Raw genomic sequence first — 144,179 nt, 5'->3', positions numbered from 1 at the left:
CGGTGAAGAAACAAAGGACATCAAAGACACGGCACTCCCTGGCTCACTGGGAAAGCCACTACTAAACTATTCACTGCTTCCAGAGGAGTGCCCCATAAAGCCCTGCTGGTCTTGCCCAGTTTTTCACTGTCTCATCCTCTGTGGTGTCCCAACAGGTTACAAAGTGGGGGTAGCTGCAGGAGTGGTGCAGCCTCCCCCAAAAAGGATTTGGGTCCCCACCCTAAGTTTAGGGGGGACTGTGAAAAGATGACTACCACAGGTTTTTTTTTGGAATTCAAGCACTCCCCAGGCCAGAGCATGTGCTCTTCAGCTGGGAGTGCAGCACTCTCCAGGGGCGAAGTCCATGACTGCAATTGCTATGGCTTAAAGAGGTTCTAAGAAAATGTACATGTTGTGAAATGCCTTCTAAGGGCAAGGTTTAGGGTTACATGTGGTTTGTGGGTGAGCAAGCTGTAATACTCTCTAGAAGTTCTTTATATTTGCATTTTCAATGTTAAAAGTATATAAAAAAGTCACACCAGACATATGAGTATCATTTATAAATGCTTTATTGAAAGAATAAGATTGAGGATGAGTACCAATCAAAAGGAGTATGCTTTGATATTTGTAAATGCTTTATTGAATGAATAATGTTGACAATGATTACTAATCCAAAGGTATATGCTTTATTAACTTTTTTTGGTCCTCATATGCAACAATCCAAAGGTTTGTTACAGTGCATTTGAGGTTTAGAGAACACAATATACACACAAATCCTGCGGGTGTTCTCTTGCCTTGATACACCAACTGTAAACCTTCATTCATGAGATAGTAGTGGGTCCTTCATACCTCCCGTTGGATTTGAATGTCTTAATCCTTGGACCGATTTAAACCTTCATTAACTATGTGAGCGACCTTTGACCCTGCCACCAGGCAGGTCGCTCCCCTCACCGCTGCGCAGCCCCCGTGTGTGGCCTGTGAGCTGCTGTCACCCGTGTGGGCCTGCCTACATCCTTGCGAAGTACTGCTCTGCTGTTGTTTCTGTGTTTCTGAGCCCATCTTTGGCATTCTGTTCTGTTTCACATTTTGTCCACATGTGCCCGTTTTTTCGCCCCTGGGCCCCCCTTCTCTCCTGCTCCCTCGCCTTCCGTGTCCCCTGCCGTTTCCCGCCGCTGCGTCCCTGCGGCCCTGCCCCCCTTCTATCCCATTGGCCGACCCGCTCCCACCTCCCAGCTGCTCCTCCCTCCCTCTGCCCCTCATATGGAGGCCACGCGCAGCGGGCGCGCCAAAGGCAAGCCCGTCTGTGCCTGGACTGCGCCCAGCACCAGGACCCCTGGACCCGCCGAAGCCAGAAAACCCGACTGAGATACGACACCACCTCCCTCAATGCACTCAACACCGGGCGTCCACCCGCCTGCTACCTAGCCACCCCAAAGCGCACCCATGGACCCTTCACCTGCCAAGCCTGCAAATTCACCTGCCTCCGAACCTGCACCCCGCCTCCCGGACCAAGCAACAACAACAACCACCTCAAGTGCATCCTACTCAACACCCGCCCCGTCCACAAGCACGCCGTCGAACTCTGGGACCTCCTCGATACAACAGCGCCGCATGTCGCCTTCCTCACGGAAACCTGGATGAACGCCTCCTCAGCCCCCGACATCGCCATAGCCATCCCGGATGGATACAAGATCACCCGTGAGGACTGCGTCAACCAAACCAGAGGAGGAATCGACATCATCTACAGGAACACCATCAGCGTCACGACCAACACCGAAGACACCCTCACCGCCGCCGAACAACTACACTTCCAGATCCACACCGACCCCAAGACCACCCTCAGAGGAACCCTCATCTACAGACCCCCGGGCCCACGCACACACTTCAGCGATACCATCGCCGACTTCATCAGCCCGCATGCCCTAACCACATCAGAATACATCCTCCTAGGGGACCTGAATTTCCACCTGGAGAACAATAACGACAACACCACCACCCTGCTCGATAACCTCGCCAACGTCGGACTCAAGCAACTGGTGAACACCCCCACCCACAACGCCGGCCACACGCTCGACCCCATCTTCTCCGCCAGCAACCACGTCTCCTTCAGCCACTCCACCGGCCTACACTGGACCGACCACAGCTGCATCCATTTCACCTTCAAGAAGACTACCTCCCACCACCGCCCGCAACAGATCCCCCGCAGAAGCTGGAGCAAAGTCACCACAGACCAGCTAACCACATCACTGAGCCAGAACCCACCAACCGACACCTCTGACACCAACGACGCAGCCCGCAACCTCGCACACTGGATCACCAACTGCGCCGACGCCCTCGCTCCACTTTTAAAAAACCCAGGCAAGACCGGCAACAGGAAAATCACATGGTTCACCGATGCCCTCATAGAATCAAAGAAATCCTGCCGAACTCTCGAGAAAACCTGGCACCAAGTGCAAACACGAAACATGACAGCTCTCAAGAACGCCACTCTCAAGCACCACCAGCTGATCCGCACCACCAAAAGGACATCGTTCAAAGAGCGACTGGACAACAACACGCACAACTGCAAGGAACTCTTCAGCATCGTAAAAGAACTCTCCAACCCCAACGCCAGCAACAATGACATCACACCATCGAGAGACCTCTGCAACTCCCTCGCCACGTTCTTCTACCGCAAGATCGCCGATATACACAACAGCTTCGGCGCCCAGACTCTGCATCCACACACCAAACCAACGCCCCCCACCAGCACCTTCAGCGCCTGGACCCCCATCAGCACGGAAGACACCACCCACGTCATGAACACCATCCACCCCGGCTCCCCCTTTGACCCATGCCCTCACCACATCTTCAACAAAGCCGACGCCATCATCGCACCCCACCTCCGGAACGTCATAAACAACTCCTTCACGTCCGCCACCTTCCCAGAGAGCTGGAAACATGCAGAGATCAACGCCCTTCTGAAGAAACCCACAGCGGACCCCAAAGACCTCAAGAACTTCCGCCCCATCTCTCTCCTTCCCTTCCCGGCAAAAGTCATGGAAAAGACCGTCAATAAACAGCTGACTGCAGTCCTCGAAGCCAACAACTCCCTCGACCCATCCCAGTCCGGATTTTGAGCCAACCACAACACCGAGACCGCCCTCATCGCAGCCACCGACATCAGGACCCTGCTTGACAACGGGGAAACAACCGCTCTCATCCTCCTAGACCTCTCAGCCGCCTTTGATACTGTCTGCCACCGCACCCTAATAACCCGCCTCCACGACACGGGGATCCAAGGAAAAGCCCTGGACTGGATCACCTTGTTCCTCTCCGACAGAACCCAGAGAGTCCGCCTCCCTCCCGCGGCCACCTGCGGCGTACCCCAAGGCTCCTCGCTCAGCCCAACCCTCTTCAATATCTACATGAGCCCCCTCGCCGCCATTGTATGCAAATACAACCTCAACATCATCTCCTACGCCGACGACAAACAGCTGATACTCTCCCTCACCAAGGACCCAGCCACCGCCAAAGCGAACCTCCAGGAAGGAATGAAAGACGTCGCGGAATGGATGAAGCTCAGTCGTCTGAAACTGAACTCAGACAAGACGGAGTTCCTTATCCTCGGACATTCCCCATTCGCCTGGGACAACTCCTGGTGGCCCACAGCTTTGGGCACCGCACCGACACCCATGGACCACGCACGCAACCTAGGATTCATCCTGGACTCCTCACTCTCAATGACGAAACTAGTCAACGCCATCTCATCCTCATGCTTCAACACCCTGCGCATGCTCCGAAAAATCTTCTGGTGGATCCTCACCGAAACCAGAAAAACAGTCACCCAGGCCCTCGTCACCAGCCGACTGGACTACGGGAACGCCCTATACGAAGGAACCACTGCCAAACTTCAGAAACACTTCAGCGCATACAGAACGCCTCCGCACGACTCATCCTTGACATCCCTCACCACAACCACATATCGGCCCACCTGAAAATCCTGCACTGGCTCCCCGTTAGCAAAAGGATCACGTTCAGACTCCTCACCCATGCACACAAGGCACTCCACGACGCAGGTCCTGACTACCTTAACAAATGCCTCTCCTTCTACACTCCGACCCGCCAGCTCCGCTCTGCCAGCCTCGCCCTCGCCACCGTCCCACGAATTCGCAGAACCACCACCGGATGAAGATCGTTCTCCTACCTGGCCGCATAGACATGGAACTCCCTCCCCGCCCACCTGCGAATGACCCAGGACCACCTCACCTTCAGGAAGCACCTCAAGACCTGGCTATTCGAGCAGTAGAAGCACCTCCCCTCCCTTCAGCGCCTTGAGACCCTCACGGGTGAGTAGCGGGCTCTATAAATGGACTGATTGATTGATTGAGTTTAAACCATAGCTGGCAAATGGTTCCCAAGTACTGACCGTCTTTACAGAAGCATTTATGCAGTCTAGTCTACCATATCGTCTGACAGTGTTTAACCAAGCTGTGCAAGACGGTGGACTACTGGAAACCCAGTTAACACAAATTTCCCTACGAGCAGTAACAATCATTAATAACAACTGTTAAAGCACTTTCTTATTCTCCCCATTAAAAGTATGTCTAAGATCCCAAAAATAATCAAAGGTAAGCATACCTCTATGATCAGTTTCAGTATTTCCGTCAATATCTTACCCACTTCTAGCCAAAAGGCATACACGCTATGGCATAGCCAGAACATGTGCACATCGTCTGCCTTTGACAGCCCACATTTCGGACAGCATTTTATTTCTCCTCCCAGTCTGGATAACTTCTTTGAGGACCAGTAAACCCTGTGCAGCGTGAATAAGTGTTTTTTTCCTTAAAGGTGCGTATTTAACAAATGAGCAAAGTATGTTCATAGATACTTGCCACAGGGTTGTTAGATCGACGTCTGGAAGGGCCTCTTTCCATTTGTCCTCCTTTATAAACTTTAATAAGTGAATTTACACATGATTATTTTTGATTATTGCATTTTCTCCTAAAATGATCACATATTGACATGTGGTTTGTTGTTTTGGACCCCTATAGGGAGTCAGAGGTCATTACTTAATGTCCTCAAAATATATTTCCATCATCCTTATGTATTTTTGTAAACTACTGCATAGTATTGAGTAGTGTGTCTGTGTGTAATAAATGTATTTTTCCTTTACCAAAGAAAAAACACAATGGACAATCATTTATTGAGTGCTAATAATGCGTGCCAGTGAATGGTGATTACTAGCCCACACTACCTCCCTTGATTAGGCCTTGGACTGCTCTGCCTTGAGACCCTTACGGGTGAGTAGCGGCTCTGTAAATGGACTGATTGATTGATTGAGTTTAAACCATAGCTGGCAAATGGTTCCCAAGTACTGACCGTCTTTACAGAAGCATTTATGCAGTCTAGTCTACCATATCGTCTGACAGTGTTTAACCAAGCTGTGCAAGACGGTGGACTACTGGAAACCCAGTTAACACAAATTTCCCTAAGAGCAGTAACAGTCATTAATAACAACTGTTAAAGCACTTTCTTATTCTCCCCATTAAAAGTATGTCTAAGATCCCAAAAATAATCAAAGGTAAGCATACCTCTATGTTCATTTTCAGTATTTCCGTCAATATCTTACCCACTTCTAGCCAAAAGGCATACACGCTAGGGCATAGCCAGAACATGTGCACATCGTCTGCCTTTGACAGCCCACATTTCGGACAGCATTTTATTTCTCCTCTTAGTCTGGATAACTTCTTTGAGGACCAGTAAACCCGGTGCAGCGTGAATAGTGTTTTTTCCTTAATGGTGCGTATTTAACAAATGAGCAAAGTATGTTCATAGATACTTGCCACAGGGTTGTTAGATCGACGTCAGGAAGGGCCTCTTTCCATTTTCCCTCCTTTATAAACTTTAATAAGTGAATTTACACATGATTATTTTTGATTATTGCATTTTCTCCTAAAATGAGCACATATTGACATGTGGTTTGTTGTTTTGGACCCCTATAGGGGGTCAGAGGTCATTACTTAATGTCCTCAAAATATATTTCCATCATCCTTATGTATTTTTGTAAACTACTGCATAGTATTGAGTAGTGTGTGTGTGTGTGTGTGTAATAAATGTATTTTTCCTTTACCAAAGAAAAAACACAATGGACAATCATTTATTCAGTGCTAATATTGCGTGCCAGTGAATGGTGATTACTAGCCCGCACTACCTCCCTTGATTAGGCCTTGGACTGCTCTGCTTTGCTATCCTGGGAGAGTCAATTGCTACAATGGGGTGTTTGGTTTCCAGTGGTGAATAAATGTGGACCCATTACTTGGCCAGGATACAAAACTAATGGCCCTTTTCTCACAACCATATTCATGTTGCCAATAATATGATTGGGAGAACAGTGCAACAAGTGTGTGTGCTTTAAGGTACTCATACATATGGTAAGTCTTTTTTGTACAGTAGAACAAGTATGGACTTGCTAAATGAAATCAAGTGAGTGCAAGATTCAGCAATTCTCCATTGTAAATCCAACTTCCAATTCAGAAAACTAGCTCTGGCCGACTGAATGGTCCCTTATAAGTTTTGTTAAACCTTTCAATAGCCTAATGAACTTCGCTTATGATGAATGCCACAAGAAACAAAATAATCACTTATCTCTTTAGAACAAAATTGAGGCCCATAGTCAGATAAAATGTATGTAGGAAAACCTTCCCTCTTAAATATGTCATCTAAAGATTTAATGATACTAGAGAATGAAATAGCACACACACATAAACGACTACCACCCATCTAGAATATAAATTCATCAACATAAAAGGAGTTTGATGGTCATCATGTAACAGACCAACAATAGCAATAGAAACCTCCTCCCAAAGATGATTTGGTAGCATTCTGCAAAACAGTGGTACATGACAAGACTTTAAAATCTTATCATTGCATGCACATTTAAGACTTTCTCTAACAGCCCGTTCTTTTTCCAAATCCATCCCTGGCCACCAATTGGCTCTCAAACTGGCCTAGGTTTTCACTATCCCAAGAAGGCCAATGTGAAACTGTGCTATTAGTTATTAGTTCACTTCCCAAACTGGAAGGAGGATTCAACCTGGTTCCTCTCAATCACATACCTCTATTCACAGACTCATTTAATTTCAATAGAGACCACACTTTCTCAACTTCATCAGACTTATTAGTTTGCACTGCCTTTACTACATCGGGTAACTCCAAATCTTTCGCTATCCCACTTCTCCATTCATCCTCAGATACTGCCCCCAAAGTTATCTCACACACATCCACTTTTACAAATCCATCGGTATTATAATCTTGATTTTTATCTTCTACCAAATGAGAAAGACAATCTGCTGGTACATTTTTAGCACCAGGTACATATTCCACTTTAAAATCAAATTCTTGTAGAGCAATAATCCATCACCTGATCCTCGCTGAAATAAAATCCAAAAGCCAAACCCTTTTTATTTGAATTAAGTCTAGATAAAAAAATTCTTTGTGTGAATTAGAAAAAGTCTGTATCTTTTTCAGAAGGGTTGAAAATATTATGTCCTACATTCAAATGTTGTTGGCAGGATATGTTTTATGTGTTTGTTCAATGTTTCAAAAACAATAACACTTTGAATAAAAAAATAAGGTTAGGTCCATTAAATGACTTGATCTTTCCAAAAAGTTGTTGAAATGATTATAATTCTGTGTATTTTGTTGAACTATAATATATAAGTCGCCCAACCCAACTGATTAAAAGTGCCCAACCACTTTGTACGTGAACTTTTTGAAAATGGCTTCTTCAAAACTGTAATGATAAATTCAACTTTGCCATTAAAGAGGATTTATCATCACAATTCTAGAGATACCAAACATAATAGATTCACTGCCTCTTAATTATAAATTAGAGCTTATTAACAATAAAAAGGAATCTCCAATGTTATCCTATAAGAGCAGAAGGCCTCACAGAAGTGAAATACGAAATAATTTCACTTCCAGGACACGCAGATTTTTAAAAGCTCATGTCCGACCATTTAATTACACAGCACCTTGCCGTATGGGCTACATAGGGCCTATCTTAGGGGTGACTTTCATGTAATAAAAGGGGAGTTTAAGGCTTTGCAATTGGTTATAAATTCCAAGCCAACATGGATGGTGACACTGCATTAAGGCTCCAATGCAGGGCCGGGACAAGTTTTAGAGTGCTACTTAGGTGGCTGGCACAATAAGTGCTGCAGGGCCACTGGTACCATTTAATTTACCGGCCCTAGGTATATGGTATAACACTCTACATGGGACTCACAAGTAAATTAAATAGGTCAATTAGGTAAATGCCAATCAAACCATGTTTAGCGGAGTAACCACAAGCATTTTAGCACTTTAGCAGTGATGAAGTCCTAAGGCCAACAAAAGCAAATTCTGCAAAATTCGAGGCAAGCAGGAAAATATTTGGGAGAAGACCAACCTAAGGCTGACAGGTCTGAAAGGCATTATCTGTGGTTTCTCTTCACTCCGATGACCTGGCAGGAGGAATAATTTTCCTGAGCACCGTTATGCTGAAAGGGAGATCTAGAAACTAAAAAAATCCTGCTTTCTAGGTGTGAAGTTTAAAAACTTTCTTTCCAGTATACTTGTGCTTGTCACATTAGGCTGAGCTTGCTTTTGTTTTTTTTAAAGACTTATGGGGAAACCTTTCAGGCCTTCTGCCGAAGCATTTATTACTATCCAAAAACATCCTCAGCACACATTTCTTTCAAGCTGCTTAACGCTTCCAATACACTCAGACATAGATAATTTTTGGCCGCTACCATTCTACCAGAAGTTATTTCGGATGCTCTAATGTTATCAGAGACCACATCAAAGTGAACTTTTGCTTGGACATATTGGTGCTGAAAAGTTACGAGCAGTTTCCCCTTGAAGAAGGGGATTGAAACTCCTTAATCAAGTATCAGGAATCACAGGCCGCCTATAGATAAACCTCATTGTCAGACTTAGCTCAGCAGAGGCTCGCCACAAAACTCCTCTACTTTTTTAACTAACTGGGTCCTAGATACCAATGTCTACTAGTAAACCGGAAGACTGATGCACCAAGTTGGCCAGGAGAGGATTTCGCCAGTGATCGGGTAAGCTCCTGTTTCTCAAAGGGTGCAATCTCTCCTTGAATTTTGGGATAGAAACCATACCAAGAATTTGACATTCCCTCTTTCAAAGTACCTGTATGTCTCAAATAACAAGAGCCTTTATATATGTAGGCTAAAATCAATTCCCACTGGTATTAGGTTGTTCTTGCTCAGTAGGTTGAAAGAAAGGTCAGAGATCATTGGATACAGTTACAATTTCGGAGTGAACTTTCTTGAAAGCAGCAATATCGCTATAATATGCCACTTCCTGTTCAACATAAAGGAGAACAGCCCATGAGGAGCAAGAGAGAAGTGAAGTGACATAATACTGAAAACTGTCAGAAACATCTGGCAACTACAGAGGCACTTAGCACAGATCTCTCTGCCGTAAGGCATTCCACAGGGAAATAACAATCTTCTGAAGCTTTTTCCCCTTCATGGATGTCACATCTGATCTGAGAATGCTTTTCTGTGATAACCCAAAACAGGATCTCCAGAGAACAAGGAACAAAAGAAGCTCTACCCCATAAATAGGAATAAACAAGTTACTTACCTGTATACTGTAGTTCTCCCGTTATGATATGTTTATAAATTCATATGCTTGAATCTTCCCCGTTGTCATGATGGGAGTCCTACGGTAAAAGTAAGGACGCAGTGTTAAAGCATTAGCATTAGACTCTTTTGAAAAACACTAGTAGTTAGCAGCCAATTCAGATTGATTTATTACACCCAAAATTTAGCCAATCAGAGCTGAGACCCTGAAGTTCTGCAGAGTCACCATACTTTAGATTTACAGCGCGAGTGTGAATATAATAATAGAGGCATGCCATTGGTGAGCCTGAACAGGGAGGAGGGAGGGTTGCATGCATCTAGAAAAGATATCAATACTGGAGACCACAGAATACAGGTAGGTAACTTGTATTTTTTCTCCAGTATTGTATATTTTATCGATTCATATTTCACATGCTTGAGTCAGAATAGTAAACAGTGGTCCAAAAGGTAATGACGGCTGGTTAGTCAAACCATCCCGCCATGCAACACAAACTTAAAAACGATGGTTGAAAGAAGATATTGGAATTGCAGAAAATCAAAAGCCACATAGCATGGCATTAATTAATTAAAAGGAAAGCACAAAAATGATGAACAACAATCAAATCTTTTAACATAGAAAGAACCTACATCAGTAGGTGCATACCTTATACGTACAGTCTTCGCAGACAGCCTGGCCAACTGCCAAATCCGCCTTACTCCAGGTAATCAGGCAGTAATGCTTTGTGAATGAATGGACTTTCGCCCAGGTTGCCACTCTGCAGATGTCAGGTACAGACACTCAAGCAAACAGGGCGGAATGCTGCCACCTGCCGAGTTCAGTGAGCCTTCACTTTTGCAGGTAGTGGACATCCAGTCTTATCATGACAAAATATTATAGTTGAGCAGACCCAGCGAGCAATACTAGCCTGCGTTAAGGTCTGACTTTTCTGGGAGCAGAGAAGGAGATGAGCAACTGAGTAGATTTATGGACAGTCTTTGTCCTTTACAAATAAAATTTCAAGCAACGCTTAATGTCCAGTGAGTGTAAAGCTCTCTCTGCTGGCATAGAAGGACTGGGAACAAATGAAGGCAGAATCACTGGTTCATCGAGATAAAATGCTGAAGGCACCTTGGTAATCAAAGGATTGGTGCGCCTTCAAGGAACTGTTTGTAAGGTTCTACTGTGGTAAATGCCTGAATTTCGCTAATATGTCTAGCAGATGTAATGGCTAATGGAAATGCCACCTCCATGAACGGGATTTTAGGTCACATTTGTGGATTGGCGCAAATTAAGACCTCATGAGCTGCGATAAGACAGTATTCAGCTGCCCGAGCACAGAAGGAGGTTTAACAGGCGGGTAAGCTCTGAATGGACCTTTCATAAACTCATTCATGAGTCTGTCAGACCACAAAGATAATTAACCAGAACATGGTCTGCATCTAGAGATTGATGTCAGGTGTACCCTAATAGATAGATGGGTAAGGCCTCATTTAACGAGATGTAGAAGATAGGGTAGAATCTCTTCAGGTGTGTAATAGAAAGATGACAAGACTGTGAGAATCACCATGAACAGAATCTCTTACATTTTGCAGAGTAGCACTTGAGTTCGGGCTTTCTGAAGTATCCACCTATATTCATCAGAAATTGTTGAAGCTCTGAATTCAGTGTGGTGAGGAGCCATGCCGACAAATGGAGTGTGTGAATCTGTGGATGAACCACTTGGCCCTGGTACATAAAAAGGAGATCCTACATCAGTCAAAACTGAATTGGAGAGCATTCTGATAGGTGATGCAGCTCAGTGTACCCGAATTGCCTTGCCCACACCCGGTCAATGAGGATGAGCCATCATGCCTCGTGTTTGAGCTTCTGTAGAAATTTTGGGATGAGAGGAAATGGAGGGAATATGGTCGAAACCCCACGCTTGTGGGGTGTCTTTCCGGGCACAGGTTATGAAGTGCTGAAAACTACAGCAAGAATAAACAAAAAATGCTTGACAAAGTTTGTTGTTCCAAATGTTTTTTAGTCTTCAAAACATATTCATTCCATATGTTTCTTCATGTTTCTGCACATGCGTATGTTAAGGTATTCCATTATACATCATAGCGGTTATCATGTTTAAACTTTATCCCTATGCATTTCGGCACTAGGCCTTTGTCCGGGGAATATCTAAAACAAACAGATATAGTTGTTTTTAATATGGGGATTTCCCACTTCATATGACACCACCACCAATAGGTAATGTGGTCTGTTGCTCGGGCTATCGTGAGCGATAATAAGGGTACTGGCCCAGGCTGTGAAAGAGTGTGTGGCATGCTTCTTGAAAGACACAGTATATTTAAAGGACTTGTGCCTCTCGAGCAAAAATTAATAGTGCGGTTGTTATAAATGAAAGACGATGTCGTACAACGATGTTAGCTCAGTTAGGGAATTTATTTATGTTAGAGCGTAGAAAACCCGACCAACCAGACCGGGACCAAACGGGCAATAACGGCCGTTAGGACCGAACATTGGCCACGTAGTGGAAGCGGCAGCTCGAGCTCAGCACGAGATGCAAGTTGAGGACAAGGAGAATATAACACATCTCCTTTCCTTAAACAGTGGAAAAGGAAAGCATATTAGAGCAAATTAAGCAAGAATGCACAGCAGAATATAAAATGAAGACATTGCTTAGAATACGCAATTTTCATTTTAAGAACAAAAAAACAAGTGACATAGGATCATGTAAATGGCATTGTAAATGGCATTGCTTAGAACATAAACTTTCCACGTAACATAGAATCATGTAATCAACCATGTAACCCCACACCCTTCCTTGGATAAGCGAAAATTTACACAAAATCTTTTAAATAAGCAGGAGTAACTCTTTTGCGAATTGGTCTGCAAGCTTCTTCAGCAATAACCTTTTTGGTGACAGGCATACGAGTGGTTGGTTTGGCCTTTTTCTGGTAAAGTGCTACCCTGCGCAGATTCCAAGTTTGCCCATTTTGCAGCCTTATGTAGTTACCAGACACAGACTTCACCTGGTAAGGTCCTCTAAACTTGTTAAACATATTCTGATTCCCACCAGGTTTCACCTTTACTAAATCCCCTTCAGCGATGTTAGTGGAAGTATAATTTCCTGATTTACCGTGACCATCCTTCTCTACTTTCCCATGTAGCCAAGTGGGAATCAGCTTCGTACCCGCAGGCCTCCCTCTCATGAGTTCAAAAGGTGTAACAGACATGTTACTGTGAACAGTTGTGCGGTATGCCCACAACATTTCTTTAATCTCCTTCTGGACTGACCGACCAGAGGCTAAAGCAAGTTGCATAGTGCCTTTTACAAGTCTGTTCACCCTCTCGCATAGTCCGTTCCCTTGAGGATTGTAAAGTGACGTGCGCAGGTGCTTTAAACCCAAAAACACAAAATAGTTCTCCATGATTGCCGAGGTAAGTTGTGTGCCATTATCTGTCAAAACTATTGAAGGGATCCCTTCACGCCTAAAAATTTCATCCAGAACCCTGACAGTGGATTCAGCAGTGATGCTCTTCATAAAAGCAACCTCCACCCACCTTGAAGCCGAGTCCACTAACACCAAAGCAAACTTCTCTGAATCCAGCAGGTCATGAAAAGGACCTATGAAGTCAATACAGACCTTCTGCCACGCACTATCGTCAGAAACGATCTGTCCCATAGTATCTTTACTAGCACGAACCTGTAACCTCTTTTCCGACTCTTTGCACGACTGACACTGCTCAACCCAATTCTTTACCTGTACATCAACTCCCGGCCACCAAAAGTCAGCTTTAACACGTTTGCCAGTAAGGGTTTGTCCTAGGTGACCCTCATGCGCCAAAGCAATGATACGGGGTCTAAGGGAAGCAGGTGGTATGTATTTCTCACCCCGCACAAGGATAAACTCAGTCAGTAAAGAAATTTCATCCTGTAACTGCACGTAAGGCCTAAGAGCAGGTGAGACCGTACTTTGCCTTGACACCCCTTCCTTGCACATCCTAATCAAACCTTCCATTACAAGATCCTTTTTCATTTCTTGCATCCATTCCGCTTTGGATATAGAAGAGGGTAAGTCGCTCTCCAGGTCATCTAAAAACGCAACTACACTCTCAGTCACCAACTCTTTAGGCAGTACTTTAGTGTCAGGCAATCTCGATAAGCAATCAGCAACACTGTTGCACCAACCAGGTAGGTATTCCACATTGCATGTAAACTCTTGGACGCTGACAGCTAACCTCGCTAACCGCCCTGAGCAATTCCTAATACCCCCGGGGGCTAAAACCTTCAAGAGTGGCTTGTGGTCAGTTTTGAGTGTGAATGTGATCCCCCATAGATACACACGGAAATATCGAGTAGCCCAAGCAGCCGCCAATGCTTCACGCTCTATGACTGAGCAGTTCCTTTCAGTCTCAGTCAAGGAACGCGAAGCAAACGCAACAGTGTTCTGTTTACCACCACCTTTTTGTGTAAGAACTGCTCCGATCCCAACAGAGCTGGCGTCTACAGTGAGAATGGTGTGAAATGACTGTACAAAACTTGAGAGAATGTTGGCATCCACAATATTTTGTTTGATCATTAAAAAGGCATTTCTTTGGTCAGTTCCCCATGTAAAACCTTTCCCTTTTCTCATGATGGCACGCAAGGGTTCTACCTTTTCTGCAAAATTTTTAACGAATTTTGCATAGTACTCTACCATGCCCATAAAAGACCTAAGTTTGTCTTTGTCATCAGGTTCAGCCACATTGCATATTGCGCTTACTAGATCCTTCTTTGGCTGAATCCCAAGGCCAGACACATGATACCCCAAATAGTCTACCTCCCCAACAGCAAAAACACATTTTTCCTTACGCAAGGTCAAACCAGCCCTTGAAAGAGCGGTGAGAACTTTGTCAAGAATAGCATTATGATCATCAACATTTAAACCATAAATCAGGATATCGTCCTGGAAAAATACCACTCTTTCTATGTCTTTTAGGACGTCAGTGATGATTCTTTGAAATGCGCTTGCCGCGGAGCAAAGGCCAAAAGGAAGTATTTTGAATTGGTATGTTCCTTCCGGGGTAATGAATGATGTGAACTGCTTTGAGTCCGGGAGAAGTTTTACCTGGTGGTATGCGCTGCGAAGATCCAACTTCGAAAAAACTTTGCCTCCACTCAAACTCAGAACAATTTCGTTTATGTTGGGGAGTGGAAAGTTGTCCATTATCACAGCTTTGTTTAGACTTCTCATGTCCACACAGAAGCGCAAAGAATTGTCCGGTTTCTGCGTGATAACTACAGGACTTAACCATTGTGTGGCCTCTACAGGTTCTATTATGCTATCATTCAATAACTGTTTGATAATCTTTCTGACTTCATCTCTGGCGGACAAAGGTATTTTCCTCGCAGTGTGTTTTACTGGTGCAACACACCTCTTTATTTTAATAACATGTTGATAACCAACAGCTTCCCCCAGTTTCTCACTGAAGATGTTCTCATGCTTTTTAAGAATAGTCTCTAAGTCTCCATGAACACTATTGCATTCGTTCTCACTATCTATACACATCACAGGTGGGTCTGCTCTCGGGTTCACCCTTATGTTGAACTCGTACTGATGTAACCATCCCAAAATAGCAGGGCCATGTGGTGATACATAAACCTTCCCTCGAGTAATTCTTCCTTTAAACTTAATACTGGCCTCAAAGAACCCAAGGACACCAATGCTCACCCCTTGATAACCTCTCAGGGTGATATCAGATTTGATAAGAGTCGACTCTTTGCAAGAGGAGTTAAACAAACTCTTTGGAATAATTGTATAAAGTGACCCAGTATCCACCATTAGGTTTATTACACATCCATTCAATTCAAAATCTGCTTTTGGGCGAGACAAAATAACACCTTCCGTTAATTCCTGGCTCCCCGCAGAAATCATCATTACCTCCGCCTCATCATCAGTGGTTTCACTCTCAACCATGGCAATCTTTTTTGAACTATTGGTTCTACACATACGTGCATAATGTCCTTTCTTTCCACACTTCAAGCAATCTCTAGACAAAGCTGTACAATTCTTTGAGTCAGCTAGGTGAAAAGGGCTACCACACCTGTTGCATGAACGTGTGACCTGTCTGAATTTGTTTGGTTGCCCACCCTTATTAAACGAGGTTGTGGCCTTCCCCCCTCTAATTGTCTGTCTCCCTTGTATTAGATTAACGCCCTCTGAACTATCTGTTTGTAGGACTGTAACTTCTTGCCCGCTGGCATGCCCATGTTGTATTCTCTTAAGCTCTTTCATGCATCTGTCGCTCTCTTCAGCAACCTTAGCAATTGTGATTGCCTCTGTGAGAGTAGGGTTTTTAGCCGCCCACAGCTTTTCTTGTGTTTTTTTGCTAAGACATTGCACAATTAACTGATCACGGATCATTTCATCCTGAATGTTTCCAAATTGGCACTTCACAGAAAGTTCCCTTAACCTAGACACGAACTCATCAATTGTCTCGTTTTCTCTTTGAGGAGCAGTGTAAAATTTATGTCTGCGCATTACAACATTTTCTTGCTTAGCAAACCTTGTATACAATCTAAACAAAGCATCTTTATATACATCATCAATATCTAAGGGTGGGCTCGGTAAATATTTGAAAATTCTTTGTCCCTCCTTCCCTAAGGCACCTAGTAATAAAGCCTTTTTCCTGATGGCAGAAAATTTTGTGCCATCTAGGGCAACGATGTAGTTCTCGAATGCTTCACACCAGTCATCCCATTCCATGGATGGCTCACCCGGGGCACTCAAGAAAGGGACAGGGGCTTGGATGGTATTGTTTACATTCATGGTGTAAATACTGAGCTAAAGTTACAGCAAGATAAACAATTTAAATATTAAATAGCAAATGCTAAATCAGGATGTGATCTCCCGTATAAGTGTGTGTCACTGCAGTTTTTGATTGGCAATTTGTATGACACACTGTATTTTAAAGTGAGTGTGTCACTGTTGTCTGCATTTCGTGTGACCCTCCGTATAAGTGTGTGTGTCACTGCTGTTTTAATTGACAATTGTATGACACACTGTATTTTAAAGTGAGTGTGTCACTGTTGTCTGTATTTTGACAAACGTCGTTTCAAATCGATGCTTGTGTTGGTTTTAAATGCACTTCACCTCGAGTGCGCTATCTTTTTTAATTTATCAAAGTTCTTCACTCCCTTGAGCGCGTTGCTCTTTTAAATAGTCTTTCCCAGTGGTGGGGCTCACCAATGTTGCCTTTCGGTTCAAAGAGTGATTTCCCTTTTTTACCACGATGACACCGAGGCGCTGTTGCCTGCGTTGATGGGCTGAGGGCTTTCAGTTACTGCTCCGTCACGCTTCACCCACAGCTATATCCTTCCCCGGTGAGTTATTTTAAACGTACCTTCGGTTGAGGCTTACGATATTTTCAATTCTTTGAGCGATCTTTCTCACTAGATCGCAAGAGTTCTCCTTTGGTCGGGTCTTCCGCTTTATTTCTTTGACGTGTTGTTCGTCATTTTCCGCTTTTCTCTGTCTTCGGCTATCTCCCGCCTTCGTCCTTGACCGCAAGTCGCCAAAATGTTATAAATGAAAGACGATCTCGTACAACGATGTTAGCTCAGTTAGGGAATTTATTTATGTTAGAGCGTAGAAAACCCGACCAACCAGACCGGGACCAAACGGGCAATAACAGCCGTTAGGACCGAACATTGGCCACGTAGTGGAAGCGGCAGCTCGAGCTCAGCACGAGATGCAAGCTGAGGACAAGGAGAATATAACAGCGGTGAGGAGTGGTACTACAAAACGCAGTTTATAGAAGACATTTGAAGCAAAAAATAAAAAGTGCCCCAAGGTTGTGGATTAGTGACGTGCTTGACAACATACTTTGTCAAGCATTTTTTGTTTATTCTTGCTGTAGTTTTTAGCACTCCCAGGCAGGGATCGATTTTCTGGAGCACAGTGCACCAATATAACCAACGAAAAACATCTACACAGTGCACGATATCACACTACTTAGGAAATAGAGGGAATCCATAAGCAAACATTCCTTCCCACAAGAAGAGGAAGGCATTCCCCCAAGAGCCTGCTTGAGGGCATCTGCTGGTGAAGAGTTAGCATTTTGTGTTGCGTGATGTAGCAGATATATCGAGGGCTGGAAAAACCATCTGTAACTGTCCCTGGTTGAGCTCCCACTCCTGACATTGCTTGGTGTCCCTTCTGAGGGTGTTGGCCCATTCACTTGGACCTATGGTATATTCTCCACTTTTATGAGATGCTGTTTTCTATCAGTCACTCCCATATTTGTTGTTCTTGGGCTTAAAGAGCTTGAGACTTCATCCCACCCTGTTTCTGTAGATAAAGCATGGTGGTGGTTTTCTGATGAGAATTGACAATTCCCTGATCATTGGAAGGCAACTTGGAGACCAAGAAAAACTAACTTTAATTCTAGTAGATTTGGGTGACACAATTCTCCTTGTGTTGACCACTTTCAGTGGATTTGTAAATCTTGTAGGTGGGCTCTCTATCCCTCCATGGAAGTATCCAATGTCATCACCACCTTTTGTTTTGTCTGGATGAAGGACAGGCCCTAAGAGATGTTGCCTTTGGCAGTGGATCAAATATCCATTCCTATATCAACTATTTCGGAAGAGGCCTTCTCATCTTCTGATACAATGCCCTTTGCCTCCTTCTTCTTGTCCTCAGGGAGATATTCCAACAGAGTAGAGTTGTTGGACGACATGTGACGGTCATATCTCCCCAAGATAGCAATGGAATTGGAGGCTCTGATGGAAATAGCCGCCAGCGTGGAGAACCTCTTGCCAATGTTGTTGAGCCGGCGTCACTCTTTGTCCAGCGGGGCTGTACATGATGAGGAAGGATTCTTAGAACTCCTCTTAGCAGCCTGCATGATGACCAAATCAGGTTGAGGATGACCAATGAGGCAAGTTGGGGAACGCTCAGGTGCTTTGAATTTTTTGTCCAGCTCTGGAGCAGCAGCAGGAATTATTGTGTTTTTATCTAGGAGCCTAAATCGATATTCCTATTTTATGCCCTTGTCCGGTTATAATCAATAATATCCATACAATGGCATAATAATCATATCCATATTCAGTCGTAGCACATGCTGTCACATTAAGCAAGGCTACTTCCCCGGCCCCCTAGAAAGCACAACGAGTTCTCTAAACAATCCAAACCTCCAGCAAGCTGGGAAATCCCCCTTGCTTTGTTTTGATTTCATCCTAGAACTCCTGTTAAGCACTGTAAGAACGGCCAGTTCTTGGTGACATCTTTATTGACGTCTTATGTCCAGCCTTACGTCAAACCCGGCACCTTACAGGTATAAATATACCAATGTTGCCGTAAGCAAACACACGGTGTTGGTTTTGGGAGCAGCTATCTACTTGCCCGAGAGCCCAGCTGATGCGAGAGCCCACGGACGCTGCCCCTCCCTTTTGACGCACTGAGAGAGACGCTGTCTTTTCTCACGCCGAGAAATCAAGCTCTGGTGTTTCCAGATACCTTCGCGGGTTACTGGGATATCGAGTCCTGAGAGAGAGATACAAGACCTCCTGCTTTCTATTACCCAGGTACGGAGCTGACTAAACCCTTAAAGAGAATTCTTGAGTTAGATTCTTGGCAAAAACAAACTTAACTTAAACTGCTAATTACTTACTCCTTCCCACGTATTAGGCTTAGGTCAGGTACACAGGGGTAGGCGTATTTAGAAGCACCAGTTGAGTACGTTAGTCAATGTATATATGTATATATACTTTATCTATTTTAAAGTATCATATGGCTAAGAAACCATATCAATGCTTTTACAGTATTATTTTATAATCCTCCTTTTACTGTACGCACTTTACTTTACTATGAGTATTGCAATTGTGGCAATTCATTTCTCTTGTATGAGGAAGAAGACTGCTCAATAAATTACACCCTTTTATTGAAAACGCCCGTCTTTCTTTTCTCTGCATTCTGGTGAAACTAAGTACGCACATTTGACTGAGTGAAATAGCTGTCTATTGTTTTCACACGACTCTAGAGATACACTCTTATTCTGGGGGAGCAAAGTTGTCATGTTACATGGTTGTCGGAAGCTAATCCCTTCTTCTCTAATCAGGAACATTAATTCCTTCCTGAACATTCGAGAAAGTTTCTATTGACCTCTGAGCTAGCTGGCAAACCTTAAGTCTAATATAGTTAGTAGAGACCTAGTTAACCACAGTCCTACGTCTAAACTGCTGAATATATTATTCCAATGCGCAGAGCCTATTGGGAATATAGGAACTACACTACATGGCGCCCAACGTTTGGTAAGGTGATAAATCTAACGCAAGACGTTAGAGTAACTCAGTCGTGCTTTTTCACACAGACCCTTTTTCCCGTAAATACTCCAAAAGACGTCTGGAGTGGGTAAAAGGTTAAAATCCGCCAGAACTTAGTAGGAAGAGATTCCTATGTATAGTTTTTGGTTTAGTCAACGTTGAAGGATACAGTGTTCCAAATATATTGTGCATCTAATCTTTGTTTCCTTGAAACTTGATCTGCAAACAAAAACCTTTCTGCCAGTAAAATGACGGAAAGTAAAGAAGAAAGGGAGGCAGCTAGAATAGAAGCTCAACTCCTAGCGGATGACACAAGTCTCCAAGACAATGACCCGAATGCTATACTCATTCCGGTCAACATAAGAAAAACTATAACTCTTAAACTTATAGAAAATGGACTAACACCAAGAGGTGGAATAGTCGTATTCGTAATTGAGGCCCATAAATATCGGCAGACAGAGGTATTCTACACATGGATAAACTTTCCAGCAGCAAACGCTGTAACACACGACTTCCACTATTACAAAATAGAGGAACCTCCGGATGAGTACACCCCTTTCGAAGAGGTGGAAATCCCATTAAAATACCAAGAGCACCTGCTCTGGTTTAAAGGCGCCCTAAAACATAATAATCACATCACCAGGCTCGGTCCACTAGGTAGACCTGGAGCAACGTGGCCGGTTCTAGCCAGCTACACACCACATCCAGACATCGAAAAAATGTCAGTACCAGAACTTTTAGTCCAGCTAAAAGTACTAATTAAAATACATAGACAATTAGTCCAATATGTAATGCGGACTTCAACAGTCCAACCAGCTATTAACATTCCACAGCTGACCCCTCATCAGGGGAACACAAACAAAATTACACCACAGAACATACAATCCTGTCTTGGTAAAGTACCCGCAAAACGGGAACAAATTCCATTCTGGTTAGCACAAAAAATCACTGAAATAGAGGCAGTATTTCCGGATACTACCCCTACTGAGAAACACAGAATTCTGACTATCTGCCTTCCAATGGGGATCGCACCACATGTGGAAGACTGTGACACTTGGGGCACAGTCTTTGCTTCCATTTACACAAAAACACATGGTGTTCCGTCTATGGCGATAATACCAGATGTGCTAAGACAGATTCAAAATGAATACGGTGCAGAACCTGCTTTAACTCTGGGTATGACATTACTGAAAGACTTCTGGCAGGTCTCAGCTATATTATTAGCCAACATAAAATGAGAAGCAGCATCTGTGGCGATCCGCCAGAAATTGAAAGAAACAGATATAGCAGACCAACCAATTGAACTTGCCAGAATCATAGAAAAATCCTATGAAGAACTAGGTAGAGATAGTTTGGGTGGGAAACCAGTAAAACCCCAACTAACTGAAAATCCTGAAAAGGTATTTATTAAAAATAATCTAAACACTCCAAAAAAGAGCTGGGATGGAAATAAACAATCCACTCCCAAAGAAAAAAGATTCCAGTCCAGAGGTAGGTCTCCTCGGCGGAGAGAAAGATCTCCGGACCAAGGACACAAGTCTCCCCAGAGGGAGCCCTCTGAAAAAAGATACAACCTTAGAAATAGGGAAAATCTGAAGAAACCTGATAGATATCAAGACATTAATACACGTCCCTCTCGATCTTTTCAGACTTCCTCGCAGAAATCGGAAAGAAGAGGACGGTCAGAACACAGGGAAGAGCACGTCAAGTCCAAAGACAAGGAACCTGCTCATGAAAGTAAAAAATTACAATTTCCAAGAAAGAAGGTAGCCAGCATTAAAATAATTAAACATGCCGAGGATACTGAGGACACAACTGAAAAACGGAGAGTGGGCCCAGACAATGCTAGACAGCGCAGCAGAAGTGACCATAGCTCGCAGGATCCTGATGAATCATCTGGAGACAGTGGACACAAATGAATACATTCAGGTGGAAACTGCAGATACCAGAGTTAGCAAACCTCATAAAATATACGAGATAACATTACGTATAGAGGGAGATAAGACCAGGAAAGTAAGGGGTCTATTTTGGGATAACCTTTCCAAAGGCTATGACATCCTTTTAGCTGAGAAAGACTGGCCACCAGAGTTTGTCAGGGAGTGCCCTCATGGCGAAGAAATGATTATGCCTGCCTTCTCAAATCATATTCCAATTCATAAAAAATATACATATGCAAGAAAATGGGCAGTAGCCCAAGCTCCTGCATTATATAAAAATCATGTAGGATGGGATGAGGACTCTCCTCCTCACAAAATCCAGTTAAAATGTCAACCAACTGCACAAAGACAGTACCCAATTAAGCAAGAAGCTAAAAAACAGGTCAGGGAGATCTTAGATCAACTTGAATACCAGGTGGTGATTGAAACATGCACCTCACAAATGAACAATCCTTTGTTTCCTGTCTCCAAACCAGACGATTCGTATCATCTAGTTTTGGACTACAGACACCTTAACTCATGTTGCAAGACATTTGCAGTACAAAACTCACACAGTGCAGCACGAATGAATAACATCGTGCACAAAAAATACAAAACAACATTAGACATCTCTAATGGTTTCTTTTGTCAAAGCATAGCACCTGAAAGCAGGTATTTGACCGCTTTCTCAATAATGGGGTCGCAGAAAAATTTCTGTCGACTCCCACAGGGATTCAAGAATAGCCCAGGAATTATTCTCAGCAAGGGTAACAGAGTTACTACAAATGTATGATGAGGAGGCATTATCTTATGTCGATGACATCTATCTCACAGATGATGACTTGGATACTCACTTGAAAAGAGTGAACATCATAATACTTGGGTTCGCACCAGAGGGTTACAAATTCAACTTTAAAAAGTCATGAATTGCCCATCTAACAGTCCTGTTTTAGGATATGAATTATCAAGTGAAGGCAAAAGCCTAGCAGACAATTTCTTAGAGAAGTGTGCTGTACTCCAAGCACCTAAAACGCTGAAGAACTTACAATCAATACTAGGTTTCCTGAATTTCGGAAGAACTTACATTTTAAATTATGCGGAGAGGGTTAAACCTCTCTATGATTTAATAAAACCTGATTTTAAACCAATCAATTGGACTCAAAAACACACAGAAATTTTGAGATCATTGCAAACAGACATGTTAGCTAAAACAAAATTGCAAACTCGCGATAACACACGCAACCTTGTAATCCGAGTCATCCCAGGAAGATGCGGATTCACGTACCTGACCTCTAATGAGGGAGAAAATGTACCAATAGCTTACAAATCACACTTGTACACACAAGCTGAAAAAACATTCAGTCTTACGGAAAATGTTGTAAATGCGGTTCAAACAGCTGTAGCAAAAGAAAGAGCCCAGGCCCAAGGCAGACAGATTACTGTTTTAACAGCAGAATCCGCCTTCGAGGCATTAACAAGCCCACGTAATTTAACTACCGTGGCATTAGATCCAAAATGGATACAATAGGAAAATTCTCTTGCAACAGAAAAATTGAAATACTATTTTGACCCGGAAATGAAAAAACTGAAAGATCTAACATATGAAAAAGAATATCCTCTGCCAATCGAGATTCTGCCTCTACAACTTTACGCCTGTGTAATATATACAGACGGATCTGCTCAACCCTCAGTTTGGGGAAAGCAAGATTACAATGCTACGTGCTCGGTTGTTAAAAACCGGTGGCACGGAGGTAAATTGAGACCACTGGTAACTGTCTCAATCCGTAAAAGACAATTCAGGTCAACGAACTGATTTATTAGCTTTAAAAATGGCGCTCTATATTGCCGATCGCGAATTCCCCACACCAATAGTGTGCGATTCGCATTACTGCGTCAAATCTTACAATAATGATTTGCAAAACTGGGTTCAAAACGGTTACAAAGATGACACAGGTGCCACAATAAAGCATAAAAAGCTTTGGGAACAGGTAGTTCTTTTGCAGAAAGAACTACAAAAGACTCACGTGATACATACACTGAGTCATCAGCGTGATGGCGTTCACCCTGCAGGGAATTCATTGGCTGACACAGCCACAGCGGAAGCAACTAAACCGGCTTCTGTAGCCACAAAAAAGCGTTCAGAAAAATACATAGACAGGGAAACATGCTGGCGGTAAAAACGTCTTCAAAAGGTGACTGTGCAGCATTACCTGTGAACTATCCACTCAATTATACATACATAATAGATGCAAACTCAGTTCCTTTTGCTCGAATCCCTGGAGTGGGGGATAGAGTATTCCAAACACGAACAGGAGAATCTTCCTAATACAAGAAGCACATATGGGATTAGGTCTAAGGCATCAGATGATCAAAAAATCTCTGACAGAATTACAATCAGAATACTGGTGGCCGGGAATGAGCCTGCATAATCACAAATTTGCAATAAACTGTCAACACTGCAACAGAGATCGCAGTGGCGAACCGGCCGAAGTAGTGCCAGAACACCTAATAGACAGCATAAGGCTATCTATACGCAAAATCAAACAGGAAAAATGCGTCCCAATGTATATTATTTAAGACTAGATTCACTTAAAATGTAGACACCAGCGCTCGGCTGACGCCAGAACTGTTATAAAAGATTTGCGAGTCTATATCGGCACATACGCAATTGGCATGCTACATTCTGACCAGGGTCCTGCTTTAAGCTCTCGAGCTTATAAGGAGGCCATGACCAGCATGGGCATTGCATTGCAGTACTCTTGTCCCTTCCATCCTGAGGGAAATGGGATTGTGGAAAGAAAAAACTGAGATATAAAGCAATCTATAACGGCGAGGGTATTAGGTTCGGGTGATGGGTGGGTCCAACATTTAACAGGTGTCCAACGTAGTCTTAATAATCTGCCAAGAAATTCTCTAAAAGGTTTCAGCCCGTATGAACTATTGTTCGGTACTAGAATGCATATTCAGGACTTAGATAGTCAGACTTCAGTGGTAGAAGAAAAATGCTTTGATATCAAAGATCGTTTGGCTATTTTACAGGACTTAAATGAAACAAGAAAAGACCTGAGCAACATAAAGCTAAAACAGCAGCCAACAGCCACTGAAGAGAAACCACCTGTCCCAGCAAGGCCTGCCTGGATTCCAAAGATTGGGGATCTAGTCAGAGAGAAAATAGCGGTGAAGAAGGAATTTGGGCCTTCTTACAGAAAAGCAGTACCTGTCTTAGCTGTCAGCGGAACAAGATCAGTAGTACTACCGCCCCTTGCTGGTAAAAAGGAGAACCGAGTTGTATCCATCGACCTGGTAAAACCACAATCATGTGGCCAATAATAAGTAGTAGGCCCATTGGACTCCCAAGAAATAGCAGAACACCAAAACTTGCTACAATACAAGAGGTTCAAACTGAGAGACTAATCACATTTAAAAACCTGCAGTGAATAAAAAAAGGACTATGCAACAATGCCATGGAACTTGTGCCTCTTGAAACCCAAATTTCAACAGTGCGTCACGAAACACCTGTCTACAACGATGCAGCCTCAGACTATGCTAATGAAACAAAAGATGCAAAAGCAAATAAAAATCCGGAAGCGATTCCAACAATTGACAGAACTGCATCTGGCTACTTCATCAATTTCGATGACTTTTCTGAGGATCCAAGCGAGCCTGAAGAACAGCCAACAACAAAAACTTTTAAAGACAAAGTAACAGAACTCTTTCATCAACTCAAAGAAACCTATCTGATTTCTCCATGGATGGAATTTTGGATTGTGTTAGGTGTACTTTTCCTCCTACTTTGGCTTATCATGGTTCTTTGTTTGGGAAATTTTATTGAAGGAAAATACAGTACAATGGACACAGCAAGTCAGAACATCAACTTGGTCCTAAAGCCACACAAGTCATCTCACATCGAGAAAAGAGAACTATCATCCGTGAATGTCACAGCCAATCCAATACCCGGTGGGGTAGCTTGGGACAAAACTGATTACTAAATCTATGGCCCGTTAGAGCTCTTGAAATATCCACACCAGTTTGAGGTTTCATTAAGTGACTTTGTAAAACAGAGTACATTCTCTGATGATTGGGATTTAGTTATGTCAGCAAACTTTACAGAACATGATTACTTGCAGGGTTCATCGAATTATGAAGAAATGTACTGCTACAACCACTTCGCACATCATTATTTGCATAAATCTGCTCAACCTAGAAATGTTTTTAATTATAATCAATAGGAACATTGTGCAACTCCACCAAATGGCACTTCGAAAACATTTTACGAGAAATTCCCATACTTCTCAGGGTTTAACACAAGTGATGCAGAAACGTTTTATTTTAAAATGTTAAATAAGACAGGAATGAAAACAATGCTAAAAACACAAAATTAATCTATTTAGAAGCATTTTATGAAAAAATGACTACATTTGGTTTTGATTTCTGGAAAAACAACAGTGAAACAAAAACCATCTGGGGTACCAAAGATTGGCAGGTCCAAGGTTTAGAATCATTATTTAGAGCCTGCATGATCCCAGAACAAATTATATTTTTGAATTACACCATTCAACAGACAACCTGTCTTGCCCTAGCCAAAATTAAAGACTTAAACAAACCGTCTATTCCAAAGCCAACACCTGACAGTAATAGCACTACAGATGTTGAGATAGACGTATCCCATATTTTTAACCAAAACAGAACACATCCTGATTGGAAAAAATGGTTGATCTGGCCCACAGACACAAATAGCTGTCAAGATAGATTCCTGAACAAATTAATTACAGGGGTTCAAATTGACCAGGCCAGACCCTAGATACTCCCAGAGACAACATCCAGGGATAGTTACAACATACAGTGTAGGAAAACTCTGCCTCGAATGGCTACACACATCCACACTGGCAGAAATTAAGCAACACTTGACTTTACTTAAAGACGGTGCTGACTTGCGTGATTTCATAATGGGACCACGCAAACAGCGTCAAAAACATTTCATAGCAGCCGGTGTATACGCTGCATACAACGAAGCTTGGAAAATAATGCAAATTGAAACAGCAGAAAAAATACGAGAAATTGATCGTATCAATTTGGAAAAATCACTTTCTGTTGTGGACAATGGGTTAATGACTCTGTCTTCCGGAATATATTCACTGGACAGTATTGTATCATCTGCTATTGATATAATAGAGCAGGACTTACTAATGTTACAACACGGTCAGTCCCAATTGCGTTCTATTGCACAGCTTGGCTGGACGTTGCAAAATCTGCGTTCAGGCTACGTGCCCTGGCGTTTAATCAACACAACGTCATCATTCTCTATCTTTAACCTTACTGATACACAAATCAGTTTGGCACAAAAAGGAGCAGAGTATACAATTCTGAGCATTGAAAAACTTGAGAGATTACCATTGACAATGTCAGAAAGACCTGTCATTGAATGGATGCTACACGGAATAATAACAATTCCGATAACAACTTTCCAATTTAAATTCTGTCAAGAGTATATACCAGCAGGCCAGTATGACAGGTTGGGTAAAGGGTACATTAAGTCCTCATGGAAATTACCTTACACACACAGATGTTATAGTGAAAAGGACCAGAATGTATTTCTTAGTGGTAACAATTGTAACCGATCACTAAGTGGTATACTTCTTTGTCAAGGTATTAACTTGCATGGGGCCTGTCAGGGGACTTCAAATAACCTTTCATGTCACCAGCATGGCACACCTGCAACTCGAATAGAGCCATTCTTTAGACGGCTTTCTAACAGGAGCTATATTCTAATAGTGGACCACAGATGTTGTTGCATGGTGCCAGGAAAAGCTTATCTCGTGAGCGTTAGTTCCATGGTCACTTGCTGTATGCAAGTATTGTATCCAAACAGCACTCCAGAGAGGGAGGCGAAAATTTGGCCCTTTTTGAATATCTCTTCTATTCGAATTGATACTTTAAGCAGAATTAAGTCTGTTCTTCTACAGACAACTGTGCCCTTGACGTCATCAAAAGAAACGTATGATCTTCAAGTTGCAAGGACAACGGCAGAGATACATACACTTTTATCAACAAATTGCCCCCTGCATTTCGCCGAAATGCTAAGCCAAATCCTAAATATGTCTGATACCAGCGGTATCCCACATATATTTAAGACAATTTTTTCGGGACTGTTAACACCCTTCCAAACAGTTCTGGGCATTTTTCCTAATTTTGTCCATTCTGTCTTTGGCGGCCTACCACTTCTGTTGGGACTCGTAGCAGGCATTTTATTTTTGATACTTCTGCTTCGATATGGCAAGCCAAATCGCAGACAAGACTCCAGCAACGATGGAAGAAACGATCCTAGCTATACGCTATCGGGACCGCATAACTAAAGTCCTAGGATTAGCCCGGCTAAGAGATCTGAATATGACCTGGTTTCTTTCATTCAGACCCAACTGGCAGAATTGCATCTTACCTGAGCTTCGATGTATGCTATGCGGAGAAGAATGCGTGTTGGACGTCTGTCTTACACTACCATCAGCAGTACCATTGGATACAGATACTTTGCTAAGTCCTGTAACGGCTCATGCATCGTGTTGTCCCCAGCGGCTACCCATTCTGATGACGGCATTCGTTGAGACTTCACCACTGCGATTAGAGGGTAGTAAAGTACAAGATGAGAGCAACATCACCCAGGTACGACCTTCTGTGAGCATTGCTGATCCTGACATCGATGATAGCAATCATTCTCACGACTGCACAGTTGCGGCATTTTCCAACTTGGTCGAACTTTCACCTGAAGCGGTAAACCACTGTTTTGAAAGTCTGTCTGAAATGATGTTCTCCCCCGAACAAAAAGAATAACTTTTGAGCAAACTAGTACACAGCGTTCCCTGAACTCTGAATTCAGCCTTCGGCTTTGATAAACAAAAGCTACTGAACATATTTGGAACTATATATTTTTTTCTCTCTCCCCTGAAAGCAAAATTATTTGTTTCCCGATTCCAAAATATTTACCTTTTTTTCTGGCACATGTACTCTGCTTGAAGTAGAACTATTCTTAGAGAACAGAGCTTCTATTTTAGGAACTCTAAAGACAATATATCACGTCAGCCTCTAGCACATTTACAGCAACTGTATTTATATGTGATGGAATGGTCTCGACCTTCTTTTCTGTATTAAGAGCCATTTCATGTGTAAATTTCGCAAATCATTCATGCCGATATATATATGCATCCTTTTTAATGAATGATTACACTGCTTGAATAGCGTACAGTACCTATAATCATTTTTCGTGTATATCTATTCACCGTTTCAAATGCAATTTTTTTTTATTTTGGGGTGGGTTGGAATACACATGCACCTTTAAATGTTTACTATTGCTTAGTTTTAGTAATGATGGACATTAGATCGTGGAGTGGGTATTGTGTTTTTATCTAGGAGCCTAAATCGATATTCCTATTTTATGCACTTGTCCGGTTATAATCAATAATATCCATACAACGGCATAATAATCATATCCATATTCAGTCGTAGCACATGCTGTCACATTAAGCAAGGCTACTTCCCCGGCCCCCTAGAAAGCACAACGAGTTCTCTAAACAATCCAAACCTCCAGCAACCTGGGAAACCCCCTTGCTTTGTTTTGATTTCATCCTAGAACTCCTGTAAAGCACTGTAAGAACGGCCAGTTCTTAGTGACATCTTTATTGACGTCTTATGTCCAGCCTTACGTCAAACCCGGCACCTTACAGGTATAAATATACCAACGTTGCCTTAAGCAAACACACGGTGGTGGTTTTGGGAGCAGCTATCTACTTGCCCGAGAGCCCAGCTGATGCGAGAGCCCACAGACGCTGCCCCTCCCTTTTGACGCACTGAGAGAGACGCTGTCTTTTCTCCTGCCGAGAAATCCAGCTCCGGTGTTTCCAGATACCTTCGCGGGTTACTGGGATATCGAGTCCTGAGAGAGAGATACAAGACCTCCTGCTTTCTATTACCCAGGTACGGAGCTGACTAAACCCTTAAAGAGAATTCTTGAGTTAGATTCTTGGCAAAAACAAACTTAACTTAAACTGCTAATTACTTACTCCTTCCCACGTATTAGGTTTAGGTCAGGTACACAGGGGTAGGCGTATTTAGAAGCACCAGTAGAGTACGTTAGTCAATGTATATATGTATATATATTTTATCTATTTTAAAGTATCATATGGCTAAGAAACTATATCAATGCTTTTACAGTATTATTTTATAATCCTCCTTTTACTGTACGCACTTTACTTTACTATGAGGATTGCAATTGTGGCAATTCATTTCTCTTGTATGAGGAAGAAGACTGCTCAATAAATTACACCCTTTTATTGAAAACGCCTGTCTTTCTTTTCTCTGCATTCTGGTGAAACTAAGTGCACACATTTGACTGAGTGAAATAGCTGTCTATTGTTTTCACACGACTCTAGAGATACACTCTTATTCTGGGGGAGCAAAGTTGTCATGTTATATGGTTGTCGGAAGCGAATCCCTTCTTGTCTAATCAGGAACGTTAATTCCTTCCTGAACATTCGAGAAAGTTTCTAGTGACCTCTGAGCTAGCTGGCAAACCTTAAGTCTAATATAGTCAGTAGAGACATAGTTAACCTCAGTCCTACGTCTAAACTGCTGAATATATTATTCCAATGCGCAGAGCCTATTGGGATTATAGGAACTACACTACAGAATAGAGGCTGACGTCTTCATTAATATGAGGCTTTTTTACCATAAAAAATCCATGCTAGGAATGGCCGTTGCGTTCCAGCCTTAAAAAATTGTAAAGGAAGCAATCCATATTCTTGATATTCATAGGGAGCTTCGATATCCACAGGAGGCTAATTGGCTACTGGTAGAGTAGGAGAAGGTGGCATAGGCACGACATAATCAGCCCAGTCATCATGGGCATCATGGTCTAATTGCAGCTCCCCTTCCTCTAATTATTGGTCATCACTGTTCTGTATATTCTCTGGGATTGATAATGGGGGCGGTATATTTTTCATTCTTTGACAGCGAAGGCATGCTTTGTGGTTCAGGAACAGGGACTGACCGTGTAGGAGCAGGCTGTTGAGTTGAGTTGGCATCATGGAAGCATGTGTAATAATCATTTAGCATCAAACGTAAATCTGTGACTAAGAAATTGGCACATTGATGGATGGCCCATGGGGGTGGTAGCGCTCATCCTCCTGATCCACCAGGACATCACCAAGGTTATTTCTGAGGTTATTGAAATGATGTTGTCAAAAGAGCCTCAAGACTGAGTCCATTGTGCATCGAGCTGGTCCTGGAGGGGCCTCATTCATAAACTGCAATTTGGGATTAACATTATGCAGGAAGATATCATCCCTAGCATGGATTTGTATGTCCTCACAGAAACGCACCTTTTTGAAGACAGTGACTGTGTTATAATTTGTAGCCATTTTCTTGAGTCTGTGGGACAAGCCTATGAAAGCATTGTATCCAGGGTTGCTCCTAGAAACACTAGCGACCTGAAAGAGGTGAGAGACAATTTCTCCCTGTTGAGCCTGAGACCTAGGGATTGAAAAGTTATAGACAGGCTTCTGTGGAGTTTCTGGCTGTTTGGAAGGATGGAGCTTTGACTAAACAGTTGTCTAGGTAGGCGGAAACCTGATGACCGGACCGTCGGAGAAAGGCCGTCATTGGCACCTTGCACTGGGTGAAGACCCAGGGTACCGACTTCAGTCCGAAGGGAAGCATCTTGAATTGATAATGGCACCCTGCCACCTTGAACCTGAGAAACCTTTGGTGCTTTAATAGGGATGTGAAAATATGAATCCAGAAGATCGAGGGAGGGCATATAATCTCCTGTATCCATAGGTAGTAATATCTCCTGGAGAGACAGCATCCTGAAGGGCTGATTTTTGATGAACTTGTTCAATAGCCTGAGGTCCATTATTTGCCTCCATGTCCTCATCCTTTTATGATCAGAAAGAAGTGGGAGTAGAAACCCAGATTGATTTGATTGTGTGGCACCTCTTCGATTGTTATTTGAAGAGGAGTAATCAGATTTATTTTCTTAGACCTTGAAGATGACAATGTGATGTCTTCCATGAGGGAAATTTGGAGGCTATTGAACACATTTTCAGGGTGTGACCGTGCTGGAATACATCGGATGCCCATTTTCTGGAAGATGTGAGTTTCCATTGATTGAAACATTTGTTTAAAGTAGGACCAAATTGATGTGGGACTGCAATGACAGGGGCCTGTTAATACTTATTGTCTCCTGTTGGTATCCTGAGACTTTCCTCTTGATGCTGTATGTCAATGTCCTGATGCTCTAGAATAAACAGGCATTAAGAATAGACGGTAAGCCTGAGTCGAATATTGCTATCGAAACCTTGTTGCCTCAACACCGCTGCTCCAGCCATCTGCCTAAAGGCAGTGGATCAAATATCCATTGCTACATCAACTATCTCGGAAGAGGCCTTCTCATCTTCTGATACAATGTCCTTTGCCTCCTTCTTCTTGTCCTCAGACAGATATTCCAACGGAATAGAGATGTTGGACGACATGTGTCGATCATATCTCCCCAGGATAGCAATGGCATTGGAGGCTGTGATGGAAGTAGCCGCCAGCGGGGAGGACCTCTTTCCAATGTTATTGAGCCGGCGTCACACTTTTTCCAGATGGGCTGTACATGAAGAGGAAGGATTCTTAAAATTCCTCTGAGCAGCCTGCATGATGACCGAATCAGGTTGAGGATGACCAATGAGGCATGTTGGGGAACGCTCAGGTGCTTTGTATTTTTTGTCCAGCTCTGGAGCAGCAGCAGGAATAGAGGCTGGCATCTTCATTAATATGAGGCCTTTTTGGCATAAAAAATCCATGCTAGGAATGGCCGAGAGGTGCGTTGTGTCCCAGCCTTAAAAAATTGTAAAGGAAGCAATCCATATTCTTGGTATTCATAGGGAGCTTCGATATCCACAGGAGGCTAATTGGCTACTGGTAGAGTAGGAGAGGGTGGCATAGGCACGACATAATCAGCCCAGTCATAATGGGCATCATGGTCTAATTGCAGCTCCCCTTCCTATAATTATTGGTCATCACTGTTCTGCATATTCTCTGGGATGGATAATAGGGGCGGTATATTTTTTATTCTTTGACAGCGAAGGCATGCTTTGTGGTGCAGGAATAGGGACTACCCATGTAGGAGCAGGCTGTTGAGTTGAGTTGGCATCATGGAAGCATGTGTAATAATCATTTAGCATCAAACGTAAAGCTGTGACTAAGAAATTGGCACATTGATGGATGGCCCATGGGAGTGGTAGCGCTCATCCTCCTGATCCTAGTAAGGGTAATGTTCTTGGAAGGTATCCAATTGCTAAGCGGAGGAATGCCCCTTATCGGAGAAGGAGTAATAACCCACAAGATAGGCTAACGAATCATCCGGCGCCTCATCTTCCGCTGAGTCCTGGAATTTTACTCTCATTTGCGAGGGGCTATGTACCGGGCCAAATGGAACTTCATCCTCCGATCTAGGAGGCCAGTTGGAAGCAATGGATAGATTTTTGAGGACTCTTGAAGCAGTGATGGGATGACTTTTGGAAATGAAACATCTTTTTCCAGGCCCGTCAAAGGGATTGCTGATGTCATTGCCAATGGCAACGCTGAAGAGGAATCTTTGTCGACAGAGCAGCTGCATGCACGGATGTTGACGATGATGTGGCTATGGAGGAAAGGTTTGTCGACAGTGATGGTTTCACCACTGACGATGACATCACCACTTACATCTTTGACAATGCAGTTGTCGTTATCATCTTGACCGTCGACGTGATGGAAGTCACCGACAAGACCGTCAACGGTATGCCTGATCCTTAAGAGATGGAGGCCATAGACTGTGAGTGGTACGTCAATAGGGTTGTCGACGGATAGTCTTTTCTTGAAGTGGAATCCTTGAAGAGATTGTGAGGCGCAGTTGGTGGCGCTGAACCAGTTCTTTGAGAGGGCAGAAGGGCCAGGCTGTTCCTTTTTTGCCCTCCTTTCCTCCGAGGTTTCTCTGCCTTGAGACCTAAGTTTTGAGCTTCTATGAGAAAAGGATGGCTCTTACTCCTTCCTTTTCCTAGAGGAGGTATGAGGCTTCTCTTTACGTTCAGAACATGGGCAGCCTTCTTTCTCTGCAGACAGAGAAGCAGTGTACCCTCTCAATCCTTAAGGGTTTTTGTAAAAAAAGTATGGAAGTACTTGCATTCTCTCAGCTTATGGTCTGGATAAAGGCAATACAGACAATCTTTCTGTGGATCCTCAGAGTAAAGTCTGGATTTTCCACAAGTCTTGCAGGGCTTAAACAACACATTTTTTAGACTTTCAGCAGAAAAAATAGGCAAACACACTTCCCAACTGTACCTCAGATGAAGATTTGAGGTGAAGAGGCAAACTGGAAACTGCAAGTTCAAGAGGGTAACAGTTGAAACACTGTGTCTGAGCAGAGCTCAGGGAGATTCCCTAACGCATGAAGGAAAGTAAGAAATCTGAGGTATGGTGTCTCTGTAGGGGATGAGTGTTCAACTGTCTCGGTTCTGATTGGATGAAGTTTGGGTGTATTAGATCAATGTGTATTGGCTGCTAGTAGTGTTTTTCAATGAAATCTAATGCTAATGCATTAACAGTGCTTTATTACTGTTACCGTGGGACTCCCACCATGACAACAGGGATGATTCAAGCATGTGAATCTATAACAGATGCAATACTGGAGGACATAGGTGTTATTACAATAGAGGATCAAAGAGAAGTCTATAAATCACTTGCTTTTTTTTTACAAGTGAATTTGTACAGCTCATGCTCACTACTGAGGAGACTCTTGATTTACAGACAATATATATTTACTGTTACACAACTCAATGACACTCATTCTATCAACTTCTTAAGGAGGAAAGGCTGCGTGGTTTCTCCAGGATCTGAACCCGCAACCATGAGTTCAAACACAGATTCCTCGGAAGGACGCACCAGGCGACGGAGCCGCTAAGCCTTTATATTTCCTCAGTCCTGAACATAGCTTCTCAATCCAAATCTTATACAGGCATTATTAAATGATGCCTCAGCTGAGACTATAAATAACAACTTCTAAGTTTTCTCATACTTTTATATCAATTAAAAGGATAAAAGGAAATAAAGTGTATCCTCCTGCCGCTTGTAATCCTCTTAGCAAGCCATTCAGGTAAATGGTGTACCCCATCTTAGCCCACAAATTCTTCCTAACTCATGCCATTGCAGTACTACACAAACAGGAAAACATCCTTGGACTTCCTCATCAAGGGGATTTGAAATATCCATGCCACCGTCATAGCTGTTTGTAGGTGTGTGACATTTTCAAGTTTTGAGTGCACTTATGAGTGACATTTCAACGTTTTATGTTTGACACTGAGAGACACATTGTCACATTTAAAGCAAAGCTGTTATGTACATGTAATTTGACAAATGTAAGTAATTAGCCCTCAACACTTGATCATTGTTTTGCCCTGTGGGCCGTGGCAAGGAAGACAGTAGAACAGCAGGGTAGATTATACTGCTGTTGATTTCCGGGCGGCATTTGACTTAGTAGACAGAGATAGCTTATGGGAGACGCTAAAAAGATATAATATCCCTATAGACATTCTAGAAGTAATTCAAAGCATGCATAATGAAAATTGGGCACAAGTTATTAAAGATACAGCAGGAGGTTTAACCCAAGAGATAAGAATCAATAATGGGCTAAGACAGGGATGTGTTTTGGCCCCATTATTTATTTCAATTTTTCTTGCTGACTTACCGAAATTATTAATAACTGAAAGAGGAGCAAGCCTTAAGGTAGATGGAAAGCATCTGTCTTGCCTACTATATGCAGACTACTTAGTTATTTTATACCAAACAGAAATAGGGTTGCAAAGAAAGCTAAATGTTTTTGAGACTTATTGCTTATCCAAAAACTTAATAGTAAACATGAAAAAAACTAAAATATTGTGTTTTGGAAAGAAAAAAACATAAATATAGTTGGGCTCTGGGCCATACAAAATTAGAAGTTGTAAACGAATATAAATATTTAGGTGTATGGTTTGATAGAGCGTTAAACTGGAATATGCACCTTCAGGCCCCCCCAAAAAGGTTTAGCAGGCATTTGTGGGTTGAAAAAATTCAATAGTATCTATGGAGACATATCTCATAGACCAGTGCTGAAAGCATTTAAGGCTATGATTCCCCTGCAAATGCAGTATGGGACGGAGATCCTATGCTTGGGGGGGAAATGTGCCTGGGAGAAGGAGGTAGGGAAAATGCTTTAAATCTCTTCTCTCCTTGCCTAGCTCCTCAATGATACAGGCTATTGGGCTAGAACTAGACTGGGGGAACAGCGTTTACAACGCAACTTTTACAACGACTTGCGCTGTGGGGCGCTCTAGGATAGGGAATAGTTTTAATTTACTATCCAACACCTTCCCTACTATCCACGGGGACTGGAGTTGGAATAGTAAATTAAACTATTCACTATCCAGCGCCCCCCCAACGCAAGTCGTTGTAACAGCTTGCGTTGTAAAACTTGCGTCGTAAAGGCATGCGTTGTAAAAGCATGCGTTGTAACGACGTACATCCACTAGACTGGCCAGCATGGAAAATACAAGTTCAGGCAAATCCTTTGCAGGATTTGGAAAAGGTTGGGAGAAGGAGAAGAGGAGAAAGTGTCAAGTTGGTGTAGGAGGGAGATCCAACAGAGTGAATTGAAGTGGGCAATAGCTATCAGAAATAAACTGTACTCTATTTGTGAAACCTTGAAAGCAAAAATTGACCAAGAATTATTGTGTATTGAAGAATGGAAGAGTGCCCTAAAAACTTTGGGAGATGAAAAATCCAAACAGATCGATATAGATTATTTGAAGCAAAAAAAGTCTGTGCAATTCATGTTAAAAACCTGGAGTAACGATATTTCATATCCATATATAGATATTGTACCAGATCATAGGATGAGATTGGAATTATTAAAAGTGAGAATAGGTATTAATCCCGTTCGTGCAAATGAGAAATTAAAAAATATACTAATGGATGACTATGGTAAATGTACATGTGGGCTAGATTTAAAATGTACTAGCGTTCATTTTGTAATGGATTGCCCAAAATTGATATCCGTACGGCAGATTATTTTAAGGCCACTCTTTTTTATAATATGGAATAAGCACAAGGTTGCAAGCTACTTACGGATATGCAGAGCTTAGAGAGTGCAATCGCCTTGGTGAAATTTATACAAGTAGCTAAAAGATTTCTTATGGAACAATGATATGAAATAGGGTGGTCTAAGATGTGATAAATTGATAGAAATAGAATGTCTGTAATCATTTTATGTATTGTCATTTTTAGGTATTTTACCGTGACTTATAGTGTCTTATTACAAAAATATGTTTTTATGAGAACATATTGAAATTGGTTTTTAGCCTTTTAGGAATGTTTAACAATTGTATTTTTATTCTGTGATATGATGGATATATAGTTTAAAGGCCAAATGGTCATAATAAACTTATCTTTTGATTGATTGAAGTAATTATCCCTTTTGTGGAATGTTCTAGTCTTAGAACTGCCTGAAAACAGCTGCTAGTAAACTGCTTATGGAAGCTGGGGAAACAACATGTTGTTCTCAATGTGAACATCTATGCCCTGTTCTGAGGAAAGGTTTCAGACAAAGATGGATGATGAGGGGCAAAGAGAAACTCTCAAAATAAATATGGGTAACAGCAGTGACTGACTGCCAGTTGTAGTGGATCACTACATTTGAAGATTTGGACTATTTCCTATAAATGTTCCATGGCTAGATGTACTTGTGTTGCAAGAGTGAGCTTACTAAGTTTCAAAATAAGAGCGAGGGAAGGAAAGGGGCCCTGTTTTGAGTTTATAGGTTACATGAAATCATTCTATTTCTGCACCTCACCTGGTGTATTTACTTCACAACAACATCCCTATGGTGAAAGTGGATTTTCCTCTGATTGTAGCACTTTTTCCAGTATTCAGCTGCTTCTGTATAACTGACCACCTCTAAATCAGGCCCCGAGACTGCTTAACATTTTTCTCTGTTCTTTCCTCCATGTGTATCGAACACCTCTGATTGCACCTCTCACTCTACTCCTTTTATCTCTCTTTTCCTTTCTATCCTAAAGACTAATATTCTCAGATCTGTGCCACTTTGTAAATGCTGCAACCCACCTCCTTAATGCCAGTTGTGCAAAAAAAGAAAAGGGGGAAAAATAAAGAAAAGTCCACTTACCTACCCGGTGGCCGGCTCTCATCCCGTCTCTTCGTCCATGACACATAAAGGAACAGGAAGCACCAAGTCTTCCTCTGGTCTGAGCGCCATGGTTTGGCGCTCAGATGGAGACTGCGAGGCTTTGCATGTTCCACACCAGGCTGTGTAATGCAGCATGGTGGGGAACATGTATAGTACCAACATCGGCCCATACCCCAGCCCTCACACAGCAATTATCTGAATAACAGACAAAACACAATTGTTTTGGTGGAGAAAGTTGCTGCAGATTTATTTGCATAACATTATGCCAACATGTTGGGTTATTTTACGGGAAATCCAGGGTCAGGCAGCCCCTTGCCACCTGCCAATCTGATGAGCCATAAACCCCAGTGGTGTTAACCGCGGGGGTGTTGTCAATTTGGGGGAAGGGATAGCCCCTCCCACCGGTGGACCTCCAGTCCACCCCTTACTCACGCCCCTCCACACTACGGGTTGCGGAGAGTTGCAGGCAACCCCCGGTTGCTCAGGTCCACAACCGCCCGTAGGACTAACGGGGCACCGTCGCTCCTCCAGGATCCCACGTGAGGACCTCCCTGGGGGATAATTGGCTTTTGCACCCTTACTGTGCTCCTGTAGAGGGTACCCTTCTGTACTTTCCAGCGTTTGGATCGCCCTGTAACTCCGCTTGCAACACAAAGCAAATAGTATTAGATGAGGCACCCCCCCCCGTTGCTCGACCGCCGGGTTCGCGGTAGGGAGGCAAAACAGTGTTCGGGCAGCTCTGCACGGTGGGAAGAAGGGGACCGTCCACGTCGCGACCATGACCAAAAGAGGGCGCCAGGTAGGCGACAACAGTTCAAATACTTCTCCCCCCCCTCTCCTCCTCCCCCACCAGAAGTGACGTCACCAGGGGACCCGCCAGGTCCCCGACACTAGACCGCTCCAGGGGTCTGTGCCATCATGTGGCACTAAGGGTGGCTGCCCTCTTAGGGGGCCCCCTTCAGTGGCCCGGGGCAGCCTGGTAAAATGCGCAGAATTGTTTGGACGTTCCAAAACGGCAGGCCAAACAATTTAGCTCTCCAGTCCTCCCCCTGATCTGTGGCTGGCAGAGCCCCGCCCCGCCCCGACTGCACCTTTACAGAACACCACAATAGTGAAAAATAAAATGATAATAACATTGTTATTATCATTTTATTTTTCTAGAGGGGCACCACTGTGCTCATGTATGCAAATTGTCACTCCTGCAAAGTAAATAAGTGAGCCAGTCTGAGCACACTCGCCACACACCACACTCAATTTTAGCGCAATCGCTTCTTAAAAGCAACTCCTGGTAGAGAGCGCCTTATGGGGTGGTCGGGTGCGTGTAATGCCTTTTAATGTGATGATGTGGTCACGAGCACAAAAATGCGTAAGTCTAACCCCTCGGCTGAGGAAGAGGGAGAGAGCATGAGCGAGTGGAGGTGCAGTCCCTTGCACTGCCATCCTTCAACAAAGACTCGCCGCTTCTGAATTGAACTAGAGACTCTAATCATATTGAAAGCGGGCCCTCAACCACAAATTTCACAATTTATACATTTTCAAAACAGTATAAGAAAAGAAAAATAAACTACCTTTCTGAAAAGCAAAAGTGCGTAAGCAACCTTTCGAACGATTTTGTCGATAGAAAGAGAAACAGCTTGGGGAAAGTGGTGAATATTGATGGAGAAGGAGAACAAACCTGTCAAGTATGGTTTGGGATAAGAAGGCTTGAGATAATGATGATTACCTGTAAGTAGGTTTGCCACCGTTTGCAGAGAAAATACCAGCCATATGTTCACATATTAGTATTCTAAAAGGCCCAAAATGATTCTTAAGTAGAACGTTATATGGAGCCATCTGTATTCAACCTTAACAAGGTCTTTAAGTCTTTATTTACTTTAATTATAAGTCAGGGCAGCTATAGAACACATTTTATGTTTCTTCTAACATTTACTATTTAAAGTATGTACTGCTAATGGGAAAAAACAGCTTTGGGTGATTATTTGTACTGGCAGGGACATTAAAATACCAGTCATGTTGGTATAAATTGGCCAAGTGGCAACCCTACCTGTAAGTAATCTATGCATGATACGGCCAGATTACCCTATTTTAACATGCCAGGTGATAAGCTAACCTCATCTGCTTTATCAACCTGAATAATATATGACTATTCTATTTCCATCCAGGATCTCTGTGGCTGGTTTCACACGAATTAGCTTCAATACAACCTCGAACACCATCGATGGAACTAAATGCCTTGTGTCATTCACTTCCAACAAGTCTCCAGTGCAAAGTTCTTCCACAACCGCAACCACAACCACAGCTACAACCATCAAACCAATCGCCACCAACTCTGACACAGGTGTAGTATCACCCAAAACACACTGTGTGAGAAATTGTTCAATTAAGTACTAATGTGGATATTTCAGGGTGTGTAGCAGTATAGTTTGTTTAAACTTTCTAGTTCTCAATAACAGGATAAGTCTGCTTCAAAGTGATCCCTATTTAAGCATGATAGACAAATGAATTTGTCCAGGATCCCACAATGTTGGTTAAGTGGTGACATCAAGATTAGAGATTGTGTCTTCTGGTTCCACAACTGAAAGTGTCATCCAATAGAAACATTGTATTCACTCCTGCAACAAGACATCAGGAAGGTAATATAAGTATGTTATGATAACTTGTAATGTTCTCTATATCTTTCTACTGAAGCTAATTTGCATAGCTGCAACACCCTCCCCAAAGCCATCAAGCATTTCAACAATTGGATCACTTATAGTGCCAACTCACTGGCCCCCTAAAACACAGAAATACAACAAGATATACCCCAGGCCAGTTGGTGCGTAGGTGAACTCAGATAGATGAAACACTACTGCAAACAACTGGAACACAAATATGGAATGAGCCAGAACTATACAGAGAGGAGCTCATTCAAATCGGCCCTGAAACACTAACACCAAGTGGTCTTGACCACCAAACGTGCTACTCTGATGGACTGTCTTAATGTCAGCATTAACACAATCAAAGAAATCTTCACAGTTGTGAAAGATTTCACCTCACCAGTGGCCACCTTCAACCACCCCATCACAGGGCCTCTGAAACAACCTCCCTCAATTATTCAGCAACACAATTAAAACTGGTATACCTGTCAGCCTTAGTGTTGTCTTCCCCAAAACTTTTGACTTACTCTTCCATATTTGTTCTGACATTGTTTCTGTTGGCCTTAGGACACTTTGCACTTTACTAATGCTAATCAGTGCTAAAGTGTGTGTGCTCATGCCTAAATACATGGTACGAATGGATTGTCCCTAATTGGCATAGTTAATTTACTTATAAGTCCCTAGTAAAGAGGTACTACATGTACCCAGGGCCTGTAAATTAAATGCTACTAGTGGGCTTGCAGCACTTGTTGCGCCACCAACTCAAGTAGCCTCGCAAACCTGTTTCAGGTCTGTCAATGTCTACTGTGGGTGCAGTCTTAAACTACCATTTCGACCTGGCAAAACAATCTTTTTACCAGGCTCAAACCTGCCTTTTTAATACATGTAAGTAACCCCTAGGATAGGCCCTAAACAGCCCACAGGGCAGAGTGCAATGTATTAAAAAAGTAGGATGTCAATTAAGTTTACATGTCCTGATAGGGAGAAACTTCTAACCCATTCACTGAAAAGACTTTTCCCCACCGTGCTTAGCCTTTTTTTGGCTATTGGGGTAGTTCACGTTTAGGCCCCCATAACTGTTTTTCCACATAAAGTATCCACGCCAAATCTGTGTCCTTTTTTACAACATCCTGGAGATTCTTAAGGTAAGGAGGGTTTGTGTATTACTGTGGAGGGGATGGAGAAATTTGTCAAAAAACAGCAAGATTTGTGTGTTTGGGGAAAAATGTGAACAAGTGCTACAGAAGAAAGCATCTGGTATTTTCCCTGCAAATTGTATCAATAAAGGGTTTGTAATGCTACAATCACCACCTTCCTGGCTTTCAAGAACAGGCAGACCTCTGTCAGAAAACCAAAATCTGTGGCGCGTCACAAACTTCCACTCACCCAGGATTCCCCCAAGTCTTCCTAAAAAGTGGTACCTCACTTGTGTGGGTAGGCCTAGTGTCCGCAACAGTGAATTGTCCAAAACACAACATGGACATATCACGTTTTTCCACTAAAACCTGCCCCTTTTTTGCAATGTGCCTGAAAACTATGCACCCAGGTAAATCAAGAGTGAGCTGACTTGTAAGGCTCCCACTAGTTTCTATTCACATTTTTTTTGCAATGTGCCTAGCTGTGGATTTTGGGCCCTGGCTCAGCCGGCATCAAGAAAAACCCAACAACCCTGTATGGGCCATGTTATCAAGAACGACGCAAACATTATCGCCGCTTTAGCGGCAGGAAACTGACCGCTATAGCGGCGATAAGGGGCTTGATAATATGCCCTAGAGAATTCCAATAGAAGCCCTGATTTGATGTCCTTTACACCAGAACCTGGGCTTCTATTGGAATTCTCTAGGGCATATTATCAAGCCCCTTATCGCTGATTTAGCAGCAGTTTCCTGCCGCTAAAGCGGCGATAATGTTTGCGCCGTTCTTGATAATATGGCCCCAAATTTTTTAAAACTAGATATCCTGTGAAATCAAGGGTGGGCTGGCTTGTAAGGTTTTCACCAGTTTCTAGGAACATTGTTTGCAATGTGTCTAGCAATTTATATTGGGCCCTAGCTCAGCTGGCATCTGGAAAAACCTAGCAACTCTGTAATTTTTTTTAATCTAGACAACCAGGGAAATCCATGGTGGGCTGACTTGTATGAGTTTCACCAGGGTTTTTTTACCCAGATTCCCAGATTTGCCTAAAACATTCTCCTCACTTTTCTGTGATGGAAAGTTCTGGAATCTGTGGGCAGCCACAGACTTCAACCCACCCAGCATTCCCCCTCTCGATAGAAATGGTAATTCACTCGTGTGGGTAGGCCTAGTACCTAGCTGTAGTGCTTTGGCCCTAGCTCATATGGCATCTAGGTAAACCTAGCAACCTGTATAATTTTTAAAACTAGACACAAAGTGGAATCCAAAGCAGACTGACTTGTATGGCTCTCACCAGGCTCTATTACCCGAAATACCTTGAAAACTAGGGGTGGGCAGAGCTTGCAGAGTTCTACTGTACAGAATTCCGCAGAGTTCTCTAAAAACTCTGCAAAATTTGGGGGGCGGTAGAGGGTGCACGGCAAGATGGCCGATCAGTCGATCAGCTCCGCCAGGCAAGCCCACAATCCTGCAGTTATCCTGCATCATCCGGCTTCTTATACGATTCCCTTGGCGGCGTAAACACAGGAATGTTGTGCCGCACAGTCTGACAAGAAACTACAGACGGCGCGGTCAGACCTGCGGCGGAACGGAGGTGAGCGAGGATCCAGGCCCGAGGCGGCAACATGGTGGACGGCAGACGGCCTGAACGGTGAGGACTGGGATAGGCTGCGGGGGCACCGGTTTGGTGCTGTGATCGGTGTGAGGGACACAGGGCTGCTGAGACTGTGCCCTGGGGGCTGTGGGATGCAAGTTGGGGGTAGGTAGGCTCCCGGTGTAGCATAGAAGTGCTTTGCGGGAGTAGGCTGGCCCTAGATCTCTGATCCCGCGGCCCATTGGTTCTGAGAGTGTGGGTAGTTGTGTGACCTTCCTCCACTTGCAGACTGGGCTAGGGTCCTAGAGGGGCTGAAGGGCGAATCGGCGGCTGTTCGGTAGGTGCCTTGCGGCCTTGACTCAGTGCCCTTGATTGCTGCCTAAGTCGACTTGAAAGTGATTCCTATATGCGGACGACGGCACCATTTACTGGGAGGAGACTGCGTTGTCTCATGTGCTGAACTCCCATACTCTACATGTTAACTCTGAGGATATTGTGCGCTACAAGGCGGTGGTGCTGTTAAGCTGCCCCAGTGCGTCTGCAAATTATCTCTGTGGTGAGGGCTTGTGAGGCGCCGCTCTAACGCAGATTTACACTGCGCCTCTCCTTCCCTTTCAACATTGCGACTGGAGTTGCAGGAGAAAGTGAAATGTATCTCGATCTTGTCTGTTTCTAAACTATTTCCCATTGTCTCCCTGTCACTCACTGATCTGACATACTTGTATTGACTTGGCATGGCTGGTTTGCTGCAGTCTTTCCTACACTGTGCAGCTGAGCCCATTTTCTGATCAAGCACAGGAACTGTATGATTTTAGACGGCGATGGCTTTTTCTATGGTGACCCCTCTTGGGCTGGTACCTTGCAATGGGAGGGGACCTGGAAAGTGATATCGGAGGTGATTCGGAGACCCTCTGACACACACGTTCCATTGTCTTTTGTACAGTATCCCTGCCCTCTCACCATTGCATTGGATAATTGTGGAGTGCTGCCTAATGAAGAGAGCCTCACCTCCTCACTTTTTTATTTTTTGTCTGGGCCTTGCTCCGACCATTTCATTGCACTGAGTCACCATCACGGGCAAATCTGAACGCGGCAAGCCGAGACTCACATTTGATCACGGACAAAACAGCTGGTCCTCTCAGCATGCAGCCTCGGAGGCATACACTCCTGCTGATCATCTCACCAATATTGATAAAACTCTTTTGGCAGTCCAGGCTAGTCTCCAGTCTATTGATGGTAAGATAGATCACCTTAATTTGCGCATGGACCACAAGTCCGTGAAACTGGATAAGCATGTGCAACGTCTCGGAGAAGTAGAGAACCGCATATCGGACGCAGAGGATGGGCTGCAACAGGTTAATACCAAAGCGGCATCTATGGAGAAGCTGTTGGCAGTCATACAGGGCCGTAATGAGGACTTGGAAGCTAGATCACGCTGCAACAATGTGAGCATTATGGGCCTGCCGGGGTCCACAAACACGGGATGGTTAGAAACATATGTGGAAAATCTTCTTCCTGAGATCTTTGGAGCGGAACAGCTGTCGGAGGTGCTGATAGTAGAGCGTGCTCACTGCTCTCTGGCTGCACACCCGCTTCCAGGTGCGCTCTGTGCCCAATCATCGCCTGCCTTTTGAACTATAGAGACCGCAACACTGTGCTCAGGCTGGCGTGCGAGAAAGGTTCCATCACTCATCAAGGGAACAATCTGGCTTTTTACCCTGACCTCACGGTAGCAGTACAAGAGGCTCGGAGAGAATATCAACCTGTAAAGAAGCGTCTCATTGCAGCAAAAATACCATATGCCATGCTTTATCCTGCAAGGTTGCAAATAGAAGAAAATGGGAAGCACAAGATTTTCACCTGCCCGAAATAGGCGATGACTTATGCTAAGAACCTTAAATGACGCCATCGTTCCCAGTCAGCTGGTGCGGGGCGTGATGCTGGAGGAAGTCGCGAATTGACGGATGAGGGTTAAAGTCCAATGTCAGCACTGGCCTTTAATATTAGTGTGGTACTACTAGAAATGTATTGTTATAATAGGAATATTGATGCTGGATGGAAATCTTTGCTAGTTGCTGATGAGCAGTTCATGTTAGATGATGCACTAAATGATGAACAGTTGCTGTCATGATGGCTTGGCCACCTCCTGTTTTTTTTACTGGGATGGGTATTGTGCTCAGGCGCCCCCTTTACGGGTGATCCCTGCAACTGGATTCTCCCTTGGTATGACACTTGGGAATTGTTTTTGGAGTTTTGGGAAGCTTTGGCATGTTGGCGTTGCTAAAGAGGGTGGGGTGTGGGGGGATGTGGTGGGGACAGTGTATGTGACTGACTTTGATTTTCATTTCTCTAGAAATGGTATGTTTCTACGTTACAGCAATCGCAACAATACTTGCTTTCATGTGAGGATGGGGTTTTTGATGTATTTGAAAAATTGCGCTTCAGAGATAATTTACCATATGTTCCTAATAATGTATTGTCCATATCCTGTATAACGTGGAATGTATGAGGGCTTAGTTCACCAAAAAAGATTTGTCAAGTTCTGACGCATTTGGATCTCCATGGCATTGCTCTTTTACAGGAAACACATTTGACGCACCGCACGGATAGGCTGGTAGAGTGTCGCAGGGCTGGAGATCATATTGCATCTTCAGAATCATCCTTTAGCCATGGCGTCCTTACCCTTATTAAAAAAGGTCTCGCATTCACTGCACTCCAAACTCATAGTGATGTAGAAAGGCGCAATTCTATTTAAAAGGGAAAGCTGATGGGCGTGCTTGTCACTATTGTTTATACATACGGTCCGAATATTGATGACCCTATATTATATGAGAACATTTTTGCTGTTCTCCGTACACTTCTAGGTGTTATAATGCTGTAGGGTGAAGACCTGAATGCACACTTAGATCCATCTAGGGATAAATCTAGTGGCAGAGAGGGGCACTCTCCTGGGGCAGCGCGTGCAATTAAAGATGAAATGGCAGACCTGGAGTTGCTAGATGTATGGTGCCATAGACACCCTGAAAAGTTGGAAGGCACTCCTATTTCCACTGTACATGAGACCTGGCCCCGACTTGATTATAGGTTACTGAGTGAGGAAGCCGCGGGCTGGGTGGTGAACGTGGATAGCTTACTGCGCACTTTGTCAGATCACTGTCCCATCTGCCTAGTTCTCTTTATCCCACAAGCTGTCCCTAGGGCCTTAACATGGCGTTTTCGACCTGAGGCGCTGCTTAGCACGGTTTACACAGAAAGGATCCGGGAGGCCATAACTCAATATTTCGCGCACAACAAGGGGTCTGTGGATAGGGCTGGAATGCTTTGGGAGGGGTTAAGGCCACTATTTGGGGTACCTGTATCAGCACGGCATCTGGTATATTAATAGATTTGAGAACACAATTGTCTAATTTCGAGAGTACTCCAAAACAACTAGAAACAGATTATGAAACCGTACCTAGCAAGTCGACTCTAGCTTCCATTAAGGAGGCTGTCCTTGCCCATGCAGCCTTTGCGGAGGAAGAAATGAGATACATATATAAACGACATAGAGCACGCGCCTATGGAGAGGGTGGTAGGCCAGGACACCATTTAGCAAGTAAGATTAAACACAGCCTAGAGAGGGAGCTTATTACTAAAATCACAGATGAGGAGGGCCAAGATTAATACAGTGTTACAGACATAGCAAATCAATGTAGGCGGTATTATGAGAAATTGTACACCTCACAGGGTGAGACTGATGTTGCTGAACGTGATGGATAGCTCTCACAGATCGCCATTGCATGGCTATCCGATGGACAGAGGGAATACTTCAATCAACCAATCACGGAGGAAGACACTCACATGGCAATCAAAGCGTTCCCTAATAGGAAAGCGCCGGGCTCTGATGGCTTCCCTTGTGAATTTTACAAGGCTTATGCTGAAGAAATTGCCCCTTATTTATTAGAAGTATATGCTGAAGCGTATGACGAAGGCAAACTACCGCCATCACTCTGCAAGACACTCATCATCACAATACTTAAGAAAGATAAATCCCCCACTAGCTGTGACTCTTACAGGCCCCTGTTCCTCAATAATATAGATGTAAAAATGTTGGCGAAGATTTTGACTAATCGCCTTCAGCCGCTCATGCAAAATTTGGTCTTACCTGACCAATCTGTCGTTATTCCAGAGCGCTCTACCTCCCACAATTTACGGGCGCTGTTTGAACACTCCACACTCTTAATCAAGATTTACCGGCGGCGGCGATCATGCTTGACGCTGCAAATGCATTTGATTCTATAGAATGGGGATTTTTATTTTATGTGTTACAGCGGATGGGATTTTCACCTCTCTTTATGAACTGGGTACGCCTATTATATACTGGGCTAACGGTGCAGGTGGAAGGCGTTTCATCATATCTCTCTACGTAGACAATATGCTGCTGTTTATACGGGAGCCCCACACTTATCAAGCGCCAGTCCTGCGAGAATATATCCGTTTCGCCCGTTATTCTGCCCTCCATATTAATTGGTCTAAGTCCGTAGTGATGTCGCTGATGGAGAGCACTATCCCGCACAAACTTGAATTTCCTCTCATTTGGGCCACGGACTTGGTAAAATATTTAGGGTTATGGATCCACCGTAATACTGAGGTTGTTATCCGCTGGAATTACGGCACTGCCATAGTGATGTTGGAACAACAGGTAGATAGATGGGTAACACTGCCGCTCTCACTTGCAGATTGCATTGCAACAGTCAAAATGGTAGTATTGCCAACATTTTTATATTACTTCAGTAACATACTGGTTCAACTTACACAACAATTTTTTAAAACTCTGCGAACTCTGGTGCTTCGCCTCGTATGGGATGGCCGACAGGCGCTGGTGAGCTGGAAAACCCTCACATTGGACTACTTGCATTAGAGAACCTGAATTTTACCTGTATTATCTTTGTGCACATGCACAATATGCACATTTCTAGTTCGCCCCACATACCTTTGTTGCTCAGGTGGCTGTGGAACACTGGGATGCTCACCCTGTCCCGTTGAGCTCTGTATTAACACATGCCCATAGGCCTACCCCTTGCTATACTTTCAACATGATTACGTCTACGATCACCGTGTGGCACGCATTAAGTCGAGAGGTGGAAACACTACCATTATATTCCCCGCTTTTACCAGAAGCATACCATTCCAGCATATCTGTAACGCACCAGCAGGGAGCACTGAATACACTTGCGCAAGTGGGTATTACTAAGATGCAAGATCTGTTTTCGAATGGCACTTTTTTGACTGCCACAGAAATGGATTATATTCAGAATAAGACACCACTTTTTGTGTTCTATATGCACAGGCTAAAAAAGTGCTGCAGATTCACTACCCTACGTTTCTTATGAAACTGCAGGAGGCATTGGTGCTGCACACACTTACTTTGGCCCCCACTCGCCACAAGCTAGTTACTAAGCTATATCGTGCTGCTCAGGAAGTCAGACCTCTCACATGTGACAAGAGCCTTGGTGCCTGGAATGAATGTCTCAACCTACCACTCACACAGCGAGAATGGGAGATCTGCTGCCATCTTACTAGTACCCTAACATCTAATGGAAATGTGCGTATTATACATTTTAAATACCTGCAGCAAGTGTATTATACTCCACATAAACTTTTAAAATATGGGCTCTGGGACACAGATGCTTGTAGACAAATGTCGACATACTGGATTGCTGTGATCACTACTCTATCAAAGATTATTGGAATTGCATTGCAGTGCAGTGCTCTCCACAGAACTGCTTATTGGGTCTCGTTCCATTCCTGAAAGGCGCGGTGAGGAGGCTGGCAAGAGTGGCACTGCTTGTAGCCAAGCATCGGGTGATGATGGTGTGGGATAGCAAACTAAGCCCCAAGGTGGAACAATGGCTGAAGGAACTGTCAATCTTTAGAGAGACTGTAGTCCTATATGCGGAGGAGCTACCTTCGACATCCAGGCCTAACGATATTTGGGAGCCCCTGTTATTATACTTGTGTGCTGCTGATCAACCCAACTCACCTAAAACTGATAATATGTAAACGTATATGTTACATGCTGTATGTAATAATGTAAATCTGCTTAAGCTTATTTTTTTCCCATGTATATTTCAGAAGTAGTCACGTGCCATTCGTTTATATTGTTTTATCTTATTAAAGATCATCTAAATGAGGATGTAATGTATGAAGATACTCTTTTGTTACCCTGTTCATTTTGATTTTATTTTTTCTCATATGTTTTGTCACTGCATAATGTAGAAGATATTCTGAAAATCAATTTAAAAAAAAAAAAAAACCTCTGCAAAATTCCACAGGGTTCCACGTGCAGCGAGTATTGCTCAGAGATGGGTACACAAATGCTTCATTGATCAATGGAGTTCCGGGACTCCCTGGGCATCCGTAAATTATATATGCACCAGCATGTAATGCCAAAATCCACCAATGGGACCGCCCCTGGCACAGAAGCAGCCAGCTTTTCAGAGCAGGCCCTCACACCCATATTTAACCAAAGCCCACCATAAAGGTCGAGCCGCCATACCACAAAAAGAAAAGAAGTCCCCTGCCGAGGGGAGAAAGGCTGCCTCACATGCATCTCCTCTCCTCGTGCATCCTGCAGATGGTCTCAGGCAAGGCCTGGGGTTCTCCAAGCAGCCACTAGTGCCAGGATGAGAACTTCAGCGGTAGCTCCTCTCTGCTCTGAGACAGCTACTCTGCTTGACCTCTCCTTTCCCAGTGCCAGATAGCGGGATGGTTCAGTCATCAAAATGAGAAGCGCTGAAGAGGGAGGGTCCCGGAGTCCTGAGGAACAAATGAGGAAGTCTATCTAGTTAGAGAAAGCTGCAGTTTTTTCGTATTATTGATTTATTAATGAATTAAGCATTTTAATCATTTAAGGAGCTTCATTATGCAACATCATTTCATTTTGATATATACTGGAAGTTATTGTCATCATAATCTCTATGTTAACTAAAGTTTGTTTCTCAAAACACGTTTTTCCATGCATAGTCAATATTATCATTTCATCTCTCTCTTTGCTTACATTTTGGCGTTCTCATGTTTCAAACACTTCTTCATGATTTTACAATGCAGTATGAAATCTCATGTTTTTCAGCTTAGCCAATTTACATGTTTTCCTCAAGAAATAATTTTCAGAATCTCTTTTGAAAGGGAGAATCTTTAGAGGCAAACGTCATTTAACATTTGCGCTCTATCAATTCCTCCTTTGATGGTGAATTCAGCCATCACACAATCTTAGCTTAACATCTGATCATATTCTGATGTCAGATGATAAAGTTGTCTTCATTTGTTTCAGTCTAACTATGTTCCAGGTTTTTCATGTCATCACAAAAAACACATTTTCTATCTTCTAATTCAACTTCTGCTCTATTTCTTTTTCGCCCTCAATTTTCTTCATCATTTCATCTACATTTACAATATTGATACATTAGTACTATTATTACCAAGCCAATAACAATTGTCGGTTAATATTTTTCCCACTAGACTTTTTCCCAGTGCTGCAAACCAATTTCCCATAGATGAAAATCCTTTCCTAGTTTTCTCCCAAGCACCTTCTACTCTTAGTTCAGTTAGTTATTTTCCTAGATTAGTAATGTTGCTGATATATCCTTTCAAATCTGTACTTTTATCAGGGATAGAAGTGCAACATTAACATTGTTGAACTTTCACCATATGACAGAATCCGCCTTCTTTGGCTAAGACTACATATAAAGCAAGTCGATTTTGTAAAACCGTAGATCTGATAGCAACCATTTCCGTATCAATTACTAAATATCCACCACCGGTATCTGTAGATAATCGGATCTACTTCTGTTGAAAGTTTTTGAATTTTGTGTGAATTTAAAATTACCCCAACTGAGTGTATTATATCTCCAAAAATATCCCCAAGAATTTCAGCAGCTCTTACTCCTCTCTTAAAGCGTGTAAGTTTTCTTTTATTGGTTCCACTGTTTTCATTTACATGATACATTTCTGGAAACACTATTCCCATAAAACATCTTCCATATCAATGTCCAGGTAATTTATAATAGGCATTTTTTCTACAAACAAAGTATACTCCTGGAAATACAGAGTCTAGTCCTGCTAAATACAGTCCTCAACCTCCCGTAAGTAGTAAGGTATGTTCACACTCACTGGAACCATTGAATTTATTGTTATGTTCTGTTTTGCGTCTCAATATTCAAAGCTTTCCTTTATGTTGCCTATCTAGAGTCTTTGCAGCATACGTCTCTTCCTTTCCTTTTGATATTCACCTTCCATATGTGCCCATGGAGGTGTTTTAATTTGTTTTTCAGACGTTTTCTTTATGTCCTCGCTCCGATCTTGTACTGAATTTATAAATTCCATTTCTGCACTATGCAAAGCTCAAATCAGGCTGTCGATTCGCATATAAAGTATCCATAGGCGATGTAGGATGGAAAAATTCCCCCATTATTTCAGCATCTCTTGCATCTGGTACTACATTAAACATTTTCTTAACTAGAATTTCAGGAAAAAATCAAATCATAATTAGAATAATAATATTGAAAGTGCCCTTTACAATGGAAAAAACGTGCTAGTACACTACAAGAAATACCATATGTTAAAGGTAGGTGATGATAAGTCACCCCTTCAGACACAGAACTAGGTAATTGCATGCACAAATAACAATCGCTAGCATCCACAGTGTCGAATTATTCATGCAACATTTTTGTATTATTTATTTATTTTATTTACGTGATTTTTATAGCGCAACAAATACCCGAAGGTGTCTCGGCGCTGTGGAGCAACTGGAGTCCGCCATCCTGCCGTCCTCTTACTGGTCAAACAGCCATGTTTTCAAAAGCCTGCGAAAACTCATCAGGTTCGGGGCGGCTTTAATGGCAGGTGGCAAGAGATTCCAAAGTTTTGGAGTGGCCACAAGAAAGCGCCTGTCGCCCCAGGTGACCGATCTTGTGCGTGGCACAGGGAGGAGACTGGTATTGGCCGATCTTAATTGCCTTCTGGGAGTGTACAGCTGAAAGGCTTCAGTCAGGAACCTAGGTCCTGTGCCATGTACAGCCTTATATGCAATACAGAGGGCCTTGAATTTAACACGGCTCTCAACTCTCAGCCAGTGAAGCTGACGTATACCAAGAGTGGTGGATTTGCGGCGAGGGATGTTAAGAAGAATCCTGGCAGCCGCATTCTGAATGGATTGCAGCTTCGTTATGACACGCTTCTGGGTATGAAGAAAGAGAGCGTTCCCATAGTCTATTTTAGAGAAGACTAAGGTAGAAACCAGGGTCTTCCCAGCTGAAGAAGGGAGATAAGGTAGCAGCTTCTTAATTTTTTTCAGAATGAAAAATGACGACGACACGACCTTATTAGTATGGAGGTCAAAAACCAGCTTGCTGTCGAAAATTACTCCCAAATTTCTGGCTTTTTCCACTGGGACAGGTGGATGGCCAAGCTTTTCCGGCCACCAGCCAGGAGACCATTCAGGGGAGAGTCTTCCGAAGGTCATAACCTCGGTCTTGTCCGAGTTGAGCCTAAGACAATTCGAGGCCATCCAGGTACTGACCTCAAGCATAGCTTTCTGGAAGTTGGCCGCTACAGTAAGGCCGTCCTTGTGGATACCCAGCACCAGCTGGGTATCATCTGCATACGATGTAAGCTGTATCCCATAGGCCTTTATTATCCTCGCTAAGTCCGCTACATAGATGTTGAAGAGCATAGGACTTAGCGAGGAGCCTTGTGGGACTCCACAAGGGAGTGCAGAGATGGGAGAATAGAAATCACCCAGCCTTACTGTTTGAGTACGGTTTGCCAGGAAAGATGAAATGAGGTCCTTGGCCAGACCGTTTATCCCCAAAGCTGTGACACGGTCGACTAGAGTGGCATGGTCGACCGTGTCAAAGGCTGCTGACAAATCCAAAAGGATAAGGACAGCCGCCCCTCCCTGATCCATGATCGCCCTGATCTCATCAGAGGCCTTTATCAAGGCAGTCTCTGTTCCATGCCCTTTCCTAAAACCAAACTGCGTTTCGTCGAGAAGTTGGTGAGTCTCGACGAACTCTGAGAGCTGTCTGTTCATCAGGTATTCGCATACTTTGGCAGGAAAGGGCAGGCACGCAATCGGTCTATAACTTGCGACGGCTGTAGGATCTAAGGAAGATTTTTTTAAAAGGGGTTTTATAACCGCCTTCTTCCATATACTAGGAAATTGGCCTGTCAGAAATGCATTATTGCAGATCTCCATAAGGGGACGGGAGATCACTTCTGTGAGTTTTAGCATCACAGATGGAGGGCAAGGGTCCAGGGGAGAGCCCGATTTAATGGTGGAAATGATTTTAATCACATCGTCATGTAAGGCGGGTAAAAAACATGGAAAAGAATCATGATTGTGGTGGGACAATACTTCATTCCCATTACCACCTCTGTGTTCAGTTCTGATATCATCTTCAAATGAAGCATATATATCTGCAACCTTTGTGGTAAAGAAAGTGGCTAATTCATTACAGAAAGTCTGTGAGGGCTCAACTCCAGGGCCAGAGGGGGGGGTGGACAAAGTGGTAACAACGGAGAACAGTTCTCTAGCAGAATTAGCAGCAGTCTTAATTTGTGCTGAGAAAAAGACCGTTTTTCGAGCCAAAATCGCCTTTGTAAATCATAAGGGCATCTTTATAAATTTGTCTGGCTATAGGACAATAGGCTTTCCTCCAGCGCCTTTCTAGATTCCTGCAGTGTTGGCGATGTAATCGGAGATCTTCATTGTACCAGGGGGCCGAAGGGGATACTCTATTAGGTTTCGTGAATTTCTCTGGGGCCACTAGATCAGCGGCACATTAAGTGAGAAATTGTTAATTGAACAATCATGGTGTAAGGCAGTACTTCTTAAATCATTAGTTATCATCACTCCTTCATGTACTTTTTCCCAACTCGGTCGTTGTGGTCACATGTACACTAGTATGTGTTTATTAGGATAAACATGAAGAGGTAGATTTAGTATTATCAAACAACAAGGCAAGGATTAGTACAAATGCAGTTAAAAGCAAGCACATATACGTGTATGCATAGTGAAGATTGATTTGTATTTTTCATCTTTGATCTAGAGGTACTCATTTTTTTTATAGTATGCTCTGTGTCATAAGTCTTTGTGCAGTACCTTTAAAACAGTGTCTCGTGATACTTTGTCTTTATCTCTTCACCTTTTATTTGGCCTTTATTTCTTCAGTACCTTTTCACAACAGTTCTTTCATGGTGGAGTCTGTGAGATTTAATCTTTGCAGCTAAACGCGTAATACTCTTCCTCCCAGTCATTTGCAGCAGCTACATTTATTCAATCTGGAGCCACATATCTTAGGTTTGTTGTTCGTGCACTCTTTGTTCTGTGTACTGAAGATTCTTCTCCATCTGTATCACTTTGTTCAGACTGACTGGAGACTTCAATCACAGTAAAAAGTATTTTTCATATGGTCAGTGTGTGTCTCAATCTTTCAGATTTTCTGGGCCACCAGTCTCCTTTACATACTTGTTTTTCTGGTATACTGTTCACATTATTTGAGTCAATACTTCTCTTTGTTTTGACTTTCGTTTCTAACTGGGATCAACTCTCCTTGACTCTCGTTTGAACCAGTGTTTTGAGACCCAGTAGCTGGCGCCCTCTCTACTCTGTTCTCCGTCTGGACAGGATGTCTCTCAGTTATCACTGGTAAATCCACTACAGAACCAGCACTTTCAAGAGGACATGTACCTCGACGAGTGTGTGCAGCATGCACCCAATTAGGTAGACTACCACATTTCACAGTAGTTGTGGTTACAAATATCACTTGATAAGGCTCACGCCAACGAGGTTACAAACAGGATTTTTGTACGTGATTCTTTACTAGTACCCAGTCACCAGGGCACAAGTCATGACACTGCCCCTGTTGAACTGTAGTTGAGACTTCTCCAAACTGGAGAGACACAGAATGCACCACATCAACCAAACCCTTTACAATAATCGAGTACCAAGCCATCAGAAATATTCACAAGCTGGTTTGCTAGGACTGTAGGATTCCGCATAGCCCTTCCCATTATTATCTCATAAGAGGACAGTTCAGTTCTTCTGGCTGGGATGCTTCACAAACTCACTAACACCAGAGGTAGGTCATCAGGCCATTTCAGGGATGTGGGCACACATACTTTTGCCAATTGCGACTTTATAGTTCCATTAACCTGTTCAACAACACTGGATGCGTCTGGTCGATAGGCATAGTGTAGCCTTTGTTCAATTTGCAATGCAGCACAAAGAATTTATACAACTTCAATGTTGAAGTGTGTACCTCTATCTGATTCCAAAGAAACTAGAAATCCAAACCTAGTGATCAACTCTCTAAGAAGCAGTTTAGTTACTCTTAAGCTATCATTGCATCTTATGGGCGAAGCCTAGACCCAATGTTAATGTTATTCAGAATTTGTAGAGCGCGAACTGCCGCTCCGAAAGGAGCATCCTGGCGCTAGAGAGCGAAAGAGTCAACAGGGATGAAACTAGATGGCAGCAAGTACATAAGCATCTGACAAATTCTGCCCTCTGCCCCACTCGTTTTTGTGCCATTCTGCCCTCTGCCCCACTCGTTGTTGTGCCCTTCTGCCCTCTGCCCCACCTGTTGTTGTGCCATTCTGCCCTCTGCCCCACTTGTTGTTGTGCCCTTCTGCCCTTCTGCCCTCTGCCCCACTCGTTGTTGTGCCATTCTGCCCTCTGCCCCACTTGTTGTTGTGCCCTTCTGCCCTCTGCCCCACTCGTTGTTGTGCCATTCTGCCCTCTGCCACACTCGTTGTTGTGCCCTTCTGCCCTCTGCCCCACTCGTTGTTGTGCCCTTCTGCCCTCTGCCCCTCTCGCTGTTGTGCCCTTCTGCCCTCTGCCCCACTCGTTGTTGTGCCCTTCTGCCCTCTGCCACACTCATTGTTGTGCCCTTCTGCCCTCTGCCCCTCTCCTGTTTTATTTTAGAATGGCGCCGGCAAGCTGCCAGCGGCATTCTAAAATAGTTACTAAGTTAGCTTTATCAGGAAGCACTAATAGATAAAATAAAGCAGGTGCTCGAATTCAGTTAAACTCGAGCACCTGCTTCTATTAGTGCTTCCTGTTGAAGCTAACTTAGTAACTATTTTGGCAGCTTGCCGGCGCCATTCTAAAATAGTTACAAGCTTGAAGCTTGAACTTTTGCCCCCCGGGATCCATTCCGCTCACAGATTTGCGGATTTTTGGCAAATTCGCGGGAATTCGCGGATTGCGAATTTGCCGAAAATCTGCAAAATCCGCGAGCGGAACGGATTTTGCGCCCATGCCTAGTATTCACTGCATGCAGTAACCAACCATTCCCAAAAACATACAAACCTCCTTTTGGGTCTTATGCATATTCATTTGCAAAATAGCAGTGATTCGGTCCTGTGACACTTTTCTGGCTATTTTTTTAATGTGGTGTCCCAAATAGAGGACTTTTCTTTTACAAAACTGGTGTTTTGCTGGTGACAACTTATGTCCACTTACTGCCAAATGATTAATTAAGGCAACAGTATCTGTAACACAAGCTTCTTTAGTTCCTGATGCAATTAACAAATCATCAATGTACTGCACTAGCACATAGTGATTCGGCATTTCCAATGATTCCAGATTTCTCTTCAATATTTGATCGAAGATTGAGGAACTTTCCTATACCCTTGTGGAACTCAGAACCATGCCAATACATGGTTTCTGAACCAGAACGCAAATAAATATGGGCTAGCCGGATGCAAGGGAATGGAGAAAAATGCTTGACACAGGTCAATCACTGAAAAGTATTCAGCTTCACATGGGATTTGATATAGCATCACGGCATAGTTTGGTACTACTGGACAAAAAGGTATCACAATTTGATTCAATTCTTTGGAAATCCTGAACAATTCTATATTTCCTGTTTGGTTTTCCTATGCCCATGATAGGTGAATTACACGGACTGCCCAAAATAGCTCTCAGAATTCCTTGTTCGATCAGAGTCTCAATCAATGGTCTTATTCAAGCAATAGTCTCTAGGCTTATATTATACACTGGAGTTCTTGGATATTCAGTGTTTGGTTTTACTGTGATTCGAATTGGAGCTTCTCCTTTCATCAACCCAATTCCTTTTCCTATGAAATCGCACGCTTCAGGTAAGACTGTATTTCTTAGCACAGGGGTTAAATCATTTTCAGTAAGTTGGGGATACAAGCGCTTTACTTCTGTCTTTTGTCTGGACATTTTAAACACCACATCCTAATCTTAAGTATGAAATGTTATTCCTTCCGGGGTACAATAGATGGAACAGATCATTTTGCACAGCAAATCTCACCCTAAAAAATTTATCGGAGTGGGATCACACACCACAAATGCATGTAACTCCTCAAAATTTCCAATCTGCACTTGGATAGGCACTGTCACTGGGGTTGAAATCATTTTATTCTATACTCCTACTACTTGGATTCTTTCTCCTGGGAGGGGAAGGTTGGGAATTTTCACAGTTCTCACAGCCAATCAATCAATCAATCAATCAGGGAATTATAAGTGCGCTACTCACCCGTGAGGGTCTCAAGATGCTGGAGGGGCAGCTCTGTTCAGTCGAAGAGCCAGGTCTTGTGTGTATTCTTGAAGATGTTCAGAGAAGGGGCACGTCTGATGTCGATCAGGAGCTCATTCTAGGTATTGACTGTGATGTAGGAGAAGGCCCTTCCGCCAGTTCTGGCTCTGCGGATGCACGGGTTTCGGTGCGGTCGGCGGATCGGAGGTTTCTCTTGGGTGCGTGGAAGGATATTCTTTCATTGAGGTATTGGGGTCCAATGTTGTGGAGGCATTTGTAGGCATGTGTGAGTAGCTTGAACGTTACTATCTTCTCGGCAGAGAGTCAGTGGAGGTCTTGCAGGTGTTGGGTGATGTGTCCTTGTCGAGGGATGCCATGGACGAGTCTGACTGTGGTATTGTGGATGGTCTGGAGTTGCGGAGCAGTGACTGGCTGCTTCCGGCAGAGAGGGTGTTACCGTAGTTTAGTCTGCTGGTTATGAGTGCGAGGGTGACGTTTTTTTGAGATTCGGGGGGATCCATTTGAAGGTCTTGCAGATGATGCAGAGGGTGTTGAAGCAGGTGGAGGTGTCAGCGTTGACTTGTGGAGTCATGGAGAGGGAGGAGTCGAGTACGATGCTGTGGTTCTGGGCATGGTCGGTGTGGGTGGGTGGGCTACCGAGGGCAGTGGGCCACCAGGGAGTGTCCCAGGCGGTGGGGGCGCGTCTGAAGATGAGGACCTCTGTCTTATCCGAGTTGAGCTTCAGACAGCTGCTGCTCATCCAGGATACGACGTCCTTCATTCCTACCTGAAAACTGAGCCTAGTGGTGATGGGGTCCTTGGTGAGGGAGAGGATGAGTTGGGTGTCATCGGCATAGGAGATTATGTTGAGTCTTTGCTGGCTGACAATGGCAGTGAGGGGGCCATGTAGATGTTGTAGAGAGTGGGGCTGAGAGATGATCCCTGAGGCACTCCTCAGTTGATCTCAGTGGGTTCGGAGAGGAAGGGCGGCAGCCTAATTCTGTGGGTCCTGCTGGTGAGGAAGGAGCGGAACCATTCAAGGGTAGTTCCCCGTATGCCTGCGTCAGAGAATCTGGTGTTGAGTGTGCGAAGGAAGACAGTGTCAAAGGCAGCAGAGAGATTGAGTAGGATCAGGGCTGTGGTGTGGGCTTGGTCGAGCAGGGTGCAGATGTCATCTGTGGTGGCAAGTAGAGCGGTCTCGGTAATGTGGTTGCTTCGGAATCCAGATTGGGAGGGGTCGAGGATGGCGTTCTCGGATCGGGTAGCACCAGTATCTACAAGGAATTAAATAAGTGTTCCATTTACCTTGCCATCTACATTTGGACCATTCTGATCTACCTCTAAGGATGTGCCAATCACGCATTCCTCCTCCCCTCTCAGGCACCTTCATTGGGACGTATCGGAGTCATTGTCATCCATCTGCAATTGTGATGCCACTTGCACATTTGGATGTACTTGATTATTTGTATGGAAACCCATATTCACATTATATTTCTTTACCTGTTTATTCAAATTTTGCATTGGAGCTTAAGGCATATTTTGATTCTGACCCCTTGCATTCGTCATTGGCTGATTCATCATACCAATATTCACTGGTGACTGTACTATTCCATCTGTACCTGCCACAATTGTCTGTCCATTTACCTCATTAGCCAAATTAGACTTAAACTTGCACTTCCAAGGCCCGAACTTACCACAACTGTGACACAGATTCGTCTTTTTCAATATCTCTCTAGTTGCTCCTCGTCCTCTTCCTTGATGCATCAAATTCTGCGTGGACTTAAACATCTCACCTTTCAATCCAATTGTATTCTGCCCAATTCCCTGTATTATGCTTATAAATTCAGATCAAAACCCACATATCCTTTCTTAGGTGCCCTCATTTGTGCCAACATCCTTTTTTTTTAACTTTTTGTGACGCAAATCAATATCATCTCCAAAATACTTAGCATAACAAAGTATTTAATCGATGGACTCAAATTAAATGTTGGTAAATCATAGCACTAATTTCAGGCCTCATACCATACATAAAACGATAGACAAAATGTCCAATTTCTTTTTGTGACACATTCTCAATTCCAGTAAGTAGTAAGCATGAACTGACTCTTTCAATTCTTGACTAGTCCTGTCTATTTTTATCCAATCCATTTCTTTCTGCGAAATCTTCCCTTTTAAGTTTGTAATGACCTGATTTCATCTTTCATCACTTCCACTGATGGTGCACCTGTTTTTGGATCTCAAGCAGGTTCTATATCTGGCTAATCAACAGCAAATTTACATTCCAAACATACATCTGTTGGAACCACTATATCAAATAAAGCCTCTAAATCCTTTATCAAGAACCTCACATATCTTTCCACTTGTTTATACAATTTGACGGGCTTCTCTTTCAATATTGGAAAATCATTAGTAAAAGACAAAATATCCTGTCTAATCCAGGGAGCATGGACATACCCTCCTCCTGGAACATCTCTCATGGGATATTCCATTCCATCTACCTCACCCCTTTTTTTTTTTCTATCATTGAGTATAAAGGCAGAACCATTGTCACATCTTCCTTCTTTTTAGCCCATCTGCCTTCCCATCTACCTACTTCTCCCTGTCGCTTTAAAGTAGTTAATAATCCATAACCTGCAGTCTTTTTCCAGAAGGAATCAAACTTTCGAATCTCTATCAGAAATCCAATCGATATGTTTTCGGTAAGGCTTTAAGCTTTTCTACATCCACCCCATATTTCTGTGCTACCTCAGCAAATTTCTCATGTGTAGTTCTAGCTTTTCGTGTTATATCTTTGCATATAAATATTAATTCCTCATCATGGTATTTCGCTAGTCTCTCTGGACTGATTGTTCCCAATATCATCTCTGTTAGTTCCACTTTAAATTTGCTTCCATCTATGCTCATTTCTCGATTCGCATTACTCTTTACACTACCAGTAGGTGCTATATCTCTAATCTAATCATCAAGTTCTTCTTGTGATGGCCCTATTGATGTGCCTGTTACTGATCTCTGAGATTCTCCACTAGTTTCTCCTGCCCTCTGCATTACCTGTGAATTGTTTCCTGATTTCTCATTTGCAAAACCCTTCCATTAATTATTCTCTGACCTGTACTTGCTGTTTCAAAACTATTTTCTGTAATGATTATTACTGGTTCTCTTCCCCCTTCCATGGAGGATTTCATTCTAATATTCATCTCTACCCCACTTTCATGGGTTTCAGTTCTTCCTGATGTAGATAATGCTCCCTGGCCTCTCGTCTTCATGCTCCTCTCATGCAAGGAATGGGTTTGTCCCATTGCATGAACTTGCAAAACTCTTTGTCCTGTTTCATATAAAGGAACAATCTGAAGTATTGTTACTGGTATAGATAATGCATCTGGATTATTTAACATAACACTATTTGAAAGTCCTGCTCTCTCTGGAGTCTGATCTCCAGTTAAGAAACTATTTTTGTAGGCTGGATCTAAATTCGCAGGTGGGGCATCTGGCGTTAAACCCACAAACGGATTAATTACTGAACTATTCTGCTCTTCATGATCAGGTGGAGGTCTATTTGGTAATAATTCATTTAATCATTCATCATTTATAACCCCCTAGATTCTCTTCTGTCATGAATACTTGTACTTTTGGTACTTCAGTATGTTTCTTTTTCTCCTTACACATTTCCCCTTCTTTATTCTTAGCTACCAAGACAGGATACATTTGTGCACCCAAAGCAACATCTTGTCTCCATATCTTCTTCTGGGAATCCCATTTTGCCTCGAATATTGATTTAACGTATTTCTATACTTCCCCTGACATTTCTCTTTTCCACCTTGATGGGCTTCATGTTCCCATTCTTCAAGAACCTCATTTTGCATGGGTCCAGGGCTAGGTTTCAAATCATTCATTTCTCTACTCAAATGTTCAGAAATCCTTACATTAAATGTCCATATTGTGGAGCCGCTAAGGGAACATCCTTCTCAGTGTATTTTACCCGATTCTCCAACCAGGTAGAAGTGTAATATTCTCTCTCTAATGACAACTGCAAAGCTGGTGTACCTGCCGGAGCCACAGGTACCCCTTCCCTAGTAGGAATAGCCTCATCTTTACGTATTAAAGCCTTAAATAACTTAAAGAATTTCATGATTTCTTTCCTTCAATGCAGTTTGTTTTTGTTCCTGCACACTCTTCTTCTGTATTATTGTTTTTACTTTCATTCACTGTTTAGTCTCAACTACCAATCCCAGTGAGGCTCCACACCAACCACCAATACCAGCGCAGCACTTGTATGACGTAAGTCTAACTCCTCACTGCAACTGACCTTCTCTTCACAAATGGTTTTGTCATCTTTTCCTCTTTTGTCTTTAAAAAATAATTCTCGCAAAACAAATATGAACATGGAACAACTTTGTCTGCTCCACTAAATGAATTATAGATACCCACTCATTCAGGAAATTCTCATTCACTTCCAGTGAAACCTCGGCCAGCGTGCTTTAACCCTCTTTAAGTAAAAGTCTTCACGATCTCTCCAGGTGCACTTCCTGAGTAAACCTCAACAATTTCAAATTATCACGCTGCAAAGTTCCCTTTCTCAGAACCAACAATGACGTCTGATTCACAGTACTCACATAACAGCAGACAAACACACTTAGTGCATGCCACGCTAAGATCCACCTGTAGGTGCATATCCTGGGATCCTAGGCCCTGACAGACTCATAATCACGTAGGTCTCAACAGACCTAAACTCAATACAACATAGACGTACAATTTTCACAATATGATATAATACTTCTGTTATCACAAGTCCATTTCAGTCTTTGTCGAGTCACAATTTCACCAATAGTCAGAAGCCTACTATTTCTTCCAAGCTACTAGAAACACCCTTTTAACTAAGCCTTCTCATATGCTAGTTTAATTAGTCAATCTAACCATCCGCCAAGCTACCAGAAAACTGATGCAGCAGAAGACTTACCAAAATTCATTACAGTAAACACTTTTATTCATGACCTCCAGCTGGACCCAAATAACACTTACAATGTATTCATCACCCTAATTATCTACAACTTGGTCCTCCAATGGATCTTTTTGTTGAGCTAACAGAGAGAATCTCACTAGCCCCCTGCAAGTCGAAGGAGATTTTCAGAGTCCTGGATGAATTCACCTCCGATCCCAGGACGCTCCCGACCCAGGCCCCCACACAGGAATCCTGCAATGCACTCAGCACCTTTTTTATACAGAATATTGTTTTGATTAAGGACACTATTCCGGTCACCTCACCGGGCGCTGATTCTGCTACTCCTCCCCATAATGCTCTTTCCATTACTCAGTTCCCCCCCTTAGATCTTACATCCCTAGCCAGTCTGGCCGCTCGTATTAAGTCTGGTTCTCCTGACGACCGCTGTCCACCTTCTATATTACGGGACATCTGCCACTCTCTACCCGACTGCATCCTTCCCTTGCTTAATCTTTCTCTCCTTTCCGGGACGGTACCCAGCTCCTTCAAGGAGGCCGTTCTGGTGCCTCTGTTAAAGAAGCCTGGAGCCGATCCTGCCGTCCCGGCGAACTATCGTCCCATCTCTCTTCTACCCTTCTTTTCTAAAATCTTGGAAGCCCATGTCACCGCCTGTCTCTCGAGGTTTATCGAGAGCTCTAGCTTCCTCGAAGTTAACCAGGCCGGTTTCCGTCCTGGTCATTCTACGGAGACCGTGATCCTGGCCGTTCTGGATACCTTGAGAGACGGAGCTGACAAGGGTACCTCCCAGGCCTTGGTATTATTAGATCTGTCGGCCGCCTTCGACACGGTGGACCATAACATCCTTCTCCACCGTGTCGAACAGGCCGGCATCCAGGGCCTGGCGCTGGCATGGGTTAAATCCTTCCTTACTGGGAGATCCCAGACCCTCAGCCTAGGTACATTTAGGGCTCCCAGGGAGCACCTGCCTTGCGGGGTCCCCCAGGGCTCCTCTCTATCCCCCCTTCTCTTCAATCTCTATCTTCGCCCCCTTCTTTTTTCTCTGAGGCAGTTGGACGTCACCGTCTTTAATTACGCGGACGACCTGCAACTCGTTTTTTCTTTAAACTCCCCCTCCGCTATCCCTACTTTCCAGGCAGTTATGTCCCATATCTTTCAGTGGATGTGTCAGAACCAGCTTAAATTGAACCCAGGAAAGACGGAGCTCCTCTTGCCTGGTAAGAGCGCCGCCCACTGGGGTCCACATTTCTGGCCGGCAGAGCTTGGCTCCCCTCCCACCCCGGTGGCCTCGGTGAAAAGCCTCGGGGTCACTATTGACGCTGGGCTTTCTCTCGGGCCGCAGGTGGGGACGGTGGTCTCCTCCTGCATGTTCCAGCTGCGCAGGATTAGGAAGGTGGCCTACCTCCTCACCCCCGATGCTCTGCTGCAAGTCATCATGGCCCTCGTTCTCTCCCGCCTGGATTTTTCGAATTCCATCTACCATGGTTTACCTAAATGTTCCATCTATAGGCTGCAAATCATTCAAAACCAGGCGGCGAGACTGGCCCTCGGGATACCGAAATGGCAGTCTGCCAAACCCCTCCTCATTAAATTGCACTGGCTCCCTGTCAGCCTAAGGGCTGCCTTTAAGCTTGGCTGCCTTATTTTTAAGTCTCTCTCTGGCTCTTGCCCCGCTTTCCTGAAATCCCTCATTCGGCCCTACTGTCCTTCACGTAACCTTAGATCACTACACTTACACCTCTTGGTTGTCCCTCCCATCAAACTCTGTAGATCTGGTGGTCGGAGATTCGCTTACCTCGGCCCCAAACTCTGGAACTCCCTCCCTCTCTCAGTCAGGATCTCTGGCACTCTTATCCAATTCCGTAAATCACTAAAAACCTGGCTTTTCCCACAATCTAGCTAAAAGTCCCTCTGTTCCTTTCAGCACCCTACCAGCGCCATGAAACTCACGGTGACAGTGCGCTTTACAAGCACCCCCTTAACATAACATAACAGGAACTTGGATATTTAGAGAAAATGAGGCAATTTCCTTACAAGGACCTGGAATAAAGAAATGACAGATACATGTCTTTCATCACTTTTCTCAGAGACATCAAAACCTCCTATCTTGGGACACGAACGTTTTGACCCAAAAAACTGACACACATACGAGAATAATTACTCATGGGGAAACATTTATGTAAAGCCTCATTTTGAATGGATAGAACATGAAATTGCATTTCATATCAGTTTTATTATTAGGTAGTTAGTGCAAATAGCCACACATTAAAAAGCAGATCTATAATGAACATTTGCTGGTTGCCGAGAGAGAGAGAGAGAGAGAAAGAAACAATAGAAATGTGAGATTCAGTTGTCATATCATACAAACCAAATATGGTTGAGATATAGTCTGTCTTCAATAAGTATCTGGCCAAATCAGAACTGCAGCACAGTGTGCCACAGAAGGAGTCAGTTAACCCTTCAGCTGAAAGGTTATTTCCTTCTCAACTTTAACAAATGGCAAAGTGAAGGTTCAGGACAGTCATGAAAGTTCAGTTCAAGGGTTTTGGCATTGAAGTGAAATCAAAGTACAGTCCCACAGCATGCTAGGCAAGCCAGTCAGGAAAATGGGAAAATGACAGCCAACAGCAACCCCTCCTCCAATGGAAAATTATATTTCCAAAAGTTCACGGTTTACACCCACAAGGTATCTTTTCCATCAGCCCACATGGTTTCCTTTGGTTGCTCACGGTGGGCTGCTCACGGTGTGATCAATACCTCACTAAGAAACACGGAAGCATTAAGTAATCATTTTGCAAAATTCATTAAGTTCCAAATGTCAATCCTTTGGACAGAAGTAAGAAACTTCCCTTTTACTCACAGTCTGTACGTTACCAGTTACCAGCGCTTTCCCTGGGTTTGCAATCATATTGCTGCATTTCTGTCAAAAGTGTTGCTAAATCAAAAGTGAACCCATTGGTGTTGAATACAGAAAGGAAAACTCACAGAAAGTTCTCACAGCGTCTAAAGTGACTACAGGTCGACTCTGCCTTATGAAAAAAAAGAAAATGCATCTTAGGCCTACATAAAATTTTGCTGAATAATTACCATGTTATGGTTATTATAAATAATTTATCAACAATTACATTTCGATTCTCTACTATTCTTCTTAAGCTGTTACAAGTCAATATTAGGCACTACTAAAAAAAATATACACCCTTCATTTTTCAAAACAAATATTAACTTGTCACTCTGAAATACATGTAACGTTCGAGAAAGCTGCAGTTTTTTTCTTACCATCAATTATTTCTGAATTAAGTATTTTAATCATTTCAAGAGCTTTATTATACAACATCATTTCATTCTGATACATATTGGAAGTTATCATCATCGCAATCTCTATTTTAACTAAGGTTTGTTTCTTAAAAACACGTTTTTGCATGTAAATATCATTGTTTCTTCTATTTCTTTGCTTACATTTTGCCATTATTATGTTTTAAACACTTCTGCATGCTTTTAGGATGCAGTATGAAATCTCACGTTTTTCAGCTTAACCAGTTTACATGTTATCATCAAGAACTACATTTCGTAATCTCTTTCGAAAGGGAAAATCTTTAGAGGCGTACGTCATTCAACGTTTGTGCTCCTTCACTTGTATGGCTTAGCCTAGTGCCCGTGAAAGAAAACGGCCCAAAACGCAACGTGAACACATCACATTTTTCCACTGTATACTGACCATTTATTTGTAATCTGCTTAGGTTTGAATTTTGGCCCCTAGCTCCGCCTACATCTAGGGAATTTTACCAAACCTGTACATTTTTTAAATCTAGACATGAAGGATAATCCAGGATGGCCTAACTTGCATGGCTCTCTCCAAATTTGTGTACCCAGAATCCTTGGCAAACCTCAAACTTTGTCTAAAAAACACATTTGTCTCGCATTTCTTTGATGGAAAGTTCTGGAATCTGTAGATAGCCACAAACTTCCACACACCCAGCATTCCCCCACAGTTTCCCCAATAAAAATGGTACCTCACTTGTGTGGGTATGCCTAGTAACCGCGTCAGGAAACTGCCCAAAACGCAACATAGACACCAGATTTTTCCACTGAAACTTACCATTTCTTTTGCATTGTATGTACCCGTGGATTTTGGGCCCTAGCTCACCCGGCATCTAAGGAAATCTAGCAAACCTCTAACTCTTTTCTAAATTATACACCCACTGGATTCCAGAATCCCTTGAAAACCTCAATATCCGTCTAGAAACACACATTTTCCCGACATTTCTATGATGGGAAAATGTTGAACCTGTGGAGAGCCACGAAGGTTTAACACCCACCATTCCCCCAAGTCTCCCAATAAAAATGGTACCTCACTTGTATGTGTAGGCTTTTCTCAGCTGGCATCTAGGAAACCTAGAAAATATCTACATTTCTGCAATCTAGACAGCAAGGGTAATCCAGGGATGGCTGACTTGTGTGCCACTCACCAGGTCCTGGTACCCAGAATCCATTGCAAACCTCAACATTTGTCTAAAAACACACTTATCACACATTTCTATGATGGAAAAATCCGGAATCTGCAGGGAGCCAGAAACGTCCACCCACCAACCATTCCCTCAAGTCTCCCAATAAAAATGTTTATTCACTAATGTGGGTAGAATAGTGCTCACAACAGGAAATCCAGGAGGGGCTGATTTCCACATCTCTCTCTGTTTTTTTGTTGTTGTTTTTTTAAATCTATTTTATTGGCATTTTGAAAATAAACAACCATCACATTCATTGGCATTTAGCATCAGCAGTAGATATACAGACTGTGTTCATAAAAACAATGTTAGGAAGACATAGATAAAAGCATTACCTATATTTGACAAAAAATCGGGATCACAATGCTGTGCATCGGGGAGCCCCTTTATTGCGAATGAGCTGTCAAACTCCCCGCCATTCAGGGATCCCCTGCTGGCCATCCCACCAAAGACCATTCCACCTCTCAGTCCGTATTGTGTCAGTGTTAGTCAGTCTGTGAGTTGGCATCTACTGTCCCAGTCAGGACTCCTCCATTCGTCGGGCTATGTGCGTCCCCATCCTCCGCAGCAACAAATGTACATCGTCTCTCGAGAAAAAGGGACCAAAAGATTTTGGGCCTATTGCGAGGGGGCAGTAAGTTTATAGAGCTCCGTCTGCGTACTACAATACGTCATTTCTCTGGTCCACTGTGCCAGTGCAGGGGCCGGGCCTCGCATCCATTTGAGTGCGACACATCGTCTAGCAAAAAGGAAGGCCATATCGACCAGTCTTCTGTGTAACGGGCGTAAGGGCCTAGAATAGCCCAGTATGGCCAATAATGGTTCAGGAGTCAACATCAGCAGCGTGATCTCGTTCAGTTCTGCCAAAATGTTAGGATATCTGGGCAAGACCAAGCAACGTGCAAAAAATCAGCAAGTTGATCACCACATCTCGCACAATTAGGGCTGTCCCTCAGACCGTATCTATGCATTCTTTCAGGGGTGTAGTAAATTCTGTTTAGGTATTTAAAGTGCAATAGCCTATGGCGTCCATTCAGTGATATCCTTCTCGTACTCGTACAGCAGTACTGCCATATGTCTTCCCCTAGGTCAATTCCTAGATCAGCTTGCCACGCTAGCCTCGGTTTGGCATAGTCCGCTGTCCTCTCAGAGAGGGCAATACGGTACAAGTTGGTTATTAATTTAGTAGGAGCCTTAGCATTTATAATGCAGTCAAAAGCAGTAACTACTGTGGGTTTTTCCATGTCTTCCCCTAACAGGTCACTAAGAGCGTGTCTCACTCTGTGGAACTGGAAGCGCGATAGCAGGGAATGGGGATTGTCATCTGTTTCGATCTCATTCCAGCTGCGGGCCCTGCCCTCCGCGAACAGATCACCCATTGTATGTATACGCAGCCCTCTCAGAGCTTCCACGACCCCCATATCCCTACAGTGGGACAGCCAGTCGCACCAAGCTATAGGCACCTTAGGGGCGTAAAGGAGACTGCATGCTTGGGTGTCCATCATACGGTGCCACGCATGTGTGACTGCATTCAGGGAATCGAGGAAACCCGTTCTGCGGTCCCGAGGTCTGGACAACAGTGCTGGCAGGGCGTCGGGTCCGCCACAATTGATTCAATACGTATATGTGGGATATCCACTGGACCGTGTATCCAGTGATAAGCGTGAGTGCTTTGCCCTGCGTGATAATAAAGTTCCTGGTCAGGGGCATTCAGTCCTCCCGTCGCGTCCGGACGCACCAGTATTTTCCATGCTACTCTTGGCTGTTTCCCCGCCCATGCCAGTCGGACCATTAACAATTGGAATTGATTGAAGAAGTGGCTCGATAACGCCATCGGGATATTGTTAAATAAGAACAAAAAACGCGGCAGCACAATCATTTTCATCAGTGAGATCTGCCCCAGTAGTGACAGTGGTATGGCAATCCATTTTTCTACATCCTCCTCTAGCGTAGAGACGGCCCTCCCATAGTTCTCCTGCAGAACTACTTCCCAATCCGTGTGTAGGCGGATCCCCAAGTACCGTACTGCGTCTAAAGTCCATTGTATGGGGTATTCTGGATCAAAGGACCGCGTAGCTGGCGTAAGCGGGAACATAAGGGACTTCTTCCAATTAACGTGGATGCCCGAAAGAAAGCTAAAAGATGACCACTTCGCGGAGTACCGCCGACAAGTGTACCTCCGGATCCCTGACATACAAGAGGGTATCATCCGCATACGTGGACATGACCAAATTATAGGGGGGAATCGGATGCCCCTGTGTCCGTGGTACTTGTGGAGAGCGCAGGCAAGCAGTTCGGCCAGCAACGCTTATAAAATAGGGGAAAGGGGGCATCCCTGCCTCGTGCCTCTCCATATCTGTATGGGGTCCGTGATGAGAAACCCTATTCATATACAAGCAGTCGGGGAGGTGTACAGGGTGGCCAACAGCTGTAGGAACAGCTCTCCTACGCCCATGCGGCTTAAGACATGTCTTAGGAATGGCCATTCAACAGAGTCGGAGGCCTTTTCCATGTCGAGGAAGACCGCGATCGCAGAGACCTCTGGGTGTGTATGTTGGAACGGACCGTCCTAAGGTTATACGTGAGATTACGAGTGGGAACAAAACCAGCCTGTTCCGGGGCCACCAGTGTAGTTACCATGGGGGTGAGGCGATTGGGGACTAATTTAGCGAAGATCTTCGTATCCACGTTTAAAAGCAACAGGGGACAATATGAAGCACATTCCCCCGGGTCCTTACCAGGTTTGAGAATAGCTACCAGTATAGCCTCTCGCAGAGTAGGCGGCATAGTACCCGTATCCGCCATATCCTCACAAAGGGTAAGCAGATTGGGTATCAGCAGATCCGAGTAAGCCTTGTAGAAGGCAACAGTGAGGCCATCACTTCCCGGCGCGCTACCAGCCTTCATTGCTGACAATGCCCACACTATTTCCTCCCGCTCTATAGGGCGTGCCATGAACTCGCGATGGGTATTGGAAAGCCAAGGGAGCTCTATGTGAGTAAGATAATCAAGTATGCGTTCCTCTGGGGTGGGGCCTCTTGAGGCATACAGTGTCGCATAATACTCCCAAAAACTCTCCGCTACTTGTGCGTCCGAAAGCAGCTCCTCAGCTATTTGGGATCTCATTACAGGTGTTGTCAGTCTGCTTCTGCTCCGCTTTGCCAATTGCGCAAGCACCGCGCCAGGGCGTTCCCCCTCACCGTACGATCTAGCTATTGCATATTTTCCTAAGTGCTTGACTTCGGAGTCTGCCTCTTCATTGTATTCGCGCAATGTTTGCGCTAATTCACAGGCGAGAGACTTGCTGCTATCATGCAAGCGTATCTGTTTTAGTTCCGTAAGTTTAGTTTCTAAAGTGCAAAGCCTGCCCCTAATCGATTTAAGGACCCCCGAATGTTTTGCGATGGTGATCCCCCCTGACATACATCTTGAACGTCTCCCATATAGTCTGGAACGAATCGACAGAGCCCACATTGGTTTCAAAGAATAACTCTATAGCTGCTGCCAGCTCCTCCCTGAAGGAGGCATCCAGTAATGAGTATGGGGGGAAGCGCCAGGCAAACGGCGGGATATGCCCCGTCAGCACAGCTATTGTCAGCAGTATAGGACAATGGTCTGAGTATGTACATGGTAGTATAGTGCAGTTCTGAATCGCCCGGGTCAGATGTGCGGCAGCAAGCCAATAGTCTATCCTGGTGTGTATGTTATGTGGGGCTGATTAATGTGTGTAACCTCGCTGAGTAGGGTGTCTGTGCCTCCATACGTCACATAAGTCCAGCCTAACCATTTGCGCCTCCAGCACTCTAGCAGAAGCCGAGGGACGACAGTCGGGGCCATCCGATCTATCTATGTGTGGATATCTGGTCATGTTAAAATCGCCCCCCCAGAGTATATCCCCTCCCGAGTGCGCTGTGACCTTCGCCGCTAACTCAGTATAGAAGTCCGGATGGTTGTAATTGGGGCCATAGGTGTTCACTATGCAGAGCTCCATACCCTTGCCGCAACACCTAGTTATCGTGTAGCATCCGTCTATATCACTCGCTAGGGGTGTCATTCTCAAAAGCGTCTTCGGATTGACCCACGTAAGCACTCCCCTGGTGTGCGATGTAAACCCAGCTGCGTGTATATTACCCATAAAGCCCCTATATGGTAGTATGTGGCTGTCTGGGTGTAAATGTGTCTCCTTTAATAATGCAACATCAACGCCATGTCTCGCAAAGTATTGCAGAACCTTCAGGACCTTCCTGTGGTTATTAAGACCACGAACATTGCAGGTTATCAGCGTCAGAGTGTCCGGATTGTCCTCAATTGTGGTCATGCTATCTACGGTGGCTTGTGTGCGTGTCTCAGTGAAATGAAAATGAGTTTTGTATAGCGCACATAGCTGCCCTGAGGCGTCCAAGCGCTGAGATTGCAGCTGAGAATGTGGTTACTAAGAAGATATATCAACCCGACTACTGTTTATTAAACAGGAGCGTTTTCCGCTGCTTACGGAATGAGGTGAGAGCAGGGTTGGACCTTAGATGTTGGGGAAGAGCATTCCACATCTTGGCCACATTATAAGAGAAGGAGTGGCCTCCCGCTCTTGTTCTCTTTATTTTGGGAACTGTAGCCAGAGTGGCGAGGGTTGAGCGCAACTGTCTAGCAGGGGGGTAGGGAGTGATGAGGGATAGATTAATTGCTGGGCCCATAGACCAGAAGGCCTGGTGAGCGATACAAAGGGATTTGAAACTGACTCTCTCCCTAACGGGGAGCCAGTGTAGCCTTATTAACCCAGACTTCACAGATGATCTATGAGGGATTTGCAGAAGCGACCGGGCAGCATAGTTTTGTATTGTTTGTAGCTTGCGCAGAGTGAAGTCAGGGGCTCCCAGATACAGAGCATTCCCGAAATCCAGACGAGATTGAATCAGGCCCTGTATCACAGTCTTTATTGCTTCAAGAGGGAGCAGAGAAAGGATCTTTCTGATGACTCTGAGAATGCCAAAGCAGATGGCGGATAGTCTAGTCGCCTGATGGTCAAATGACAAAGACCTATCCAGCCAGATGCCAAGGCTCTTGATGGTATCCTTGGGTGCCGGAGCAGGGCCTAAACAGGGTGGCCAAAGTGCATCGATGGAAGCTGGTGCAAGGGGACCCAGGAGCATGAGCTCAGTCTTGTCTCCATTGAGTTTGAGACAAGACTTGGTCATCCAGCTCTTGACCCTCTCCAGACAGCCTGCAAGATCCACCCCTGCTAAGGAGCCCCCTTCTTGAGCCAAAGAGACCACCAGCTGAGTATCGTCTGCATAGGTAATGATCTTAATCCCATACGGGCGGACGATCTCAGCCAGCGGTCTCATGTAGACGTTAAATAACGTCGGGCTCAACGAAGATCCCTGCGGAACTCCGCAACCCAGAGGCTTACTGGTAGAGGTGGCATTGCCCTCGTAAACCTGGAAGGCTCTGTCGCTCAAATATGAGCTGAACCACTCCAGGGCTCGGCCAGATATTCCGGTATCCAGGAGACGCTGCAGAAGGATACCGTGATTAACGGTATCAAATGCAGCGCTCAGATCGAGGAGGATGACTGCCACCGATCCCCCCCGATCTAAGATTTTCCTGGATTCTTCCGTGACCGCAAGTAATGCGGTCTCGGTCCCATGCTTGGGTCGGAAGCCTGTCTGTGAGGACTCGAGCAACTGGTTGTTTTCAAGAAAAGTTGTTAGTAGACCATTTATGTACTTCTCAAGGATTTTGGCCGCCCAAGGAAGCAGGGAAATCGGACGAAAGTTGTTGAGATTCTTGGTGTCCAGGTTGGGTTTTTTAACAAGGGCCCGCACCATGGCCCATTTCCAAGCCACTGGGACAATACTCAGAGATTGAGGTGTTAAGTACTTCTAACAAGATAGGAAGAATGGTCTGAGCGACAGAGACTAGGATATGGGGAGGTGCAGGATCACTGGGGGAGCCCGATTTCACCTGTAGCATAAGGGAGGTAAGTAGGTCCGCATTCAGCAGGGGAAATTCCGCCAATACAAAGGGACAATTGGATTTAGCTTCTTGCGGAGGACATAAAGGTAGCTCCTTCGAACTGATCTTCTCTGTAGTTGGAAAAGAGGAGTATATAAGATCGATTTTATGGAAGAAGAATTCTGCCAGATCCTCACAGCGGAGAAGAGGATTCTGATCAATTAATGGCGGTGTTGGAAGGTTAATGAGGCTTTTTACAATTTGATAGATCTCCTTGGAGCTGGAGCCGGCCTCTGCGATTTTGTAGGTGTAATGTAAGGATTGAGCAGTCCTTATGTCTTTTTATAGGCTCTGATAGCCTCTCTATAAATAGTTTTATCTGGCTCAGCATATCCCAGCCGCCATTTCCTTTCCAGTCTTTAGCAATAACACTTTTTCTCCCGGAGCTCGTCCGAGTACCAGGGAGCAGAGATCCTAGATCGTTTTAGAACGGTTTTCTTGACGGGAAGTGTGGCATTTAAAGAGTTTTTTACCCATTCATTGAACGTCTCATTGGCTAGCGATGGATTCTGACCAATCGATGGACTTGAGCTTTGTAGCTCATGGGTCCACCGTTCCAACGAGAGTTTAGACCAATTGCGTGTTTCTCGCACTGTCGGTGTGAGAACCGAAAACTTATCGGTCTTCCATACTAGGGGAATTAAAGCATGATCTGTCCAAGGAAGTACTATTGGAGGACATACCTTCAAGTTAGGGCAGTTACTGAACACCGGATCTAACAGGTGACCCTTGGTATGTGTAGGGGATAGGACAAGCTGAGGCATCTGTAAAGCGGAGAAATCTCCTATTAATTTTCTAGCGATGTTGTCAGTCGCATCGTCGAAATGGATATTCAAGTCACCTAAGAGCGTGTAGTTAGAGGGGGAGAAAGCAAGGTCTGCGACCAGTGGAGGCAGTGATTCGTGGAACTGGTTGGCTGGACCCGGTGGACGATATATAAGTGCTCCAGAAAAACTCGTATTAGGAGAAAACTCCAGGGAAAAAGACAGGCTTTCACAGTCAGTAAAGGGATTGGGGAGACTACGACAAGTGAAGCAATCCCTGAAGATGATTGCTAATCCACCACCTCTTTCAAGGGCGCGATCCTGTCTTACAATTTGATAGCCCTGCCCCAGAGTTTGTACTAGCTCAGGGTCAGAATATGGTGTCAACCACGTTTCGGTAAGAAACAGTACGTCAGGTCTTATCTCGTCAAGTAACAAAGATAATTCTGTACAATGCCATGGCAAGGACCTACAATTTAAAAGGTACATTCTAAATAGTTGTTGTTTGTCTATCCAAGGCATTGATTTGAGGTGCACATTACAAAATCCACATTGGATAGGTATGTCTGGAGGAGGATACTTGTGTACACAGGTCAATTTTGCCTGTGTGTTGATCTCTCGTAATTCGGTGGGGGTATAGCTCCTGACAATATCTATGGGAGATGCAAGGGTTGTGGCCCCTGGCCCCGGCGCAGACGGGCTCGCCTTCGGCGCGCCACCGGCGCGCCCGCTGCGCTCGTCCACTGCGCTTCCTAGGTGGGGGTGCCATTTTATGTAAGAAGGGGCGGGAGGAGCGGAGCACTAGTCTGCTTGGCCGGCTCCTCACCCAAGATGGCGGGACCCACGGGGGGAGAGGTCTCCAATGAATGCGGTGAGAGTTATGTGCAAAATGCGCAGTTAGCGTTTTAAAAACAAAGGACAACAAGAACGTTTTTAAAAAACAATTAGCAGCAACAATTAGCAGCACTCGCAATAGTTACTGACAAAGGTCCCGGCTTCCGCCTCAGGACGAGCAACACACCACACAACTAGCAATCAGCGGGGTGCGTCTGGATCTCGGGCTTTTATGTGAGAAGGGGCGGGAGGAGCGGAGCACTAGTCTGCTCGGCCGGCTCCTCACCCAAGATGGCAGGACCCATAGGGCGAGATGTCTCCAATGAATGCGGTGAGACTTATGTGCAAAATGCGCAGTTAGCGTTTTAAAAACAAAGGACAACAAGAACGTTTTTAAAAAACAATTAGCAGCAACAATTAGCAGCACTCGCAATAGTTACTGACAAAGGTCCCGGCTTCCGCCTCACGACGAGCAACACACCACACAACTAGCAATCAGCGGGGTGCGTCTGGATCTCGGGCTTTTATGTGAGAAGGGGCGGGAGGAGCGGAGCACTAGTCTGCTCGGCCGGCTCCTCACCCAAGATGGCGGGACCGACGGGGGGAGAGGTCTCCAATGAATGCGGTGAGACTTGTGTAAAATGCGCAGTTAGCGTTTTAAAAACAAAGGACAACAAGAACGTTTTTAAAAAACAATTAGCCGCAACAATTAGCAGCACTCGCAATACTTACTGACAAAGGTCCCGGCTTCCGCCTCAGGACGAGCAACACACCACACAACTAGCAATCAGCGGGGTGCGTCTGGATCTCGGGCTTTTATGTGAGAAGGGGCGGGAGGAGCGGAGCACTAGTCTGCTCGGCCGGCTCCTCACCCAAGATGGCGGGACCCACGGGGGGAGAGGTCTCCAATGAATGCGGTGAGACTTATGTGCAAAATGCGCAGTTAGCGTTTTAATAACAAAGGACAACAAGAACGTTTTTAAAAAACAATTAGCAGCAACAATTAGCAGCACTCGCAACAGTTACTGACACAGGTCCCGGCTTCCGCCTCAGGACGAGCAACACACCACACAACTAGCAATCCGCGTGAAAACGCCTGATTAAGCATCCTAACATTGTATCTTGCCCTAGCCATGTAAGGTAACTTATAAAAAACACCCTCCAACAGCAAACATTTCCCTTGGTGCACCAACAGGACTCTACAGCGCCGTCCCATCCCCCCGCCCACTCCCACCCACGCCTGCCCAACCCCAACTTGGTTGCGAGCAACCCCTCTCCCCATCGAAACCTCCCTAGCCTCCCAGTCCCTCCCTAATATAAAGCAAAAAACAAAGCTCTGAAATGTCAAACAAAACCTTTTCCAAATTCAGTGGGATACACACAAGGGCAAAGGTAGCCAACAATATGCAAGCTCTCTGTAAGGCCAGAGTATATAGCCACCCGCCCCACCCCCTTCTCAATGGAAAAACATCATGTGTTAAACCAAAAACACAATCATGGACCGCTTCAGGCTGGGTGATATTAAATATGCACTCATATCTTACACCAGGAAACAGCATAGTACATTAAAAAAGTGTCCTTCAGTCCACAAGGATCTGTAACCACAGTACATAACTGTATGTAGGTAACGCTGGACATCCCCGATCTTGGAAAAAAATATTGTACAGTTGTGATCCTTGGCACTCTCGCTGGTGCACACCCATGCCCAGTCAGCACCCCTAGCATCCAACAACACCACCCCCACAATCCACTACCCAAATCACATAGATCTTCCAATTGGGCGTAGGTGCATCATGTCCACAGCTTTACCCTATACCCGTGTCCCCCCCACCCCACCACCCTGTACAATACAATGCAAATCATGTTGCTTATCTGCAAGAGACACAGATAGTCCTGTTCATCCAGTGATCCTCCCGCAGCTTTGTCCGCCCTATTCGGGGAGGAGCGACTCTCCTTCTGACATTCCTTAAGGGCTCTCTGCAGGGCCTTAGGGTCAGTAAAGTTCATGGATTTCCCCTGTCTGTTTATTCTTAACTTTGCGGGATACAACATCGCATAATCCCTGCCCATTTCACGTAACTGACGTTTCATCGGTAGAAACTGGCGTCGTGCTTCCTGCACCCTCGCAGTGAAGTCTGGGAACAGTGAGAGGGTCGAGCCCTCATATTGAAGTGGCTGTTTTTCCCTCGCTAGTCAGAATGCCAGATCACAGTCCCTGTAGTTGAGTACCTTGGCAATGAAAGGCCTCGGTGGAGCCCCCGGCTTTGGTCTCGGGCCAAGAGAATGGTGGGCTCGTTCGACTACGAACATGGCAGAGAAGGAGGAATCGCCTAGGAGTTTCTTTAGGAGATTTTCGATGAAGACTTCCAAATTTCCGGTCTGCATGGTCTCCGGCAATTCCGTAATGCGTAGGTTACACCGCTGAGAGCGGGCCTCCAAGTCTTCTGTCTTGTCCTGAAGCATCTGTATCGCCTGGCTCAGCTGTTTGTTGTCTGTGTCCAAGGAGGTCTGAGCCTCCTCCACCTCGGTGAGCCTGCGTTCAGACATGTCAAGGCTCTCCGCCTGTTTGTCGAGCCTCTCTGCCTTGCGATCCATGCGGTAGGTGAGCGCATCCATTTTGGTGCCCAACGATGCTGTCCCCCCCTGCAATAGCAGGAAGCTGCAGGAAGCTTGTTTCCGGTCCAGGGAAGGCATGGCTTGGTAGTTCGGGCTGGACTGTTCCCATGAGGCACGGGGTCGGACTGATTTGCATATAGCCATGTCTGAACTGGGGTGGCAGAGTGGGCTAAAGAACGGTGATGGATCAAACCCAGATCTTTTGACTGGGTGTGAGTGTTTGATTGGTTCAGATGCTCTGTCCACCACCCCCTTTTGTACCGCTTTGGCCGCCATAAGTGTGGCAGGGTATGCTCAGACGTGAGTCCCTTGCTCACTTTGCCACTGGATTCAAGCAAGCCGGGCTGAAGACGGCTGGAATGCCAGAAACTGGTCCTCGGAAGCTTGTTTCCGGTCCAGGGAAGGGATGGCTTGGTAGTTCGGGCTGGACTGTTCCCATGAGGCACAGGGTCGGACTGATTTGCATATAGCCATGTCTGAACTGGGGTGACAGAGTGGGCTAAAGAACGGTGATGGATCAAACCCAGATCTTTTGACTGGGTGTGAGTGTTTGATTGGTTCAGATGCTCTGTCCATCACCACCCCCTTTTGTACCGCTTTGGCCGCCATAAGTGTGGCAGGGTATGCTCAGGCGTGAGTCCCTTGCTCACTTTGCCACTGGATTCAAGCAAGCCGGGCTGAAGATGGCTGGAATGCCAGAAACCGGTCCTCGGAAGCTTGTTTCCGGTCCAGATAAGGCATGGCTTGGTAGTTCGGGCTGGACTGTTCCCATGAGGCACAGGGTCAGACTGATTTGCAGATAGCCATGTCTGAACTGGTGTGGCAGAGTGGGCCAAAGAACGGTGATGGATCAAACCCAGATCTTTTGACTCGCGCAGTGGGAGACTCTCGGTGTATTGTAGTCTGGGACTAAGCTGTGCAAACCCGACACCAGCAGTACTGCCACTCGTCAGGGCTGTGGACACCAGCCTAGTTCTGTAGTCCCCAGGATCGACCTATTCGCCTTCTGGTACTCTCCTGTCCCAGTGCGCCAAGCGGCCGGGTCGCCTCGCCGCTCAGCAGGATATCTCTGCTTCCCTCCAGTCGCACCGGGGTAGCAAGTTGGTACAGACCTGTTGCGTTATTGGTCCAGGCCCCCCAAGGGCAGAGTACACAGACCCGTATACATGGAGGGGGGAGTGGTGAGGCAGGAGGCCACCCCCGGGGCCACAAAATGACCCAGGCTCTGCAGCACCGCACCGAGGCACGCAGGATGCTTCCCTGCCGTCGCCACCGCGCACTTATGTGTAACCTGCGCTCCACCGCACCACTCCACTCCATGTGTGGCAACCTGCACTAGCACAGCCCGCTTCTCCCGTGGTTCCTGTGCGCTAAGCGCCCAGGGCCGTCCAAGGCACCAATGCAGGCCCAGCACGCCACAGCTCCATGGACTCTCTTCGCTCATGTCTGGGACCCTAACTGCACATGGGGATCCCCAGCGCCATTGCAGAAGCTTCAGGGCTCTCTTAGGTGCGGGGGGCGTGGAGACTGCAGCAGGGGCCGCAGCTCCCCCTCCGTGACCCACCGCTGCTCTCGCTCCCAGGCTCACCTGCACTGCGCTCGGTGTACAAGCGGGGACATTCAGGCCGTAACCACTCCCCGGGCCCAGCCACGGCCCAATCCTCTATGTCGGGCGGAGCTCCCAGGGCCTCAAGAGCTTGTCCGCCGCCTCCAGCCGCCTGCTGCAGCGGCGCACACCCCTGCTCCCGCACAGACTCCCAGGCTACTAATCGCCACCTCCGCTACGGGCAATCCTCCGCAGCAGCGGCGCCCCGCCAGCAGGTGTGGGCAGAAGGCCACTCCGAACCTCTTCGGTCATCAGGGTTCCCTCCGGCAGGTGCAAGCAGCCGCAGCTGCATCGCTCACGTCGGCCCGCCTCCTCCGCCCAAGCCGCTAGTCGCAATCAGCGCTCGCACCAGCAGGCCTCAGATTCCGCTACTGAGCCAGCGGGGGGGGGGAGTGCGGGGTCAGACTCGCTCCCACCAAGGACCACAAGTGTCCAGCATCGCCAGGCCATGTCCAGGGATCGTCCACAGGAGGTTAGCATGCAGGATTATTTCAGGATAGTTGTTGAGACGGGGGAGCTCTAGGCTCAAGCAGCCATTTTGGTTGCAAGCTAGCTCCGCTCCCCATCTTTCTCTGTTTTGTTTTCCCAGAATTCATTTAAAACCTCAAAATGTGTCTAAAAATATTTTTCCTCACTTTTCTATGATGGAAAATTCTATAATATGTGGGGACTATGTAGGGACCTAAAACGTCCATGCACCCAGTATTCCCCCTAGTGTCCCAATAAAATGGTACCCCACTCGTGTGGGTAGGTCTAGTGACCGTTACAAGAAACGCCCCAAAACGCAATGTGGACACATCACATTTTTCCATGAAAACTGCCCCTTTTTTTTAATGTGCCTAGCTGTTGATTTTAGGCCTTAGCTCAGCCAGCGTCTAGGAAAACCTAGCAACATGCACATTTTTGAAAACTAGACAACTAGGGAAATTCAGGAGGTTGACCAGGGCCGGACTGGAAACTGAAAGCAGCCCTGGCAAATTTTGCCAGACCAGCCCTCATCTGGCGCGTAGCAAACGAGCGCAGCGAGCGATCCCGAGCGCTACTAGGGTGGTTTACAGGGGTCTCCCCCCAAGAAAATTTTGGAAAACGACAGACCAAAATGGTGAATTTTACAGCACATTTTTCATTACATATTCAATTGTATCAACTTTTAAAGCACCTAGCAAATAGTAGATGATGACCTTAAAGAGCACCAGGTTACCGACCCAATCATATGTACCTAAAGACATTGTTTCAGAGAACACACAAAAATAGACCCAATTAGTGAATCAGAGAGAACAAAGTAAAAGTAAGACTAGCCCCCACATGGTGTGTAGCAAGCAAGCGCAGTGAGCAACCATTACTAGGGGAAGTTTGGGGGGTTGAACTTGCCAATTCGATGTAACCCAATTTTACCATGTTTGAAAGGAAAGAGCGCATGCACTTTAGCACTGGTTAGTGGTGGTAAAGTTCACTGAGCCCTAAGAGCCAACAAAAATTGCCTTTTTTGATGTAATAAAGTAGATCAAACCAGATTTTAATTTGGAGGAATCTGAGGCTGACAAGGACTTATATAACCATGTTTCAGCATTTAGCATGGACAATATGTATCTAAAAAACATTTTACACGTGCTAATGGTGCTGGGACTTTTTCTGAGTTAGCTTCATTCTAGATCTCCTTGGGTACCTGAAGATAAGGATACCGTTTAGAATGCAGGCATTTAGTGTCCTTTCCCAGTTCAATCATGGGAAAATGTGTCAGTGTGTCATAATTTATGTTTTTTTTACTAGAAAGTGGCAACCTGAGTCCAACATATATTTTGGTGCACAGAAGAACTACTCAGGTGCCCTTATAAAGCAGATATTTCTGGATCTATGTGTTAAATCTAATGCCAATTACTCATGCCATCCTTGTTAGATCATTATACAACATTAATTCAATAGTCAGAGTAGAAATAAAGCACCCAACAGGCTTTGAGAATATAATCAGTTCTACCCTCTTACTTGAACCATACTGAAACCTGACCTACTCCCCTTTGTAATAATAGATGTAGTGTTTTTGATGGTTAATGTAAAGTTTCCTTCTCCATACAACTTTAAGTTGGCAGCTGGAAAGAATATGTACAGAATTGGCAACATTCTCGGTTTGAATATTAAGGGCCAGATGTAGGTCTCCCAATACCGGTCGGTAACGGCCGAAATTACCGAATTTCGGCCGTTACTGACCGGTATTGGGCTTTCCATATGTAGGTGGCATTTTTTGTAGGAATTGGTATTTTACCGAATCGGTAATTTAAGGATTCGGTAAAATACCGAATTCTTAAAATACCGATTCGGTAAATTGCCGAATCCAGGATGTAGGGAGCACTTAAGGTAGTGCATTCCTCAGTCAAGGATTCGTTATTTACCACCAACTAGAAGTTGGTGGTAAATAATGAAAACCTTTGAAAAAGCATTTTTTTGTGCTTTTCTAACAGTGGCATGTTGCAGACATACATGCCCTCAGGGCATGTATGTCTGCAACATGTGCACCATACACAATTGAGGGGTGCAACAGGGTGTCAAAGTGACACCCTGCCACCCTCCAATGTTTCCCCCTTTTACCGAATCAGTATTTACCGATTCGGTAATTACCGAAACTTTCCGATTCGGTAATTGTTACAGAAAAATTACCTACATCCCATTTACCTGTTCTTAAATACCGAATCGGTATGATTCGGTATTTAAGAGTAGGTAAACTGGGATTACCTACATCTGGCCCTAAGTCTATTAACCCATATGCCATGTTTTAAAAATCATATCCATGTGCCATTGTACTCCAGAACCACCCATCATTCTTAAGTCATGGTGCCTTATCACTGCAGCACAATTTGTTCCTCGTCTGGCTCCCAATTGTTTTTCTTCTATGCTCTGTGTGCTACAATGCCTTAGTACCCAAAGGCTGTGACAATGTTCACTTGCAATTCCACGCCTTCCTGCCTTTATTTTAACAGAGAACCTTACCTGTTGTTTATAATACATCTCCTTTCACATCTTCAATTGCATTTTTGTCAGATGAGCCAACCAAGTAACTTTATGAAATTCGCATGCAGAATATATGCTTAAGGCTCAAGTCACCTAATTAAGATTTATGCCAATTAACTTTGAAAGCACAGTATTATTAAATCTTAAAATTAGTTCTGGTAATTACACACTATTCAGAACTCTAGTTCATTTGCTGCGTGGCAGCCACTGGGAGATTTGCTGTTATGAGCTTGGCATTTTAGCACAAAACACAATGATTTGAATGGTGTCATTGCTTGTTATATAGCAAATGCTGATCTCCACCATACATTTTTAGGTGAAGTGTACTTTATCTCAGAGACTTTGGTTGGTAAGAATAAAACTCAGTTAGGGGTGGCCACTGGCCAGGAGTAGCAGCTCCCACCCCTGGCTTGCCCTTGGGTACTCATGGTGTGGCACTGCCCTTGTTGGTTTCTATCCCTGCACCAGGGGTAATGAAGAAATGTTTTATGGGGCTTTTTACTGTGCGAAGTGCCCCATACCTGATGACTTTAAAAACTTTTCACTATAAGAGAGAGGAGGAGGAGGGGGCATAAACAAGGAGTGGTATGGCTAGCGAGTAGCCTGAGAGCCACACCTCTCTCTCCCCCCAAAAACCCTAGCAACAGCTTCAGAGGCTACCACTAATTTCCTAGGGAGGTTGCTTGCAACCCGCCTTATGAACGTCCGTAATGCAGAGCCTCCACACAAAAGCTAGAAGGCTGCTCTGTGCAAGGGTTTCAAGTTCACCTTGTCTAGCACTATGATAATAGCTCTTTACCGGGTGACCATGTGAAGGGAGCCAATAGACTCACACTCACACCGTGTGAGATAGCCGTTCTAGCTTCCATATCTTGCCCTTGCTGCCCCTGGGCCCTTAGGTGCAAGTAGGACTAGGAGGCTGTTGAAGGGCTTGGGCTGGGATCAGAGATCAACTCTGTGATGTCATCAGAGGATTGGTGATGTCATTTGCCTAACACTGCGCCTTCTGTGTAGAACTCTGTGAAGCTAATTTGTTATAGATTGCAATCGATGCAAGGCAGACACAGCCTTTTCAGCTCTCTGAGGCCAAAAAACATGAATACTATTCAGCTGGATAATCTGTTCCTAAGACATTGAAAACGAAACATCATAGAACACACAAGAATTGGGTATTATGAAACAGCAAGTCCCTTTCGAAAACTTCTATCAGATTGCACACTGGGAACTGCAGCTACCGTACCGTCACTGTGGCCCGGTGCATCTTTTAGAAGTGAACCATCCGCTGAAGACCTAAGTGTGCGCATTTTGACAGCGCAAACTCCTTTCATGTGAAATCCGGACTGAAATCCGGGCAATTAAAAAAAATATAGAGGTCACAAACTAACTGAGCCAGCGTCAAGGGAACTCACCGAGGACTCCCAGAAATGTACACGTTAGCCTAAGTGGCAGTGGCAACAACACCAGTGGCAAACAAAACAAAAGGACTCAGTTGTGTTTTAAAAAAAGACACTAGAAAGTGCTGTAGTCTGCTTAAAAGATATTTTTCAGCACAAGCCCCAAGTTGGGGCTTGTGCTGAAAAATATAATTTAAGCAGACTTGCTGACTCCAACCTTCGCCCCAGTTACAGCTCCCAAGACTCAAGCAGCCCAGGTCCACCAAAGGGAGCAGCACATGTATCCTGCCTGATGGCTCGGAACATTGCAGCTGGCCTGGCCCTGCCCGGAGACGGACACACACACACGAACAACACCTGACGAAAAGAAAATCCATTTATACAGAATCTGACCTTAGATCATGTTTGAGGTCAGTGCTGCACTGCTGGGGCGGAGGCCCATGGGCCGTGGCAAGAGGAACCAAAGGGCTGCCAGTGCCATTGCCAGTCCGGCCCTGCTCAGCATCCTGTGATTCTGGGCAAATCACTTAATCTCCCTGTGCCTGACAAAATGAATGTGCATGTCTGCAACACAACTGGTGCTCATGTAAAGCACTCTGATACCTTCAAGTTGAGTTCGTGCTATATACAACTCCAAAAAAAGGGCGACACAAAGCCTTACGGCCCTCAGTCTTTGATGAGAATATACAGTTAAGTTATCTGCAGCTTAAATGGCATACTGAGGGTGAGCTTAGAAGTGTATGCACTATCAGGTATCAGTCTCTTTGCCATTGTGAATAACACATCTTACAAACAGTAAAATGTCAATAGAGTGGTGGCAGATAGGAAACATTCCAACAACTGTCGCATGAACTTCCTGCCCGCACTGTACTGAGTTAACAAAGGAAGCAGGTAAGCCTGACTGCCACAAAGGGCTGAAAGGAGGTGGGTCTATCCACGAGACAGTATGCAAAACAATGAATTAAATAATGCATTGTACAGTATTATTTGAAGAGTCTAGCTCTGATAGACACTAATGAAATCATCCACTACTTCATGGACAGCTAACGCAAACATTCAGAAAATAATTAAAATAAATGTTGCAATTTACAGTACACCTCCACAGATACATTGATTTACAAAGTGTTTTGCAGCAAGCTCAAATTATTTTATTGTTTAATTTTATCTAGTGTGATATGTCCCCTTCTCATCAGCTTGCGTATGCACCAGCACCAATGTACGTTAAGTAGGCCAGCTACTCCAAATAATTGGGTATGCCTTATAATCTAGTAAATGCAGTGTTGCAGATTTATACTACCAATATCAAAATACTGATATTGACAACCAAAGGTTTGTGAAAGTAGGTATCTATAGGTAAGTATTTTTTATATATAACTCCACATATATGTACCTTGACAATATATACTTATATTTCTTCACAGTATGTAGATGTGGAGTTGAGAATGCTAAATCGATCCCTACCTATTTACTGTAAGAATGTAGATTATTATTGTTTGCGGCGGACTGTCACCCACCTCAAGGAAAAATAACGCTAAATTGTCAGGGTGAACCCTAAAGTCATTAAATTCACCTGAGCTTAACCCCCAGGTGGCTAATGTACAGAGGAGTAATTATGTAGTATCAAAACAGTAATAAAGTTAAAATACGAAACAATAAAATTACTGAAACCAATTTAGAAAATTGTAGTACATTTTAATGTACAAAATTACACCAAAACAACATAAATTCATCAAGTGGATCCGGTGACGCCAATTTCTAAAGGTTTAACCTCTTCGATGCGCCGGACGGCTCCTGGCCATTCGACGTCACAGTGGGCATGTGCAGAGGACGGCTGGGGGCTGTCCGAACCACGCACGCATCATTTTTTATGTCCGCCATGGCGAAGAGGATAAGTAAAGATAGTAGCTAAAAGTACAAAGCACCCATGATAGCCTATAGAAGTAGTCAACCTAGACCTAGACATGATTTTGGGTAGACCACGATGGAGCATTGGTCAGATACACCAAGCTACTTCATCCACGTCAAAGGTTTTACCTCCTGACTTCTGACTTTTTATGGAGCTCTAAATCCTCCAGCAGGGCAAGCCTGAAACCCTACCAGGTGCAATAAAATGGACATCTTTACTGTGAGGACCCCCCCACCCCTACCACCAACAGATCTAGAGGTCTTGGAAGTCCAAAAATGTTCAGAGACCCAACTTTGCAGTGTTTCTGGAGAAGCTCCTCTTGCTCCCTTCTAAGGCTCTGAGTACCTAAAGGACAGCAATTAGGGGCCAGGAATCAATTCAACAGAGGCCACTAACAAGGTCCAGTCCATATCCAGTTGGTACTAGCCAAAAGGTCACTTCTTGAAAAAGGCATCTTGCAGCTTGTAATGTCCGAGAACATAGAAGTCAACCTCATAACCCTTTGGCATCCGCTTTTTTGACCTCGTTACAAGCAAGCAAATAAGACAATGCACACCAGTATTAACTTGGGAAAAGCTGCTGCAGGTTTATTACATACAACGTTATGTAATCATTGTGGGTTAGCTTACGGGCGATCCAAGGGCAGGCCGCATTCTCGCCACCTGCCCGCCTGTTGAGCCAGGCAGCACCGTGGCGAACCACCTATGTGCTGCCGGTCTGTCCTTTGTACTCACGCCCCTTTTGGGGCGAAGTGTAGCTACGCAAGCCCCCGGTTGCACAGGCCCACAACTGCCCGAAGGACTAATGGGGCGCCGACACAGGTTCCAGGAACCTCCCATGAGGCCCCTGGTTTTGGGCTCTGGCACCCCTATGTGCCGCACTGAGGTACACTTCTGTACCTATCTGCTTTCAGATCGCCCTGTAACTCCGCCTGCAACGAAAAATTACAAACATTAAAAAGTTCTATCCATATCCCCATGCCGACACGCAGGGCAAGCGGTAGGGTGGGAGATTGCGTGTCCCCATGAGGTCACCATGACACGTCCGGTGCACAAAGAGGCCAAAAAATGTCGAGGGGGACTTAAGTACCCCTCGCCCGGCCTGGTGCACCGGACGTGACGTCACTCCCCCACGACCCTTTGGAGGCACCCCTGTCTCCCGGGTGAGAACATAAAGGGGGGGGGAGCCCTCTGGTACTAGAGGGACGCCCTCTTGAGTGGCCACCGATGGTGGCCTCGGGCAGCCGCATAGTAACATCATGGCAACAGGCCCCCACCCCTCATATCATGCATCCCACAATTAAGACAATGCACACCAGTATTAACTTGGGAAAAGCTGCTGCAGGTTTATTACATACAACGTTATGTAATCATTGTGGGTTAGCTTACGGTGATCCAAGGGCAGGCCGCATTCTCGCCACTTGCCCGCCTGATGAGCCAGGCAGCACCGTGGCATGTGCTGCCGTTCTGTCCTTTGTACTCACGCCCCTTTCGGGGCAGAGCGTAGCTAGGCAAGCCCCCGGTTGCACAGGCCCACAACCGCCTGAAGGACTAATGGGGTGCCGACACAGGTTCCAGGAACCTCCCATGAGGCCCCTGGTGTTGGGCTCTGGCACCCCTATTTGCCGCACTGAGGTACACTTCTGTACCTATCTGCTTCCAGATCACCCTGTAACTCCGCCACAGCCCAGGCGGCGGCCACCGTCGCCTCCTGGGCCCCCTACTACCCTAGCTCTAGTTTCTTACCTGCAACCCTTCAACTGCAAGGCTTCCTTTAAATCTAGCAGGAATAGGTCCATCCCTACTGGTGAGAGGTGCACCCCATCCACCTCATAATAGCCTTTGACCCTTTCCTGAATCATTTCGTGCTTAATGAAACTCAGTCACCTCTGCTCTGTGAATTTGCGCATGGAGCTGTTAATGCGGCTCTCAACTCCTGCTCCCCTCCAAGATCCTCCAGAGGGTTGATGGGAAGGGGGTCATCTCTGCTCTCGCCTGCGGCCAGGCCTCCCAGAAACGGTGCCACTGGAAATGAGAGAGAGCGTCAGCTGCCACATTTTTGACCCCCTCAATATGCCTGGCCCTAAACTCAATATTGCAGCGCAGGCTTCCTCTAGCAAGCTCCCTCAGCAAGCACAGCACCAACGGGCACTTGGCTGTCTGCCCATTGATAGCCTGGGCCACCGCCATGTTGTCAGACCAGAATAGGACCTTTCTATTTGACAGGGTCTCTGGCCAGAGATGGAGAGCGATGACGATGGGAAAGAGTCCAAGGACCATGATGTTGGACGTAATGCCGCTCTTGCGCCAGGTGTTAGGCCACTCCTGGGCGCACCACTGCTCGCCCAGGATTGCCCCAAAGCCCTCTCTCCCTGAGGCATCCGTGAAAATGCTAAGCTCGGGGCTGTCGACCCAGGGGGCCCTCCAGATGACAGTACCATTGAAGACAGACAGGAATTCCTCCCACATGGCCAAGTTCCTCTTCATACCTAGGGACAGCTTGATAAAGTGGTGCTTCTTGACCACTTTGGCGGTGGTTCTGGCTACTCTCCTGGCAAACACTCTCCCTACCGGAATGACTCTGGCCACAAAGTTGAGTTTGCCCAGCAGGCTCTGGATGACCCCTAGAAGCGCCTTGTCTCTCCCCAGCAGCGACTGTATGACCTGTTGCATGGCCTGCACCTTCTCCGCAGGGAGCCTTGACACGCCCAAAACCGTTTCTAACTCAATGCCCAGAAAAGTGAGAACCTGCGCAGGGCCTTCAGTCTTGCCGGGTGCTAGTGGCACCCCAGGTGTTGTGCCAAATCCTTAAAGCATTGTAGACCCTCACTACATTCCTGTGTACCAATTCCCCCTATGAACAGGATATCATCCAGGTAGTGGGTCACTGCCTTGACGTTATACTTCACGGAGAGTACCCACTGCAGGAATGAACTGAAGGCCTCAAAGAAGGCGCAAGATACCACGCAGCCCATGGGCATGCACTTGTCGAAAAAGTATTCCCCCTGCCACTTGAAACCCAGGAGGTGTTGGCTCTCCGGGTGGACAGGCAAGAGTCTGAAAGCTGACTCAATGTCGGCTTTAGCCAACCATGCTCCCTTCCCCACCCTTCTAACCATGTCGACTGCCATGTCAAGGGAACAGTATGAGACAGAACAGGAGCCCTCCTCCAGCCATGAATTCACTGAGTCACACTCCGGGTAGGATAGATGTTGGATCAACCTGAAGGCCCTAGGTTCCTTCTTGGGTACTACGCCCAAGGGAGAGACAACAAAGTTTAGGGAGAGGAGGGATCTGGAAAGGGCCCGCCACCCTCCCCAAGGACACTTCTTTTGCCACCTTAGCTCCTACCACCTCTGGATGATCTTTGGTTGACCTGAGGTTCTCAGCGTCCCTGCTAACCCTGGGACCCTGATATGGGATTCTGAAACCTTCCAAGAACCCCTCAGCCAGCACCGCCCTGTCCTTAGCATTGGGATATACTCAGAGTAGTGGCAGCAATCTGGAGATGTTGATGGGGGACGGACCTTTGGTCAGGAGGGGTCCAGAGAGGACCGGGTGGGGCGGGATAGCCGGCATGGCTTTGACAGCGGTGGGGAGGCGCGCACGGGGGGCTAACGGGGTGGTCGGGAGAGGACGGTGGGACCCAGCCGGGGCGGCCCATCAGCGCCACTACTTGTCCTGTCTCGCTGGCCCTGTGGGGGTCTCGCGCTTGTCACACGAGGTAGCGGGATGGGTATCACTACACTTGCTGCAGGTGTGGGAGAATCGGCAGGCCTTACCCCAGATGCAGGTCCCCCCATTAGAGAGCCTGCATGTACCAGTAAAGCTTCTCCTTGCCCCCTGCCTCTGCCCCCATCCGCGGCCCCCCGAAAGGACTGCCTGATCTGACCCTTTCTGTCTTGTTTCTGCCCCTTGTTCGTCTCCCCTTTCTTGTGTTTGGTGGACGCCTTCTCTGTAGGCTCTACCCTTTCTTTGCCCATGTGTTGCATCTACAGCCGCGCTTCCATTTGGTCCCACCCCAGCTCGGGACACATGGCCATATTCTTTATAAATTCGCAATCGTACTTGTACCAGCCCATGCCCCCATTGGTCTCTGCCTCATTGGTTATGGTGCTTGCGTATTGAAAAAGGCCCGGTCCCTGTTCTGGGAAATGCTCCATTATTACTGCTGCTAGGATAGCGAAGGTCTGCCCCCATTGATCGATTTCTCGGGCCATGCCTGAAAGCGCACCTTTTTGTCCTCCTCCTTGCCACCCATTTTTCTGGTATCTAGCCCCTCCGCCCCATGCATAAGTAGTGAAAAGATATCAATGAAATCCCTGCGCCATATCCTTTCTTTAGCTGCTAGCGGCACTTCCCAGGCGAGGGAGCATCGGCCTGACAACAGGGGTGCCAAAGTCACTAGTGGAGCGGGAACTGTAGGCACCGCCTGGGATGCTGCACCGGGGGGTGGGGGGGTGAGGTCGCTGTGGGAGGTGGGGGAGCGGCTACGGCATTCGAAAGAGGTGTGGGAAGCACTGCCATCGGCGGTGCGACAGGTACTGTCTTTTGTTGGCCGCTTGTGTCTATTAAGGCTCCCCCTGATGTTTAACCCCCAGCGGCGGAGCTGTGGCCACCTGGTCCTCCCCGTGCCACCCATAGGTCCAAACCTCCGCCCCACACCTGAGCGACGGATGCACTGGCTTGCGCCTGAGCCGGTGGTGCTGCAGCCACAGTCCCAACATCGGTACTCACTTTAGCCCCACCGCAAGTGTGACTGGTAGCCCTGAGGCTCGTTCTAACTTCAGCCATGAATACCGCTAAAGAGTCTGTGAGATTACCACGGTCCTCTCGTGTAGCAAAGTTCGATGGCGGAGGTGCGTCGGCTAGAGGGACCCCTGGACCGGCTGAGGGAGGTGGGGAAGCCGCCGCTGGTACGACTACAGCCCTTAAAAGTTGAGTGTTTCGACTCTTTGCCGGCAGTGGTTCAGCAGGGAAGTCTCTGACTGTGGGCCTGCGAACCCTCTTGGACCTGGTGGGCCCTGCCTCCTTTGTGGGTTCCTGCCCCGACGGGGGAGCGGACACAATGATTCCAGAGTCCCCTGGACTGTTTGATCTCAACAACTCACTGGCCCATGCCATGCCTTTAACCCTGATCATTTCCATCACGGCTGCCATCTACGCATCTTGGGAGGTTTCGGGCAGGGAATCCTCCACCTGGGACATCTGCGAAAAAAGCGGGGCTATTCATGCTAACGCTTCGGGTTTGATTCTCCTGAAAAAGAAATGTAACTGTAAGCCAATGACCTCGTACGTGGTGGAGGTCCGCCAACTTGCACCCCCCCATGTGAGTGCTCCTCCCCGGTCCCCCCCCTGTACTGAAGCAGGTCCTGCGGGGGAAAAGAGAGTTGTAGGCCAACGGCGCAGCTCCCGGCATCCTCGGCACAGCCATGTACTTGGCGGCCCTTCCTTCCCTTTAAGCTTGTTGTTAGCAGTGCTGGAAACTCCCCCCCGTGTCTTTGAGCGGCCTGACCCCTAGTACATTGTATGTTACCCTATCGCACGTCTTCCTGGGTGTGCTGGGTGGTGCCCTAAACTGCGGCAGGTACTCAAGGATAGCGGCGTGGCTGAAAAGAAAAACAGCGACATGAATCCGGCTACGCTTTGACCTAGGCCGAGGGTCACACTGGAGGTTTCCTGCAGAGACCCCTGTCCCCTCCCTTTTCTAGCTCCGACCTTTGATCTCCCGTGCCCGTTGTGCTCGCAATACCGTACCTCTTAACCTTCCATGAACCTTGCCCTCCCATTACCTGAACCATTTGATAAATGCTGAGCTTCACTTGCACAGTGTTGTCGACGTCCTCCGACCTGCACAGAAGACGAAAAGAGGTGAGTGACACATGCTCGCCCCCCCCACAGCTGCACCTTCCCCTTCTTGTACCAGAAAAAAGGAGTGCTTTGTAATGATCTCCCCCCCAGGGCACCAGCCTGCACTTATTGCACCACATACGCCCTTCCTACACGTCTGTCCACCAGCCGCCCCGCCTTCTGTCCTCGTTCACGCGTGTCCCAGTAGCCGCTGCACATGCTCCTTGTGGCGGGCACTGGAGCGACACCAGGCTGCATGGAAGCGTAACAAGCACCTGGAGGATACAGTCGAAACATGTGATTGGAAAAAAGGCAGCTAGGACACGGTATAAATGCAGACAGGATCAGACATATTGAGTTCAATGACCTTAGTGCCCTGCCGCTAATGAATCCTGGATGTCCCCCGCTGGAATGCGGGCATACTCAAACATGCTCCCTGACTCCTGACATCACATTGTATCACTGTAACCCCACCTAGTGCAGATGTAACATTCAAGTCATGGTAGGCCCTGGCGGGACGCTCCTCTAAATTGCGCGGCTTCATGGGGCAGGCTGTCTCGCATCCCGGGTTTATGCCGCGCTCCCCCTTGTGCCCCTCCCCCGTAGGCCCGCCCAAGCGGCCTAAACATACTAGCACCTGTCGCATGTCTGGCTCAGCAGCGGAGACTCTATCGTGACCATGGAGACCACGCGGGGTTGGGTTGAGGGGGGGCTGCATCGGCCTCCCAGTGCAGCCGCCATTTTGTCCCCTGCCCCGCAAGATGGTGCGTCGCACATCATGTCGCAAGGCCACCGAGTGACAGTCAAACTAGCCCGTACTGTGGGCGGGAGGGGGGGGTGGAGGTGGGGAGGGTGACGAGAAGGGTGGAGTAAGGGAACGACCCCACCGACACCACAGTGCCCGCAGGCGGCCTGGCCCGCTTCCGGCCTACTAGAATCCTTCGACCCCATGCTCGCAAATCTGCCAACGGTGGGCCGGGCAGGTTACCAGCCCCCCGCACGTAGTGACTCTAGCCCTCTGTCTACTCACTGTTATTATCCGCTCGTAGATGTGGCCCTGCGCAAACCCAGGTCTCCTAGATCAAAGCCAACTGCTCGACCAGCTCGGCTGTAAGAGCAAGCTTCCCCCGCGCACGTATGGACCACTGAGCCCCGCTCCCTTCCCTTGAAACTGTATGCGGTGCCGAATGGGGGTGGAGGGATGCGGGTGGGGAGGGGGAGGCGGCACCCGGGGGCAACCGAATGTGTGCCGGTCGCAAGCAAGCTAAATGGCGACTCGCAGGACCGGTCCCCCAGTAGTACAAAGCATTAGAATACCATGAGGTTTTTGCCCCGTTGCCCTCCCTCCCCCTTCGCCCGGCACGATCACAAAGCTGGGGCACGCGTAGGGGACCCGCTGGCCACACAACTCATCTTCTGGTTTTAGCATTAATCAATTTAGCCTTGAAAAGGGGGGATTGGGTGAGGGTTTATTTGGGGGGGTTGCACCCGGGAACACCGCACGCCAGCAGGCACCGTGAGCATGCCCGCAACGCCTACCGCTGGCCACCGCAGCAGCCCTGCGATGCGAGCGCCATCGCCCCCCCATTATGAGGCCACGGCGCTCCCGGGGTCCGGGAGACCGGGGTGACCCCAGGGACCAAAAAGAACTCACACAACTCACCCCCCAACGGCGACCCACGCCTACGCAGGCCGCCTAGCACAGCTACGACCCCCAAAGGGGGGAGCGAGCAGAAGGGGGGTGACAAGATCCGCACTCACCGTGAGGGCAGATCAATTCCTGGGCCCAAGGTAAACCGCATCGAGGAGAAAGCCGAAGATTGCGTGTCCCCACGAGGCCACCACGATGCGTCCAGTGCACAAAGAGGCCGAAAAATGGCGAGGGGGTCTTAAGTACTCTTCGCCCGGCCTGGTGCACCGGACGTGACGTCACGCCCCCACAACCACTTGCAGACACCCCTGTCTCCTGGGTGAGAACAAAGGATGAAGCCCTCTGTTACTAGATGGCCACCCTCTTGAGTGGCCACCGATGGTGGCTTAGGGCAGCCACAAACTTAACGCTGGACCAAAAATCGGCCCGAGCAACAAAACCGGCCCCTGGCCAAAACAACGGCCCCACCCCTGGCAGCTTACCGGGGGATTGCCCGGTTCCCGGCATTGCCAGTCCGGCCCTGAGGTTGACTTGCGTAGCTCTCTCCATGTTATATTATCCAGAAAACTTAATTTTTTTCAAAAAAACACATTTTCATCGCTTTTCTGTGATGGAAAGTTCTGGAATATGAGGGAAGCCAAAGCTTCCACGCACCCAGCATTTCCCCAAATCGCCTGAGGCAAATGGTACTAAACATGTGTTGGTAGGCCTAGTGCCCACCAAAGGAAACAACTAAAAGTACAATGTGAACACCATATTTTTCTACTGAAAACTGAACCTTTTTTGCAATGTGCCTAGCTACGGACTTTGGGCCCTAGCTCAGCCTGCATCTAGGTAAAACTAGCAAACCTGTAAAAAAATGTTTATCTAGACATGGAGAGGAATCCAGAGTGGGATGAATTGTGTGGCTTTCACGAGGTTCTGTTACCCAGAATTCCTTGCAAACCTCAAAATTTGTTAAAAGAGACACATTTTCCTCACACTTCTATGATAAGTTTTGGAATCTGGAGAGAGCCACAACATTTCACCTTCTCAGCATTCTCCTTTAATCTACCACTTGTGTGGGTAGGCCTAGTGCCTGGGACAGGAAACGGCTGAATATGTAACTTGGACACATTACATTTTTCTCGAAAACTGACTTTTTTTTTGCAATGTGTCTAGTGGTGGATTTTGGGCCGTAGCTTAACCGGCATCTAGGGAAAGCTAGCAAACTTCCATGGCTCCCACCATGTTTTTTTACCCTGAATCCCTTGTAAACCTTAAACTTTGACTAAAAAACAAATGTTCATCACTATGATGAAAAATTCTGGAATCTGCATGAAGCCACAAACTTGTCCAGAATGTCCAGTATTTGTAAAGCGCGCACAATTACCCGAAGGTGTCAAGGCGCTGGGGGCACTCGGGAAGATTAAGCAAGCTATTGCCCAGAGTCACATGGTGCTGGGCGGATCTGCCACCAGCAACGGGAATCGAACCATGAGCCCCTGGGTTCCTGCGTCAGTTGCCCTGGTAGCTGCGCCGCACCTCTTCCATACTTCCATCCAACACATCCTAGGGAGGATGTTACAGGACTAGCACAGAATTCTCTTTGTAGAGGTTACGATGTAATACTGTGTCCATTCACATACATTATTTACTTACCTCTGTTTACCTTTGGCTTGCATTCTATGTTCTTGTTCTAGTTAAGCTACCAGTTGTTTCCTATTTGGACCACTGGTCAGGAGACTGGCAGGATAGGGCTGTGTCGGACATGGGCTCCAATTTGGTTAAGAAATGGTCACTTTTTGAACTACTGTACGTTTCTGAAGTTCTCATTCAACACTTTTGCATACCGCACGGGCAATGACTCGGCATCAGATCATTTAATAACTGTTATAGGTTAGCGACTGAAAAGCATTGTAAAACCCCTAATCCACCTTACAAATAACCTGTGGCTGTGAATATTATACAGTCTCTGTTCTTGCTGTTTATTCATATCAGCACATACATTTAAAGTAAAATAATATACTCCATAATCCTGTTCCCTGGGCAGGAAGTTGATACGAAAACAAAGGACAACATTTTGGGCCAGATGTAGGTCACTAAATACCGGTCGGTAATGGCCGATTTCGGCCGTTACCGACCCTTTTTTGGTGATTGAGATGCAGGGGGCCTATATTTTACAGAATCTGTAAATTTACTGATTCAGTAAATTTACCGCTTCTGTTAAATACCGATTCGGTAAATATACCGAATCGGTAAATCTATATGTAGGTGGCACTGGAAACAGTGCCACAGGCCCCTAAGAATTCGTTATTTACCATGCAATACTATTGCATGGTAAATAACGAATTCTTGCATGTACACCTGTGCCATGTGGCACACATACATGCCCTGAGGGCATGTATGTGTGTCACATGGCACACAAGCCAGAATCAGGGGTGCAACAGGGTGTCAAAGTGACACCCTGTCCCCCTTGCAAAATCGGTAATTTTACCGAATCGGTATTTACCGATTTGGTAATTGACATGAGGCCCATAGGAATCAATGGCAATTACCGAATCGGTAAATACCGATTCGGTAATTACCGAATCATACAGATTCGGTAAAAATTACCGAATTTTTATCTAAATCTCATTTACCGAATCTAGAATACCGAATCGGTAAAATTCGGTATTCTAGAGTCGGTAAATCAGATTTACCTACATCGGGCCCTAGTTTCTACAAGTGCAGCCATTAAGTATTCCTCTTTTCCTGCTTCTATGTGCGTTAAAAGTTTACAGACTTTATTTCCTGTGCTTGGGGACAGATGTATGCTTTAGAGTATGTACATTGCTGCATGATCGTTTGCAGCTTATCGATTCCTTGTATTGAGATGTGGTATATAAATAAATAATACCGGATCTATTTTTGAATGAATGAATGAATAACAGATAGCTCAATAAAATAAGAGTCAAGATTCGAGGTAGTAGGAGTTTCTGCAGGTTTATTACAGCATAAGGACAGGATCAGGACAACCTGCATAGGAACAGAGGTGACACGGCCCAGCAGGACAACTGGGGCCCAGCAGGGGAAAAGAGGCCCAGCAGCTGCCGGGGCTTGATCTGGGATGAGCGCGCTAACTTTTAATAACAATACATTGACTTATATACATAGCGCAAACACATAGCATTACATTGCAGTAGGCGTAACAGTGGGTGGAGCAGAAGGCGTGACGCGTAGCAGTCGCGAAAGATAACAGTAAAAAGAGGTGTAACTGGGAGTATACATAGACATGTGATGCAAACGTAACAGAATATGTCATGAATGGGCGGAAACATAGGAGGGGGCTACCTAAGGAGCCGGGACCTCTAACCTAATGGTGCGCGAAAACTGGCAATGACGTGTTACTAGGAGAAACTGGGGGCTATGAACTCTGTGTTAGGAGCAGAGACTAGAGTCTGGAGGGTCGGAGCGACATGTACCTAAACCCTATCTGGTATCTGATGTTTAGGGAACATGTTGATATAAACTAGAAGTCATGAGGGGAAAAGCTAACTTGATTCTAAGACTGGACCATGCATTATTCAACATGTAGTGCGTGATGAAGAATACTAAATGACCATTAAATACAGTATTTCTCTAACGTGGAGCCGAATAGGCTAGACAATGACGAAACTATTGATGCAGTTCAGTAGCTTAGGAATGCAGAAGAGGAGGACTGAACTGATAGCTGGAACTATAACATACTTTTGGCAGACTCGAAGGCAGAGCCAAGCTGCACCGGGCACTGCGAGGCAGGAAGTAAGTGAAGGGTCGAGGATACAGGTGGGGGCTGTATCGCTCCTTAGCGAGGCTTTTCAGGAGACAGGAGCTGAATCTGATGTCTGGGCCCTTTTGAGGCCTGGAAACGGGGACTTTATAATGGAATAACGTGCACACTGAGAAACGTGGCAACGTAACTTTACATAGGCCTGATATTCGTAGTATTCACGAGGACTGGAAAATGACAGACCAGAGGTGGACACAACTGGAATTGCGTCATTAATCGGACATGGGGAATAATATATGCATATTGGTCATGCACACATAACATATGTTGGATGAGGCGTAGGGACACAGAACATGGCAAAATTTACTTTTCCACATTCCCTCCTTGTCACTACGTTTCCATCAGGAAACATCAATATTCATGATACCATCTATCATTTCATACAGTATCATTTGCTCGTCTCGAATTATCCTGGAACGGGATTTAGAACGGGGCTTGGGACTAGGAATACAAGAGGTAGCACACATACTGCAAATCGCAGGGCCACATTGTATACAGAGGCAGCAGCTAAATATGATCGCTACTGCAATACCTAGAAAGGACAGGACTTTCCATCCCCAGGCGGAAATTATATTCCAGAACCAACCTGACCATGTCCAGGTGCCTGGATCTTGGTGTAACAGATGGGCAATTTTATGGAGTCTGGTTATAGCTGAATAAACAGACGGCGCGTTATTTGGAATGAAAATGCAGCAACTAGATCCGATGACTCTACAGGCCCCGCCCCTATCGGCCAATATGACGTCAAGGACGAGACGATTTTGCAAAACGACAAATCTCATAGCAGATTGTTCTTCGGTTAGGTTACCTAGAGCAGAGGCAGTCTCATTTACTACAGCTTCAAGGGTTCTTGTTAACCTACGGATCAGTTTACTATTCTGGACAGGTCCTACAAAGAAGAAGAAACCTTTATTGAAATCTGTATACTGTTCTAGAGTAGTTTCAGTATAATCGACAATTGGGGACTCCCTTCTATGTCTAATGTGTACTAGATGTGTGTTTCTGTGATAATCAGATGGCGCTAGGAAAACAGGTGGCAGTAGGAAGGCAATGTAACAGGTTCCCTCCCAATCGAGGGGCAGACGGACATATGCAGTTTGACCACAAATAAAATAAGAATGTCGTGAAGCTTTAAAAATAGATTTCCCACTGTCACTATACTGGATAACAGTAGTACATTCACTATGTCCTACGTGTACGGAACCGTAATTGCGGACACATAATTCGCCTTTGACTGGTAGTACTGAAATAGCAGGTAAGTCTGGAGTAGTATCAGACTGAACATTCAGGACCATGAAATTCGACGAATAATTACCTAAATTATAAACTTCATTTTCTAGATCTAAACCTGTTCTGTGGGGGAGACCTTGCTTGTCTGGAAAACATGTACTGTTAAGAAAAAACATATCTGTTGAGGATGACGTTAACGTGGACCATGCTCCACACGAACCATTATGTGAGAATGGATAAGGAAAGAGTGGCAGAACTCCCTTCGGTGTCTGAAAAGGGGGGAGTCGACCACACACCCAACAATTAGTGGCATTGCTGGTCTGGTGTGAATAATGTAACATACGGATAAATGTGTTGTTGCGCATAGCGAGGCGGTAAGAATATTCGTGAGGAGGCAGATCACTAAACGTGTGCTCTACTGTAGCATTAGCAGACATATTTACATGAGGAACTGGAAAATACAGATAGAACGCATAGCTGGTGCAGGAAATCATTATGCTGATGAATAATACGAAACTCAGAAAAACGATACATCTGATTGAACTTTGACTGACTCTCTCACTATGGGGGTCTATTTTATACATGTCAGAAACAGTCTAACCGTTTCACCTAGGGGAGGACTTATACAATCAAACTGACTGACTTATTTTACTAGACCTGAGCTTTAACTTATACTCCTGTTGCGGAGTTTTCTCTAACAAGGGAGGGGTTGTAATAATGTCTTGTGCGGGACAGTCCTTAAGAGCAATATTCTGGCAGTCCTTCAAATCCTGGGAAATGTTTTTAGAGACTGGTTTCAATCCTTTAAAAAGTTTAACATGAGACAGGTGGATCCATCCTTTTCTGCCTTCCAACTTGACGGCAGTACGGGTGGTCAAGAGGACCTGACGTGGCTCCTTCCAACGTGGTTCCAGCGGACTTGATCTGTCAAAATTTCTGATCATCACCAAGGAGTCTGGAACGATCTCGTGCGGTGCCACCTCGGTATTGTCTGGAAATGCGGCAGCAACCTGTGAACGACATGAGTTGAGGGCAGACATCAAGGAAGCTAGGTAATCTGTCAGCATATTACATGAAACATCGGTAATACTTCGGGGTCTAGGAGTACCCCACATGTTAGGGGGGCGGCCGAATACGACCTCGTACGGGGACAGACCTGATCTGGAATGTGCGACCATGCGCATATAAAACAAAGCGACTGGCAGAGCTACTAGCCAGTCTACACCTTTTTCTTTGCAGACTTTGGCAATACGGATTTTCAGGGTCTGATTATGTCTCTCTACGAGACCGGCTGCTTCAGGATGGCGTACACAATGGAACTTCCACTGGTACCCTAACAAAAGGGAAACGTGCTTCATTAACTCTGAGGAGAATGGCTGACCGTTATCAGAATATACGACTCTAGGGAGTCCATATCTAGGGAAAAATTCACGAACCAACTGCTTGGCAGTGGTCGCGGCTGTGTAATCTGGGACTGGATATGCTTCTGTCCACCTGGACAAAGCGCATACAACTACAAGGACATACTTGAAACCTCGACATCGCTCCATTTGAATATAATCCATCTGGAGGACCTCAAAAGGGTGGTCAGGAGGCTGGAAACCACCTTGTTCCACCGGGACACTTTTACCTGGATTAAACTGACAACATATCATACAGGTACGGACTTTCTGCTTGGCTGCAGCTCGTAAATGCTTGTTGAACCAAATGTTCTGGATACTGTCTAACATAGCTTTTTCTCCTAAATGTGCTGGACTATGTGCGGTATTGATAATGACTTGAACCATAGAATCGGGGAGAAACCATGTGGCTCTACCCTTCGTTAACCATCCTTGATCTGTCTGGACCCCTCCTTGTTCATACCATTTCTTGATTTCTTCAGGAGTAGCATGTAACTGTATATCTATGACGTCTTGTGTAGGGTCCTTAACTGTCATGCATGTAGTCGGATCTGGAGTATGTGTCTGATTAACTGGAATGTCTGGAGTCTGTGCTGTAAGCTTGGCTGTGCGGTCTGCTAGATCATTACCTTGGGAAATAATGTCTGTAACTTTCGTATGTGCTTTGCATTTCATGATAGCAATGGATGTCGGTAAATGTATGGCATCTAACAGGGCTTGAATAAGGAGACCATGCTGAATCTTGGTTCCATGAGAAGTCATGAAACCTCTCTCCTGCCAGAGCACTCCGAAGTCGTGTACAACTCCGAATGCGTAACGTGAATCTGTATAAACATTAACTCTCTGGTTCTTGGCGTGTATGCAGGCTTGTGTCAGAGCAACTAGCTCTGCTGCTTGAGCAGACAGGGTATCAATACGGTGTGTTTCAATAACTTCAGTGTCAGTAGTTACTGCATATGCGGCGACTAGTTCTCCTGTACTAGTTCTCATACATGAACCATCCACATAAAGTGTCAGGTCGGGATCTGGTAACGGAATGTCTGTCAGATCTTGTCTTGGCTTAGTCGTAATATTAACTACTTCCACACAGTCATGTGGGTCTGGATTTGAATTAACTGATGGTAACAGTGTAGCAGGATTTAAAACGTTGCAGCGTCTAATTTCTATGTGTGGCTGGAACAGTGTCAATTCATAACCTGTTAAACGTGCAATTGTCAAGTGCTGTGTTTGTGTTCGGTTCAAAAGAACTTCTACGGAGTGTGGAACTTGTACTGTCAGGGAGTGTCCTAAAACTATGGAATCACTTTGTCTGATAGCTAGTGCTGTGGCTGCAACTGACTTGAGGCACGCAGGCAACGCCTGGGCGACTGGATCTAATGTGCTCGAAAAATAAGCACAGGGCTTGTATTGTCCTGCTTGATCTTGTGTGAGAACAGATAATGCTGTACCTTCGCGTTCAGTAACGAAAAGTGTAAAAGGCTTACTGTAGTTCGGTGTAGCTAGAACTGGAGCTTGGCATAGGGCTTTCTTTAACTCGTTGAAACTAAGTGTATGGTCAGATGTCCAAGGGAGGACAGTCGATACGGCTGCCTCCTGTGTCGTTAACTGTATCAGTGGCTTGGCTAGAAATGCATACTGGGGAATCCATTGTCTACAATAAGAAGTAAGGCCGATAAAGGCACGTACCTCCTTCTGGGTTCTGGGCTGGGGAAGACTCGCTATTAACTGGATACGGTCGGGTGTCAACTGCCTACCCCTCTTGGACAGCAAGTGTCCTAAGTATACCACTTGCTGAACACAGAATTGAAGCTTCGAAGGTGACACCTTGTGCCCCATCTCGGCTAGGAAATACAAAACTGTAAGTGATGCTCGCTCGCAGTCACGTTCAGAACGGGCTGTGATCAGTAGATCATCGACATACTGGAGCAGGGCAGTGTCAGTTGGCATGTGAATGTTGTCTAGTTGTCTCTTAAGTGCTTGACTGTAAATACTAGGGCTTTCTGTGAAACCTTGAGGAGCGCGTGTAAACATATAGCTCCTTCCATTTAAACAAAATCCGAAAAGAAACTGGCTATCTGGATGAATTGGAACACTGAAAAATGCATTCTTGAGATCTATGACAGTGAAAAACATGGCTTCGGAATCAATGGCTGTTAACAGGGAAGAAATATCTGGAACAACTGGGTACTGAGGAATAATACATTTATTAAGCTCTCGTAAATCAATCACTAATCGATATACTGGGGGTGCATTCGGATCAGTACGTTTCATGACTGGAATGATCGGAGAATTGCATACATTGGAGTCAGTTTCTACAACTACTCCTTGAGCCATGAGCTCGTCAATAATTTTGGACAAGGCTGCTACAGCCTCAGGTGGCAATCTGTACTGTCTGATTCGGGGTAACACTACACCTGGTTTGAGAGTCACACGATGGGGTGTGATTTGCATGTAACCTACATCAGTTGGACCTTGCGCCCATAAGTGCTGCGGAACATTAGACAATCTGGAATCAAAATCTCGTAATACATAGTGACCCTTGAAGTCACGTAGGAACAGACGTATTCCCTCTGGGGAACAGCAAATAACTGCACCTAATTCTTTCAGTGTCTTAATGCCTAACAGATTTTCTGGACATGACTTAGTAAGTAACAGATCAGTAGTACGGGACAATGGACCTACTTCTAGAGTAACTGGCTTAGATATCTCATTAACTATTGGCTTTCCTGAAAATCCAAGGGAAACATTTCTTGAGCCTGAGAGCGGAGCCCCTGGAACTTCGGCATGACTAATTGTGGTCCTACTTGCCCCTGTATCGATCAAAAACTTTCTGTCTTTCCCTAATACTTGACTGTGAACATAGGGACCCTCTTGATCTACAGGTATCTCGATGAGAGGCAAGCCTACCTCCCTCTCTAGGCTGTTTCATGAATATGGCTGGTACTCTGGATACTCGGACTGTGCATACTGGTACATCTGCGATGTAACGTGCTGTGTTGCAGCTATAGGCTGCGGTGCTGTAACTGTCTGTTGTGCATTCTGTGACTGCGGAGTCTGTGAAACTTGTTCTTGTCTAGGCGGACGTGGTCTTTCTTTAGTCTTACCAGTAGCTATATTATGTTTCAGAACTGCACACTCGTTTATAAAATGACCTGGCTGTTTACAATAATTGCAGTTCCCTTTAACGGGAGCTGCAGGATGACTGGCTTGATTCGGACCCCTCTTCTGACTGTCTTGAGGAACAGATTGTGCAACTAGAACTTTCATTTTCGTGTCTTTCATACGTTTTCTCTCGTGTTCTTGCTCTTCCCTGATTCTATTCTGGTGGTACTGGAGCATCTGGAGCATCTGGGACGGGGTATTTGCTTGCCAGGTGCTTTCGACTTTCAAAACTCGATTTTTAATTTGTGGGCTTGAATTCTCGACTAATTTAGTAACAAAAAGATGAGGGTATGACTCACTACTTGTCTTGAGACCACTGTTGATACTGAAACATTTTTCAAATCTAGAATAAAAATCACTAATATCTTCATCTTGTTTCTGTTTACAGGCTGAGATTGCATCCCAGTCTTCTTTTCTCGTTGTCAATAATCTGGGTAAAACTTGAATCAGTAATTCTGGTAATTCTTTACATTTATCTCCAAGACCGGTACCTGGTACTCGTGCCTTGTCTTCAGCTTCTAGAGCTGTCCAATCGATCTTTTTCTCTCCCACCTCCCATTCCTTTTCCTTTAACTTTTCATACACCCCTGCGGGTAACAGGACCTTTAACATTTTAATGATATCTGGGTAAGTGTATTCTCCCATACGGAGCATGTCTTTTAATTCTCTATGGAACCCTGCTGGATCTTTGTCATGACAGGGAATTAATTTCTTCATTTCAAGAAGTTCCATCTTTGAAATCGGAGTGTATACAAACACTCGTTGCATTACGCCACCCGCCCCTTGGACTGGGTGGACTTCTCGTAACGGATTCTGTCTGTCTATGTAGAATGATTTACTTTCTGGGGGTGAGACATGAACAAAATGCGGGTTCAGAAACGTTCTGTATTTGTGACGCTGTTCTAGAATGACACTAATTAAATCGGTACCTAGACCTCTCCATCTATACTGGAGTAACTCGTTCAGGATATCGTGTAACGGACCTGGATCAGAATGTTGACCCTCATACAGAGTAATGAGGTACTGGATCATATACATACCCACCAGTCGCTGCTCGGCTGGGGGCAATTTCAGAAACATTTGTGCCACTATTTCGTCTGGAAAAGTGGTAGAATCAGTAATCCATCGGACTGCTGATCGGGCTAGTTCTTGTTCATGCATAGTACTTAATTCACTGTAACCGACTCGTGATTCCAGAATGTGATCGGTAGCTTGAAATACTTGTTCTAGAGAACCTAGTTCTGGTGCTGGATGATGAAAAACAGACTTGGATTCTAGACGTAAATGACGATCTGGAAATCTAGATTTTCCTACATACGCTATTCTGGCGGAATTCTCGTCTTCCTCTTCAGGATCAGAGATACTTTCTTTCTCGCTTACTTGTGCTGCTTTACGCTGTTCGTGTAACCTTATTATTTCTTTACGAATTTTCTTGTACATACTCTCCATGGCACCGACGGTCTTGTGCTTACCCTCGGCTATATTATCACTCCACCTTGTCAGGATTCTCATTTCGGCGGAATCTTTAGACGGGTAATCTTGTTCTCTTATTAGACAATTGATCAGGAACTTTAATATCATTAGCTGAATCTCGGCTTTCCTTTGAGACATAATCTCACTAATACTTTCTGGATCATCCCCTGTACGGATGAAACGATATATTCTGTCCAGATCTTCTTTCATATTCGGCAAGGTGACTAGATACTCGGTCACTCTCCTTACACGTAAGGAATATAAAACCATATTATATTCGCCTGGAACTGGATCATAGACACATTCGTTAAGGGTTTGCCTGATTTCTGTAACAGACTGATGTTTGGGCGTACGCTGTAACGCTTGAGCATGTAATTCGAGTAATGTTAAACGCTTGTGTGGCGGCGGGGTTTGAGGAAGACCTCCTCCTGCGGCCCCTAGACTAGAATCGTCGACTGACATTCTTCGTCCTGGCAGGGTCGGTAATTGTAACGTGGGCTGGACTTGTATGGCGGACTGACCCGGGGGGGCTGTTAAGGGCACCCCGGTGTCTGGAGGAGCATGAATTACCTGGTTTACAGGGACTGGCGGAGCGCGAACAGGATTTGCATATTCTGGGACTGTGTCGTCCAAGTAGGACGAAATAAAAATATCAGCTGCGGTCGGTTTGTGACGTAGCTTGGTCGGAACTAATGTTGGCGGGAAATTACTAGATGCCTCTGGGGTCGCTTTCGGCACACCTTCGGCAAGAAGAGGATACATACCCTTAATGAGGGCATGCCTCTGTCTGTCTGACTGTTCGGCTTTGACTTGTTCACCTATCTCGATTAATTCTCTTTCTTGGGCTCGTTCTTGGGATTCTCTACTTAACTCCGACTTTCTGACTTCCTTTTCGGTTCTTCTATGCGCTTCTTTACGCCATAACTCGATGGCATCTTTCTGTGACTGTCTGGCTTTCTTTTTCCATAATGCTTCTTCTACTCGCATGATACATTCGGCATCCCATGTACCCGATACGGGCCATCTATACTTTTCTTCTAACTGTTTGGTATACTCTACCCATAAATCTAGATACATTATGGCGCTTATGCCATGTTTCTGATACATAAAGTGACCTGGACTGTCCCTGGGCGGGACAGGAACCGCTTCCTCTAACAGACCCTTTCTAGTTTTTATCTGACGTAACTTGGAAAAGAGCGGCATGACTGGACTGTAATCTGGACACAATACAATACACAATAAAAACACAAAATCACATCACACTCATACCACAACATAAAAAATACATAAAGAACCTTATAAATAACAGTTCGAACAGAATATTACCTGAAATACTGGGAACAGAAACAGAACAGAATTTCTCGAGAACGGAACAGACTAGAATTACTGGATGCACTGCTGTAACAGTACGGAACATACCGGTCCCATAAAGGGACGCATCAAGACCCGTATCCACCTAGGTGAACACTTCGTTTGTGAGTCTGGGTACCACCAACCCACGGACCAGGAGTCAATTTAGATTGGTCCTGTCTAGATACTACCCCAGCAATGGTACTCACCGGGTAGCACGGAACGGAAGGCCTCGGACTGGACTGGACGACGGACGACGAACTTCGGACTTCAGTTACAGGTGGGCCTCCGGATACCTCGGACCTTGGACTCTCGGCTTGGGCTCTGGTCGGGACTCGCCGCGTTCCTCCACCGTCTCGTTCGGATGCTGGACCGCCTCCTCCGTCTCCTCCGTGGGCCTGAGGGATACTTGGAGCAGAAATATCTGCCAGTGCACGGTATGGTTCCGTCACGACTGCAGAGGGTCAGGGGGTCGGCGTGGCTTCACCGACGCGTGGGGAAAGGGCAAGTCCCTGTTCGGGCGCCATTATGTGGTATATAAATAAATAATACCGGATCTATTTTTGAATGAATGAATGAATAACAGATAGCTCAATAAAATAAGAGTCAAGATTCGAGGTAGTAGGAGTTTCTGCAGGTTTATTACAGCATAAGGACAGGATCAGGACAACCTGAGGTAGTAGGAGTTTCTGCAGGTTTATTACAGCATAAGGACAGGATCAGGACAACCTGCATAGGAACAGAGGTGACAGGGCCCAGCAGGACAACTGGGGCCCAGCAGGGGAAAAGAGGCCCAGCAGCTGCCGGGGCTTGATCTGGGATGAGCGCGCTAACTTTTAATAACAATACATTGACTTATATACATAGCGCAAACACATAGCATTACATTGCAGTAGGCGTAACAGTGGGTGGAGCAGAAGGCGTGACGCGTAGCAGTCGCGAAAGATAACAGTAAAAAGAGGTGTAACTGGGAGTATACATAGACATGTGATGCAAACGTAACAGAATATGTCATGAATGGGCGGAAACATAGGAGGGGGCTACCTAAGGAGCCGGGACCTCTAACCTAATGGTGCGCGAAAACTGGCAATGACGTGTTACTAGGAGAAACTGGGGGCTACGAACTCTGTGCTAGGAGCAGAGACTTGAGTCTGGAGGGTCGGAGCGACATGTACCTAAACCCTATCTGGTATCTGATGTTTAGGGAACATGTTGATATAAACTAGAAGTCATGAGGGGAAAAGCTAACTTGATTCTAAGACTGGACCATGCATTATTCAACATGTAGTGCGTGATGAAGAATACTAAATGACCATTAAATACAGTATTTCTCTAACGTGGAGCCGAATAGGCTAGACAATGACGAAACTATTGATGCAGTTCAGTAGCTTAGGAATGCAGAAGAGGAGGACTGAACTGATAGCTGGAACTATAACATACTTTTGGCAGACTCGAAGGCAGAGCCAAGCTGCACCGGGCACTGCGAGGCAGGAAGTAAGTGAAGGGTCGAGGATACAGGTGGGGGCTGTATCGCTCCTTAGCGAGGCTTTTCAGGAGACAGGAGCTGAATCTGATGTCTGGGCCCTTTTGAGGCCTGGAAACGGGGACTTTATAATGGAATAACGTGCACACTGAGAAACGTGGCAACGTAACTTTACATAGGCCTGATATTCGTAGTATTCACGAGGACTGGAAAATGACAGACCAGAGGTGGACACAACTGGAATTGCGTCATTAATCGGACATGGGGAATAATATATGCATATTGGTCATGCACACATAACATATGTTGGATGAGGCGTAGGGACACAGAACATGGCAAAATTTACTTTTCCACAGAGATATGGCTTCCAGTTTGGTTGAACATTGTATCAGAGTGAACTTGCCTTTTAGAGCAGTCAACTTACATTACAGTGATTTGTACAATACTAGCAGCCCGCCCCAGCGTTGCCTGGGGCAGAAGGGGGCTGGGGGCAGCATTTCCGGATTGCGGCAGCGTTGCCCGGGGAGGAAGGGGGCTGGGGGCAACATTTCAGGCTTGGGTGCACTCCCGCCCCGGCCCCCGCCCGCCACGACATTGCCCAGACCGCCTCCCTCCCGCCTCCCTCCCGCCTCCCACCTTCCGCCTCCCGCCTCCCGCCTCGCCTTTGCTTTTGCCCTACCTGAGCCGCCGCTCTTCCCCGCGCTTCGGACTTCACCGCCACTCCTCGCTGCTCATCACCGCTCCTCCCCGCCTTTCGTCATCACGCACGTTGCGGACATCGCTGGGTCGCGGCCAGCGCTACGTCGCAGCCGGCGCTACTTTTAGGGGACTACTTTGTTTTTAAAGTTACATTTTTTAATTAACTTTTTTTTTATTTTATGCAGCCTATGTCCATCTACACACCCTGAGGATTACAACAATGTATTGGGTGTGTGGATTGGCGCTGTGGTTCCCGAGTTTACCTTGCCAAAAGGTTTCTGTTCTCTCTTTATAATAGTAGTATAGAAGCAAACGTACCATCGAACACTGCAGCATGCTTTCTCTGTAAACTGAGTGGTAGTAAATAGCAGCAGATGTCCTATATAGCACCTTACTTGATACAGCTGCAAGTTAATTATACATTTTTTTCAGTTGCTTAATTTGTAGTACCGTAACTACCAGGCCCGAGGTATTTCTTAGGAGATCATCATGGTTGACATTTCCCTCTGTCCCTCACAGCATTGCCAAATGCCTACCATTAAACAATAAAAGCGTTATATTTTGAATTTTCCAGATCACTTTCATTCTGTCAATACTTTCTGCACCCGCTGCGTTTATGTTTTTTTAAAGTACATTGAACATGCTGATAATGAGCTCTGCTCAAAAAGAAAGACACTGCCACAACATAGTAGACTGTCATATAAGTGCAGGTGTTTACAAAAAGTGCCCGTGATAAGGATGGCAAACACCGGCACAAATTAAGCACTAATGTTTTCATATAAAAGACCAGTAGGCTTCTTGTGAGGAGCTCATATGGCAAAGAAGCAAGTTTCGGGCAGAGTGTTTAGTTGAACAAAACAGCAAGCTTCGTTTACAACGCGTTCTATGCAACAATAATAATTATTGTAACGGTTCTATGGATCCCAGCGCAAGGCAAGAAAATGGGCTTGTTACTGTTGATTGGATAGGAAAATATAGACGTTATCAGGGTTCAGTGACCCTTCAGGTCTCTGAGCCCGGGTCACACTGCTCCTGCTGCACCATATATTGCTACATCCCTGAGTCAGTCTGTTCTAACAATATTAGCTGACCATTTCTGAAGAGCATAGCACCTCCCCACGCAGGTGGCTATCAACATGCTTTTTTGGGAGACAAAAAGCGCTTCAGGGGGCTCATTTATGAGCCCTTGCGTCACTTTTACGCCTCTGGTGCGTCACTATTTGTGACGCACTATTTGTGACGCACCAGTGGAGTAAAAAATGTGCCTTGTTGCACCATATTTACAAAGTGACGTATCTAGGTAGATGCGTCACTTTGTAAACCCCTGCACCACATTATACCTGCGCCAGGTATAATGTATGCAAGGGGGGGCGTTTTGACGCAAGAAAGCATCATAGAAGTGACTCAGTGAAATCCATAAGATTTCTCTGCGCCATTTCTTGGACGCTAATGCGTCAAAATCTTACGCCTGCCTCATGGCAGGCGTAAGACTGACGCAGGCACTAACAACATGGGACTTGCCCATGTGAAAGTACACATTTGTGGAGTTGCGTCACTTTTGTGACACACTCCAGCAATGCGTCACTTTTGCGCCTACAGATACTTCAGAAATACTGACGTATCTGTAACTCCTTGCGACATGATGCGTCATACTGTAAATATGACGCATCATTAGCAGGGAGAGCGCAGGTCAGTTCCGGTAAAAGGCATGCATGCATTCAAAATAATAATAATGGTCCAATACAAAAGTGGACCACATTTGAGAATTGTTGCAGTTTTGAACCAGAAGAGGATGAGGAGCAACGGCCTGAGCTGCCGATTTAAAAGTGCTACAATACCTTTGGGTTGGCTTAGCTCTATATAAAAAACTTCTAAAATAAATTAACAAAAAGAGCCTGCAGTGGTTATAATGTGTGGCGGGACGGTCAAACATTGTAAAAAATAAAATAAAGTAGCCCCAAAACAATAGCTAACAAATGGCTGCTGCGTAGCTTTACAGAACTTGACGGGTGCTCTAACGGCCAGCTGATGACCGGAAGAGGCATGACCTATGCATACCTGTGTCATCATGATAACAAAAATCGAAGGAATGAAGGTGCAAATGGAGCAAATGGTAAGCCTATGGGCGGGCTGAAGCCCCAGGTGTAGATTCAGCAGTCTTGGTTCGAGACAGCGCATGCGTGCCATCTAGAGCTGAGACCTAAAAATGGTACTTCACGTGTGTGGGTAGGCCTAGTGCCCGTGATACGAAATGCCCCAAAACGTATTGTGAAGACATCAAAATTGCCTACCACAAAACAACATGGTTTTGCAAGTGGGTCACCTTCATTTTTTATCCCGGGTTCGGCTCCCATCTAAAGAAACCTACCAAACCCATGACTTTCTGAAAATTAGACACTAGGGGGAGTCCAGGGGGGTGTAACTTGCATGGATCCCCTAACGTTTTCTTACCCAGAATCCCCTTCAAACCTTAAATTTAGCTAAAAAAAGTCACGTTTTACTCACATTTCTGTGTGGTAAAGTTCTGAGATCACCGGGCCGGCACACATTTCCTACCCCCCAGTGTTCCCTCAGATCTCTTGATAAAAATGCCACCCCACTTGTGTGGGTGGGCCAAGAGCCTGCAATAGGGAAAAGCCAAAACTTATTGTTGTGGCATCAATATTACCTATCATAAAACAATTCGGTTTTGCAAGTGCGTAACCTATGGCTTTGATCCCGGCCTCAGCATCCATCTAGGGAAACCTACCAATCCCAGACTTTTCTGAAAAGTAGACACCTAGGGGAGTCCAGGGTGGTGTAGCTTGCATGGATCCCCCAAAGGTTTCCTAACCAGAATCCTCTGCAAACCTTAAATTTAGCTAACCAAACACATTTTCCTCACATTCCTTTGTTGGAAAGATGTGGGATCAACAGGCCAGCACGAATTTCCAACCACCTAGCATTTCTGCAGGTCTCCTGATAAAAATGCTACCTCACTTATCGGGGTGGGCCAAGTGCCTGCAACAGGGAGGGGCCTTAAAACCTATTTTGGAGGCATCAAACCCTTTGATGAGAGAGAAACCTTGTTTATTTAGACCACTGACTTTTAAACAGTACAAAACACAAACAAGATCAAATAGTGTGAACAATTTAATTTCTACTACATAATAAATATTTAAAATACAGTACATATTAAAAGAAGGTAACACCCTCAGGACCTACAATTGATTAAACACAGTTTACAGAACACTCTAAGTTTCTAAAAGAAGAATAATTCACATGTTATGGGAGTCCTATAAACAATTACAATTCATTGCCCCTTCTACAGTTTTTCCCTTGCAAGTTCTTTTATCGCCTTCTGGAATGTTCCCAATCCTATTGTTATTTTCAACGAGGGCATATCTGTAAGTAAGCAAACCGCTTGGGCACGTGAATTTATCTTATGTGATACAAATATTGGACATAAAAACTGTTTCCGTGTGGCAAGGACAAATGTGCAATCAAGCAATATGTGCAACATGTCGTTTCTTAGACCTAGCCCACAGTTACATATACCATATGGGCCAATCAATACAGACTTTATTTTTCCATCAATCTTCCAAGGATTAATCCCAAATCGGGTCCTTAAGATTTCATTTCTTAACCCTTTGTTGGGTAATATGTCCAAATACTGAAACCAGGCTTAATTTTCCCATGAGTTCTTTAACCATTAACCACTGGACCAATTTTTTAAATAACACATAGTCAAGGTCCTGGGCCCTTGAGGAAGCCTGACCCTGTTCCCTAAGCATTCTCTTTGTAAAATCGGCCACCAAGGAGTGCTGGGAGAATCTCACATTAAGGCACACTGCTACTTTCTGGAGGGTACTTCTCACATCCGTTGCCCAACCAAGGCTACCTATTTGAATCTCCTCCCTACACCACTGTGAGACCTTCTGTGCTACTCCTGGGTCCTGGCGTTTCCAAAATCTTAGCAATGGCATTTGAGACTGCACTGTCCAGGAAGTTATCCCTAGTTCCATTCTGATTGCTTGAACCATTGTGCAGCTAGGTAGAGACATTAATATTTTTAAATGTTTTCCTTCTTCCTGATCCCACCCCTGCTTACCACTCAAGTATAATACCTCTGTCCCATACAATACTTGCGGGGGGATAATTGCTTCAAATGCCTTTAGCATTGGTCTGTGTGTCATATCGCCGTATTCTTTATTAAACTTTTTTAATCCACATATTGACAAAAAGGCTTTTGCTTTTTGTGCCTCCAAGTGGGTGCACCATTTTAGCGCACTATCGAACCAGAGGCCTAAGTATTTATATTCTTTAACTGCCTCCAGTTTGTCGTGGCCTAAGCACCAATTAAAATTCTTTCTACTCTTCCCAAAACATAGAACCTTAGTTTTTTCCATATTTACAGTCAATAATTTCCTATCGCAGTAATGTTTGAAAACATTTAGTTTCCTTTGAAGACCTACTTTGTTTGGTCCAGGATCACTAAATCATCTGCGTATAGGAGACAAGACACTTTGCGACCGCTCATTCTTGGGCTAGCACTTCTTTCGACTTCTAATGACCCAGGGAGATCAGCCCAAAAAATTGAAAACAACAGGGGTGCCAAAACGCACCCCCGTCTTAGGCCATTCCGACTGTTATCTTATGAGTTAATGAGCCCTGGGTGTCTCTGATTATCTGGGCCCAGTTCCCACTATGTAACTCTTTTAAGATCATCAATAAGCCATCCGGATTCTATATCTTATCATGTCTTCCCAGAATCTACTACGGTTCACAGAGTCAAATGTTGCCCGAAAATCGACAAAGCAACAGTGTAACTTCCCATTTTGCTCTATCGATCTATTGTGGAATGGCCTTCTTTAAATCCGCCTTGTTCAACTGGGATATTTGATCCCTCTTCTGCCCAAGTCTTTAGCCTACCTAATATTATTTTGGCAAATATCTTTTCACCAATATCAAGTAGGTTAATTAGTCTATAATTCCCAGGTGCATAGATATCCCCGATATAATAATCCATTATTCGAGGCGTTGGACCCGACGTGCCGGTATTACGAATAAACAGCAGACTGCGGGCAGTCTTGCTTCATTCTCGGACCGGGATAAAATTTTAACCCGCTTTACACCACTCCGCTCGTATTAGACCGTTTGGGATGTTTGAAATCCATTTATGTGTTCAAACAGGTTAATAGTCAGAATAGATTGAGGACTGCAGCTTTGATGGCCACAAACCTCAATCCTCTGAAATAAATAAGGGAGCCTCAAACAGGGCAAAGATAACCATGTTATGGTATGGTGGAAAGAAATTTGGAAGTATTGAGGTCCCTGTGCGACCTTTCACGAGATATATGATTTGTATGTGGGATTCAAAAATTTTAATCCAGAAGAAGGTGTTGGCTTCCTAAATACATGCCCACCGAAACGCGTCGATGCAATATTTGAGTTACAATACGTTAAGTCTTGGAAAACAACTGCTCCAATCACGATAATATTACATGGTCTGGAGCGTGATTGTGTTTTGGACTAGTGTATTTGTCTCAATTTTTTTATTGGAATTATTTTCCTTATTTTGTTTCCCACTTTGTATGGAATATTGTAAAAAAAAAATATTGTATGCTGTGTCATTTAATATATGTTGAAATAAACTGTACATTTTTTTATATATGCATTATTTTTATAAATTACTCTTTGCTCCATTGTGTTTTGGATGTGGTGTGTATGGGCGTTGATGCTGATGTAAAGTTTACCCAAAGGGGAACTTTTGCTTTGACAAATCTGTCTTTTGGTACCCTACCTCTTTGGACTTTGGGTCCCTCTCTTTTACTAGAGAATCCTCCCAGGCACCCTCTTCTACTACACAATTCATGGAAGCAACAGGAAGCTCTGTTGCTGATTGTACTAGGTTCCAGAACAATCGAATGTTCTTTGATTCAATCGCCTCCAACAATTTCCCCCAGTAGGTTTCCTTATGGACTCTTTTTGTACTATAGAGAAGTGTAGTATATTCTTTCTTTAATTTGGCAAGCTTTTCTGCCCTAGATTTATCAATTTTTTTACGCAAGCTGCGCTGTTCTCTCCTTAGTTCTCTTTTCTTGTTTAGACAGTCTGTATTAAACCAGTTGCCTTGCTTGGCCTGTGTAATTTGTTTACTCTTGCTGGCCTTTTCGTCTATTCTAAGTTCCACCTTGATACTTTGTGCCACTTGATTTATTTTTTCAATATACCAAGGCAGGTTTAAACCATCTACCGTGCCTCGAATAATGTTTTGTTGCAACCTGGTTAACTTTTCTATATATTTTTCTGTTAAGCATGTTGAAATACGCCTTGGGTAATCCATCTGTTGTATGATTACTTTCTCACAGGCAGACTGATGGAGGTATACCAGCTCCAACTCTAGAATATTTTGGTCACTACCTTCTGTATGATTTACTCTAAACCCCTTTATTAGGTTAAAATTCCATGCGGGCATGAAAACATAATCTATGGGGCAATTTTGTGTCCCTTGTTTAAAAGTTTTCTTTGCCAGGCAGTCTTGGGGAATCCTCCCATTCAAGCAGAAAAGGCTTTTGGTTGCTAGATAATTTTCCAAACTTACATCATGCATTGAGCAAAGACTTTCAGGAAACTTTGCTTGGTTTATACCATAGGACTCTAGAATTTCAAAAAACATAAGATCTTGCCGCTTTGGGTTTAGTTTATGGTTAAAATCCCCTGCCAACAGAATCAAATCAGAATCATACATTTCACACAATAAATCTAAATCATTCTTAAAACAACCCATTTCTACACCATATTCCTCCTGAGTGCCCCATTGCATATATACATTTAGGATCAACACATTTTCTATCACATTACCAGCAGCAATTAGGGCTATTCTACAACAAAGCAGCCATTTGCATGATACAGTGAGCTGGGATACCTTTTTCACTAGATTTGTAGATAGTAATATCAGTAAGCAACCTGCGGGGCGGCTGGCCCTAGATTTTACGGCCGGACGATAGACTTGGCGAACCCCATCCACTACTGGGGTCTCCCCACATAGCCAGGTCTCCTGGATACAAATGATCTCGTTATTTTTCGCCAATTCTTTTATCCATTTGAGCTTTATTTGATTTCCTAATCCATTTATCTTCCAGGAAACCATTTTTAAGCCATGTGGCTGCCCCGTTACCTATTCTACACCACTAAGGGGCCCAAACCTATTGGATTCCTCAAGGTTGCGATGAGAAGGCCCTGGGGAACCGATACTAAGGCTCCAATTCTTCCAGGAATCATCAGGAGCAGAGTTATTTATCACTATATTAAGGTTTCCCATGCCTGGACTTACATCTTTTTCTAGTAGTCTCACTTGCCTTTTTCCAAGCCCGCATGGTGCTTTAGAAAGGCTTTTTCTTGCTGGTTATTATATTCTACCCTTACTTCTTCAATGGGTACTAGCTGAATCCCTGCTTTTTGTATCTCACCCTATGCTTTCGCTATGGCAATTTTTACCAGGTCTGAGTAAACTTGTACCCTGGTTAGCTCTTTTCCATCAAGGGTTGATTGAAAGCCCACCAGTCGGAGATCTTTTGAGCCGATTCCTTTTAAGTTGAAGCAATGGGCGACTGTATTTAGGAGAAGTGATCTATTTAGATACGATCTCTTCTTCATTTTTTTCCCGCCCCTTCCCATTTTCACTTGTTCGAAGTACAGCCACTGATTTCCTTTTACCTCCATTCCTATTGATTTTGGCCCCCTTTGTGGCTGTTGTGTATTAGATCTGGCCCCGTCCTCTGATATATTGCCCAAATGATGCCGCTCTTTAAAGGCAACAGTTGTAACAGGTTTTCTAATTGTATTGCACGGAGCATATTTTATACATCTAGTCAGTTTCTCCTTGTAATTTTGTTCATTACTACAAGTACCTTTTTTAGCTTGGAACTCTACTAATTTATCTGTGTTTCCTATGTTTATTCTACTCACATTTTCTCTCATAATTTTTGGGGCCCTAAAATTCGGCACTTATTCCACTGGCAATTCCTCCATCTCTCTCCCTTTGCCTACCACTCTACTCACTCCCTTTCTTTGCGCACCTTTTCTAACATATCTGATATAGCCGCCCCTTCTTTTAATCAACATTGGCCATTTTGAGATGTATACATTGTGGTTGGTCGATGGGGGTTCTGTGGTTAACATTAAAGGCATTTGGCCCCTTATTCCTTGTAGTTCCCCCTGAATTTTAGAAAGGTACAAATTCTGTGTTTTTAAAATATCATGATTTAACATTGTAACTTCCAGGATCCGCTGGAGTCCTTTTTGCAACAATAGCATTAATTCCAACATTGAAGAGGCCGGAGTTGTAGAAGATTCTGAGTCTGGCTACTGCAATTGATTACAGTCATTAGTGCCCTTGGACCCTGTACTATGCTCTTCAACCACTTCGTGTCCCTTCACGCTTCCGTCCATGGCAGAACCATCTTCATCCTCTTGCCATAGGTCTTCACTATTTATTTCCTTAGGGCCATGAGGTAAGGACAACCTTGATGACGAGGAAAGTCGAGGTGTCATTGCAGGACCATTAGAGGCTATTAAAGACTGTATGGATTGGTTAATTAAGTTTGCAGAATCCATCATTTGTTCATCAAAAATAAGGGAGGAACCTCCCTTCCATGGTTCTTCCCCGGCTATTTCAGAGTCAGGAGCTGGGGGCTTGACTGGTGAGAAAACCCTTTTGAAGTGCTTTCCCACAAAGTCTTTCAGGGCGTTTGATGCTATACCCCCCTTTTCTCCCACTTACGGTGGCTCCTTGGGTATTTGCTATTTTTTCTTCTGTATACGTTTAGATTTTGTTTTTGTCCCTGGGCACACGGGGCTTCCTCCCGATGCATTTTGGTCCATTGGGGGGTCTTTTAATACCTTTGTCTGTCCTAGTGCGCTTTTGTTCTTTCTTGGAGCCATCAGTTACGCTCTTTAAACTTGCGGTTTAACAACTTCTCTATACCCCAACTGGTCCAACCCCTTAATTCCAAAACACAGTCCTCAGGACAGGAGTGGCCAGTTAAAGTATTAAAAATAAAACAAAAGAGATAAAAGAAAAGGGAGGGAAAGAGAAACTCCCTTATTCCCACTTACCTCTGTTGTGCTTTGTGCGTGTACCTGCGCCGTGACCGTGCTCTTCTCTATTTTGCACCTAGAGGAGGCTTCTAAAGGACAGGCTTCCTCTTTGCAGCACATTTTACCATTCAGCACACTCATTAGCAGTACTCCTGTCATATGCACACCCTTAGGCTTTGGGTGTCTCTCCCTGCCTCTCCACTTATAACTGGTGCAGGAAGTCAAAGGCCAGGCGGGTCAGTTCTCGCATCTTTCTCTGCTGTTTACTTGCTATTGGTGCCGGGTGCCAGGTGCCGGCTATTGCGGCCAGGGGGGCGGGGGGCCGCCGACCGGGTGGCGAATCTTTCGCCTTCAGGCTTCTTTTGTTTTCTCTGTATGCCAGATTTCACGGAGTTCACTGGCCGGAAGCTGAGGGTTTAGATGGCGAGTCGGGTCTCGGGACTCGCGTCTCTCGCGTTCGCGTCTCCCATCTCTGCTCTGCTCTGCTTCCTCGGTCACGTGAGGTCACGGGGTCATGGAGTCACGCTCCTCACAGCACGCAGTACGCACAACAGAGGTGATGAGCCGCACAACCTTTTGAATGATGACAAAACAACCTGTTTTTGCAAGGGAGTGACCTGCATTTTTGGTTCCGGGCTCAGCAGCCATTTAGGGAAACCTAGCAAACCCAGCAATTTCTGAAATCTAGACCCCCGGAGAAGTCTAGAGAGGTTTAGCTTGTGCAGATCCCCCAATGTTTTCCTTCTCAAAACCCCCTTTAAATGAAACAAATCACATTCTGTAGTGTAGTTCCTATATTCCCAATAGGCTCTGCGCATTGGAATAATATATTCAGCAGTGTAGACGTAGGACTGGGGTTATCTAGGTCTCTACTGACTATATTAGACTTAAGTTTTGCCAGCTAGCTCAGAGGTCACTAGAAACTTTCTCGAATAAACGAGGAGGAGTTTAACCTCCCTGGATAGACAAGAAGGGATTAGCTTCTGACAACCATAAAACATGACAACGTTGCTCCCTCAGAATAAGAGTGTATCTCTAGAGTCGTGTGAAAACAATAGACAGCTATTTCGCTCAGTCAAGTGTGCATACTTAGTTTCACCAGAGTGCAGAGAAAAGAAAGACGGGCGTTTTCAGTAAAAGGTTGTTATTTATTGAGCAGTCTTCTTTCCCATACAAGAGAAATGAATTGCCACAATTCCAATACTCATAGTAAAGTAAAGTGCGTACAGTAAAAGGAGGATTAAGAAATAATACTGTAAAGGCATTGATATGTTTTCTTAGCCATAAGATACTTTAAAATAGATAAAATATATACATTGACTAACGTACTCAACTGGTGCTTCTAAATACGCCTACCCCGGTGTACCTGACCTAAGCCTAATACGTGGGAAGGAGTAAGTAAGTAGCAGTTTAAGTTAAGTTTGTTTTGCCAAGAATCTGACCCAAAAATTCTCTTTAAGGGTTTAGTCAGCTCCGTACCTGGGTATTAGAAAGCAGGAGGTCTTGTATCTCTCTCTCAGGACTCGATATCCCAGTAACCCGCGAAGGTATCTGGAAACACCGGAGCTGGATTTCTCGGCAGGAGAAAAGACAGCGTCTCTCTCAGTGCGTCAAAGAGGAGGGGCAGCTTCCGTGGGCTCTCGCATCAGCTGGGCTCTCGGGCAAGTAGATAGCTGCTCTGCTCCAAAACCACCACCGTGTTTGCTTAAGGCAACGTTGGTATATATATACCTGAAAGGTGCCGGGTTTGATGTAAGGTTGGACATAAGACGTCAATAAAGATGTCACTAAGAACTGGTCGTTCTTACAGTGCTTTACAGGAGTTCTAGGACGAAATCAAAACAAAAGCAAGGGGGATTTCCCAGGTTGCTGGAGGTTTGGTTTGTTTAGAGAACTCGTTGTGCTTTGTAGGAGTCTGGGGAAGTAGCCTTGGTTAATGTGACAGCATGTGCTACGACTGAATATGGATATGATTACTATGCCGTTATAGGGATATTATTGATTATAACCGAACAAGGGCATAAAATAGTAATATCAATTTAGGCTCCTGGATAAAAACACAATAATTCTGTGTGGGAAAGTTCTGGGATTCCTCAGCTGGCAAAAATTTCCTACCACCCAGCATTCCCTCAGATCTGTTAATTAAAATGGCACTTCACTTGTGTGGGTGGTCCAAGTGCCTGTGACAGGGAAGGGCCCAAAACGTATTGTGGAGGCATCAGAATTATCAATGACAAAACAACCTGGTTTTGCAAGGGGATCACCTGCGTTTTTTTGTCCTGGGCTTGGAGGCCATCTAGGGAAACCTACCAAACCCAGACATTTCTGAAAACTAGGCACCCAGGGAAGGCCTGAGAAGTGTGGCTTGCATGTTTGTGCCAACGTTTTATTACTCAAAATCTCCTGCAAACCTCAAATTAAGCTGAACAAATAATATTTTTCTCACGTTTCTGTGTGGGATCACCACACTGGCATAAATTTCCTACCAACCAGCGTTCCCCTTGGTCTTCTGATAAAAATGAACCTCACTTGTGTGGGTAGGCAAAATGCCTGATACAGGGAAGGGCCAAAACATATAGAGATTGAGGGGCTATCACAGAGTATTCATAAGCGCAATTTTAGTGTTATACGTTTTTAGGTTGACTCGCTTGGGGCACCCACACAAGTGAGGCCACAACAAGGGACTAACTGCTTTACAGGCCATTCACACACCTTTTAAACGTGACACGCAGAATATCATTCTCATTGCTAGCTGTGGGCACAGCACATTACAAAACTTACATCAACAGATGGCCCATGACTTACATACGCCCACATGACTGACACAGCAATCACACCGGCTGGCGGTTAAGAGAGTGTGGGCACTGTGTTTGGCTAGCTGTATGTGTAGTGACCAGTAGCAAGTCATTACTCACAAAGAGGCAGCCAAATGCAAGCTCACACACACAGTCAGTTAAGAACCAGCTCACACACAGCGCCAGCCAAGCACCAGTCTATTCACATCGCCAGCCAAGCGCAGTCCACGCACACTGCCAGCCAATTGCCAGTCCATGCACACTGCCGGGCAAATGCCTGTCCACGCACACCACCAGCCAAGAGCCAGTCCACGCACACCGCCAAGCCAATCGCCAATCCACACACACTACTATTATTGTTTTGGTTAGAATAAAGAAACCACAAACCAAATGTAAGTAGAAAAAACAAACTATAACTACAAGAACAACAGCTCTTACTAAATATATCACACTAATGACAACTGTGAAATGTTAATAAAAAATATAAAACTATACAGACCAGTCAGTTTACCTTTGTGCTCACAGTTGCACCCAAAAACCCAGTTGCATATGGTACACTCTAAAACATGTAGACACACACAGCCCAGGATTAGTTGGTGCAAGTTCATACAAGTCTCCTTCTCCATACCTCTTCAGGCACAGACTTTATATTTCTTACTGGGCTTCTTTGGGCGTAGGAGGCATGTGATCAGGAAAATGGCATTCTTTCACTTGAGCCACATCTTCCACTGCTGCAAATCTAGGAACTCTTGCCTGCTCCATTACAAAAAAGCTGCCTATCACAGACTGTTGAAACTGAACAAATGTCATCTTTGACTCTCGAAAACAATCCTTGAATACAACAAAAGAATTGAAGGTTGCTAAATGGGAATTGAATAACCAAGTTCTTATGTAAAGCGTAAGCCTTTTGAACAGCAGTACAAGGTTTCAATCTCTGATCTAATCTATCTACACTTCCCATGTGCTTGTTGTAGTCTAAATACGTACAGGTTTGCACACTTCAGCAAGCTGACCTCAAACAATCAATCAATCACAGGTAAAGTACTTTCGGGACAGATGTACAACCATTTTTTGAGGTCTCAAACTGAAAATTGGCCCATTTGCGACCGCAAACTAGGTCTGCCCCATGTACAAACCATATTTTGTTAGTCAGTAACCTATTACCGGGGCCAGACTAGGTACGCAAACCAGCCCTGGCAATTAAGTCGGACAAGTCACGGGAGCAGGAGGGAGTGGTGCTGGTGGGAAGCACTGCTGCTGCTTCTGCTTTTGGTACAGGGGGCGATATTACAGCACTACTGCAAAACTGGCCCCCTGTACCAAAAACAGCCCCAAACCAGCCCCCACCCTTTGGCCCACCTGGGAAATGCCTGGTGCTCGCCACGGCCAGTCCGGCCCTGCCTATTACCAACTCGCAAAATAGAGTTTGCGATTCGCTATTAGGAAAGGGCGTGTCAAGGGCGTCCCTTCCTAATAGCAACTTGCACTTCAATGTACGATTGTTTTGCAACTTGAATTGCGGTCACAAAACACTCCAGTTTACCACCTACTAAGTAGGATGTACAACACTTGCAAACTGGAAGGGATCCCCAGGGGTCAAGACTGATTGGCATATGGCCAGGTCTAAACTGGGGTGGCACGGTGAGCAAAAGAAAGATGGATCTCTTGACTGGGGGTGAGTGTTTTGATTTGTTCTGCATTCCGTCCATCAATTGTGTGTCTTTTGGCTCCTATAAAAGAGGCACTTCATCCACACTGGGTGGCTTCATCATCAGATGATTCCTATCAGGACAGAAAATTCACAGCCAGAATCCTCTACCTCAGATGTAGAGTCAGTCTAATAATCATGGTCAGAGGAAGACTCAAAAAGCATATCAATAGCCTGCAGAGCGCTAATCCTATAGCTAGCTATAATCCTCACTAAGAGAAGTAACTTGGCAAATAAGTCAACAATACCCAACACCGTGTAAAATAAGTAATACCAAAGTGTGGCTTTATCAAACGGATAGTAAAACTACTGGTAGTCTGAAAGGAAAAGTCAACCAATACAAACCACACAAAGACATATATTTTTTTAAACAATACCACTCACTTGGCAGAGACAGCTAAATTCACCAACACCTACTCTACACAGACACAGCAAGCACCAACAATATCCCCTAGAAAGGAAGAACAAAAGAAAGTTATACACAAGACAACACAATACACATCGTGCACAAATCCAAGGAGAATTTCACACACAATAAAACAGAAACTAAATATGCTGCTAATATACACCATTTAGATTTTCTTCCCAAATACATGCAACTACACAAATTGAATATGCAACAGTTTCGAAACAACAAGCAGGAGTCACCAAACAGGAAATCAAAAATTTGCACTAGAATAAAGAGGAGAAATACAACTTTTTAATCTCAAATGATGACAAGAAATAAAACAGTGAGGATTATAAAATCCGATATCTGCCCATCACTACCCAAATGCCAGCCACGCACATCCCCAGCCAGAAGCCAGTCAACACACCCAGCCAGCAAACTCCCCAGTTCAAACACACCATTGGAGCACACACACACCGCTATCCCAGAGCTAGTCTACACAAACTGCTATCAATACACACTGCCAGCCACACCCACCACCAGCTGAGTGCCAGTCGACGCACTCCACCAGCTAAGCCTCAGTTCACACACACCACCAACCAAGCACAGTCTACACACACCGCCAGTCTACATGCACCGCCAGCCAAGTGCAAGCCCGCACACACTAAGTACACACAGACCACCAGCCGAACTCCAGTTCACACAGGCACAGAAACTATCTCTAGTGTCTAGTGGTTTTCTGCCCCCCCAACCCCCTTGAGGGCAGATGGCCCTTAAAATATGTCCTAATAAAGGGGCTCGACCCTTGGCCAAAGGGCTGCTCACTAAAATATAACAAAGAAAATCCCTGGTGTCTAGTGGCTTCTGCCCCAGTGGGGGCACCTAGGACTAAAAATATTGCTGATCTGCCCCTTGTAGAAAATAGTCAAAACATTTCCACAAATAAAGAGGAAGATCCCTTGCCCAAGGTGCCAGTCCCTGACATATCAGAAACCACAATCCTTGGTGTCTAGTGGGCTACCCCACCCCCTAGATGGGAGACCAGCCTGAAAACAGTCAATCTGCCCTCTGAGGGGGATGGAATTTATAAATAAAAATATTTCCCAAGGGGAGCAACCCTTTCCTAAGGGGCCACTCTCAGTAGTCATTATAATAAAAACAATCCCTGGCTTCTAATGTGTTTTGACCCCTCGGGAGCTGATCGGCCTAAAAAGTGTCTGAATCAACTCCCAGGGGGTCAAAAACATAGACCACAAATGCCCCCATCGGAGCAACCCTTGCCTAGGGGGTTGTTCCCCAATAACACAGAAAAAAATAAAGCTTGGTGGTCTAGTTGGTGGATTCCTGCTCCATGATTGTCGCCCGACCCATTGTCGTGGAGCAGGAATCCATTCTATACAGACACAGGGGGGGGAAGTCCTTTCCCCCTACATCTGTATTCCTCAAAGAATTCTCCGCCCCTCCGGAGAAGGACTTACCATAAAGACTTCTTCTTCCTGGATGCGATGGAAGCAAATGGTTTCCAGCATGTCTTGTGCCTACGCTCGAGCTGACATCCCAGGTCGGGTTTAGAAGGGCAGACCACGGGGGAGCGCCTGTGCTTGGGTACATGGATGGAAGGTTTTCATTCTCAGTACACAAGCACCATGACTAAGGACGGAAACATTCAGTACATAAGACCCAAGGGGTTACATACATTTGAGGTGTAGTTTGCAATTATTTTTTGTGTATTACTCCTAGACAGCCACACACAATAGAGAGTTCAGGAGTGCCTCGATGGGCCCTTACTGGCCTCCTTACATGTCAATAGGATGTGTCCATCCATCCGTAAAAATCGGAAGACGACCCACACCAAGCTAGAGAAGTTCGCCTTGCAGAAACAGCAAACTGAAGACCATAGAGAGGCGGTGACACCAGGGGGACATCGCGAAACCGTCAAACAAGGATTTACTCGAAGCAATAACGGTGATAAGGACCTCCGTTGGGGTGCGGATTGACACAACAGCCACAGATGTGGCACTGATCCGAGACAACATGAACGAAATCACAGAAAGGGTGGGAACTGTAGAGAACACTGCCAAGGAACTGGTTACTGACACTGCCCTGTTCAAGAAACAAATCACTGACCTCTGCTCTTCCCACGAGGCGATGGCCCTGCAGCTGGACGACTACGAAGGTCGAATGTGGCGGAACAATGTTCGCATTATTGGCGTGCCGGAACGTGCGGAGGGGCAGGCAGCAGACCTTTTTGTGGAGGAACTGGTCCTTAAGCACCTAAAACCCAGAGGACTCTCCAAATCCTTCACGATTGAAAGATCTCACAAATGCCGGGAGGCCGCCCGAAGCCTGGAGTGCCCCCTCGACCACTGCTGGCGCGGGTGTTCAACTTTCAAGACGCAATATTATTCTGCAGACACTTACTTTGGAGAACAGCAAGATCATGTTCTTTCCAGATTTCACATTGCGATTGCAGAAACAGCACCGAAGTTTCCTGGAGGTGAAACGGGCCCTATGTGACCAAGAGGTCAAGTATGCAATGATGTTCCCTGCCAAGCTTCTGATGGAAGCGAATGGAAAATCATAGTTTTTCACTCGACCTGAGGAGGCCTGGGACTGGCTTGATGGATGGCGCACGGTCAAAAAGAAGGGCAAAAAGGCATTTTCAACGGCGGATGACAACACTGACTGGCGCCAGCAGAGACGATCTCCTCCACATTCTGACTCTGACTCCCAGGGACCAACGGGAGGGCACTGATTCGATGGTCAGTAAGGCTGTGTGGGATTGCAGTGTCCTCCGGGCGCCCTCGCAAACTTGTGGAGCGGGGGCTTGGCGCCATGGCCGCCCGATCATGAGTTTGTACATATCCAGTATCGGGGGGTACTAGAGCAGATTCCTAATATTTATGTCGCGTGGATTGTCTACTCTCTGGAGATTTCCCTGGTACATGATTGAATTGCTTATGTTGCTGATTGTTATACTCGCTCAACTGGTAGGGTTGTTATGGGAGGGAATGGTTTTCGTATGACACTTGTTACTGCACTGTTATTGACAATATGTGTGCATCAGGACATCTCACAAAGATTGTACCGAAACTCTGTAGCATGTACTGCTTTTGGGGTGGGGGTCGGGCTGGGGGGTGGAGAAATATCTGTATAGAGATATGCCAATTGGGAGTGGGGTTACTCGCGTTCCCTGAAATTGTTTATGGGTGGGCGACAGGCACTCTGCATGTTGGGTGTGGTGGGCGGTTCTGGTCCCATTAAGCAGGGAGGCAGGGAGGGGGGGTACGTTTATTGGGCAGAGGGTAATCTGGAGTTTGATTTGTTGGGAGGGTGCTACTGGGGGGTGTTTTGCAGCAGGACAAAATGATTGCGCAGGTTGGCCGGTTCCTATGTACAGATGGCAGCAGGGGATCTCCAATATTTCGAGAAGGTCACTGATGGTCCGGAGTCACTCAGCTGGCGAGAGGGGAGAGCCTCGGAAGCTACATGTCTTCCACAAATATCGTTCTTCCGATATTTGTGACAATATGGCTAAAGGTCAGGGACTTAGGCTTATAACCTGGAATGTCAACGGGTTGGGTGACAAAATTAGGAGAGGTATTGTGCTGCAGTATGTCCACCGCCATGCGCTTGACTTGGTGTTACTACATGAAACTCACTTAATTGACAACTCTTGCATGGCACGCGACAGGAAGGGGTATCGAATAGTAGTGCACTCAGGTTTCACCACAGGATCCTGGGGGCGGGGTTCCGCCATCGAAAAGGCTGTCCATATATGATGCAGAATACCTGGACGGATCCACAGGGCAGGTACGCAGTGCGCACAGGTATGTAGGAGGGCAGAGTCCTAAATGTTGTCTCTGTTTATGCTCAACCGGGCCTACAGCGACTGACATTAACAGATGTTGGGACACTTTTACTTAACCTACCTGTGGGCACACTGATAATGGGGTGTGACTTCAACCTGATGATTGACGGTCAACTTGATAGATCGCCGCCCAGAAGAGATTCAGCACACGGCTCCCTATTACAAGACTTTGTTGAAGCCTTGGGGATGGAAGATATCTGGAGGTGGTCGCACCCCCGGGACACACACTTTACATTTCAGTCTGGGGTACACAGCAGCCAATCAAGCATTGACTACTTATTCACGCATGCACAACACATACATGACTGTTTCAATTCTGGGAATCTGGTGCGGGGTGTCGGACCATTCCCCGGTGCTGACGGTGTTTGAGTGCAACGCCTGCCTCAACCCGGCCCGATATGGATTCAACCGTGGGCACTCAAGATTGCACATATTAGATGCGCCTTGCGGAAGGATACAGATTACTATTTCGAAGAAAATATAGGCTCGATCCAATCTGCCATTACGCTTTGGGAGCATATGGTGCAGTGATCAAAGGAAGGGCACTATCGGCGATGGCTGACCACAGGACTGAACACCGTCTTAGGGTTTTGGAGCTGGAAGCCGAGGTCCTACGTCTTGACGTTGATGTATCTCGGGCCCAGGGCCCTGACACTCAACACCTGCTTAGCGTAAAAAGGCAAGACTATAAGCAGCTGATCTTAGAAGACCCCAATAGACGAGCTCTGGCCACCCGGCATCATATATATGAACAGGGGAATGCACTGGCAAATTGCTGGTGTGGCTTGAACGTAAGGAACAATCAGTGAGATGGGTGCGCGCGATTAAGGGATCAGATGATGTTCTGATCACGGACCCACAGGGCATCGCTGAATCTTTTGTAAACCACTATAAGACTGTGTATAGTATCCCGCAAGACTCGCAGGCTTCGAGAGCGACCGAACTCCTTGCCACTATTGGAGTGACGTGCCTCTCAGAACAGGATAGTGAGGCGTTGGATGTTGACTTGTCAGTTGAAGAGATTCATAAGGCAATTCAAGACATACGCGTGGGAAAAGCAAGTATGGGCTCCTGGTCAAATTGTTCAAGCCTATGACTTTCAAACTAGCACCGCATTTACTAAATCTATACAACGAAAGTTACGATAACGCCCTCCTCCCAGATGATATTCATGAAGCCACTATTGTAGTTATTCATAAACCCAGTAAGGCTGTAGATTAGTGTGCCTCGTATAGACCCATCTCTCTAATTACGGTGGAGGCTAAAATTCTGAGAAAGCTTTTGGCAAATCATCTGCTCCCCTATCTCACCGACTTGATTCATCCAGATCAGTCAGGATTCATGCCGGGAAGGAACACTGCGCGCAACCTGCGTCAGCTGCATGGTGTATTGGGCCGGGTTGGTACTCTAGAAGAAGAAGCGATTCTGCTGACACTTGACGCCAAAATTGGGTTTGACACCATAGCGTGGGAATACTTGTTTGCAATTCTTTTTTTTTTATTTATTTTTTTTAAATATTTTATTGAACAAAAGCAGAGGTGGTATCAAGCAGTCAATCACAAAAAAACATACTTGACATAGAGTACGTAAGTTACAGCAATGGATCGCCAGCGCGATTTCGAGGGGAACCAGATCTAGCCAATGACATTTCAGTAGAGGGGGAAGTACACAGTTCACCTCTGTAGACGTTCCATTGCCCCCATTTTTTATCCAGACACCAGGGCAACCCCTGATCTTATAGACCGTTTTTTCTGACAACATACACACATCCATAGCAGCAACCCATCTGATCAAAAGCGGTTTAGCTGGTGAGCCCCATTGCATTGCTATTTCCCTTTTCAGTAAGAGGAAGCCCAGAGCTGCCCACTGTTGCTCCAGTGCAGTTAGATCTGTGGGGTCCCATATATTGAGGAGTCCGCACCTAGGAGTCAGGGGGACGGGCTTCCCCAGAGCATCGGTCATTTTGCTAACAGCTCGCTCCCATAGGTCTTGGATCACTGGGCATTCCCAGAGAACGTGGTAGAAAGTACCAATCAGACCGCAGTTACGGAGACAGAGGTCAGATGTGCGTCTACCAATCTTGGCTAGTAGGGGGGCAGACATGTATGTTCTGTGTAATATCTTTAATTGTATGAGTCGGAATCTATGATTGATAGCTGATTCGCGCGGGGACATCAGCGCCGCTTGCCAGTCTGTCTCGTCTAAGTCTCCGATGTCGCCCTGCCATTTGTCTCGTAAGAGTTGGAAGGCGTTGGGCATGTTATTACATAATTTGCGGTAAGTGTGCGATATTGCTTTGGCCTGGAGGGGTTCCGATAAGAGTCTATCCTCGAGGGGTGAGGATTGTGGAAGAGAAGAAAGATCAGGGACGTTGGCAAGTATGGCGTGTTTGATTTGGAGATAGCGGAAAGCCTCAGATTGCGCCAAGTCGTGTGTCTTCTGGAGTTCCTCGAATGTCAGCAGTTTACCCTTGTGAAGCATGTCACCTAAAGTGGAGATGCCAATCGTGTCCCATCTGTCAAAACCCTGATAGTGGCAGAGAGAGCCAAGTTTATGTGAGGCCCACAGTGGGGTGGATAGCGTAAGAGTGTTGGCCCACCCAAGCTGTTTGTTAGCTCGGTGCCAGATCGTGATTGTGTGGGACATCGGGCCTATATATCGGGCTCGAGACTTCTTACCATATAAGGCTTCTAGATAGCCCCCGCGGCCGGTCTGGTACCGCTCTAGGTGAAAAGCCGGGTTCGTGGGTGAACCGTAGATCCATGTGTTAGTGGCGGTCAGTTGGGTAGCCCAATAGTAAAGTCGGATGTGCGGCAGGGCAATACCTCCGTCGTACCACCCCTGTGTAAGTGAGAGGAGAGCAATACGGGGAGAACCGCCGTCCCAAAGAAGGAGTCGGAGGTCTCCTTCGAGCGTGTTAAAATAAGAATCGGCTATGGGAAATGGACAGTTCTGTAAAGCATATAAGAATCGAGGGAGTGCTAGCATTTTAAAGAGGGGAGAGTGAGAGGGAGTGATCTCCAATGAGAAATGTCATCACGAAGTCTTTGTAGTGGGCCTTTAAGGTTGCGATCGTAGAATATATTTGGGTCTGGAGTGACAAAAATTCCGAGGTATTTGAATCCCTCCTGGGCCAGTTCAATCGAGTAGCCCCGTGGGAGGGGAGGTGGTGGGCCGTGTAGTATGTATAGTGTCGATTTGGACCAATTAATGGAAAAACCTGAGTACTTGCCAAAGTTGGTGATGACGTGTAATAGACTATTGATAGAGGATTTGGGGGAGGAGACGTATACGAGGATGTCGTCCGCATAGAGTGAGATCTTGTCGATCGTGTCATCGTTCCATCGTTCCATTGGAGGCCGCGGATGGAGATGTCAGTCCTGACCCAGTGGGCCAAAGGTTCGAGAGTGAGTGCGAACAGCAGAGGGGATAGTGGGCACCCCTGCCTCGTACCTCTGTGTAGGGGAAAGCGCCTGGATGTATGTCCATTAACATAGACTTGACCCCAAAGATCAGTGTAAAGCAATCGGATCCACTGGATGAATTTGGGACCAAAGCCATAGCGATGTAGGACCGCGACGAGGTACGACCATTCTATAGAATCGAAGGCAAGTGTAGCATCGAGGGAGAGAATGGCTGCGTCTTCCCGGAGGTGCGGCATTCTACTCATCACGTTATGAACCCGTCGGAGGTTGAGTGCCGTATTCCGGCCTGGCAGGAAGCCGGATTGATCTTCGTGGATCAAGGCGGGGAGGACCGCCATGAGCCTGGTAGCGAGGAGCTTCGCCAGGACCTTCGCCTCAGAGTTAATGAGGGAGATCGGTCGGTAGGAGCCGCAAACGTTAGTTGGTTTATGAGGTTTACGGATGACCACTATTGACGCTAATCGTTGGTCGAGGGGCAGGCATCCAACCTCACGGCTCTCCTCGAACATCGCCTTGAGGTGTGGGAGGATCTCGCCTGCCATGCCTTTTAGGAACTCAATAGGGACACCGTTGGGGCCCATGGCTTTACCTGATTGAACGGCAAACAAGGCATTTCCAACCTCCTCCGAGGTGAGGTCTGCCTCCAATTCCTGCACTTCAGAGTCGGAAAGAGTGGGAAGTCTCATCTCGTCGAGGAGCAGTCTAGACTCTTCGGCGCTATATAGGGCTTTGGCCGTGTAGATTTTCTCAAAGTGGGCGGCGAAGGCCTCTGCTATGTCACCTGGGTCCGTGATCTGGGACTGGCCCGGTATGGTCAATTCTGGGATCCATCGGGACCCCTGGTCTCGTTTTTCCAGCCATGCCAGCATTTTACCTGCCCTGTCTCCCAGTTCGTAGACCCGGTGGCGAGTTTTCAGGAGCTTAGCCTGTGCCTTTTCAGCGGCCAGCGCCTTATATTCCATTTGTTTCGCGCGGAGACGATCCGCTGTCACGTCCGTGGGATTTGCGTTGTGGAGTGATTCTAGGTTGGTCAGGTCTGTTCCTACCTGGGACAGGTGTTCGCTTTGCTTGTGGATGTAACCGGTTTTCAAGGATAGTGCCCTACCCTTGAGTACCGCCTTATAGGCCTCCCATACAGTTACAGCGGATTTCACCGAGCCGACATTTTCCGCAAAGTAGTATTCTGTGTGTTTTAGTAAGTCGTCTTTTATGTCAGGGATTTTTAGGATCCAGGGTGTTATGATGATAGGGCCGCGGGGTCTCTGCCGGTGATGCGTGAATTCTACTGTGAGTGGGGAGTGATCTGAGATTGCCCTGGGGAGCCCTTTAGGGTGGCGAAAGAACTCTAGGTCAGTGGTTGGTGAGAATAGATAGTCTATACGAGAGCTGCTGTTGTGAGCGTTGGAATAGTGTGTGAAATAGGAAATAGTCGGGTGAGATGAACGCCATAGGTCCTCAAGCCCCATTGTTTGTGCGAAGTCATATAGGTCAGAACCCGGTCGGTGTGACGGCCGCTGGGGTTGCCGGTCTTGGGCATCATTCATTGTCATGTTGAAGTCGCCCCCAATGATTAGAGGTCCCTGCGGGAGGTCTAACATTATCCGTTGCAGGGCCTGCAATGCGGTCGTGCCTAGGGCTGGAGGGATGTAGACTGAGATGACATTTAGCGGTTTGCCTTCCCAGTTGGCCTCTAATACTGCGAAACGACCCAGAGGGTCAGCCCATGTCTTTGTACATGTCAGTGCAACATTATTCCAAACCAGGATCCCTGTCCCTCTAGAACCAGAAGTAAAACCTGCGTGTACGAGTAGTTTATAGCCTCCCCGGTGTAGTGCTTGGCACGCATTGCCCATCAAGTGTGTTTCTTGGAGGAGAACCAAGTCTGGGGCATGGCGTTTAAGATATTGTATGACTATCCCTCTTTTAATTCTATTGCCTAGGCCGTTGACGTTCCACGTCATGAGTGAGAGAGCTGTCGTTGATGGGAGTGTCATGGTGGCTCAAAGGACGGAGGGTGCGCGCGGATTAGTGGTCTAGGGGGCACCAGTTGTGCCCTGTAGCAGATGACAGTCCCGGGTATGCCCATAGCGGGTTTAGCGAGGGGCCTGGTATGGCCGACCGTTGGGCAGAGGGTTCTTTGAGAAAGTGTCGAGCATTGTGTAGGCAGGCCCATGCCTGAGACATCAGTGTTGCGTGGAGACAAGAACTAAGTCAGAAAAGACAGCAACGTCAGGCCCAGATTCTCAAGTACCCATCTCTCTCGAAGGAGGGAGCCGGCATTGGCTGATAGCAAGTGTGGACTGTGTAGTGAAAGCGTGGATCGCTGCATAGCGCACTCAATGTTCATAGACTCTCTGCAATATGTAAACATGAACAAAGCCAGAAACCATAACGTTGACTTGGCAAACTTAACCTTCCCAACAACCCCTGTCCCCCTAAAACCCTCCCCCCATCTCACATCCCTACCACCAACCCTCCTCCCTGCCCCCCTGCCCGCGGACTTAAAACTATCCACTCCCCAACTAGGCAGAGTGCCTGTCGCCCTCCCGAACATTAATGGTGTGCGTGGAGAGCCATAGGTGCCCCCGCTATCAGTTAACAGGATGATATCGTCTAGTGCAGTCAAATGCAACTTGCATAAATAACAGTATTCACATAGTAGATAACAGTAACGAATTAACCAGGGTAGGCCATGGTAGCTGGAGCTAGAGGAGGATAAGGAGAGTCAAATAGCCAATTGTACCCAGTGGGCCCCCGGCCGGCCTCATGCCGGAAGTCCGAACCATATCAGTTCAGCCATTTGGCAGTGTCCAGCAGCAGTAGCCAAAGTATACGGACAGCATTCACACTCCCTATAGGATCAGGACAAGCAAGTTCTGTAACGTTTCTCCCCCCAGTTAATCAGGAAGCTGATCACTCTCCCTTGTGTCAATAAGGCGTACTAAGGGCCAAGGAGTGCCTCTGCTGCAAGGACATTGGGTGAGTGAGGCTGTAGTATCCTAGAACCATCTACAAGAGTGATACCACTCACAAGTCATAGGAAAAACAACAAACGGAGCAAAATACACAAGTACAACAAATTCAACAAAAAAAAAAAAGGATATATATGATTCAGAATAGGTTGCAGATCGTTAGTTTGAGTCCGGTCCGGAGAGGGAGGTCGTGAAAGTTGAGGAGTGAGTTCAGCACAAATCAGCGAGAAGGTCACTTCCGTGTAGTCGAAATACTGTAGTCCGTTGCAGCCCCTGGTCAATATGAATAGTTCAGGCAGCAACACAGTGTCATGACAGACTGAGGAAGTAGTTGTTTGCAAATCTTGAACGCATTGGGTTTGGACCCAAACTTATGGGATGGGTCAAACTTCTATATACGCAACCCATGGCTCATGTTTCAGTGAATAATCATCGCTCTACTTCTTTCCCCTTGTGCTGTGCTGAGGCACAAGGCAGGGATGCCCATTGTCACCACTCCTTTTCACCATGGTTTTGGAACTGCTGGCAGTGTAGATAAAGGGAGACCCAGGCATTAGATGGACGAATGAACATGAAGACCGCATATTGTTGTATGCGGATGATATATTGCTTTACCTTATCTCACCGACACGCTCATTACACGGGTACTCCATCTTTTTTCATATTTTCCAGCACACTCGGGGTATTAAATAAACTGGTCTAAATCCCAAATGTATGCAGCCACCGCGGAGCCCTCAAGGGTACAATATTCCGGTAGCCTCCCAGGGCTTTCGGTACTTGGGTATTTTTACCACTGTCGATGCCACTCTATTTTTTTAACAGAACTTGCAGAGGTTTCGCTCGGATGTCACATATTGGAAAACACTCCCCCTTACCTTGTTAGGACGCGCATCCTTATTCAAAATGCTTGCTGCGCCGCGCTTTCTATACGTGCTACAAAACACTCCCATTCCGGTGCCCAAATCTTACTTCCTGCAGATCTATACTGCAGTGTGAGATTTATTACGGGACAACAGACTCCCTCGTATATCCATGGCCAAGCTTACTATGGGATGGTATGATGGAGGTATAGGACTACCAGATCTATGCCTCAACTATCAAGCTTCACACTTGACAGCCATCAATCAATGGGTGTTCGGGAGGCATGATGACCCCAGCTTTCGCACTGACCACTGGCTGCTAGGGAAAGGAGGTTACAATAGAGCACGGTATACGAACCACAGGAAACTGTGGAAGTGTGGCACGGAGCGCAGAGGCGGATGGGCTGGCAGGGGCACCTCACGAAGGCTACCCCTCTATGGGAACCGGACATCCTGGGACAGCTTAGTGCCTGTGCCTGTGCAGGATTTGATAAATGGAATGTGATAGGGATCTCCACAGGTTGCGATTTGTGGGTCAAGGGCAAGAAGGCATCGTTCTCAGACTTAGAGACTAAGTACCATCTGGCACTGACAGACAAAAATTTTGCTACCTCCAAATCAGTTATGCCATTGACTCCGACCTCCTTGGGGACACGTCCCTTCCGGACTCTTCTCCCCTGGAGGACCGGCCCTTGCTGGATTATTTGCCCCAAAAGGCCATCTCACTCACATATAGGAAGTTGGTCAATAATCGAGACGATCCAATGTTGAAGCTGAGGGCTTCTTGGGAGGGTGAATTGGGAGAATTAACTGATGAAGACTGGCTAGAAGCGCTATCCTCACCCCGAGAGGTCACCATTCCGATGCGACTTTGCCTGGTGCAGCTTAAAATTCTTTATCGAGTATATTTTGATGCTACCCTACTACACCGTATAGGCAGGCGACCCGATGCAATCTGCCTCAGACACTGTAACTAAACGGGAAAGTTCCTGCATATCCTATGGGGCTGCCCTCTCATACAGCAATACTGGATGGACGTGACCAGACAACTGACTAGGACGTGTGACAAGTCCATCCTCCCAACTCCCACACTGTGCCTTCTCAATATCTGGCAGGCGACGGATCTCACAGAAGCCAAAAAATTGTGGGCCATGACTGGGTGGAGCATAGCGAAACGAAATATAGCTCAGAAGTGGGGCTTAGATACTTTACCATTGCTGAGAAATAGGCCAAAATATATGGATCTTGCCATGATCGCCAAAAAGGCAGTTTATAAAGGCAGGGAATGTCCACTTAAATGGGATCACAAATGGGGGCGCTGGAATAAGTATAGGGGGGAGATATGTGTCTCTTCGACAGTTGAGCTGAGGAGAGAAAGACTCCTGGCGTTGGAGGAGGACGTGGATGAGCCTGCGGCGCACAATGTGGGCAATTAGCATTAGTTATGTATTGGTTGAATCATCTAACCCGAGAACATATGAGTGACCTACCTTGGATTGTCCTGTAAATGTTGGAATATGCTGCCAGGGGCAAATGCCGGATTAATGATAGGAAAGATAATGCTGCAATCATCTTTACCTAAGCTGCTGATGTAATGTCTTTATTGCTGCTTTTGTTTCTAGTAAACAACTGTTTAAAAAAATAAAAGAAGGCCCCAGGTATAAATATCGCACCTCAGATACCAACTCTTCAGTACACTTCTGCACCTGTGGAAGTCTCTGCCAGGAAGAAGGATTGCTGTCCTGACCTAATGGCTTCTTGCCTGGGTGAGAAGGATTGCACTTGCATCTTGTAACCACCACCTGGACTCTGCGACATTGAGTCCTACTCTTCCAAGTGCTGTCACCCCAGTCCTGGTCCCTTGAGTGGACTTTCTTGGCACTAGAACTTTGCAAAGAGTCCCTTAGCCTCATCCGGATTGCCACTGTGTGACATACCTCTGATGCAGGCCCTTGCATCACAAGTCCCTCGTCCACTGCAGCCTCGATGACGATGCAGGACAGCGTATCACAAACCCTGCAACTTCTTCAGAACCAGCAGGTATGCAACACATACTCGATGCAGGACTTCACATGGCAAGCTCCCCTTGATGGCCCCATCAGACTTGTGGTGCCTACCACGCCTACTCCAGAGGACTGCAAGCCATCAGCGCCATGGTCACACCCATTCTGAATGCCTCTTCCACAACCTTCGCAGATGCCTGCAACACACAATTGTCCTCCCAGACAGAGGAAACACAGTGGCCCTCACCATCCTGGATCTTTCTGCAGTGTCTGACACGGTCTTCCACTTCATTCTGATACAAAGCCTACATGACCTTGGAATCTAAGGTCACACATTCTAATGGGTTTAATCTTCCCTATTCCTAGTCAGTCAGCGAGACACTGTACATCTCAGAAGCTCACGGCCACTGGTGCAGAGTTCTGCTATAATCCGTCCTGAGCCTGCCCTTCTAGCCTGTATCATCAGTTCTCACAACATTAACATACTCTCCTATGTTGACCACATGTAAATCATTCCCTCCTTTACAGACAAGGTGTTCAGTATCAGATCAAGTTCAATGTCTGCATGGCTGAATTCACCCACTGGATGAGACCAACTTTCTAAAGTTGAACACCGGCAAGACTGAAATTGTGATATTTGGTGATCAAGAGACCTAGGACCAATACTCTTTCCCACCAACTCATGCCAACAACCTCAACATCGTCAATTAATTCAATGTGACCACCCACATCAATGCCATACCTGCCTCATGCTTCCATACCCTGAAGTCGCTGAGGAACATTTTCAAATGGCTTCCAATCAGCACCCGGAAAACCGTCACGCATACCCTGGTCACAATCAAGTTGGACTACCTTCTATGCTAGGATCAACAAAAATCTCACCAGAAGGCTGCAGACCATTTAGATCTCAGCAGCCTGAATCACTCTCATCCTCTTACACTGCACTCACAATATCACACCTGAAAGAGATCCACTGGATCCCCATTCACAAACAATCACAATATAAACTCTTCACCCACACTTTCAAGGCACTACATAACACTGTCCGAGCATGCCTCAACAATCCCATCATCATTTCCATCTGCTTTCACAAATCTTCCAGACACCTACGTTCAGACTCTTACTTTCACACATCCCACCATACAGAAGCCCAGTTCTAGCAGTCAAGCTTTCTCCTACATTGTTCGTAAAGTGTATAACAACCGGCCACGACACATAAGAGCCTCCCCCTCACTTCTTGAATTTTGCAAGAAGCTGAAGACATGGTGTTTTGAATAGTCCCACTTGGTCCTAGGTTTTGCATAACATAATGTGCAGTGTGACAAATTTTAGCCAACCAGTTTCCACATCCTGCATTGATTTTTTATTCACTGTTTGATATTATGGGTTAACCTCCATCTTGAATTATTTAGAGTGTAAAGTTTGCAGGTGTGAGGCCAGGCCAAACAGGGTGCCGGGCACGTAATACTGGCGCTTTCTTCACCCGGAAGGTGCCTTACACACAATTATCTTGTTGGAGCAGAGAAGGTTGCACTGGAAATTATAGGAAGACAGGTTCCTTATTTTGCTACTGCTTGGAGCGAGCTCAGGAATGTGAAGTGAGGTGCATATGCATTTCCATCAGACTGGTGTCCTGAACTACACTCCTGCAACAAGATAACACCATCTGGGCTAATGGAGTGAAAGTAGAGCCAGGAAAGGGCTGGCAACATCTGGAGACCCAACTCTCCTCCATGTGCAACTAAAGCAGTGAAGACCTGCTCTGTTCCGCCTAGCACATTCAACTCTGCGGGTGATGGGGCCAGCAACCTGGATGTACTAATATTATGCACAGGTGCAGGGACCATGAACAAGTCAGTGCAGTAGAGGACAACTACACAAAGACAAAAATAAGGCCCTGAGACCAATTCCATAAAGGCACGTATGGTGAGACTGCGAGACAGGGAGCAGATGCACTGGGTGTTTGGTGTGCCATCTTCAGAAACTCAAAGCAAGCAAAGGAAGAGGCATGTAAGAATATAGTGTCATTCCTAACTTTGGCTTTAGAGAAGCGATTTGAAGGCTGTGTATGATATGGGGGCATTGTGATTTTGGGGCATTTTGATGTGTCCTAAAGTTCTGTACGTTATCACTAATGGGCAATTCAGTGTTCAACATGAAGCAACTGGCAAGAGATAGCCAAGAACAGGCCAAGCACAACATTGCAGGACTATAATAATAATAAGAAATGCAAGTAGGACAGATGCCACATTGGGAAAAACAAATCAATAGTGCCGCTCTGGGACCTTCTGACTGGGGGATTGAGGGCATATGGTCTGCTCAGCAATATCTACAGCACTGAGCCAGTGAATAGCCGAGCGCTGTGTCATGACTTTTCCTCTTCTTTTGTGGTGATGAGTCCCTGACCGCTCATAGTAGCACGTAAATAAAATTTCAAATGAAGCCGAGCTAAGCATTATATTGATCCTTTAACCTCAACTCCTTTAACCTCAACTCCCCCTCCATGCACTCCCAACAGGAGAGTAAAACCTGTAAAAGACTAGACCAGTGCCCTAGCTAGACCTTTGGCAGCCTGTGACGGTCCCAGTGTTTGCCGCCCTGCAGCAGCGCATGTTATAGGGGGTGCTGGTGATTTCTGTATTTGCCACCCCGCAACGGCTGCAGGTAAGAGCAGGGGGGAGGCCACCGCCCCAACACTCATGCAGCCCGGGAAAAAACACCCCCTCGCACCCCTTTGCTACGCCAATGGACTAGACCAAGAAACAAACATGAGGAAGCACACTAAAAGTCAAAAAAACCGTACCGCAACTCAATGAGGCAAGTAACCCTTCTCATCACACACACAAGCTGAATCAAAAAGCATAGAAACAATGGAGAAGTTAGACTTCATACTGGCAGCCATTAATTCCATCAGAAAAACCCAAAAACTAAAATTGATACTGTTATAAACAGAGATGGTCCTGATGGAGATGAAACCAGTCAAGGCAGACTTACTGGGGCATGTGAGAGACTTGACAGATATGTCCACTATCATGAGTACATATCAGAGGAACAAGAAACCTCAGGGTGGTGAACCTATCAAAGACTGAGAGAAACCACATGGTCTTATACTGAAAGACTTGGATCATCTGGCGGTGGTGTCAGAGGAACTGCTAATGTTCTTCATCCTAGAAAGGGCCCACGGGGTACAGACCTTGAGTGGATACATGTGTAAAAGGAAACACGATTGTAACCACAGGAGACACTAGAAAGGAGTTCCTGCAAGAAAAATCCTTTGGCTATTGTTGTAGCATCACTGAGCCCTTTTTGATCACTAACCTCTCTGTTTTATCACTCACCTTAGTTCTCATTCACTTGGCCCTCTGATGGAGCTTGCTACATGCTGAGAGGGGACGGACACAGGGGACGCAACTCCTGTTATCCAATGAGGACCAGGACTTGGGTAACTGACCTACAAACTCATAATTAGATTAATTTATGTTACTCTCAGTACTAAGCCATACAAGTAAAGTGTTATCACTGCTAGACCAAATTCCCTGTAGAAATTCAGTCACAACAAGATCATACATACAAACAAATAACTCAGTTAGAGATATTCAGATTAATAACATTAGTATCTGCTGGCTAGAGATCTCTCTATTAGAATTCCCTCCCACCATCAATAGCTCAACTGAAATGCACAATCAAATATTGGAGACAAATCATGGAGAGGCTGAAACAGGATTTAGCTAGAGTTAGATTTCTCATGATTATCAAAGGAGTAAACACATCAATATCAGGCATTTAAGACCTAGGAGTACAAGATAATCAAACCCAAATTTGGTGATCATCACGTAAGTTGTCAAACCATCCTGTGCATGTAACTTTCAAACAATAGTTCTTTTGCAAAAACACAAGTGAGTTCAAGAGGACAGTTTCTCATGGCAGATGTTCCCAAAGTAACTTAATTGTTGCAAGCAGTCCTCATATGCAAATGGGAACTCTCTCTATGATACCTTGGGGTCTATTATAATGGCGGGCGGATCGTCACTGCCCGAATGGCCGTGGCGATTCGGGCGGTGGCGATCCGCCCGCCTTTATTCACCGCCCACCTCCCATTTCTCCCCTGCCGAATTAGGATGGCGGGGGGGACCCCGGCGGACGGAAAGACCGGCCACCGGTTTTCCACTGGTCACACAGGAGACTGGGTGAAAAAGGGGATTGATATGATGGTGGTGTACCATCCATATCAAGATGCAGGCAGTGATGTGCCTTTCCATGGCGGCGTTGCGGCCATGGAAAGGCATGCAGAGTCTGCATGTGGTGGCCGGTTGCAGGACCCCAGGGTGTTGGGGGGGGGGGGGGTGCACATGGGGGGTACTCCCTGCATTTGCATGCACAACATGGCAGGCACCGCGCAGTGCCTTCCACGTTGTGCATGCTAATGCACAAATGCCTTTTTAACATTGCAGCAGGTGCTGCTGAAAGCACCGCCTGCCGCAATGTTAAAAATGCGGGATATGCCCACCATCCTAATTGGATTTGCGGGACTGTCGCACACATGACGGGTGGTCCCATTTGCCAAAACGATGGTGGGCCCGCCATCATAATAGACCCCATAGTTTCTCTTCACAGTGCAAGTTTACAAAGCCTTTCTATGAGAACAGAATCAAGCAAAGAAAGGAAAATGCAGTTTAGTGTAAACGTGCAGCACCCTTTTTCTGCTTTTGTACTTGGTGCATAATTTGTCATATGCAAAATATGGAGTTTAGAATGAAACCTTTCAATATCACATGTAAATATCTCTAAATCATGTTAGTTTTCATTCAATTCTTCACACCCATCATTATTTTGATAAGAATGGTTAGAAATCTTGTAACACCTAATATATCACATTTACCTGTTTTGATACACATTGAATTAGCATCTAAAATGGGTTAAACTGCCAACCTATATTAATGAATGTATATGTTTCCATCTGGCCTACAAATTATCGCATTGCTTTTACGATGCAGTGACTAAGGGTCAGATGTACGACCCTTGATGTTTGCACCTCGCAAATTGCATTAAATTGCGAGTGGCAATTTGTGAGTTGCAAACATCAATGTACAACAGTCTATGCCTCATGCATATTAATGAGGCAGTCACATTTTGCGACCCCATTGGGAAAGGCTGGCACTCCCAGGGATGGTGGGCTGCTGGGGTCAGCAGACCGCCATTTCTGGGACTGCTTTGTCAATAAAGCAGTCTTTTTAAAATGCCGCCCATTTATCTTAAAGGATAACAGGATGCATAAAAAAAAAAAATGAAACATTTTTGAAGGGCAGGTAGTGGTCCCTGGACCACTGCCTGATCTGACAAAATGTTTGTGCACCCATTGACAAAGGTTAAGGGGTCCCGTGGAGACCCCTTCCTGTTTGCGAATGGTTTACCACCCTCTTCAAAAGGGTGTTAAACTGCAAGTGTTTTGCGACCTCAAATGTGGTCACAAAACATTCTTACATAGGGTTCAGAGTCGCCATTAGGAAGGGTTACCTTGGCAATGCCCCTTCCTAATAGCGAGTCGCTATCCCTATTTTGTGTGTCGCTATTACACTAGTGACTCGCAAAATAGGGTTGGTACATTGTGCCACAGTCTTTCGTGGTAATGCTTCTCTGCGACTGCAAAAAACGGTCGTACATCTGGCCCTAAGTCTTCTCATTATTTTTTCTCATGATTCTTCAATGTATAGTTAGCATACTAGGTACACGCTTGTCATTTTTCTCTCAAATGTGTCATGATTGATTTTCTGTGTCAGTTAAAGAGCTCAGCAGTTTATCTGCTTCATCAATCCCCCATTTGATGGCAAATTAAGCCATAACAATATTCTCCTATCTGATGTCACACATTACAACTTTGTAATCTTCTTTATTTTTGATCTAGAGTTTTCTAAAGCCTTCATTTTGTCTTAGTACCCACTTTGTCAACCTTCCAATTCTGATTCAGCACTTTTTTATTCCTCTAGTTCCTTTTAGTTTTCAAACCTCTATAAACCTTGAAGATGATATTCAAGGTCAAAATACAGATTTCACAATTGATTCCCAAGCACCAAGTCCTTAAATCATGCAAGTCTCTTTCAAGATGTTTAATGCTCTTAATGTATCCTTTCAAGTATTTACTTTTAGCTGGAATGTGAGAGCAACAATGTTGCACCATTAGCATTCAGCTGACAGAAGCAAAGTCAACAGCACACAATAGGTGTAATGATATGAGTGATCACAGTATGTTGATAAGGATGAAATCGCACACAAGTGTTCTTTCTATTTGTTTTAATATATATGTCGATGGTCCTCCTACCAAAGGAAACCAAAGGAGCAAGAAACCAGCCGACACGTGTTTCGTCAGATTGGGTGTTAACCCGTGACTCTTCAGGGATGGGGGTGACGCAAAGAAAGGGCGGAGAATGGTACAGTAATAATGCAAAATAACACATTTCAAAATACCAGGGGAGATGTACAGAACCGGTGATTGAGAAAGGACACCTAGTGTACGTGGAAACCATGGGGAACGGTGAAGAGGGACAAATGTAGTGACTTTCAACTCTGTGAAACAGAGTGTTAAACCACCTAGTGTGAGAATAAAAAATGTGTACACAACTGGTGGTGAATATCAAACAATAAAATGACAATAGTGACTGGACTGTAAAAACGGAGGGAGAAATGAGCACGGGAGGAAAAAGAAAGAAAACATTGCCAAGTACATTAATATTGCCTGGGTTCTGAAAAACAACCTGTAAAGAAAAAGAAAAAATGGGGCACAATAATGAGTAGCACAGGTGAGTGGAGTGATGTGACTCCCTGTGTGGAAAAAAGGCCATGATCACGGTAATTACTTAATAGCGATAATTACGCATAACCCCCTCATGAAGAAACACATGGGAGGCCAACTCTGGTATCTTGGGAGAAAAACATATATACATATATATATATATATATATACACGCTCTGTGAAGGAAAGAACAGGCATGGTAATATACAAACATGAACTGATTGAGTATCCCCAGTTCGTTTCCTCGTCAGTATCGCTCGGTGGAGAGAAAACAAAAGCAAACATAATCTGAGCCCAAGGCATATCATGTTATTTTGACAGATAACGAAAAGTGGTATTAGCTGAGACATATGATATTGTTTTACAGATTACCACAGAGCAGTAGAAAGAGAAGGAAGGCCTGCCGTGTACAGGTCGGAGAATAGGAAGAAGAAGAGAGCAAGTTATAAGAAGGCGGAAAGTCGTATTGAATAAAGTGAGAAAAAATGCTAGCTGGGGGAATTAGAAAAGGAAAATTAAAGATACCTGAAAACGTGTGGGATAACGTGGTATCTGTGGGTGAAGAAGGAAGAAAAAAATGGGGTTTAAGGATCCAAATACTGCACTGTGGGTTCATACATGAATAAAGGGTAGTGACAACATGCCCATAAATGTAATAGACACAAACGGATAAGCACTCACCGGGGGACCTGTAGCGGAGGCTGAAGAGTAAACAACGCGTAGAGATAGAGGCGGGTAATGTCTTCTATTGTAGAAACAACGGCTGTAGTCAGGAAGAGAAACGGTGGAGCAATGGTTTTAAAAGGGAAATAGAAATCATGGCAGCAAGCACTTGGTGGGACGGAGAGTCCGTTGAGTCATGTCTCTTAACTGAATGCCGAGGAACGAATGGGTAGCGATTTCGGTTCTCCGGATGCGGAAAACACTATCGCCCTTAGTTTCTGCCTTATTTGTAGCACAGCGTGCATGACGTGAAACAACTAGAATGCTTGGGCACAAAAGGACGAGGGTTCATGGTAGATGGAAATGGAAAAAAGACTTACTCGAGAGACGGGTATGTCCTTGAAAGTCGTGCTCATAATAAAAATGGACATGTCCATGATGATAATAGGAGTAGAATCATTAATCCCAGAATGGCCTATTATCTCATTATTCCATATGGCGAGAAACCGGATATGAGGGTGAGAGAGGGGGGTAAGTGTAAAGGAAAAAGGCAAAGGTGGGGACGTGCAGAACGCAGCGCGTCAAGGTTGCAAGCAGAGTCAGTGATAGAAAGAGAACCATAAGAGTGTATAGAATGGGTCAGAAAATACTCAAATGTTTCAATAACATTAATTCTCGTTTGTATCAAGAAGCATATGTCATATCATTGGTATTGTGTATTCATACCAGATCCTCATGATATGCAAATGGTATTGTGTATTTATACCAAATGCTCATGATATACAATGATTTATCAGTGAACATTGGATCTCGTTGAGATTTATACAATAAAGAAAAACAAATTTGCTCAAGTGAAACCTCATAAAACATGAAAGGACGAAAGAGACCAAAATGACTGAGTGACACATGGCAAATCATACTGTGGTTTATGGTCCTAAGAAGTAGTGAAGCTCATTGTCTGTATTTTGGCCATACTTTACTGAATGAAGACACATGATCCAGGTGGCTTCCTGGCGCCTCAGTCTTAGTTCTCGATTGCCACCGCTCACATTCGCCTCTGTTACATCAATGCCAAAGAAGCTGAACATCTTTGTCGTTCCTTGTGCTGGGCAGGTGGCCATGTGAGTTACCATGGGGTAGCGTGCATCTTGTTGGAGAATGGTTCGTGCGTGTTCCCTGATTCGTTCCCTCATGGGTCTGATTGAACTGCCTACATATAGGCTGTGGCACGTGCACTTAATGATGTATACCACATATCTGGTGTTACAGTTGATGTTAGTATTGATGGTGAATTGTTGTTTGTGGAACCCACTGAAGGTCTTGACGCCATGGTCGGCCCATCTGCACATACCACAGCAGCCACACCTGTAAAAGCCTTTTGATTTTTCTGTTCTGTTTGATTTTTAGCAATGTTGTGCTTCTGGTACCACGTGGCACAGTTGGACATAGTCTGTTTTTTAGGTTTCTTCCACGTCGATATGTGATATGTGGTCTAGTTGTGATTGCACTCTTAAGCGACCTATCTGCCAGTAAGATTCCCCAATGCTTGGTGATGCTCCTTTTCACTACAGAGCTTATTTCATTGAAATCCATGACGAGCCTCACCGGTTGGTGTGCTGTTTTTTGGGTTTATGGTTTGTGAGAGTGGCTCCCCTATTGATTTGTTTGATTCTGTTTTTAGCTTTACGTAGTACCTATGGTTTGTATCCCCTCATGGAGAAGCGTTCGGTCATGTCTTGGATGCAGATCTCACATTCCATATTCTCACTGCAATTGCTCCTTGCGCGAACAAACTCCCCGTATGGAATGGTGTTCATCTGATGACTGGAATGAGAGCTACCAGCGTGCAAGAACGCATTGCAGGCAGTTTCTTTACGAAACAAACAGCTGTGGAGGGCATTGTTTTTAATATAGAGTTCTACGTCGAGGAACGTGACGTTTGTGGTGCTTATATGACTAGTGAATCTCATGTCCATGTT

The 144,179-nt window shown here is 45.4% G+C and overlaps 1 long non-coding RNA gene across 1 annotated transcript; it reads right to left on the bottom strand.

Annotated features, from left to right (window-relative positions):
- Positions 1–65,166: 65,166 nt before the first annotated feature.
- On the bottom strand, positions 65,167–142,441 carry LOC144823957 (uncharacterized). The gene is made up of 3 exons (XR_013608863.1): positions 142,219–142,441; positions 142,063–142,089; positions 65,167–65,952 (listed from the first exon to the last, which is right to left on the bottom strand). It is a non-coding gene; the product is annotated as an uncharacterized LOC144823957 (long non-coding RNA).
- Positions 142,442–144,179: the final 1,738 nt, after the last annotated feature.

The sequence above is a fragment of the Lissotriton helveticus genome, chromosome 3_1 (assembly GCF_964261635.1).
Source record: "Lissotriton helveticus chromosome 3_1, aLisHel1.1, whole genome shotgun sequence".
NCBI classification, from domain to species: domain Eukaryota; kingdom Metazoa; phylum Chordata; class Amphibia; order Caudata; family Salamandridae; genus Lissotriton; species Lissotriton helveticus.
The sequence above is the reverse complement of the archived record's forward strand: the minus strand, read 5'-3'. Positions and strand labels throughout refer to the sequence as shown.